Here is a 144,179-nt window from a genome sequence, read left to right as displayed (position 1 = left end):
GCATAAAGGCGGAAAGCGAGAGAACTCTACAGCTCCAATAGTTTGACCAAAGATCAGAGAAGTCGATGGGAGTCTTTCCATATTTCTTTCAATGAGATTTAGATCAGAACCCTTTGGGGAGTCATAATGAAGTTTATTTCCATTATAAATATACAGTTGATATGTCAAATTATACTACCACCATGAGAAAAAGATTACACACAGAGTCGCAGCCCAGCTGAATTCCACATGAAAGAAAATTACATTAAGTTACTATTGCCAAATTCTAAAGGGAATGACATTTGACAAGGAAAACATTCATACTTCTTAGATACAATCACTAGATTTTATTCTTTCTGTGATGATGTCTGTTGCATGCACTAATGAGCAATCTGTCCCTCTTAAAGACTGATCCTTACTGACCTTTCTCACTATCTTCCTCCTGATCTTAGTGGATGTCTTAGCAGGAGGAAAAGAATTGTATGTTTTTACACCAAAATAGTCAACTGCTAGCAGAGATTGGATAGGTTACTAGTTGCTACTAACTCATTTTGAAGTAAGGATTTTTTATTGTCTCCATGGATTTCTTATTTCAATGACTAGCTCGGTTTATAAGTTAGGTTCATTTTTTTTTTCTCTAGTGAAGACAAAGCCTTAGTGCAAAGGTAACCTCTTCTTTAGTCATAAACTAGACTGATTTATGGCTTTCATACTCCGGGTGTTATATGTGTCTAAACCATATTCTACTTCAGGATGAACCACAACTTCTGTGAAGACCTCTTAAAAAATGTACTTAAAAAATGAACAAAACCAGCCAGCACGTTGTTAATTACACAAAAAATGGATATGGAAAAGAGCCTTTGACAATATTTACATCAGAATCTGTTCTTTCCCTTTTGAAAAATGAGGTGATCAACACACTTTCATCAAGCACTCAAAATTCAGAATTTTCACCCATTTCTACTCATTATTAACATAATATAGTTTCGGTGGGTGGAATTCTCATTAGGCTCTGAGCTGGCTGATATATTTTGATAACTGAAAAACAAAGTCAAAATCTCAGCAATGTGAAAACAAACACGTTGTTTATTTTCCTACATGACCCTACTGAAATTCTTTCCAAATTAAAAACATTCTAATATACACTGGTAAGTTTCACATGCCCCTAATTTTGAGGGGTATAATTCATTTTGAATCTAAGTTACTGAACTCTCCCTGTATTTCATATTCTCCCATTCCTGTGTGCACTGACAGGTTGTACAGAGGATATAACAGAATGAAGGCTAAGAAAAAATGACAGCAGAGGGATGAAGGAGTGTTTTCTGTCTGTCTGTCTCCTGCAGTCTTCAGATGGTGACTAGATGCCTACAGATAAGACATTTTTTAATCAAGAAGTTAGAGAACTCTTGTAGCTGAGATGACATTGAGTGAGTCATACAGTAGATCAGACCAGATCATCTAATGAAATCTTCAGTTGGTAGAATCTGCATCCCTCTGAATACAGATAATAATTTTCCGACAACTAAAGACCAGATCTTCCTAAATCAGTTATTTCAGTGGAAAGACGGGCTTCAGGGGACCTACATGCCATTTCTAAATGACCTAAATGTTAGAGCTGACCTAGGACAATGTGACAGAAGTCATTGGCTGAAATTCTGGCTCCACTGAAGCCCAAGTGGGAGTTTGAATGCAGTGGGGCCATGTTACCACCCAGTGTGTCAATGGGAAAATTGCCAGTTTCAAACGAGAGAAAACAATATGAGATATTTAACCTCAGGAAGCAGAATAGAAAAATTATTCCAGTTCTTAGCCCCCCATCTCCAAGCAAAGCCTCCCCCTCAAACCAATGATATGGGCCAAATGGAGGGTGACATCAGATTTACTGGTCTGTCTCAGCATGAGATCTGTGTGAGGCGAGTCCCAGCAGGACACGCGCAAGGCAGAAAGGTCTTTTTTCTTCTAATACATAAAGCGGGTAACTAAGTGAGTGAGAAATTTCACGGGCTGGACAAAACAAAGTTCATCGGGGGTTCACAACATCACAGAATGGTTGAGGTTGGAAGGGACCTCTGGAGGTCATCGTGCCCAGCCCACCTGCACAAGCAGGGTCACCTGAAGCAGGTTGTCCAGGGCTATGTCCAGATGGTTCCATTCCACAAAAACATCCAAGGACATACTTCCCTCTTCACCCTGAAAATTCAATACTGATGCCATCAGACCTTTTCTTGTTGGTGCAAACTCTCCTCCAGCTCTCTCAATACTACTGTTTCTCATTCACCCAAGGATCTTCCAGCAGGAATTGCTCAACATGCGGGTAGCTAATAAACCCACAGTTGTTATTGGAGTCAGGGCAGAGCATAATTCTAATTACAGGAAACAGGAGGAATAAGGGTGGACTTTCAGAGTGTTTTATTGTAATATAAGTAGGCTTCTAAGATAGGAGAAGCCGGCAGTCATGTCAGAGGTTACAAGGAGTTTCTGTGCAATTACAGATCCATATTTCTCCGTCCTAACACACAATCTGGGAGAAGGGCAGCCAGAGGTAAGTGGCAGAACCAGGAGGAGGAAGATTGCTGTTAGCTGGCTCTGGTTTCTCTCTCCCTTTTATCGGATCGTAACTTCACAGTAGCAGCTTCCACAGCAAACTCCTCGCAGCCCTTCCAGATGAACTGTCAAGCCTGACTCCCTGGAGATGGGATATTTCAGATGCGCGGGAGCAGCTAATGAGGCAGAGGAGAAGCTCCTTCTGGCTGCAGTGAACTGACGGGATCCCTCTATGACACAACTTGGTTTCCTCTGCATACAAGTCCTACAGGTTCCCTGATGAGCTGTACTAGGTTAATTTGTCATTTGTTATTAAGAAAATCCTGACAAAGATCAATACCATGCTGCGAATGTTTGATGGGCACCTGTCTGTGTTTTTTCTAATTGGCTAAGATTTCCTCTGCTGGATACGTATTTCAAACTGCTATAAAATCAATCCCCACTCAACTATTTCATGCTGGTAGACATCCCAAAGAATGTCATTGAAGGAACTGAAGTAATTTGGGATATAACTTGGCATAACAGAACACAATTGCTCTGCTGAGAATATTCCAGTTTTAATATCCACTTATGAAACCACAACAGGAATCTGTCCACTGGTAATATTTGAATTATTATTTTAATTTATTTTTTTGCTTGTCAACCAGCTTTTCCAACATTTTAGATGATATTTCCTGTTTTAATCCATCCGGGGTACCATTGTTGTTTTTTTCTCCTTGCAGTTCCCAGGGCAGAAGGAAAAAAATGGGCATCAGTTTAGATTGCCTCTGCCAGAAAACATATAATAATGCTGTCATTCTTAAGAAAACTCTGCAGCAGCAGGCTCAGACAGCTACAAAGTAGAGCACATGCATGGATTTGTCATCCTGCCTTACTCTTAAACAACATTGGCTTCTTTGTCAATTGTGAGGAAACAAGGGGGAAAAACCCCTGGAGGTGAGCCACACATTTATTTGTTCCTGAGCTCGGATGGCAATGCTGGCTGCAACACAATCCTTTTTTTAGAAAGGAGAGGTGAGCATCTGTGCTACTTGTTCAGAAAAGTCAACAGATATCTTTGACAAATGCATTTTCTTGACACATGTTTTCTTGCGACATCCAAGGACAGGATGTATGTGACCACATAAATCCAATGCTCATGACAGATCGTGAGTGCTGCTAACTGTCCCCTACAGCTCCACTTCTGGCATGAAGAAGCCATCAAGTCATCTATGGGCCAGAGGTGCCCTACCATGCTACTGATGCAGAGTGAAGCAAACCTTGGTGACCAGGTGGGCAGAAACATCTTTTTGCTCTTCTGCATCAATGTCCACTATCACGTTTCTATTCATTTTAGTGATTTAGTAAGACTGGATCTTTCATCAAGTTTAGCTGTGTGGCAGGTCCTTCTGAGAGGGAAAACATCTGACTTTAGTTCATTTCCTTCTTTTTCACTAAAATCAGAGTATGAAAAGGTTCAGCTCTACCTTTATTTTGTGGCCAAGTGATTACTAGATCCATGGAACTAAAGACACACTAGTTCACACAGTGCTTGTTTCCAGTGTGCCAGGGCAAAGAAAATGCCTTCAAAAGGCCCATTATTCAGTGTTGTAGATTATTCGGTATTTTTGTCTTCACAAAATACTTGGGAGAGATCATAAAAGTATTTCTTTCTAACTGCAAAGAGAAATGCCTTTTCCTCGTAGTTTTTGTGTTTTTCTCAGGCCATGTGTGAGAAACAAAGCCCAGTGTTTAAAGATGCTGTTTAGGTGGCTGCATTCCCCGCCTTTACCAGTGCCAGGGACCAGGACCATCCCAGAGGCTAAGCAGTGCTCTGACAAACTTGTGACACAAACTGGTGGTGACTTCAGAAACATGCTCCACAGGTCTTTTTAAAAGGGTACAGGCAGCCTAAATCCTGACGCAGGAGCACACAAACATCACTTGAGGAACTATACTTATCCTAAGACACACACAGCCTATCCAAGTGCTCCACGAGGGGGGTGGTAGTACTTTTAATGCCTCCCGGCAAGCGCACACCAAGAGGTTTGGTAACCCAATATGAATTCTAAAATGTACAAACACAACTGTGTCAATCCCTAATGAGAATGTGCCTCTGAAGCACTCCAAGAAGACACCTGCAACCTGTATGACTGTTTTTATCACTTTTCGATAATCACATACTGCCTTGTAATAGCTGCCTTGCTGTTTAAGTTGATGTATTTGCAGCTTATAGAGTACAAAAATGAATACTGGTGATATTACTGCTATAAATCCCGATGGCAAAACACATTTCCCTTAAAAAATGAATGTCGCAAGTGGTGGATGAAATCTAGTCGAGTGACGCACTTCCATACACGTTAGCACATACTTAGCCCAAAATAGAACTACATTTCTAAGAAAAACTCTGCAAGGCAAGGGAAGGAAAGACCCTCCTTCCTTTTTGGTGCATTAAGAAGGCTTGAGATTTCCCCACTCTCCCACTTGTTTCTAGAAATTCAGCTCCTTTAATGTCACAGGCAGCACTGAATGTCCATTTCCAGACCTCCTGTATAAAGGGAGATTTCTGTTCAGTGCCCCATTAGATCCCAACAACAAAAGATGACTAAAAAAATAAATGCATTTAATAGCACACAGAGCCCAGAGAACATTTGATGAAGCAGGTCAGCTCTTTTGCTGTTGCTTATTCACCACAGATGTCCCCAGCAAGAGTGTCCAGAGCTACCAGAGAACCCTGTAAAGCAGCTGAGGCCAATTGCCAATGTTTAGGCATAACTCAGGTCAAGTCATGCTAAAAAAGAGCCCAGGGTAAACTGCACCAAGTGCTACCTCTCTTCCCTTTGCCCAGCCTCTGCTGGAGCCCCACAACATCGTGCCACTGGAACATGCTCTGTATCACCTCTCCAGGAGATGCTGTGATGCTCCAGAGCTCCTTCTCATCAGCTTCACAGATAGTCCTAGACTCCATTTAATAGATCAAAATAAATAGTCATGATAGAAAATTAATAACTGACTAATTGAGGTTTAGAAAGACCAGTAAAATCATCACAGAACTAAGAAGATTTCCATAGCTTAGGTTTGAAAAAAAGTTCACACGTGAACAATATTTAGCTTCTAATCCTCCTCTACCACCTGTTCAGCCTCAGTGAGAGCAGCAGACCTTTATATCTCTCTTCTCTTTTGTATGTTGCAGTTCTCCTCATTAATCTTGTATTTTTCCTCAGGTGAGTCCAGCTCTGCTCCCATCCAGCCTCAGGGCTGGGACCCTGGAAAATACCTTCTGAATCTTCAGCTGGTATTTGTCTCCCTTGTCACAGTTGTTATTCCTCTATTCCCTTAGGAAACATAATTCATTAAAGATCAAGAAGAGTTTAATTCAAATATAGGTTTTATTTATAGCATTTCCCTTCCCTTCTATACTGCATTTTTCTCAGTATATTTTATGTTCACTAGTTGGACTGTCCTCTCAAAAACAACTTTCTGCCTGTGGTTCCATCAATGTTAACCGAGTTATCCTACATTCGTAGGGAGAATAAAGTTCCCAGTTTTATACCTTTTTATCACTGAACCAGGAAAAGCTGCAGTTTACAGGTTCTGCTATCCTTCAAGCTTTCCTTAATAAGGAGTACTTATGCTTGTCACAAAAATGTAACTTTAGGACTATACAAGAATAAAACTTCCTTTTGTCTTTTCTTCCAGGTGTCCATATGTCTGCAACAGGGAATCTGGCCAGCTTACAGAAACTGTCTCCTCTCCAAGAACTGCATACTGAGGCAAATTCCCAGCTTATTAAAAAATAGTTCTGTTATTTTGCCATCTTGTTTGTTCTGCAATTCCACCGTGTTTTTTCCCCTCTCCTCTTTTAATTTTGCCTCTGGCTTTTTTGGGGAAAATAAAGGAAATGGAAAATAAAAAAAAAACAAACACAAAACCAAACCACCCAAGAAATTCTTAAATATATATTTATTTGGGGCTTTATGTCACTTCCAAACTTCTGTAGGAATTGATAGGAACATCCTAGTTGATAGGAATACTCAAATGTTATTTGTCTGAAACTTCAGAAGAGCAGTTTACATGAGGAAGCTCACAGGAGCTTCCAAAAAACCTAGAGACCTTAAGGTACATTATAAATCTTCTCTTCAGCTTATGACAGAAGTGCCTTAACTTCACTGTTGCTTAACTCTTTTCCAAAGTAAATTAAATCAGAGCTGGAATGGCTAACACTTCAGTAACGCTGTCCCAGAGTTTAATGTGGTCCAAACACTCAATTTCAAAATATAAGTTAGTTGTTTTAGTTTTTCTGAGAGGTTCCTGAGACAACTTCTCAATTCAGTGGTGAATTTTTTGTTTTGTTTGCCTCAACTTGTAACTTCCAGGATGTTCTTCTAGATTTTGAAGGTAAAACCCAGTTATGTTGAGATCTGGGAAACTGGTCCTTCAAAATAAATGCAGGTGTTATGGTCTGTGGCTTAGTTCATGAAGAGACTGAGCTGGCCGTGGCAACTTATTACATATTTTTAATTATACTCCATCCTTCCTTATTTGTTTCAAGGCAATGATTAACACAGAGAGAGCAGAATGCTTTATATCCTTTCTTCTTCAAATGTTATAAAATAATGGTAGAATTTATTTTTTTTTCCTAATATAAACTTGTGAAAAAATTGACAAGGCGGTGTAATATTTGATAATGAATCATCAAAATGGCACCCAGACTCCCAGCTCCAACACAACAGACAGTTGCACAGCTGTTTGCAACTTCAGCTAAATGAATCCGGCAATGTAGGTTCACAACGCCACTTTCTATTGCTTCGTCTCTAAGAAGCCAGTTGATTACTCTTTAAAAACCCCAGTTCAGCTTCTGAGAGGCGGCTTTCAGCTCTGCCTGCTCCTGGCTTTTCATAATCTTTCACTGTGCTACCTCTCCTCCCTGCCCCAGGCAAAGATATCTGCACAGCTCATCCAGGGATGTTGTTTGAGTAAGGGAGTTGCACCTCCCAGCCATAACACATTCTTCTCCCTTTACATCATGCAGCAAACCAACAGCCCGATTCAGTCATCGACAGCCTTTGGTGTCTCTTCATTGCGCAATCATTAGGGTTTTGATACAGACTCCGCTTTTTTCCTGCTGTGCCGCAGCAGAGCCACAAAAGCTCCTGTCCTCCAGCGGTAAAACATGCTGTTTTGTTAACTTTTCAACCCTCCCGACATGCCGTAGAGCTGAAGGGTGGGAAGAGCTCGCTACACCTGAACAGCCCGAGTGGATCCGGCGTAGGGCTGGGACTAGGACTGGTTATGGAAGGAAGCAAAGCAAAAGAAGGGTTTTACGGGGAGGTATGATGTCACCCAGATCACAGCCTATTTCTGGAGCTAAGCTGTGAAACCCATGATACATTTTGACACATAACTGTTGCCAAGTAAAACTGATAATATAATTGTTAATAGGGTCACAGCCAACTGTTTTTCAGATAAGGAGTTAAACTCTTCTATGCAATATAGTATTTGTGGAACGTAGCACCTAGTCGGTTCCATGCTTTCATTGGCTCTGGGATTACTTACTATCATATTTAAATAAAAAGACTAGATTATTATGTACCATAAGAACAATGGATTGCTTATGCTCTTGCAGCATTTATCTTAAGCCAATACAAAAGTTTTGAGCTCCTAAGCCTATGTCAAGGGCAGTGAAACAAGTGCCGCATTCAGTGAACTAGTCATTTGTTTATTTTTTAATGCACGTTTAAGTATCTTATTTTGGGACTCAGATATACTTAGAAGATTCAGTTAAATACAGATTAATTTTCAAAAAAATGTGTCTGTCTGAGGAACAAAATCTGATTGAAAATATTAAAGGTTATTATGTGCAATTTCGTCTAGATAAGAGTAATGATCAAAAAACTTCCTCGTCTCTGCCATAGCGCAAATTCCCCTCTGTTAGAAGTCCATTTTGTATAGCATCCTTCATACAAGCTTTGTTCCTAAAAGCTTGACAGGGCTCCACAATATAATTAGAGTTATTAGGAGTAAGTAATACCAGAAAAGAAGAGATACTCTAGAAGTGTAGATATGGAAGGGAAAGGATAGGTTCAGATATGAGAGAGAGAGAGACTATAGCCCAGAGACACATGAAAACTGCTCAAAGGGGCTCAGGAGACAGAGGCAAGGAATGACATCCAGGACTCAGGGGTGCAGGGAAGAAGTGGAGGGCTGAAGGGTGAAGCCTGGGCTGGAAGAGCAAGCCGAGCATCTCTTCCACCTGTGAAAATGCAGGCAGGCCAGAGTTTAAAAGATATTTAGGTGACCACTTAAGAGTTTCAGAGAACCAGAATTCTCCCTGGGTCTTAGTCTCCTATATGCTTGTCAAAAGCTCATAATGTCCTTTTTTTCTATCTTTACAGACAGACACTTCAAAGTATACAGTTATAAAATCTTAGTGTTGACTTTCTTAAATCAATGGCTTCTACCCCGTAAATTCTGAAATTTCTGATTACAATGAAACAAAATGAGAACTTTGTCCTGGTCTTAAGTGAATTGCTGCAGGACATTTGCAGCTATGGCAAATTTATTCCATTACAGAAAGAAAATTATGTCACTGGTTGAGTGTTTCCTTCAAACTCTATATCTCTTTACAGCTGACCCTTCCCTCTCCAATGGTAAGAATGGAAATAATGATTCTGGCTGTGATCACACTGTGCTTCTGACTTTGGTGGTGTCTGAAGGTCCATGAACAATTCAGCTGGGAGTGATTTGTGTTGGTGTTATTGCCATTTCCTCAGAAACGTTTTCCTGTGGTGTTACGAAGGCAGTGGCACAGTGGTGATGCTGACCACCACTGGGGCGGGGAGCAGGCGCTGTTGGAGGTGGGGCTTTGTGGCTGGACCCACGCAGGAGAAGGATGGAGCTACGGGTGCGTTTTGCCAGCTGCTTGCTTGGCTTCCCGCACCAGCCTGCCGTGTTCGGGTGTCTTTAACACACAGTCTCCCTGCAGTGGAGAGCCATCTGATGGCATGACTGGTGAGATCCATTGGACCACGTTGCATGTAGTTAAGGAAAGGACATGTAAGAGAACCACTTCTACCTCCTTGACGTTCTTTCCCCCAGCCTGTCTCTTCACCTTGCCCAGCAACGCCTGCAGAAAAGCTTGTCTTTCTCCTTTCCCCTGCTTAATATACAATATCACAACAATTTACTAATTTAGCAGATAAGCTTTGACTCTGCTGTCCTTGATTCCCTCCCTGCCTTCAGCCAGAGCTTTGGGTTATGTTTTTACTGTACGCTGATTTATCTTTTGCTTTCTCAAGTAGCAGTTTCCCAAATAACGGGTCAGGGGCTGAATGGGAGCATGGAAGGGGGCTGCCAGAAGACATTTGTATATATTGTTCTTCCTTAAGGCAGAACATGAATTCCAGAGGGTTCAGTATTGCTGCCAACTCAGCATCAGCTCAGGCTGAACCTTCAGTGCGCGTTGAGCAGCCGTTTACCGGCAGGCAGCAGCCCCGGGGCGCAGCCTTGCCTGCCGGCACTTGGGTTTCTGTGTGACCGGTTCCCATGTTACTGAACTTACAAGGTCAAATTACATCCCCTCGCCTTGGCAAGGCACCTTTCGGTCGGCAGGGTGTCGAGCTGACAGCCATGCCTCTCCCGTTCCGTAAGACCTGGAGGACCAAGCTCATCCACCTGTGATCCTGGGCCTCCCGTCTCCTGCTGGCTGGAGACCTTCAAGCCTAGAAGACTGGCTGCAGGTCTTCAAGTGCTGATCCCATAGGAAATGCTCATTGCAAAGGCCCGGGCAGACGTTAGGCCAGATGAAGGCAGACCTTATTACAGGGAGCAGGTGGTGGTCATTTGGAAAGCTTTATTTGTTGGTTAAGGAGGTTTGTTTGGGGACAACCCAGCTAATGTTGCAAGGCAGAGATGGAAATTTTGCGTTTATACCCTGAATATCAACTGTTTGTGCCAGTTGTGGGAATCGTAACACGTGTGGAAACAGGTGCTTGTTCTCTCCAGCGTTCACTGAATGTCTCTTTTCCCTACAAGAACCTCAGTTTGCAATGAAAAGGCTATTTGTACATAAATAACTGCTACGCATGTTTCAGATTCCTAATGTCTATGAAGTTTCAATTACTCAGTAAAGGAGGGAAAAAAAAGAAAAAAAAAAGAGTATCATGTGACCGATTCATTTAAGAAATTATATGGCCCCTCAGCACTTGGGGATCTGTGTGTAGCTGGCCCTGCTACGCTTGTTTTCCTCTCATTATTAACCTCTTTGTACAGATGGGGACCTGAGAAGTGAGAAGACGAAATGCCATCTGACAGCCAAGTAGGGAAACCGTGGCCGAGTCGCAGAGACAACTCACATTTCCCGAGGAATAAGCACTCAAACCCATTCCTAGGTGACAGAGGAACTGGGCAGGGAAAACCCTAGCAGACCGCAGAAAGTCAGAGATAAGAGAAACATCTGAAGGACTGGTGTAAAGGTAACATGAACCGTTCTGGTTGTGCGATTGAACGATTCCCATCAGCGGCAGTGTCACAAACAAAAAGCATGTGGGCATTTCTGCCATTCCTCAGCCCTTGGCAGCCGGCTCTCTTCGGTACTTCTCAAGAGTCCCACCTCTTTCTGAGGCACTTGCAAAGTTCACAAAAATCAGCAGGAATTAAGGTTGGTCACGTTTGCCTGGTGAGCACAACAGGTAATAGATGTTGGGGGGAGGGGGGAATAATCAGGAAGGAAATGGTAAGGAAAAAGCAATCCCAAATGTCAGTCCTGCCTCTACCCTTGCTGCCCCATCTCCTGAGAAGCCCCATGACCAGCATGGCAGTCAGCACCATGGTCTCAGCATTCACCACCGCCAGAAGAGTGGGAACTGCTGTTGGCAGCAGAAGCTTTCAGGGTGGGATTTCTCTTTGATGGAGAAAGCATGTGTCTTAGCAGTGGCTGAGCTATATGGCATGGCTCTTCCCCAGCCCCACATTTCTATCCTGCTGCTGTACCGCACACCAATTCCACCACTTGTGTGTCCATAGCCTAAAAAAGCAGGTGAAGGCCACAAGCACAGAGAAGATAAGAAGATAGATAAGACTGGTGGGAGATAGGATAGCATCAGGGTGGTTTTAGTGGGATAGAGTTAATTTTCTTCATAGTAGCTAGTGTGGGGCTGTGTTCTGGATTTGTGCTGGAAACAGTGTTGGTCACAGAAGGATGTTTTATTGTTGTCGAACAGTGCTTACACAGAACCAGGGCCTGCTCACCTTCTCACACCACCCCACCAGTGAGTAGGCTGGGGGGACACAAGGAGCTGGGAGGGGACACAGCTGGGACAGCTGACCCCAGCTGACCCAAGGGATATCCCAGACCATATGGTGTCGTGCTCAGCATATAAAGCTGGGGGAAGAAGAAGGAAGGGGAAGACAGTTGAAGTGATGGCGTTTGCCTTCCCAAGTCACCCTTATGTGTGATAGAGCCCGGCTTTCCTGGGGATGTCTGAACACCCGTCTGCCCGTGGGAAGTGGTGAACGAATTCCTCGGTTTGCTTGTGTGTGTGCTTAGTTTTTGCTTTACCTGTTAAACTGTTTATCTCAACCCACGAGTTCTCTCACTTTTAACCTTCCAGTTCTCTCCCCCATCCCACTGGGGGGCAGTGAGCGAGCGGCTGTGCAGGTCTGAGTTGCCAGCTGGGGTTAAACCACGACAACTGGTGACCTAAGTAGTGGGGCTAAACTCTTTAGCAATAATAAACTAATTATCTTTGCCCAAACCATTAGCAAACCAGTTACTGCTGCAGAGCCCCAAAAGGAGGGGGCGACTTCTTTGGGACAGCGTGGCCAGGCCACGTGCTGGCAGGGGACATTGCTGAACTGGGGCCACTTCCCAGGTGTCACCCACAACCTGGGTGCAAATCTCTTCCTCCGGGTGTCAGGGCACGCTCCAGTGCTCCTGTTCAAAGGCAATGTCAGCCGAGCGCAGGTTTCTATTCCGCAGGACTGTGGTGATCGTACTGCTTTCTTGTGGCTACGGATGGTGAAGGAGAGAATAATTCGATAAGTCTGCAGAATGTTTTTATTGTCATGTCAACAAAATATTTTCTGCCTCCACAGACTGTGGAATTACTTAGCATGCAGCATCCATCCAGTTTTGGAAAACACTTGAAAACCACCGACAGAATCTCACTATTCCTTTTTTTAGCTACATAATGAAAAAGCAAACAAGAAATATGCTGATTCCCAAAACGAACTAATTTTTTTTTTCTGAAGCAATTTAATTTCTTAGCTTTGATCTGATACCAGAACCCAAAGGACTTACTTGCTATTTCTAAATAATGAGTCTAATGTTTATGCTCTGAGCCTGAACTTTTCTGGTTTTGGAAAAAATGTGACTTTACATAAAAGTCCTTTGATTAAGAGATCTGCAGTCAGAGGAGTTTTCGATACAATAATGAAAAGGCCTTTCAGATCGCTAACTCGAACACTGCTCAGCACGATATTACTCAAGAAGGGGAGAAGCCGGCAGAACAATCACACTATTAGTCTTTGCTTTGCCAAGTGTTGTGTTAGTCATATTCCTGTTAAAATCTCCCAGAAGTGGCTAAGAGAAGCCTTACACTGCATGGAGTGATGCATGCCTGATAAAGACACCCTGACCTGGGTGGTCTGTCATGCTGGCTCTCTCCCTTTATTGTTTTTTAACCCTGTTTCACTGAGGCTTTAGGAGGTGTTTGCTGTACAGAGGGAAAATGCTTGGAGGAGAAGCAGAGGCTATTTCCTCTTGCTGTGGTCTAAATTCCCCTGCAGCAGAGATGGTACCTACAGCAGGCTTCAGCAGGCTTTTCCTCCCAACAAGATCACGGCGCTTTCTTACTTGCACGGTGAGGATGCCATTCCCTGCCCCACCAGAGCACGCAGGTGTTGGGCAAAAGGGCTGCTGTGCAGGCACCTCCCCGGGCACCGGGAGCACCCAGCCCCCGAGCTCATCCCAGCTCTCACCAGGCTCATCCCAGCTCTCACCAGGCTCATCCCCGCTCTCACCACCGGGCTGCGAAGGTCACCCAGTCCGTCCCTGCTTTCCTAGACCATGAGATGGAAAGAGTGACTTTCACCCCAGCTAAGTAGGTTGAAGTTTTGAAGCTGAATGCCTGTGTTATTTATGCAGAACTGACACGTCTCTTTGTCCTGAGCCATGTGGCCCAGATTCCAGCCCTTGTATCTACAAAACATTACTCATGTGCGTGCTCCTCTTTCAAGTCCTTGATTCCAATGGGATTACTCACATGTGCATGCATACCGCGACTGTGCGCCTGATCACAGCTCACATCTCTGCAAAGCAGGGGTAAATCCTGCTGCTTTCAGCTGATTTACACCAGTATGCCGGAGATAAAAATCTGAAACAGGAGCAGCTGGGCTTGCTGGGAAAAGAAAGATCAACCTGATACCTATTCCTCCTCCTCTTCCATATTCTCCTTCCACACACCCATCTCCACTGCCACTGGGGCAGCCTGCAGGAAGGTCTGTGCCATCAGGGCACTGATGCATACTAGGGGTTAAAACCAGAAGGTACTTTGGTTCTGGAGATTTATTGCTTTCCTCCTGCTATATTTGTAAAGCTCATCATTACAGTCAGCCATCCCTACCCCTGCAGCTGTCTGTACATTTTTTTTTTCCTCTGGTTCTAGAGTTGTACTTTACCGAAGAAATTATAATTATTAAAACACACAAGGTCACGCTCTAGATGAACTTGGAAACAGTTCAAATATGTTTCAGGTTTGAAACTATTTAGCAACTATGGCCAAGTGGTGAGTTCATAACAAAAGAATGGTTAATTTCACACTTCAGATAACATTTCCCCTGGAAAGCGGTAAAGCGTGTTGGTACAGAAATTATTAAAGGTTGAAAAGACTGGAGACAAATAATCAGTCATTAGTCCTGATAATTAGATATTAAAGGCAGGCTCAGGGAGGGGGCCCTGGTTCTCTCTGAATGAGCCAGTGTCTGCCCCTTACCTTTAAATCACTCTTTTAAACTTTTTCATGTTCAGAAAGGCACGGTGACTTTGTGGACTTCTAACGTGGGACATCTCGAGAGGTACCTCACACGTGGCTCTTGCCTCCCTGCCGCAGATGACACAGGTCTGGTCGCACATCACTGGACAACACCATCAGGCCATTGCTAGAATTAAAATTTGCAAACCATACACTGAAATACAGCAAAGAAAACACCATGATATCCCTCTCTCTGAGTTACCCTCCCCTGTGCCTTGGGATGGTGGGAGGAAAGCAGTGGCAGATGTTTGTGGCCTCCCCAGCAATCTGCATCAAAAATAATCACTGCTTTTCCTTTGCAAACGGCAAAAGGGATTTTGACAAAGCAAGTTCTGAAAGATCAAACCTGCTTTGTGCAGGCAGCAGCCTGAAACAGTCCTCTGTGAGCCTGTGTGAGATTTGTGGCTAAAACAGGTTGATCTTTATTGGTTTTCTTCCAAAACTCAGACTCCCCCCTGCAGACCTCCCCTCCTCCATTAACCTGGATTTCAGCGTTGAGGTTTATCAGCAGCCTTTCAAAAAATCACTTAAAGGAATTTTTCTCTTAAATAAAACAAAACAAATCAAAACAAATCAAATTCCCCAAACTACCTCTGCCTCCTTGGGCACTGACATCCAAAAAATGAATGCTAGATGTTACAAAATCTTCCTCAGCAGCTTTCCCCTGGAAACAGCAACAGCCCAGGCAGCCTCAGCCATGCCCCCAGCCCCGAGTCTCATCCTGCACCAGAGGAAAACACACAGTCCATTTGGCTTTTGCAGCCAGGGTTGTGAAAAATCTCAACAGAAAATCAGGAGGTGGCTGACTTCATGAGCACATCTCAGAGGCATGTGCTACCGCCACCTGCATATCCCACTGCCGTGACTGAGGGGTGACATTGGACTCCGGTCTGCGGCTTTGGGGAAATCAGTGACACCACTGGCTGCTGGGGGGGAGGGGAAAGGTGATGCTTTAGCTGGGTTGTTGCCCTAGATGAGGGTCTTTTTATTTTCTCAGCTGTGCACACCTATGGACATGCCCACAGACTGTCTCTGAATCATGTCCTGGTGCTGGCAACTCAGCTGCACAGCAAAGAGGTCACGAGGCTGAGCCTCACCTCTGAATTTTCCTTCTTTCCTAGGTATCATATTTTATTTATAATTTAGAGAGATCTTGCTCACGTCTTTGTGAAAAAAAAAAAGAAAATAAAAAAAGGGAATGGCAGTGAGCACTCAACGCCAGCTTCATTTTTCATCACCATTATCAAGGTTTGGATTTTAACTTTGGAATGTCCTTATCTAAAATGAAATCAAATAAGAACTTTGTGGCAGGGGGTCCTACACTCCCTCCTTACCTAAGGGAGCTTGTGCAATGTTTAGCGTTTGCCCCGCCGCTGCACGCTTGGATCAGTTCGCTGAAGTTGACACACGTACACATCTACCTACATGTAGTGCCACATGGGTGTACGGCTGCTAACACACGGTATTCGTGCTCGTCAGTTTACACCAGAGCGGTCTTCCTGACCTCCGGGTACAGGTAAGGATGGCTGGGGGGGCAGTTAGGCTCATGTACACATACACAAGCAAAGTGAAATGCGTGTAAAACTCAAAGCATGTGTTTAATGACCCTGGTGTGGCACATGGCAGGACACAAGCAGGACCCTCTCCTCCTGATTGACACAAAGGCAAGCTCTGCGGAACAGCAAACTTGGCTCTCACAACTCTGAGGACCTGTGAGGACCTGGGAAGGGGTTTTGATTCATCCAGCCTCATGACCCATGTGCTTCTACAGCACGTTACCAAATTTAGCTTCTCTCAAAAGCCCGCCACAGGAAGAAAAGGGTGCAATGGCCTGAAGATGGACTGAACCCACCACGTGAGCAGACCTTCCAGATGAGCTGTGTGTTTGGGTGCCCATGGTGTGGATGGCTGTCAAGTTGGAACTGGAAAGCAGCCCTGGGCCTGGCTTAGTCACAAATAGGGATGCAGACACCTAGTTTTCTCCTGACCTCTTCCATATTGTGAAAGCTTGCAAACAAAAGCAAGCTGATTCCTGCCTCTGCTTCTAGCACTTGGGGGATGGACAGAATGAGCCCAAGTGTTATGTCATCTGCTTTCCATGGGGTGGGGAGAGCTCAGCTGAGTCCCACGCTCAGATTTGGGAGGGCTGGCAGCCCTCTGGTTTCTCAGCAGCTTCCAGGCTTTCTTTTCATCCTGAACCTAATGGGTGAATGGCAGCAAGAGTTCATGAGGATTTTCAAATGAGCTCAGAGGAGCTTGTTCATGAGAATTTGAATCCTTGGCAAACAGCCCACAATAGCTGATATTTTTCCACTTTATGGGGGAGAGTGTTTTCCAGCTATGCCTATTTTTTTAACTCCCATAACCAACACATTATTTTAATGCTAATTCCTCTGCATACCCCTTGGAACCATGTGCATTCTTTGGAAGGACACATGGCCCTGTCTGATAGATTTCGCATGGGTGTCCTCTCACTCACTCCCACGTATGAAGTGTGGCTCCTGGGTAACCTAACTGGGTTGCAGGGGAAGCAGAGCTGCCACTAGTTGGCAAAATGGAAGGGTGAAACCTCTAAGACATGGGTTAATGACACATTGCAATTAATAGTTGAAGGACCTGACATACCAAACGCACAAAAATAAGAAAAGAAGTGAGAGGAGGCAGAGGAAGAAAAAGACAGGTCTTTATCAGGCATGTGATGACGTTGCTCTCCTGACCAGCTGGCTGTGGAGTGCAGTGAACCTACCACCCATCTGCCTCCACACCTCAGTGTTGCCCGGGCTGCGTGGTGTTGTCTGAATAAATCCTGCTTATTTTGTCTTTTATAAACATCAGGGCTATTATCTACCATGTTCTACCCTCATGTCATTGAAGAAGAATGTTCTGAAAATGAACCACTGAAGACTATAGGCTTTATAAATACCAAGAGCCAAGAGTCAGCTCTTGTGTAAATCTATTGCCTTGGATAGGGTTACTGCAAGGGTGATGCTGCACCCCCCCACCCCCACCCCCCTTAATCAGTACCATTTCACTCTAATTTCTGTAATAGTTTGGAAGTAGCTCTGGGAAAAGCTTTAGCTGCTTTTTTTTCCCCTCTTTTTTTTTTTTTCTTTTTTTTGGCAAAACGGTGAATTCAGCAACATGAAAAACATTTTGTGTATTCGCCTCATTTCTGCTGAATTGTTCCTGCTGAGGCAAACAAACAAACATTCAGAAAAAGCACCCTTCAAAACAGAATGTTTTGATTTTCCACTCAGAACAAATATCTTAACACTTGCCACCATCCTTAATGCTAATTAAAAAAATAAAATTTTAATAAAATTTCTCAAACTTGAAGGGATACGTGATATTTTATCCCAGACAAGCTATTCTGTTGGCCTCAGAGTTAACTGTAAAAATTATTTGCTTTTTCAGCTTGCTAAAATATGTAAATCTTTGTTTTCTGGGTTGATCCATTAATTTCAATATTGTTTTATAACATTGTCAGAGGCACAAACCAAGAAATAATAATAAGCAAACAAACAGTGATCTCATCTGGCTTAACAAGGAAGGCTATAAGGAAAGAGCACGAACAAGTAAGCTGTGTCGAGGTGTTGACTTACACCGCTACAGACTGCACAAATGAGATGGGAAGATGAGACCATGTGGTCCAAAGACCTTCAGCAACAGGCTGCCTTCAGGATGCTGCTTCAGCTTTCAGAATTTTCCGCATGTGACAGGGATCAGAATTCACCTGTGCTATTTCAATATATTGATTTTATATCTTCTCAATTCGTGAAAGTTGCATCCAATCTGCTGTGTCGTTTTTTTCAGCATAAGCCACAAACAGAGATTGGTCGGTACAGTGTTTCAGCAAGCCTTGGTCTCATCTCACTTTTACCAGCCTGAATGGTAAGCTAATTGCTGTAGTCGGGGTAGCTACATAAAATAACCCTGGGGCAGTCATCTCTCTTCCAAAATCAAGGCTGGAAATTCAGCAGCAATACCCTGATTTGGGAAAGGCTGCTTTTTTCTTGGATTTCCTTGCATGCCAGGAACCGAGTTGAAAGCCAAGACCTCACCCTGCCTCACACACAGGTTACTTTGTTAAACAACGTAAAAGTTTCACTCTATTGCTTCTTCTTCCGGAAGCAATGAACCGACTACTTGAGGATGAAAAGTTGTACAAACTTGTACCAACAACACAATTTACGGCACAATGTACAATGCTTTTGTTCAAAACCAAGGATTTCCCCTCTGCCTTGCACCGGGGCTCCTTTAGCATGTCTCCTTTGCGCCATATCCTTGGCCATTCCCACCAGTATACCTTGACGGTGAGGAATTTTCAAGATTTTCAGCTGGTGGATCACAAGATTTTTCTTTTTTTTCTTTTTTTTTTTTTTCATATCTGCATATCTTTTGACATCTCATGTTCACAAACTGCTCTGTTGCAAATGTCAACTTGTGTTACATGGTCACCTTCGGTGGATTATTTCAGGAGACTCCGAACACCAAGAAAAGGGGAAAAGTGGAAAGATCTGGAGAGAAGCACGGTACAGATCTGAAGGGGAACACTGGCTCACTGCCAGACATCAAACCTGCCATCACTGCATGTCCTTTATGCAGCTCTGCCCTCTTCAAAAAATATCCCAGCCCCTTTCCAGCATAAATTAACAAGTGTACCTTGACCTGCAAAAATTATGTGGACACAAATCTGATCATGTTTACATGTTTACATTGCTGAGAGGCAAGACCCTCCATCCATTGAAATTAAACCATTATAAAAATAGTGTAGATGAAAAGGCACCCTAGCCCTATGTATTTTGGGTTGAAAATGAAAGTACAAGGGCTGAAAATACCATTAGTCTGTAAAATGATGGGCTGCCATCTGCTTTTAGAAGAACACCTGGGTTTCCAGTTGGGCAGGTAAAATATCAGTCAAGTTGGAAGGACAACACACTCCCATGGCAGCTTCTTCTGGGGTTTCCTAGTTTCACATTCACTAGAAGACCATGGCAAAGAGAAAGCATCTTTGGAGTCCATAGTCCAATGTAAGTTGATGTAGCTCTACCATTTCTCTATGGTCAGTTTTGCATCAGAACAAAATGAGTCAGTTTAATTCATTGAAAAGCTGCTTATTTATGTGTGGGACTAATGCAGAAGCCAAGGGAGGGAGCTACTTGCTTGCTGTGAGAAAATAAAACTCCATCCAAGTTAATGGAGTTACGCTAATTCACTTCCATGGGGATTTGCTCCTGTTCTCAGAAGCAGCAGCTCACAGTAGTTAATGGGCACTTTGGCATGGGCTTAGGCAAGTCAGAGTATTGTCCCTGTTAGTAGGTGGTGATATTAAAAATAAAACCAGATAACATTGAACAGGTAAGCCATGATTTTAGTATTATTCAAGACATGTAATATGCTAGATAATTAGTTTATTAAAAACATATTAGAACTGGGTATTCCAGGTACAGTCTGTGTTATGTCAGCCTGATGACATCTGAGTAGGTTACGCACTTCATGACTTGACAATCCATAGTTATTCTGCTGTTATAAAGCTCTAAAATTGATCCAGTTAACTTTATCATTATTTAAAGCGAGCACTTGAGTGGCTGAACAAAGTGCTCTGAACTCCATGGCTCCATCCATCATCTTGTCCTAAGGACCTTGCTGTCTTGCTTTCTTGGAACTGGCTCCTGTTCAGAAAGAGATTAAGAAGCAGGTCTTCAGAGGCAAGATAAAAAGCAGAACTATGGGCTGTGCTTGGCTTGGTTCAGCAGCTTCTACCTCCCTTTGGAGCAAGGAGGGTCAGCTGGAGAAGCCGGGCTCTGCAGCTGAGCAAGGCATGGGGTAGAAGGAATCGCAGCGCTGGAGGGAACAGTACGCGCTGGCACACACTCAGCTACAGCGGTGTGAACAAGCGGATGTTGTTCAGGGGAAACACTGCAGTCAGGTTTATCTGCACGCTATCCCTGTTTAGGTTTCACAGCCATGTTCCTTGTCCCTGCAGGAACTGGCTGAGACACCAGCTACTAACAATGGGAGTAACTGGGCACCGTGCGCTCCTGGTGCAGCCTGACACACCGTCACTCTTTTATCACTGCGTTAACCAAACATATTTACTGTAAGGAAGTTCTAATACATCTAAACATTTCCTGCTGCCTGAAAAACATTCTGGCAAACACAGCTGGTCCGAGAGCAAAACCTAGAGAAATGCCCAAAGGAATGAGGGATTCCTAATGCCCTATGTGATGGCCAGGCAGAGGAGGTGTTTGTTAAGGTCTTGCATGCTGGAAGGGATGTAACACTGAAGACTGGACAACACTGATGTATGACAAGGGAAATCTTTTGGAAAGGACCACTTCTGCCTACCGAAAGACCATCAGTAACATTTTTAAAGTAGGCTAACAGCACAGCTAATGATATACATACACGAACAAATCATATGATGGGCCTGATTTAAATAACACTCAACAGTGCTGCTTAGGACAGCCCAGATGTGGGCAGCATGAAGTTGTGTGACCCTCATTGTCTTTCTGTCAGGACGCAGAAACTGGGTGCACATTGCTGACTCACAGCACTGGTGGGTGCTGGAAGGACTGTAAGGCAAATATTCCAGACATATAAAGGCACTGCCGCTCCTACAAGCATCCATTTGAGACATAATATACTTCAATGCATTAAAAAGAAAAAAAAAAAAAAAAAAAAAAGGTAAGCACAGCAGCTGAACCCTTGCTTCCTCCTTGCTATCCAGTTTTTGGGAGCTGAATTTTATCTAACCCTCCCTGGGAAAGGGTGAGGCAGCTCCTACCTTGTCCATGTCTGCCTAGTAAGCTACTCCTTATGTGGTTTGGGTTGCGACTATTGACTAGTTTTCTCCTTGATGGATGTATATAGGCTCCTACAGTAATGATTAAGGTGTTTAAGGAGGAAATGATGATGAGGTCTATGACATCTTTGGATGTGTTGTTCAGTTAGCTAAATGGCAAAGGCACCTGTTAAAATGTGATCTAAAGCAGTAGCCCACTAAATTGCCTTACCAATTTCTTCTGCTATTTGAACATCATCCATAGCCTATCCAGGATATTCACAGCCCATGAAGAAAGAAAGGGTTCATTTAAAAGCACAAATACTAGACCAAGGGCACACAGAAAAGATGTGCCTGAGGGATTTGTTGTGCCCTGAGCAAGGAGGAAAGATTCCAAAACGCTGAAACAAAGGATGTCTCCAGGGATGCCCAAGCCCAGTAGGATCCTGCCTCTCCTTATTCAAAAAGCAACTATAAAATCCTGAAGTCATACCCCAGAGTTACAGTTCTTACATATTATTTTCATGTGTGATAACTGTTAACCTGGTTAGATGAAAGAGTTTCAGTAAGAGATTCCAGCACTGTTTCTTTCTGGTCCTTCCTGAGTGATTTATATTAATTGCTCAGGAAAACCAATATAAAAATACTGGTCCCTTGAGGCTGCAGGCTTTGTGGCAGTCTCAAGCAGAGTACAAATGACTAGTTGTATAGGGCTTAGCAGTGGGCATGCACTCTTATGCAATTCAAGTGGCCAGGAGTGGAGTATTTTACTTCTTCAGTTTAGGGCATCTGTCCAGGAATTACATGTTAAAGGGTTGAGAAATGAAATCCACTGGAGTAACTGATGTGCTGTTGTTGTTGGACTCACAGGGAAAGATTTCAGCCAAGATTCCTCCTCAGACAGAGAGATCAATTTTACTGATGGCTTCTTTCTTGGAATCATGTTGCATCAAACATCTGAATTGCAAACAATTTTGTTTCTATAACAGATCCACGGCATGGCCTGAGCAGCAGACACAGGCACAGCTACTGCAAGGAAGGCTCTGCCTTGTGCATGACACAGCTGCGGATGCTCGGACTAAGTGCTCAGTCGAGGTAGACTGGCACAGTCCTACTCGCTTCAGTCATATTATCACAGTTTTCAGTGGCTGTTTGATACCTTCAGGGCTGCCAGGATAAGGAAGAGCAATCACACGGTTGGGGACAGAAGTGGTGGATGGTCAGGGTGATGTGCTCTGTTGCCCCAGATGGTGCAGTCCGGACTGGTGGTTCCTGTGTTTGCCTCTAACATAGGCAGCACTGTGTTAGCACTGATAGACCGTCTTGCACTGGTGCCAGTTTTTATTCAAGGGCCACTTTTAAAAGCCTGGCTCAGGTGACATCTCATTACACCCAAGCATCTCGGTTACCCCCTGAAGGTGATGGCCATAAGAGGTGTGACAACAATATTATGCCAGCCAGGATGCAAGTGGCCACCACCAAATCAGTGGCAAAAGAGACTGGGCAGCTGCCAGGTGGTCCTGAGTGACACGGTGGAGTGTGTGACCCTCCCTGTTAACATGAATGTGTGCCAGCAGGGTTAAAGTACTTTACTGGGGGTTTTCCTGCTAAAACTGCACCTGCCTACTTGCACATATCTACACAGTAGATTGAGTGCCTGGGACATATAAAAAACCTGCTTCCTGGCAGGTCATTCGAGATGGTGTAGGATGGTATGTTTTTATATCATTTCTTCCAGTCCTGGAGATATGAGCTGATCTAATCACTGAAGATAAGCAACATCAGGTCTGGTCAGTAGGGAGATGAGAGACCTCCAAGAAAAACACAGGTGCTCCAGGAAACGCCACCGCAGACAACACTGCATGGGGCTTCTGGAGCATGGCTGCAACAGCAGCAAATCCCCTGGGAAAGCCATAAATGCCTGGCACTTCTCATGGGAATGGGGTGTTAACTCCTGTGTGTGCTCTGTCTTGTTGTAATTCCTGCATGAGAGAGCTCCTGCTCTGTGCTTCTTCTCATGCAACAAATGACATGCCAGTGCAGCTGCGACCAGCACTCCAGAAGCCCTTCATCATGGTTGTAGGGTGGTTTTAAGGGGCACAAGTTTCCCAGGTGAACCAAAATATGCATAATTGTTTGACTACCTAAAATACGACAGGCACCCTGTTGTTCTTCATGGCTTGTTTCTCCTCCTGCAAAAGGTGCACATGGTGCCTGGGGCAAACCAGCTCCCCTGCTCCACCCTGGAGGCAGGTGAACGTCAGCACTGAATTTGTATTTCTGCAGAATGAAAGATGATAGGAGTTTATTATTACCTCTAGAAATGATGTTGCAACATTGGTCAGTCACCACTAGCAACTGACTCGGATTTATTCTTCTTTCTTCTTTTGGGAGGAATGGATGGCAAAGCAGCACTAGAGATGAAGTCATACTTCATCTTGGCAGTGCTGGTTTCTTCATACTGTTTGGTCATTGGGTTTGGGGTTTGGTTTTGTTTTGTTGGGGTTTTTTTGTTTGGTTTGTGTTGTGTTTTTCTGGGTCGTTTGGTTTTGGTTTTGGTTTTTTTTTTTCTTCTTTTTTCTTTTTCTTCTGCTGGCAATTAAACTGTTAGACAAATATCTGATCTTACTGGAAGATTTAGGCAACTTCTGTGTTTTGAAGTCTCCCTCATTTGCTAAAGAAAACTTTAATGTTGCAATTTTCCCAATTCTGAGAATACAACCTTCTGTGAATTAACATTTCACAGAAGCTGCAATTATGTGTTTTGGAGGAGGAACAGGTGGGAGGGAAAAAAAGAAGTGAAGAAGATATTCAAAGAAATCTCGGAATTGTCTGTAGTCCTCACCAGACGTGTGAGAATGAGAAGTGTACACAATTTCTAATAAGGGAGCTGTGACAGTTGATTGCTCCACATGGAAAAATAGAGCTATATTATGCAAAAGGTAGACTGATCAGCAGCTCAGTTTATAGTTTAAATGACTTGGGAGCTTCCAGAAAAATCTTTTGCAGCAAACCTTTACTACTATTGCCACCATGTGGTGAAATCCGACAGAAAGCTCCTTTAGCTGCCACAAAATTTATTTGCTCATTATGATTTGTCCCATATCAACTGTATTCAAGAGAGATTTAGAGACCACTATTTTTTTCACTAATGACAGGAATTGCAATCTTTATTTTGCCCTCTCAGGGAAAGCCTTGCACTGGATGCAGCAAGCTGTGCTGTGTTTTAATTCACAGCATCTGTAGTAAAATGCCCCAAAAGGAGTTGGCATTTTCAGCTGGACCTGAGCTCTGGGGATATATATCTGGGGACAAGGGACCCTCCAGCTTTCCTGCAACATTCCCAGCCTCTTCCTCAGTTCTCAGGCTGTCAGCAATCCCCCTCTAACCAGCAATGTCATGGGTACTGCAAGAAAAGGATGCATTTCCATGCGGGAGAACTCCCCTAACCTCTTGCCCTGAAGACACAGATGGACGCAGTTCCCCTGCAAGCCCCTCGCACCCTGTGGGGATTGTAACCAGCCTGGAGAGTTTCAGTTGATGCAATAACCCCATCACAAGCAACGCCGTGTTGTGCTGCTTGGATGAAAAGATACTGGATGAAAGGTAACCTGATGGGACTGAAACCACAGGGCAATTGTGGGAGCTGTCTGCGGAGCTCTACTGCACTTCCCCTTAAAATATGTCTAACAGATTTTTCAGACAGCCAGATGCCTTCCTACTAATGCAAAACTACAGGCCCTTTTTTTTTTTTTTTCCTAAGGTCACAAAGCCTGTATTTTGGTTATTTCAGCAGTTTGCCTAATTTTTTTGCCAGTGGGTTAGGGAATCCTCCTACAATATGTCCCAGTTGGACTATCATGCCCATTTCCCCTCAGATCTTGCTCCTCCTCTGCTATTAAGTACATTTTAGCAGATAAAGCAGCTACCAAGCATTTGTTCCATACCTATCCCCATGCCATTTTCCTTCCAGTTAATCCTGGCCTCTCTCCTGGCTTTTTTTCCCCCATAGTCATTTAAACCAGACTGGTTTCCAACATTAAAACTGGGGTCCAGGTTTTGCCTTTCTCCCTTTGTGGGGCTGAGGGCTTGTCCTGAGAGCAAGGGGGAGAGCTGGACTTGTGGCCAGTGTCAGTATTTTCCTGTGCTCTGGGTTAGGTCTGAGAATAAAACAGTCACCTAACATGTCTGATGCCCCTGCCCCTCCAAGTGGTCTCTACTTTTGTCCCAGTCGCAAGGGACTAGTGACAAGGGAAAAGGGACAAAAAAACCCAGGCAGATTTATTGAAGCCTGCTTCTGATTCAGGCTCTGTTCAATGGTTCCTTAGGGTTGTGTTTTGTTGTTGGGTTTTTTTTTTGGTTTTGGTTTTTTTTGTGGAGCTGAGTTCATCCGTTTAATGCCTACTGTTAGTCACCCTATGTCTCCTGTCACGGTCTACTTACGGCACCGTTGAGAAAGCTGCATCAACAGACACAAGTCATGGTTAGACAGCAATGAGTATCTGGATTACGTCTTGGTGGTAGCAAAGAAAACCCAAAGGGCAATCTTGTATGTAGGCACCATACAGATGCAGGTATCATTCCCTATTTGTCTACCTGCATGCAGCACACTGCAATGAGCCCCATCTTCAGCCAGCCTTCTGCTCCCCTCCTTTGCAAGGGATGTCAGTGGAAATCTTGGCTGCTTCAATTTTGGCTTAACTCAGACCAGACCATGCTGAAGCTGCCTGTCCCTCTCCTGAACAAAGAGCTCCTCCAGGCATCAGCCAAGGATGGCTCCTGGGCTGCCACGTTCCTGCCCACCGTGGGAACAGCCTGTCCCCCTCGTTGCCAGACAGCTTCAGTGGCTGCCCTCCTCCCTCTTCAAAAGTCCCACATGTGGGAGAAGAGTCCCACATTGACAGACGTGGGGCATGAAGGACCTGTGGTGGTTCTGAGGCCAAACTGGGAAAAAAACCCAGCAAAGCTAGGGGAGAAGTTGGTTGAAGTGAAAGAGGCTTGTGGAAATTTTTGAATGAAACGAAGCAGAATACCCTCCACCCCACCCCAATTTTTCATTTTAGTTAGCCAGGCATGGTTTTGTTTGACTGAAAACACAGTGTTGTCTTTAATTTTCAGGCTGTTTATCCTTCTCAAAGCTTGTGAAGTGATTTTTATGAAAAGAAAACCACCGCTTGCAAAACAAGAAGTCAAAGAGTTTAGCTTGGGGAAGCATCAAAATACAAACTGCAAAAGTTTTCAGAATAAAACTTTTCATATAAGAAACATTAAAACAATCTGTTTTGAAATTCATCAGAATTATTCCCTTGCCTCTATTACTACTTTTTTTTTTTTATTGAAAAAACTTCAGAACAGTTTTTGTCCCATAATTTATGTTTTACTTGTTGAAAAAATAGTAAATGACTTGTTTGAAAAATGACCAGATGGGGTTTGTCTAAACCCTCCCATCTCTCAAGCAGGCAGATGTCTGTGTTATAGCCAGTTATAGGTGCAGATGAGCAAAAGGATAGGTTGGGAAAATAAAACCTCTCTACCAACCTGTGTTTACCCGTCTACAAATGTGTGCTGTCGTCCATGCATCATTGCCGCCCTAACAACCTTGTGCTGTGCTGGCTTGTTCCTCCGTGTCAGAGCTGCTGGTCAGTGCTTAGCCAAAGCAGGTGACCACCCACACCTGAAGGCACAGCCATTCGGCCAAAACCATGTGTTACTGCCCTCACCTTCCTCTTGCCTGATGACTCCAGTGGTGTCTTTTTTTTATGACACATGTTACTGCTTCTGCCAACCAGCAGTTGCGCTTCTGCCTGAATCAGCTCCCCACCCCCAAAGCTTGGGGTGGAAGCTGAATGTTTTTCCTTTTATTTTATCGTATGTATCCATGGAACCCTCTGAGTACTTATAACAACCACAAAACCCCATCAATTTACTAAGAAAGGCTGCCACAAGTCTTGTCAAACGATAATAGGGCTTTAATCACAGCAAGACTCACCCTTTTGAACTGTGCTCTTCAGCAAAAAAGTATGAGGCAAACACAGTCCTTGGCACATCTACATGGAAAAACTTCAGAGTGCTCCACGGCTTGGCCTCCTGAGCGCGAGCCTGAGCTCTTCCTCTGTCAGTCTGATGAGATTTTTACTACAAGTTGGTTTTATTATTTATTTTTGGTTGCCAGATACCAAACTGTGCATGAGCTTAGCGAGCAGTCAATTAATAAACGTATTTCCCTTTCTATACATGGTAACAAGAGGAGCTGTTGCTTTCTCTGGGCATCACTCTTCTTCAGGCTAGATGTCAGGTAGGTTGCAATGACAGTCCTTGATGTTCATGATAGAAACTCTGGTCCGGATTTTCAGTTGGAAAAAAGTTTCTTGCAATTAATGACAGCGTTATCCCAGGATCTCAGAAGTGTCAACCAGGCTAACATTACTGTTCTCAGCAAAGAAAGCTGCTAGTAGTGAATTTAGCAGCTAATCCAGCTGAAATAACATTAGGATCTGCTTTTTCCTCTTTATGAGCTGAACTTCAGCAGTGTGATTCCAGCATCTTCCCTTCCAGCGTAATTTGCCCTGTTTTTTCTGTAAATATCTGTACATATTAATATTAGAGACAAAAAGTATGTTAAACCAACATTAGGAGTTCAATGCCAGTAACAAAACAAAAAAAAAAAAAAAAAAAAAAAACAAAACAAACAAAAAAAAAAAGGCATTGAAACAATTACTTGACTTTAAACTCCGCTTGTTTCTGGCAGGGTGCCAAAGCATATGATTACCAAGGTCACGCACTTTGAAGTTCCCTGGCACAGTGGGAGAGTTAAAATAATGTATCGTAGTTCCTTTTGCTGTGGGGTAATATGACAAACTCTGCTTATTTGGTATCTCTCCTGCCTCCAGCCATCCCCACTTCATATAGGAAGGAATCAGCTCACATGAGGTAAACAGGGTCAAAGCTGGTGAGGTGTTGGGATGTGAACTGGGTGCATGTTTGTGGCCAAATATTTTATTAGCAAGAAAGAAAAAAATATGGATGTGAGCCCCTCTGACAGGCTTGTAAATTAAACGAAATGTCTCAGGTGCTTCAGCCAAGAGAAGATCATAGCTCACAGTAATTCAAAATAATAATTCATAATGCTCTAGTCTTTGCTTTGCAACATTCTCAAGATGAAATTTTGCTTTGCTTTGATTCCAACATTTTGGTTGGAACTTTCATGTAGAGATGGAACTAAGCATGCTTGTGCTTCAAGGAGCAAGGAATAATGGAAATTAAATATTTCATGGTCGATTTTTACTTGGATATTTTGTTTGAGTGAAATGTAAGGGGTTTTTTTCAGCTCCTGATTACATATGTTAAAAAATCGGGTGGAATAACAGGTTGCAAGACTGGTCAAACCCTGATGTCCCTTCCTATAGCTTTGTATGGCAGCCATACTGCCCAGATGGAATAGTCCTGGAGGTCTGGTGGGTGGACGCTTTCTCTTAATGATGTTGAGTCACTGCTTTGGGAAGTCACTGCTTGATACCTGCTGTTCAAAGCTAAAAATGAGGTGTTCTTCACTTGTAGATGTTCATCCCCTGGTACTCTTTGAGATAGCACGGTTGCTAACCAAGGAGCAGTACATGGGGCTTCATGATATATGTCCAGTATCCCACTTGGTTGTGGCATCCTCAGACCTTCCAGCTCTTGGATCTCAATGCCAATCTCATTGTATTTGATGTATAAAAACACCCCAGCTCCAGCAGGTGAGTCATCATGTGACAGTTTCAGCTTTTCATTATAAGAACATCATCTTCAACCCTCTGGATTTATGGGGGACAAAACGTGTTAACACACATCCCGAGCCACACCTCATTCTCAAAAGCCAGATGTCAAATGAAGAAAACCCGAAATGCAGAGAAGCTGTCGACCTGGGCAAGCTCAAGGGTTTGAACAAAATTGCAGGTGTTGTAACTAGTTTTTGGGTTTGATTCCTGAAGTGTTGGATACTGTAAGGCAGGCAACGCTCCATCCTTCCCCTGGCTGTTCCCTGAATGTTGCTCACTACACTTAACGAGGGGCTGGTTGCTTGCCTGGAAGCAAGTGCCTTTCAGCAGCCTTTCCTGGTTTTCTAGTTCGTTGAAAGGTGCTAGGATGTACCTGAGTGCAGTTAATTTATAATTGTTGCTGTCTGTCATGGTAACTTTATTTATAGCTGGTTAAAGCTCTTGGTTAGGGAGGCTGAATTCATGCAAGCAGCCCTTGGCTGCTTTACATTAAAGCGAGGCCAATATTTATGGAAAACAGAATATGGCAGAAAACTTGGGGTTTTGCCGTTACTACGGAATGTCCCCATTGTTTTCTTTTCTGGTGTGCTTCCCCCACCCCTTGCCTTCAATGGCCAGGTTTGCTTTTGTTTCTTGACAGAATGGCTTGCCAAAACCATTGTTTTCTGATTAATACCACAGTCTGACAGTGCTTTGGATGGATAGATGGAGATCTTGTCTCTGCTTCTTAAAAAGAAAACTGCCCTGAAACCCCCACGCTGATTCCTTTCAGGTGAACGGGGCTGCACAGCAGCCGCTTTGCACCCAGTCAAAATCAAACCCAAAAGCCTGGGAGGAGTAAAGAGTTTTCAGCCTCTCCAAGGGAAAAAGATAACACCCTCAAACCTAAATTTTTCCTGTCTGGAGTGTTGCCTTTGCTTTTTGCTTTGCAGAGCTGTGGAGGAGCTGGAAATGGTGTCCCAGATCCAGGAGGATTGTGGAGGAGATGGGTGCCCGTGATGCATCCCTGGCTCTGTGGGGGCTTCAGGTGGGGCATGTGGCTTTTGCCACTTCTCCACGTGTGAGTAAAGGACCTAGTGGATGTCCCAAGTGGCCCTCTCTGGAGACAGGCTCCTTTGAGGACTGTGATGGGGTTTGTCCGGTTTCTGTTCATTCAAGTTTGGGATTTACCACAGGCTCATGAGAGCAGTTGGCTGTGCTCATCCATCACACAGAGCACGCTAACAGCGGTGTCCCCTTCCTCCAGCCTGCTCCCACCAGTTGCCCCCTGCTCTGGCACCCCATTCTGCCCCACAACCCCCACCAGTCTGGCTCAAACCCCAAACCCAGCAGATGCAAACCATGTGGAGTGACCCTGAGAGCCCAAACTGGGAGCCCTGCTTTTAATCCGAGAACTAGTCTGAAGGAGGAGGACAGATCCTTGCAGCTCTCCTAATTTTAACCATAGTTAGAGCCTAATTAATTAAACATTTAATTTGTCTGGGACATGGGCTTGTGGGGGGGAGAGATACCCCAAGCCAATCAGCACTGATGCATTCTGTTTCTCTTGCACTGAGGCAGAGCATTTCTAAGTGATGTGTGTGTGATTGCTTCCAGATTTACGATTACTTCCATCTTTTTAATGCTGGATTAAAAAAACACCAAAAAAACAACAACCCAATACTCCAGAGAAGTTGGTTTGGCATAATCTAATTTTCTCATGTGAAACAGTTTGTAGACCAGATGACCCCAAACAATGGGAGAGTTTGTCTCAGCCTGGCTGTTCTTGCTGCAGGCAACTCCTCTCTGCTGCCCTCCTGTAACCACATGTGACAACTGTCCCTTATTTATATGTGTCAGTTCTGCTCAGGGATTGCAGCACTGCTGCCTTAACCAGGTTGCGGTGCTGGCGAGTGATGAGCACATTACAACAGATGAGACTGGATATGTCTCCTGCCAAGGAGACGACCAAGATCAAACTGAGTCAGAATTTTTTCCCCACTAAGCAGATGATTTTGGAAGTTCTCTGTGAGGCTAGCCAGGGGTTAAGGGACATGACCTTGGATGGGTTAAGATACAGATGAACTTTAAAACTCATTTAATTGAATTGTATCTTAAATATCTCAGTTCAGATAGCTTCCCTTAGCTGGAAAACAGCATTTCACCCAAGGAGTGAAGACAGGCTTCTATGAGGACTTCTTGGCTGGCAAGAAAAGAAAGGTCTTCAGTGCTTTAGGCTTGCATATGGGAAAAGAGTGAACCTGAGGTGTGGGAAGGCTCCAGTAAGCTCTGCTCACATCAAAGACAAGCACCTCTGCCAGGATGTGACCCTATCTATTAGTATATGGGAATTAGTTTAAAATGAAAACTAAAACATCTATAAGGCTAAAGGACTGAGTACCTGCTCAGCCCCTCCCTTGAAGTCGTTCCACATATTTATTGAGTATTCCTTGGGCTTCATGTGGTAGCTGTGACATATGAAAGCGGGAAGGGACCCTGCTCCCTGCATGGAATTTGGACATGGAGAAAGGGGCTGGACCTCAGCATTTTGGTGCCCTCTCACACCTGATCTGGCTTTGGCCTTTGGTGCTGCAGATGGCATCAGTAGTGGACGGGAAACAATAGCTCAGAGAAAAGAATTAGCAAACAGAAAAAAAAAAAAAAAAGATCCAAGATGTTTTTAACTCCTAATAATTATTTAGATCCAGTTCAACCCTTCTGTAATCAGGGTATAAAAAAGAAATGAGAAATCAGTGGTCCTCCCGCTCCTAGCTTCTGTATCTGTGTGTTCTGTTCTCTTTCCTGTGTGGGGTTTTTGTGGCTTTTTTTCTTTGCTCATTTATTTATTTAATACAGAAAATAATTCAGCTAGACAGAGGAATGCATGGTTTGCTCTAAAGGGAAGATGTTCTGGATATTTGTATTCAAGCATCCCAAGATGACAGCAGTAGGGCAAAAGCCAGTGCTTTATCTTCACACACCGCTGATGCTGATTTTGCCACACCACATAAAACTTTGGATGGGGAGCTCTGCACAAAATTAAACGAGGTCACAGCAGACCAGGTTCAGCAAACTAGGCGGTATCACTCTTGGTGTCTGGCGTGAGATTGATAGCAGGACTAGTTCATGGATGACTGTGTAGTCTGTGGTACAGTTCCTTTTTGAGTGGCCAAATGTAAGCAATGTATAGGGTGTGTATATATATATAAATATATATATATACACACACATAGATATATCTCCTTACAGAAGGAATCTACTTTCTACTAGTCCTGAGCTAGAAAATCCAACTTTGAATCAGTGACAGAGAAATCAAGGAAACAGTTTCCCCAAAACAAAAAAAAGAAAACAAAGAAAAGAAAACAAAGAAAAGAAAACACCCAGTGACATTTAACTTGGAAAGCCTCAGCAAAACATTGTAGTGATCAAAATGCTTCACCTGCGGTAATCCAGGCCTGAAGATCAAGAGGGACAGAATTTTTCATTATCTTGAACTGACTGCTATGAAAGTCTGATAACACCTGCCTGTGGCCTGTCAAACCCATGGTGATGGGGTAGGGATGCAGCGCAGTTCCCATGGGGTGCTCTGCTTCCCACCTATAAAGGGACTTCAGCTTCTGCAGACCTCCTTGCCCTGTTCATGTTATTCTTGCCACTTGCACTGGCCCACAAAACAAGAACATGGCTGTAATAACTAGTGAGAATGCTGACCACTGCATTTCATCTGTGTGGCAGTTGGATTGTAGGAAGATTTCTCAGAAGTTGGTGTTTTCAGAGGTCCTTCTCCACCCAACACTTTAATATTCATGTCTTTGAGATTTCCCCTGGCCACATGTCTTTCTGTGTTTGTCTTTGTAGTTTATTTTGCAATTTCCCCAATTAGCACAGGAGTGAATGACATTGTGAATATTAATATGATTTTCATTTATTTCCAGAGACAATAGCCATGTGAATCAGCAGGGCTCCACTAATCTACACAGAAGATTTCAGAGTTGTCGACGCTAGTTTAAAAGGCATGGGAACATAGTGGCTGTGGAGTAGCTCATTATACACTCATTACGATTCCATCCTTGAAGGTGAGGAGCATTGAACATTTGATTAGAGTGCTGCATATAAATAGGACAAATGTAGCTGAAAATTCTGCAAATTGTAACTTTACATTAAGTGAAAAAGCCAGTAATAAAAGAAAGCTCCAGACAGAGCGTGGACAGAGAGATGGATTTATGTTAGCGTAGAGATTTGCTCTTCCCAGCAAAACGCAGGGCAATGTTTATCAGAATTCCTGCACCGGGATCTGTGGTGCCTGTTTGGCTGCATCGCTTCACATTACAAAGACATTTGCTGCTTCCTTCTGAGGACCAAACGCAGAGCCATGGGAGTTGGTTGGAGGTCAGGGTGGTCTTAATCTCCTTCCGCATCTTTCCTTCTCTGCCCTCTCCTGAGGACCCGATGTAGACAGGCGCAGCAGGCTGTCCCCAGGGCTGAGCAGCCTGCAGATCTCCCACCCGCCTGCAGAGCCCCAGCACGATGTCGGAGCACACCACCCTCCATCCCCATGCTTTCTGCTGTTCCCCCAGCTCTTTCAGCCTCCACAGGAAGCTGCCATGGAAGGGCAGAAGCAGAAGATGCAGCCAGCGGAGCCTGGGGATTTCGCCTTTATTTGCTGCCCTTTAACCCAGGCGTCTGATCCGTGCCCATCACAGCCTATGCACCGCTGCAAAGGGCAGCGGGAGTTGCAAAGGGGGATTCACATGTGTCCTGGAATTTCCCACCTAAAATTTTATATATAGGTCAAGATCTGCTGGAAGTAAGGGAAATTTTAGTGAACATCTCATTACGTTCATGAAGCATTTGAAAGCAAATACGAAAACTAGGTAAGGAAGGAACGTGTTTTCTCTCATTGTCACTTGTGTGCACAGAGGGAGACAGACCAGATCTCCTTTTTAATGTTGACCAGGCAGTGGCTCGGAGCTCAAAGCTGTATGAAGGTACCTGGTGCATTCACGTGGGAAGGTGCTGCCCAGCCCACCCCCACTGCTGAAGCACTCGGCTGCCACTGCCGGGCTCCACAGCACCCTGTTACTGCAGAATGAGGAACTTTTGGGGCATTTTTAAATTGACCGACTCTTATGTCCTTACACATCTTAATCTCACTGGCAGTGATCTGGATACCTGTTTGGATCGATGCCCTTCAGGAATTTGGGAGAAAACATTCCCACTGTTGGCTCTGCTGAATTAATCAGAAGAAAATGACTGTGATCTTCTACCTGACTGCCTTTAAAGTGCTGCTCCCACGGACTTCTTGCAGTGATTACCCTGTTAAACTGTACCATTTCTGATTCTCTCTAAGAAGAAGCAGGATGGGAGACTTGGCGGTTTTGGGAAGCGCAGAGAGCTCCCAGCTCTGGCTCCCTTCAGCACACCGCCCGCCCCAGCAGCAGCTAGGGAAAAAGCTCAGCAGCTTCTATTTGTGGCTAACAGCCACCCGGGAGTGATGCTTCTGTCCTTGAGGACTTTCTTTTGCAATTTCCTTGGATAGATAAAGCTAGAAAGGTATTTTACATTCTGAAGTCTGGTGACCTGATTCTCATTTGTGCCGAGTGAAGAATCCCCTGGCCTCACGTTTTTTTCATGTAGAATAGTGGAAAAAAGCATTTCTATGAATGACAGTACTGTTCTTTTCCTTGCTGCTTTAGCATCAGTTACTGTATTCCGTTCTGATCTAATTTGTGGCATTTCTTCCTCATATTTGTTGTTTTGTATTTTATATTCAAATATGATGTACCCATAATATAGAAAATATGTTCTATACTTCAGAGTACATTTATACAAAGGCTAATTCTTATGCTGTAATTTGAAAAACATGAATCAAAACCAAAAATTAAAAGGAACAACTGCCTTAAATACACTTAAGGTAATGGTACAGTTTCAGCAAAAGGATCAGTGTATTCAATTTCATAGCAAGTCAAATGTACCCTGGAAGAAGATCTGGATATTAATATTCACTTGTTTTAAAATTGGTGATATATCATAACCTAAACAGAATGAGGTAATCAATCTTTATATGGTTATATAAATAAAACAACCTACTTAATTTGTTTAAGTTTCAAAGACCTGGACTCCTAACAGGAATTGAGTGCATTTGTGAATTTATGTAACAAACATATCACTACCAACACCAAATTACATCTCAATCAATGTTAAAAGGCATCTGACATTTCCCTTTGATTTATGGATTAACCTTTACAGTTAATACAGTCTAGCATTTATTGTTTTCATCAGGTCGTGGTTTGGTAGCAACCCCAGAGCTCATTGCAGGGAACTGACTAAATTAATAGCTTTTCCCACCATGATCAAACAACTAATGAAAAAGGTCTGTTTTGCACAGCTGTGGATGCTAATATTTAAACAAACAAAACAAACCTTTATGAAGGACAAATGAGTCTTGGGTCCTGATTCTGCTCAGTAAAGTTATTTATCTCAGGAAACCAAGGTGCAGCTATTGACTGAGGTTAAACCTAGCTAAAATGTAATGTATTAAAACCAAAGTGACATAAAAGCAGTATCAAAGTGGCAGCCAGAGGAATGCATTTTATTTCAGGATCAATTTGCAGGCAAAAAAAGAAGAAAGTTTGCATACCTCATTGTCTGAGATGTTCTCTCTTTGGCATGGAAAAGACTGGGGGAGGGGGTTGTGGGAAATTACAGGTAGTTTTGCCAAGTTCTATTCCCATTAATACTGTTCAGATGCCGAGGGATTATCTATTAGAATGACAAAGCATTAAGCAATTATCTGCATCACTTTTTGGAAGTATTACAAACACAAAAGAGCCTTCTTGAATAAAGCATAACACTGATTTAAAATAACCCAGCTAGTCCTCCAAATTAACCTGACTGAGGACTAATTATTTTAACAAGAAAAACATTATGCAACTTAAAACTGATTTTAGTGATGAAAAGTCAGTTAACTGGGGAGTTTTCATTTCAAGCATCATTTTACACATATTTAATCAACATGAAATTCCCATTAACTTTTGTATTGCAAGCAAAAGGGGATTAGCACCTGGCTGACTATAACACAGTCTGGCTCCACGTAAGCCACGGAGAAGGTATGACAGCCCTGCTGGATTGCCTGATACACTTGCCTTCCACTTTGTCATGATCAAAGACAGACTGAGATGGAAATCTTTGAGAAAACTGACAGATTTGGTTACATTTGTTCAACTTTTCTGAATGTCTCTTATTTTTGCCCTAGAAACCTCATGGTAGCAGTGGAATTTCCACTCTGTCCCACTTGGAGGAAGGAAAAGTTAACTAAGAAATATCACTGTCATCCTATTTTGTCATGCTTGCTTCCTCACTCTCTTAAATATTCATTTTTTTTAAGGTTCACAGAAGGTTTCCAAGCCTTAAAAGTCAGCGTTCATTATAGCAAAGCTTTTGTTTGAATTGCAAACATCTGGCATTGCAGAGACCCAGTCCTGTGCTGCAGCCTTATCACGGCTTATGGTAGCCCCAACAGATGCTACCTTACACCTTCATCAGCGCTTGCAGGTGGAAGATCTCTGTAATTACAGTTCAGTTTTATCTGTTTTATTCACACTCACAGCCAGTTTTTGGTGCGGCTTAGTCATACATGCAAAGCCCTGGGGACTTCTGAAGGACAGAGGAGGGCAGAGCTCATTAATAAAAGCTCTTTTCTCACAAGTCACACAGGCAAGTTAAAAAAAAAAAAACAACAAACACACCCAAACAACTTTTCCACTTCTGCTGAACTTCTCTTCTGAAAAGGTTGGCCTGTCGAGAAACCACGATCCATGACAATCCACTTTTTCTCAGCCTCTGCATAACGGACGGCCATGGATCATTACTTCAGGATGGCACCAAGACTAGGTTTGTAGCAAATGCTAAATAATGAGCTGGTTTCAGCCTGGGAAATTTCTCTGAAGGCAAAATCAAAGCGTTCTTCTTGTTGAGCCTGTATAATTAGGATATGGTATACTACCCTCACTGCCCTGAAAAGGTTCGGAATATCACAAAAAGAGACAAGCTGGGTTCTCCAGGAGATTTTGCATCCAGGGTGGATCCACCGTGTCAAAATCATTTTAAGCTCCTGCATGGACTCCTTGGATTTGAATGAATATCCTGCCATTATAGAGATCCTTTGAAGAGAGTGGTTCAACAACCCTTTGCAATATCATCATCACTGATGCTAGAGATTCCTCTTGAAGTTACAGGGGTTCTCTTCTTGTTTTTATTGCCAGCAGAAGTGGGGTTTTGGGGAAGGTTTTTGAAAAGAACTGCCTGTAAAATGCTTCTGCTTGCTATAGTGGCACACGTTTGCTAATGCAAGTGGCAGCATGAGTTAGTATGTGGTGCAAGACGGAAAGTTTCTGGTATGTAGCTGGAGACAAGGGTATGCTTCGCCTCATCTTGAAAATGAGGAACAAGAAGATTATTTTAAAAAGGTAACAAAATTTCCAACTCTTGTAACCTGATCCCAGTTCTCTTTGTATTTTTTTGTTTTTCTTAAAATTCCCACTTCTGGAGTCATGTGAAAGTGGGAGAGATGGTAGTTTTTATACATTTATGCACGACTCGGTCCTCTGCAAAAGTGATCTGTGGCAACTGGTCAGTGTCAGGATGGATGAAATGTTCAAGCACTAGAGAACATTAAACCAGAGACAGGAAAGGTGACAGCAAATGAAGAGAATGTAGAAGGTCAATAACATAAACTTGCTGATATAGCGTGTTTCTGACACAATGCTTTGCAAAGGTGAACTCTCTGCACTGCCTTGCAAATGGGGCTGTGGAGACACAGAGACATAAATTTACTTGCCCCAAGGCATTGCCAATGCTGGAGACAAAATAAACCTGAATCTCTAGAACCAGAAGGTTTTTCTTCTTAGGCTGTTCCAGAGAAAATGCTGAAATACAGAAGCAAACAAAAATGTTTTCTTGGCTGTAGTTTAAAAAAGAAATATAGAATTTCCTGCTATCTCGAACGAGTGCATTATAAGCGCAGTATGGTTAAATCTAATATAGAAGTCCATGTGCCACCACCAGCAATACTCCTTTTGTAATTGCCTCCAGCTATTGCTACTAGTATTTCAGATTGCAATTTCCTTGTACTGAGTGTCAATATTACTGGATCACAAGCAAGGAAACAGGAAGCCTGATAATCAATTTTGATAGCTATACAGTCATTTAGCTTGTGAGTTTGGCAGTTGGAAAAATTTTAAACTTCAGCTCCAGTAATTGCAACCCAGAATTAAGACAGAGATATCAATTTCATATGTGCTGTACACATGCCCACGTGCCTGTAGAGCCCAGTACACAGAAAACTCACTTGCTAATAGGAGTATTCCTTACAGGAATAAATTGCAGTTGGGTTTGCAGCTTAAGTATAGTCTTTGCTCTCCAAATTCAGCTTATGCTGTTGTCATGGTATAAATGGTACAGATTCAGTCAGGCTTAGGGGTAAAGAAAAAAGTTCCTATACATCAAGGTATATTCATTTCTTCTTTCTGAAATGGATGTCTGGTGTTAAGTAGCAAGCTACAGCTTTATGATGCTGTAGTACAGACCTGCCATGGTTATTCATTTTGCCTTACAAAACATCCTCTAAAAGAACTAAGCCTCCTCTCAAACACGCATCCATCAAACAAGGAGTGTTTCAGGTGAGAGTGCTTTGCTACAGAACCTCCTCTGCCAGTGTCGGTGGACATCCTGGTGGTACCCACATCCAGCACTACTGCCTGTCCCCATCACGGGTGGCGATGGTGTGTGGACTGCACAGCACGTGGGCAGCAAATGTCTCCCAAGGAGAAGATCCTGTGCTGTTTTCAACCATGCAAAATGTGTTGCTATTTTTCCCCGAGGCACTCAGAACCAGGCATGAATTAGGCAGTGTTCTCCAGAGATGGAGTGGTCTGCTCCTCACATGGCTTCCCCAGCAGCCCTGCATCCCTTCTGCTGTCACCTGATGGGAGGGGACATTGGAGAAAGCAGGCTGCTGGTGGTGGGGATTGCCTAGGGCTTGTTTCATGTTTTCATCATGTTTTCATTCAGGGGGCTTGTCCCCTCCATCCACTACTGGGAGAGAAGTCAGGTGAGACTGGGCTAAGGGATGGTCTTCAGGGTATACGTGCCTTGGGTGGCGAAGTTTGTCCTAAGTGTCCTTCTGAAACAAGACAGGAGACCACGCCTGTCGAAAATGTATGTTTCCCACCCCAGATATAAGGTTGCCTTAAAGGCAAGGGGGACCTTTTCTAGAAAATAGCTCCACCTCTGCCATGTCAAGATAAGTGTGCATCGGCAGAGGATAGAGGTACTTTGACATCTGTCCTTCAAGTAGCTGAAGCTGGAAATCAGGCAGGTTCCCCAAGCAATCTGCTGCCCTGGGGGGCATCTCAGCTCTACCCCAGCTGATCACCCAAGCTTGGGTGAGGACCAGCAGTGAGGAAGCTCTGGAAGGACTGAACTGGGCCCCCTCCTCTCTTCGCCTGACCCACCCATCCTGGTCCGGCACGGGAGCAGGCTGCTACTGCCTTTGGGTCGGTTCTTCTCTGGCTGACAAGAAACCTGTCTTCTCTTCTCCCACCTCAGCAAACCTGCTTGGAAGTCCATGCCTGGCTGTGTGCTTTCCACCCGGTCTAGGTTTGTTTGGTTTCATGCATTGGGAAGCAGAAAGAGCCAAGCTGCCTCTTGACTTCAGGATCAGAACCTAAACTGGATTAAAACTTTGCTGCTTGAATTTTAAAATGTTGTTTTCCATGACATGATTATGTGACCCACCTTTGTTTATTATAAATCTAATACCACAAGTTACAGTTCAATGAATTCACATTTTATTTGAAATTTTTTGTCTGAGGTAGCCTAAAGCTCTTCAAGAAACAATTGCACAAAACCATATGAGAGCTGCTAATTTATAATCTGCAGCATCACAGCACCACCAGCTTTTCATTTGGTTAAAAGGAAATGGTTACTTAGAACAACAAAGCAAACCATGTGTCCATAGTTTATATTAAATGCCCTTGGTATTTATTAGGGATACACAATGTATCATCTTGAAAATATTTATTTTCCTGTAATTTCAACAACAGCAAAACAAAATAGGAAGTAATGCAGTGTCATCCCTTTGCCAAACTGCAGCAGATCTCGGGACTGATTCCTGTTGAAAGAAAATTTGAGATCCCAAGTCTGGGTATTCACTTAGTGTAACTTGTTTATTCGAGTGTGTACACCAGCCCCAGAACAGAGGTGCTCTCAAAGAACATACAGACATCTTTGCACCAGGAATCTCACCCCAGATGCCAACATCTGGTTCTGCTGTGTACAGCCCTTGGGCTTCGGGGAACTTCTTCCCTATTTGGACATGTTTCCCACTGAATTCAGGAAGTATTTTGTCTGGCTGAAAGACAGAGCCAAAGAAACCTGTGGAAACAAGCTGCTATTTTGTCTTGAGGATACAGCAAGTAACTGCTAGAAGGTATTTAATTTTCTCTGCAGTCCACATGTCCTTTAATCTGATTAAGCTCTGGTCCTGGCAACAGAAGATGAAGTTTTGGTCCCTTGAACCCAATGGCAAAATTTCCATTCATTTCATGAGAGTCAGGATTCAACCCATGGAGCCAGTTATGGGCTGATTAGTACTGAAATGCCTCCCAGTGCCTGGTAATTGCTCGTATAGCCCTCAGCCTCAGAAAAACTCGAGACAGATTAATCAGAAAACACATCTCATTGCACCTGTTATTTTCCACATTCACTTTTAGGGGAAGTGCTGCTTCTTTTTCCCAGTCTTGGAGAGGCTGTGCTGGAAGGAGAGGATGGCAGCAGAGGATGCTGCTTGCAGTCAATACTAGTACAGTGTAGCGCCTCAAGGCAGAGTGGGGAAGACAGGGAGCAATTTTGTTGTAGGAATAAATATCTGTGGCATGAAACTGCAAAAAGGATTTTCAGCTAGAGCAGATCTTGCTTGGGACAGATGGCTAATGGTCAGCAGAGCCTTTGGGCTCAAAGGGAAAGTTGATTCCATCCTAATTTTTTTCCTGGACATAGGAAAACATGGCAGTGTTTCACTGTTAGCAGCTATGGAAACTGCAGCTTCAGGGGGGCAATTAGACCTGCATATACGGGGCTGTAAGGCCAAGCGCTACTACTAATGAAAGGTTTTAATCACTGAGGGTAAGAGTAGCATTCTTGTAGCTGTGGAAATTTCAGGAAGCCTAATTTTTTTTAATTAGAACCACTGATATCACTATGAAAATTGAGCAAGCTTCCAAGCCTATTGAGTCTTTACCATGTCTTCAACAAAGACCGAAGAGGCAGCAGCTTCGGTGCAGAACAGTTTTTAGTTTGTGGAGCTGCAGCAACAAGGAATCTGCACCGAGCTGCACCGTCCAGGCTGACAAGTCAAAGAGCATTTCAGTGTCTCATTTCCAACCTGCTCAGAGCAAGACAAGACAGTATGTGCCTAATGTAAATGCTGATGGTGGAGATCAGGAGGTCAGTTCTGAAGCACAAAAACTTCTTTCTGAAATACCCCAGCAGAACAACAGCCCCTGAAAGATGAAAGGTTGCTCCTGCTGCTGACCACTGCCGAGCCCTGCTATGATGAACACACAGAGAAACACTCATGACAAAAGGAAAGTTGGCTGGGCTTACTGCAACTTTTAGTTTTCTTCTCTGACAGTACTCTGCAAGTGCTATTTTCAGTTTCATAGTTATGGTGAGAAACGTGGTCTATTTTGATTCCTAATTTAGCCTGTTTATCCTGAGAGATTCCAGGATCTTCATGTGAAAGATAAATGCAAACCTTGTTTTTCCTTTGCAGCCCACATTCCGTAACAAAAACATTGCATGCCATACTTCGGTACAGGGCTTGGAAGACCTTCACGACCATAAATTTAGGAACTTGTGGAACACAATGGACTTCAGGATGGAAACAAGCCAGTTGGCCTATCTGGTCAGGTCCATCCCTTCTGTTTGAATTAACAGCTGGATTTCACAGTGGGAGAAATCCGGCAGTTCTTTCTCAGGCAAAATTCTCACAGTTGGATTTGCCTCCAACCATTGCAGCTAGGGTGGGAGGGAGCACAATTTACTTTGTTATTTTATGTTAGCTCTCTGGGTAAAAAAATTCCAGTGCAAGTTCCATAGGACTTGGACCTACCCTGTTCTTTAATTTAATGACCCTAAGTGCAATAAGCAAGACATTCCCAGAGACAGACAGAGGGTATGTACTAGGTTCTTTGTGCATTGCAGTGCATATGGTGCCCATGTTCTGGAGAAAGGAATTACAAGCTGGATGCCAAGGCACAAAAAAGAGGCAGGACAATCTGTTGCTCTGAGAATGCTATCTAGGAGATGAGCTGCTGGCACAGTTTGGTAGAATATGTGAGTAGAGGCATTGGGTATAATATGCAAAGTTCAGTTTCACACGTGGTATTTCATTTCCAAAAGTAATTGTACCAAAGTTAATGGATTTGCAAGGATTTACACCCGCACAGTAGGAAGGAGAACATGCCCCAGAGGAGACGGAGAGGGGAGAGGCCAGCTGGAATGAACAGCACAGCATTGCCATGTCTGGGGTTTGGGGTCTGAAATGCTGATCATGGACAGGGATTTCTGTTACGCTGCCAGAGGTGAAGATCAAAGCCCTGTTTGCTTAGGGGCATGTGGGCTAGGTTCCCTCTTTTGCCTGAGCGTGGTGGGATGATGGGAAGATGCCGCCTTCAATTTAGAGTACACAGACCTGACACACAACCCCAGGGGCCCTTGCACTGTACCATTCACACAGTCCCAGCCAGCTCTCTACTACTGGAAGCCGCAGAGATTGTCCCCCAAGGCTTGTCCCTCCTGCCCCCTTGGAAGAGACACACAAGATTTGGACTTGAACAGGCAATTGCTACCCAAAAGGACCCCCCCCTGTGACCAGAAAATGGTGCAAAAATCTTGATTTAGCTTCAAGGGAGCATGCAGATCACTCTGCAAGGTAGCTGAGGAGCAACCTGCTGTGTGGCTGAGGAAGGCTGTTGCAGTCCAAACAAGATGGAGCACAAAAGGCAAAGGCACGGGGAGAGTCAGCTCCCCAGCATGGTGTGACCTTCAAATGCTCCTTGAACACAGCTTCTGTTTATAAGGGGAGTTAATGGGTCTCACCTAATAAGATCTATCTGATTGGCAGAAAAATAGGGGAACTTGGCTTTCCTGACAAAGAAAAGGTTGTTTTCAGCTCTCCTGATTTGCATGAACACTCCCATGATGAGGAGGAGGTTCAGCTGAGGGAGAGCTTCCCATAGGTGAGGTCAGCCACTGGCCTGTGTTGGATGTTATCTGACCTCTCTTTGCTGGTGGTGGGGAAAAAATTTGCTGCATTGTAGCCCAAGTACTTTGAATTTCATTCTAAGGCAGAGTATCACCTTGCTGTGCGAAAAAACACTTCCACGACACCAACGACAAAAGCCTAAGAAAATAAATCATTAGAAGTCAAATCACTGCAGAATAACCTGGCGTAGCTCCATCAAAATCTTTGTTTCATCATAGGAAGCCTTCCTTTAAAGGGTAAATAAACAAAACACCCCAGGATCCCTTAGTGAGGCCGAGCCTAGCTTCTCCCCAGAAAGGAACCTTTCATCTTTCCTTTGCAAAGGTATTTATGATCCTGAACGGGAGAGGACAAAAGGCTTGTTCTCCCCCCGCCTTGTCCACCAGCCTGGCAGGGAGGAGCTGCTCCCGGCGCCTGCCTCACCCCAGGCTCGGGACAGGCAGTGTCAGCCCCCCGGGGGAAGCACCTCTTTTGGGGTTAGGAACTCCATGGCTCATTCTGGGTCTCTCTTTGAAGTCAGAAAGACCCCTCGAGAGGAGGGACTGAGCCAAACACCAAGACTTTTTCTCACTTTGGCTGCTGCGCACTGCCTAACCAGCCCGGTGATGGCCGTGGTGGCACGCAGACCCCTGCCCTGCCCGGCTCAGCCCTGGCTTCAGCTCAGCTTTTAACCCATGTACCAAACCAGCTACGTCTGGAGAATATTCACCTGCTTCAACACAGGGCAAGGAGGGACGTTCCTGTGAGATTTTCTTTTTTCTTTCATTATGGCTTTATGTAAGTGGCTGACAGGCTGTGATGGAGCTGAAGAAATAGCTCTAGACTCAGAGTGCAGGGATAAAAAGAGAAAAAACCCCCTAGATTTTTCTCCCCCTTCCCTGAGAAAAGGTAATTTACGTAAATTTATCCACGACCAGCATACGGCAATAGCTCACAACTTCTTTAATGGAAACCTGGTGATCCATAACGCTTGTGTGGGAGACATTTGCTCGGGGGTAATACAATATTAATGTTAATATCAATGATCGATCAGAGGATTTGCAAGAAAGGCATAAAGTATTTAATTATAATTACATTGGGAATGGCTTTGTAATGGCTACGACATTTGAATAAGGTCACGTCTAGCCCTCACCCCTGTTATGTTGTTCTATATTAAATGCCATTCACTTTAACTGCTGGAAACCTTTCTGGAGTCGTCAGAATATAATATACTGGGTAAATTGAAATATGTCCCTTCATTTTTTGAAATATGATTGATATCCTTTGCAAAACAAATGTTAACACCTATTTGTACACAAATTTCTTTGATTATATGTTAGGGAAACTCAAGTATGACAGTCTCTCCTAGCAGGCACTTTACTGTGAGCAAAGGACATGGCTATTTGTGAATATTAATTCATCTTACTGCAAATGGTTTTGAATCTCTGCTGTAAATCCACCTGGGTGTATTTCTGCCTTTACTAATGCATTAATCCTATATTGCTTAGTAGCCACAACTGTATCTCCAGTGGTCTCAGCAGCCCACTGTGTTCACCTGGGTGAGGTGTTGCTTAGTAGGAACTTTGGCTGTCACTGAGTTACCGTTTGCTAACACCATTAACAAAGAACACATAGTAATAATGATGTTCATGCATTTCACAGCAAAAAATATATATTTCAAATATACTGCAGATGTGTACTATAACTATCGGGCTAACAGCAGCATTGCCATGTTTAAAACAATCAAGAAAAAAATCTGCATATAAGGCATGAATATATAAATGCAGGTAGGATCCTAGAGGTGCACACATACCAACCCACACGTGAGTGCATGCATACATTGAAGCACTAAATGAGGACATGCTCTTCCCATACCTATTTACTACCGAGCATAAATACTAAAGGAGCAAATTCTCGTCTCTCTTCAAATGAGAATCCATCTGTCCAGTGACCCCAGAGCTTTTCTTCTTTTTCTAACGTCAATGTAAACAGCAGATCAATCAGGTTTAATAAGTCAAATTTTGCTTTCAGATAATCACCGAGAATAACCATCGATTCACAGAGAATTGAACGCTCCCATTTGAAGGCAGAATTTGGTCACAAGAAATCATCTCTTCAAAGTCTGGAAGACATGCGGTGATATAACTGACATAATTTTCCATTTTGTCTCTTCTGAAGAAGAAGCAAAGACTTTTGCATGCTGTGGAAATGCCTGAAGATAGAAAGTTTTATAGTTTTCCAAAAAATGGGCATTTATTACCAATCAGTGTGAAATACCACTGATGGTAAATTTTAAGTATATGGCAGGAGTTTCAGCATCATGACAACATACATCACGCATTTTTACAACATATAAGTGCAGTGATATTGCTCCCTTTCTCAATAACAATATATAAGAATATATAGTATAAATGTACAGTATATATTAGACACAATGTAAAATAACTTAGTGAAATGTCAAAGCTTCTGCATAAAAATTCAAGTCATGCCTGAGCATACCTCTAGCACAATTTTGCTTAATCTTATCTCATATACCTTCATTTACCTTTAGTTCATGTTGCAAAGATAATTTTATCTCTCTGTACATAATTGCTTAAAACCACCAGAATCCCTGTCTTTTTTATCTGCAGTAGGTGAAGACTGTAGTAGCCAAGCCAAAACCAAGATTTTGTGGAGTCTTTACTAATGCTGCCGTTAGGTACTGGGAAGCAATTCATTGGGAACAGGCTGCATAAAAGCAAGTTCTTAAATCCTCGTTACAGTTCATCATTGTCCATCAGGTTTTGTTCTGAAATATCCCACCGCATGTAAATGGTAGTGAAATGGCTTGCTTTAGAAATGGAGCTGATGTTCTAACATTGCTATCTGGAAATTATAAATCTCACCAGCTTTGCTGAAATTGTATCAAGTACCACTTTGGTAATTGCTTGCAAGAGGGATCAATAAAAATCTATTTAATTGGATTATGCAACTTGTCTCAAAGCAGGTAGGTGGAATTCCAGCTTTGGTCAACACTGGATACAGCTTCTTGCAAAGCTGGGTCTCCCTCCATGCTTGTTAAATGGAATATGTTCAAGGACTTTCCTGCAGCATCTCAGGAAGCTTTCTGATAGTACAAGGGGAGAAGTTGTTAATTTTTTAAAAAAAACCAAGGCATTAAGTGGCCCTGTGCCTCTGTCACACTACCCGTCAAAGTCTACCAGACTTTAACAGCCCTGCAATTAGCTTGCTTAAAATTATTCTGGACACAACTTTACTTCAACAGTTTAAACAACTCTGCCCTGAATATCAATAAAAAATATACTTTTAACACTTACTGATAACTGCATTTTCTAATTAATGATGAATTAAAGCTGCAAAACAGTTTGAAACATGATGTTAAAAAAAAAAAGGGAAGACAGAGTGATTTTCTTTGATTACTTTTAAGCAAACAAAGCCCACCCCCCCCACCCCACCCCCCTGCCCCTTACATTCTCAGCCAGTGTAAATTGACAGAATTACACTGTTTTAGATCAGCTTAACTCCTGACCTATATACTTCAGTGGAATTAATCCCAATTTCCACCAATGAAAGTGGAATCAAATTCACTTTGTCTTTAATAAAGCCAAGGGTGATAAGCAAGTCTCTTCTGTCGGATTCTGCTTGAGAAAGGAAATTCTTTGTGATGTTCAATGATGTCCACGACAGTTTAGAAAACAAAGCTAGAATTTCATGAATTTCAGCACAGTGAAAACTGGTATTGGTAACCGTCATTCGTGCTTTAACCTCAGCAAAGTTCTTTGGGCACAGAGAGAGTATCAGCTGTTGAACCGGTAACCCTTTCTGAGTGCTGCTCGGGAAGAAAACGAGGAGGCAGGTGGCTGATTTTCAGTGACACAAGGCTACTGGATACGCTGCAACTCAGACTTTGTCACCACGAATAAGTAACATCACATTGTCCAGAACTGTAGATTAATTTGCTGGGCCTCCAGTAGATGATACTTGTTTTCATGCATGTTATACTGAGATCTCAGGACAGGCAAAGGGTCGGGGGCTGAAAGGATGTAATCAATGCTGAACTTAATTTCAGAATCCGATTTTGCTAAGGTGGAATTGCTTAGGCTCTGCCTGTTGGTCACGCTGTTTGGAGCAAACCCACGAGGCTCCAGTAGCCTTGGGCCTGATTCAATTCTTTCGTGTTTACTTTCAGAAGAGGAAATGTTTAAAGCAGAGTCCGTAGAAGGCATATTGGGGGATGAAGGACTTTTCCCTCTGCTTGACCTCTGCTCCTTATGTTCCCTCTTCACGTTCCTCCTCCTTCGCCTTCGCCTGTAATTCCCATTTTCAAAGAGATCCAGCATGGATTCGCATCCCGTTGCAAAACTCCAATAGTTTCCTTTCCCCTTCTCATTCCCTTCTGTTCTGGGAACCTGTATTTATTTAAAGGCAGTTCAGTATTTGTATGTGTTACAGATGCTGCTGCTTAACATCTGCATTCGTTTACATTCAAGATGGTGTAAACACATATGACAAGACTTTTAAGCCTATTCTTTTTCATTACATGAATTGGATGTAAACTCCATCCTCTTCAATTTGTTATCTATTAGCATGCATCAGACACAGATATACTCTTCATCTCTATAATTGACAACTCAGAGAGATTTTAAGTGATTCGCAGCTCAGCTGTTTGTTTCTCTTCTTTTCTAGTGATGAGATTATTTCTGCACATATTTTTTTTAGCCATGCACAGTGCGTATGTAAATACACAGTAACTGATCTTACCTTTACAAAACAACTGTTAAGTGATAAGTTATGTCGGATGGAGTTCTGCCAGGCTCTTTGATTTGATCTGTAGTAAGGAAATTTCTTCATTATAAAGTCATAAATGCCAGAGAGGGTGACTTTATTTGAAGGACTTTGCTGGATGGCCATTGCAATTAAGGCAATGTAGCTGAAAAAAGGAAAATTTGCTGTTACACCGTCGCCTTACATACTCAGTTTTTAGGATCACATGGATACATGTGTGCTTATATCTTGCTTCCATAAGTTCTCCCAGTGGATCTGCACCCTGGCCAGAGATGTCCCAGAGATAAGCCCCGTGTGGGGCCACTGCCCCTACGCCCCCAGCCCCCGGGACAAATGCAGGCGTTACTTCCAGGCAATTGAGTCCCGACGGGGATGTCTGCCCTGGCACTCCGTGCAAAGTGCTTGGATACAGGAGGGTTACAGCAAGATTACCCACCTCTCCAATCCCATCAGAAAAGTTTCCCTGAGCTGGCAGGCTGCAGTGAGACAGCCCAGGCTCAGCGCCAGTGCCAGTGGAGACCTTGCCTGCTTGTGGGAAGGAGCTCAAGTGCCCTGTGAGCACCTACACTGCGCGTCCTCCCACCGCACCGGGGACCATCTGCACCCCATTCGCCCATGGGCACACCGCACATCTAATTCCCCTTCTCCCAGAGCTCCTGGGGGTCAGAGGAGACCACCTGAGATCTGGTGGCTCAACGGCATGCCAGAGTTGCTGTGACCCCGCATGGGAAGAAATAAATCATGAGCACCTCAAACACGGAGAGGGGGGAAAATCTGCAGGCTGGGGTGCCTGCACCAGGGCCAGACCCACCGTGTACACCTGGGGAGAGGTCCCAGGCTCTCCCAGGAGCTGTGATCCCACTGTCCCAGAGCTCAGAAACCTCCCCAGAGATGGGGGGACTTGGAAAAACTTCATCTTACCTGTATGCTGGTCTGGTGAATTTTTTCTCTTCGTCAGAACTACAGGTAGGATAATCATCCCCGTCATAATTAAAGCAGTTATAGGGGTACTGCGTGTTGTCAAACATCGTCCTGCTCCTTGCTCAGCTCCTGTGTAGTGAGAGAGATGGAGTGATGTTTCTCAGAGCTTGGACTCCCTCCTCCCTTCTTCCCTCCCCTCTGTCTGTCTCGTTCCCTCTCTCCCCCCTCCTCACGCTCCCTCTCCTCTGTGCTCACATACTCTCCGTGATGGGGTGGGGATTGTTTTTGCAATTCTTGCATCCCAGACAGCCCGTCCGTTAGGATTTTTTTTTTTTTTGGAGGGGGGGGTGGTGTTATTGTTGTTATTGCTGTTGCCTCCAATGGGGTGGTGGAGCCAGGCGGCTGGTGACTGATGGAGCTGGTGAATTGGGGGTGAACCTTTGAACCGGGGTGTGCAGTGCCGGTAGCTGCGCTCAACTCGCTGGGTGGTCCAGGCTGGAGAGGGGCCAGCGCTCCCCCCACCGCATCCACAACGTGACAAAAGCAAACAGCATGATGTTAATAAATCATGCTTCAAGGTCTCTACTTGGAAATTAAACTTTGAGAATGGAGTGTAGTTCCCCCCAGCCCCCGAGTCCTCCCCCTTCGTATTTTTCTCTCCCCATCGAAGCAGGGTGGCTTTCTTATTTATTTATTTTTAGAAACCCGACGTACAATAAACAGACGTTCCAGGCAGTAATGCATGCTTGTCCTGATCTGCAATCTATAATACAGTATAATAGACATAAATTATATTTCCATGACTAAAGGAAAATGTGTATGTTCAAAGAAAGTAGAACAGAGGGATATGAGGGACTACTGTCAAGCAGGAAAGTAAAAGGAAAATAGCTGTAGGCAGGAGAGCTGCCTGTGTGGGCTTTGATCTGAAGGATGAATTAGACTAATAGCCCTGTGTGTTGGCATCCAATACTGTAACAATTTAATAGTTTTTCAATGCTTTGGAGTGTTTTCCAACAAGTGATGTAAACCAAAGGCATCACACACCATTTCATGGGGGGGACTAAAAAGGTGTGTGCCACATGATAATTAAATTATTTGAAGACAGCTCTGTCCCAGGAACTAGCCCCAGGAGAAAATGAGTATTGGAAAAGAGAAAGCAAATTGGTGTGCAGAGAGTTAGCATCTTTCATACAAAGTATGTCCCCAAACCCCTCTTGGAGTTAAAGGATACAATTAAGGGAAAATGCATCCGAGTGATAAAGAGCCCTTTAAAGTGATGCTTAAGTGGCTCTGGAGTTTTAACAAAGATGGACAGAAGAGAGATTTTTCTGTGGAATATAACAGTACATTATAGTAAGGAGTAGGGGGAAATATACGTCATGAAGAGATAGATATAAGAGGTGTTTTCTTGAAAATATGAAGCCAAAGCCAGTACCCAAAATAAAAATTATCTCCACTCTAAAATACATCAATAGACATATGTATGAGGAATCCACTGCAGAGGAGGTCTTAATACAAAGGGTCAGCTACTGCTGCCTAAGGCATTAGCAGGGCTTTAATACTGGGTAAGATAGAGCAGATTCAGTGGTGGAGAATGAAATATGTAATGTCTGATCTTCATACTCTGTCCAGCTGGACTAGAAGGTTGAAAGCAAAGGAGAAGCTGGGCTGCAGACTTGGGAAGATTTTCCCTCGCTAAACCCACGATCCTTGAGGCACAACTAAATGTCCACTTCGGCTTTTAGCAGTGGTCCTTCCCTTTGGAGGTGTTTGACCTCACTGAAATTCCAATAGTTCAAACAGTCTCGCTTCTGCTTTATAACAAATTTTAAAAAGCAGAACTGCTTTAGTTGACTCTGATTTTACACCACCTGTTGGTGCCCTTTTTTCAGTTTTTCATATTCTATTTATGAAAATTGCCCTGCTGAGGAAGTCAGACGATACACTTTCACCAAAATCCTCACATATTTACTGACAGTACATGATAGGTAAAGTTTTCTGTAACGGGAATTAGAAAAAATGATTGTAAATGTAAAATACCATTTAGCAATGTTATTTACCTCAATTCCTGTATTTTCTTGCTGTGGTGAGTGCAATCAGCTCACCCATGTCCAGCATATCTGTGACATGCATTACCACTGGTGGCTGGGTCTACTATCGGTGCAAGAGCTCATGGTCACTGTTCTCCTCACCCATGTCATTGGAAAATAACGCTGAGATTAAATTTCTGCCTCAGTGGCTAGTTTGTGAGACTAAATTCAGCAAAGGGAGGTAGGTCGTAATACCCAGTGCTGGTGTCCTTGAGCAGCATCTCAGGAGTGAGTGGGACCATAGGTGGGTGCTGGGGCAGCTTGGCATGACACGTAGCAAACCCCTGCCGCCCCTGTTTGTGTAACACATAATCTGTGGATAAATATTATTTCCTCATAGCCAGCAGTGGGCTGGAGGATTTGGTTTCTGGCTTTGTAAATATCAATAAATTCACCTCCGGCAAATTCATATAAACTATAATAAGAACACAGACCATTTCTGAGTCCTGCAAGATCAGAAACACATTACGTATTACCTCTCATAAACTTGCTTCTGAAATCCAGGTATGCAAAACTGGATAAGTATTGCTCAAGGTAATTTTTAAAGCCTGAATACCCATATTTTATCCCCAGGTGAATGTTTATGGTCCGATTATATTCTTTGAGGATAATATTCATAGAGAAATGTTATCGTGCTGTATATGTACCATGGTGGAGCTAGCAGGTGCCATGCTTATGGTAGCAAAACATGTTGTACAATAGCTTTTTCCTAGCATCTGTGCAGCCATTATAGTTTAACTAGAGTAACTATAACTCATCCCTGTCATTATCATAAAAGCATAATTTTGCCAGGCTAGTGTTTTCTTATGCTGTATATTTTCAGAACACAAAGTTGTAAACCATTTGATTTGAGATTGTAAATAGGCAATAAAAATGCTGTGAAGGATCTGCCTATCTTTTTTAACATTGATATTAAAAACTTATTTGCGATTTTTGTAATTATGACACAGATTATGAAAATTGTACATGAAATTCAGACTGGTCATAAATCCAAACAGGGCTGAATTACTGATCATTATAGCTCCTTGGAATAACAGTGAATATTGCTGTCTGGGACTGCATGCTGACACCCCAGTCCATCTTACTGGTGCAGACAGGTGTCTCAGCAGCATGGCTTCTCCTGCTCTCCACTGACTGGGAGCCAGAGCTGGTTGTGGTTTAGGACTTTATCCCAAACCTTGAAAATTTATCATAGAATCATAGAATTATTTGAGTTGGAGGGGACCTCTTAAAGATCATGTAGTCCAAGCCCCTGCCACAGACAGGGACATGTTTCACTAGATCAGGCTGCTCACAGCCGCATCCAACCTGGCCTTGAACATTTCCAGTGACCGGGCATCCAGAGCTTCTGGGCAACCTGTCCCAGTACCTCACCACCTTCACGGTAAAAAATTCCTTCCTTATATTCAATCTAAATCTACCCTCTTCTGGCTTAAATCAGTGGAAACAAGTGGTGGCCTTCAGCAGGCATTGGATCACTCAGCAGTAGTCTATACCACCAGTAAACTGCTTGCTTTGTAGTACAAGGTCTGTAGCTCTGGCAGACAAAGGAGTGGGGAAATGGAGGTGGTGGTACTTACTTTCCTAGTTGCTTTGCTATGGGATAAGAAGGAGAGTTCCCCAGACTTGGATGGGTACGTGGCAGTGGTGGCACCTGAGACCTTGTGTCACGGATCTTCTGACATTCAACTCAGTGACCCTCAGATGAGTCTCTGCATCACCCATGTCCATCGGTTGAATTGCTTTCCCTTTTGCTTCTTTTTTTTTGTGTTTATATGTAGAACTTCATAGAAACACAATTTGTACCACAATTTGTGGTTTTCTGCTGGAGCTTAGTGAACATTGTTTATATTTCCTAGGTAGGGGGTAATTTGGAGAGGCTTTCCTCATCTGCATGCCTTCTAGCTGTAGCAGTGTAAAACTCATGCATAAAACACAGCATGGGTTTCTACAAAGCAGGAACATGGATAAGAAAACTTCAATAACAGTTCATCACATTAGAGGTGGTAAATAATAAAGCAACTATATAAACTAGCTCCAACATATTCTCCCTGCCCTAGCTAGATACGTAGAGTCACAAGGCATATGTGACAATCCATTTCTGGAGGTGTTCAGTGTGCTTTGTTAGTGAAAAACAGGAAAAAGGGTTTTCAGGGTTAAAAGCCATTTCTCCTACCTACTCTTGGGTTGTGACTATTGGTCAAAGGAAACTTTTTTCAGAAATTCCAGCAGGCCAAGCTGAGGGTTTTCCACAGTCTTGTAAAGCCCTGTGACCACACTGTCACCAGGATGGACTGTATTGCCCTTTGGGCCAGGGAGTTTAGATGGCACTTTCTTACCTGCTTGGTGTGCACACCTGGTACCCCACTCCATCACTCCTCAATGTAATGGACTGTTCTTTTTCTAACATTATCTACCTTTCCAAGAGAAAAGCAAATCCTTTTCTAGTGAGAAGCTCTCAAACAAGTGAAGTGACAACCACTGAGTGGGTAAGAAGCTAAAAGCCGTGGAGAGATCTTGCAGGTCTGTAGGACCAGCTCTGGGCAGTGCTGGGTTTGCTGGTGGAAATGTTCAAGCTGGTTTCAGGTTTGACTGTGAGTAATATCACCCAAATTATCACTCTGATACATTATATCTCCTTTGTTCCCGTGAGGTCATGGCTTCAAAGGCAGTGGAAGGAGAACATGGATAGATCTCTAGCTTTTAGCCATTTATTAAGTGAAATTTTTGAATTTGTTTTTACTCTTTTGCTATAAAATCAAAAGTGATGGAAAGAGATTTTGGAAGCTTTACAAAGAATTAAGAAAAAAAAAATCAGTTCAGGTTGGACAAAATGGCTTGGGTTCACCTAAAAGCATTTTCAAATTTTCACATTGTGTCTCTGGTTTGCACAGAACCTTTCTACCAGAAGGATACTGGTGGTTGGAAGGACACGTCCCTGTTTCGTTATTTAATATGGATGCATGAGGCAGAGGTTCAGAGTTTGCCTTATTGTGGTTTGGTATTCTTTGTCTTCTCAGTGGCACAAAATTAAATCCTCCTCTTGGACATCGCAGATAGATGGGATAAAACACAGCAGGGATGTGCAAGGTTGCACAGGAGACCTGTCCTTTATGTTGGTGGGATTGTTCCTCCCCCAGCTGTGAAAGTCACCAGAACCACTGATCTGTGAGGCTTTTGGAGACAAGTGGGAAGGGTTGGAGGATTTGAAGAGAGGGTAAATCAAGAGGTGATGCCTATTCCTTGCCACGTAGTGCACCTCTTGGACCAACACAACAATCATGCCTTGACTCAGTCTACACTTGTTTACCAAAAACGGACATTATCTTGGCGCAGCTGCCATGCCTCATCCATCTTTGGTCATTTCTCATTTCAGCTATGTAAAAAATCATTTGGCTATAGGCCTCACTTCATACATTGTCTGAATTCTGCACCAGACAGCTAATAACTCCAGCCAGAAAACTTGTTCCAGATGTTAATTAACTCCCTCTGCATTAACTGGAATCACACAATTAAGGCCTGATTATTTATAAAACCATTTTGTCAAGAGAATTAGGAGAATGAACACAAACATCCTGGCTCACACTTTCACACAAATGTCCGTGTGCTGTTAAATTGTGGAAACTGGCACAAGTCATCCCACACATTTATTTTCAGCTGTCATTATTATTCCAGAGGAGGAAGGACAACAGTCAGCCCGGCATGGAGGAGCAAGGCTGAAGCAAAGAAGCTAATTCCCAGCCAGGCTAAGTCCTACTGTTGTGGCACCAGCAGGCCTCAGAGATGCCTATCAAATATCCCATAGGCAATGTGGCTCCTCCACTGCCATAGAGCTAATGACAGAGCAGCCTCATGTCACCCAGTCACAAATTGTGATGTTTAAGGAGTTTGGTAGGTACTCAGGGGCTGGAGGGCCTGGCCAGTGCCTGTGGTGCTTTGTCTGCTCTCTACCACGCGTTCCTTGGTTTAAGAGATATTTTTGGGGGGAGGGTGGTGGTGCGGGGGGAGGGGGTCACACAAGCACTTGACAGATCCACAACGCAGCAGATGTGAACTAATCCAAACCTGTCTCTCCCATCTGCCTTGCACACAGCTCAACGCTAGTGAATCAAGGGACATTTTATTATCTAATATTGCAAAATGGACCAACACAAGGCAAGCAGATACAAGGTGCAAGCGAGCTTTCCCCAAGGTGACTGAAGGCACGTGGTCGAGTAAGTGCAAAGGTAAGTGCCCCATGGTGATGCAGGTCACCAGCTGCTTGATGGATGGGGAGGATTCTGAGCTGTGGGAGCACGTGCATGGCTTGTCTGTGTTTCCAGCTGCTAGAGGTGGTCACTGTGAAAAGCTGTGACCATCCAGGGACTGTTGGAATCAAGTCTGAATCCAGGGGCCATTTGAATCAAGAATCCCAACTGCTGATGCTTCCCTTGGACAAGGCTGGGACGATTGGTGGGGTGTTTTGAGCTGGGACCCTCAGCTGTAGGGCACAGGCAGGCTGAGCAGCTCATGGTCATTTACTGCCTCTTTCTGCACCATTGGCACCTTTAGCATTACAAATCCTGCACGCTGGGGAACAGAAGGGATAGGGAGAGGCAACGCTGTTATGTTTTGCTGATTTTATTTTCATTTGAAAGTAGTAATTCATTCCAGTTCACTTACTCATAACTCTCACCCACACAGAAGATTTCTGAAAGCCGCCTGAACAATTCCAGACCAACGCAGATGAATCCGGCAGGACAGAGGGGACTGGAAGCTGGCCCCTACGCCAGGGCTGTTACTGAAGAAGGCGATGGTAGCAGGGACTCCAACCTCATTTGTAACTGAGCTGCAAGATTACCTCTCTCTGGGTTTTCTATCTACCAGTTTCCCTTCAGACATAATACCTTCTAATTTATCAGTAAGGTGCAACTTGTGGCTGCATAAACCTCCTAAGATATTCCAGTTTTCCACAATACCCATTTTTTAAATAGGATCACACTCTGTAAAATTTTTCTCGCCTCTTAGTTACCAAGTGGTAATAATATTTCCCCATTACCACTATGGTTTCTTTTTTATATAACCCACCTCTCCTGACTCATAGGTCTGATCTGATGAATTTCTCCCCATAACTAAGTTCAATTGTCAAGGCTTTTCTTGATTCTGAAAAAAAATATTCATGTTTTGATAATACCAGTTAAACTACCTGACTTCATCCCAGGATAAACACTTGATGGTTAAAGCGCCAGGGACATCTGATTACATTTTCCTCAATGCCAGACATAAGCCTTCTTCTCTTCTTCTGAATTAGAATAATCATTCACAATTCATTATTTATCATCCTTCAAGTATTTGGCTATCTATCACATGAAAGCAACTCTCAGCAGACAACTTGTCAGCTAACATTGTGTTTTGAGGTTTCTGCTGATAGCTCCTTAAAGAGGTGTAAGCTCCCTTCTTGCTTTTCCTTCCTTTTCATCTTATGAGAGGCTTTTCAGCGCACACAGCTGAGTCTAAAGTGAAATCAGCTTTGATCTCTGCCACCTGAAGTGCATTCTCACCATTAGTAGTTTCAGGTGAAAGTATTTGTAGCATAATGTTAGTCCTCGGTTCTGCTGTCTTCACGAAGGCTGGGAGCTTTGCTGCATGTCTCTGTGAAGTCACACTTTATGTTTGAACTGGGTAAGTGTGATAAAAAGAATATATATGTAAATACGAACCAGCTTTGTTTCTGCTTCTTCTCATTAAGTTTTGACCTTAGATTACTTTTCTTTGTTAGCATTTCAGTTTGATCAGTTTGAAATATCTTTGGGATTTAGAAGTATCTGAAACCAACTTGTAGTGCTAAAAGTTTTTCACTTTCCTTATGCTCAGCATGTAGCTGCCTGCCTTTAGACAGCTGAATTTAATAAAATGAAACGTTTCAGAAGCTGAGTATTCTAACGGAAGCTCCGCTTCTTTCCATTCATCTGGTATGCGGTGCTTTCAGGTATATAGAGGTAAGTTCTCAGTAAACAATGTATCTTGATTAAGAATTGAAGATTCCCTTGTTTGAGAATCAAATTCTGTGTATTTTTCAGCTAAATGATTTTTGCAGTGGCTTGTTAGACTGGGTGTGTAAGCCAAGGGGTGGATATTTACAAGCATACATCTCAGTTAATGAGCATTTCTGAGAGTAGTTTATTTTCTATGTATCTTCCTCGGTTTCCAAGCTGGTCATCAAGTCCTGCAAATAATTTTCAGGACTTCAGAATTTAGTAATATTGGTTCTAATTCTTGAGCTCTGGATAGAACACTTTTAGGGAAATACTAGAAGATACCTTACGTGTATTTAACTACTGGTGTGACTTCCTAGGCAAACAGCAATTTATGAAACTTCAAGGATTCAGGGACTCTGTATTTGCTCAAAAGCTAACAAATAGGATCTTGAAAATCACAGGGGAGCAAAGGCAGTGCTTTAACTGTGCATAGGCTATTTCTAAATCCAACTGTCTATGTACTCATCTGCTCTAAAACTGGTGAAGAGTCCCTAAAGCGAACAAAGCACATCTCTCCTTAGAGCTGCAACCGAGCCGTACAGTGAAAATGGTATTGTACAAGGTATTGTGCAGCTTGAAGCTTCCCAAGCAACAGAGCTAGGCTTGAGCTCTGTTTGCTGCCCACACAACAGTCTGCAACTCCAAGGGCGCCCAAATAACCCAGCATTGTACTTGTGAAACAGAGCCACAAGCAAAGGACTTGGATCAATTGACACCACAGCAGCTGCTTGGGGTGAATGGGAGCAGAGAAGGAGTTATGTGGGTGGTGACAAAGGTAGTGACATGACCCAGGAAACAACAAGGAATGTGTCTATATTTAATTGCAGATCCCGTCGTTAATGATAGCCTTAAGTAGGAACTTCAGTGTTATTGTTTGTAGACTGATCCATCAAGGGGTGATTGGTGGGTGGAGGTGACATGCAGGGATGACTTTGGCCATTCTGTCTTTATAGCTGCCTGGGAGTCTTGACAAATGGCTTTTCTTTTTTTCTTTTATTTTTTCTTCAACACCAGTCAATTTGGAAAAAAAGATAGGCATAATCACAAAAAGGAAGTTTAAATGTTCTGAGACTAATGAGGAATGAGCTGACCCTTCAAAACACGTCCTGCCACTGCCCAGCACACAGCATTGGTCTGTAAGGAAGCAATGATACAAGACAATCTTGGATGTTTTGCTTCATGTCTCTAGTTTTATCCCAACCAAACAGCACTGTGATGGTGCTAAAATAAGCAGCAATGATCTGTGGTAGAAGTCACCCCTCTATGTGAGCTGCCTTTCGGTGTCTGACAGCAGGAGAGTAAGTGTGGCTCTTTGCTGACTTAGCTGGGCTTGGTGGAGCTCGGTGTTAGTTATTCAGCACATTTGGGAAGGACTTGAAGCAACCTCTTACCTGATGTGGGGCTGTGGGCTGCTAAAGGTCATTTATACTTGCAGAAGCAGCTTATGCACAAACAATGGTGCAAATTGCTCAGATGTGGAGAGATGCATTGGTATTGACAAAGGACATTGGGGCAGAATTAGGATTTCTAGGAAACCAGATGCAAAGCAGCCAAATTATTGCTTAAAATAATCAGAGAATCCTATTCTGGCACATACTGCAGAGCTATCTGCTGGCAATGCATCACTGTGCACTGGCGGTTGAGAAAACTGGAGCAGGCAAGTTTTACAGGTCATGCAACGCACTTTTGAGCTACCCTGCAAGAACTAAACTTGGGAGAGAACGCTTTTGTTCATTATTTTTGCTAAGTAAAAATCAGACACCAGGATGAGAAGGTCGTAGAAAGACTGTCTGAATCATGAGCTGTTATTTGCATTTTGAAATAGAACTAAATAGAAATCACGGATGCCAGTAACTCCAAATTTGGAGCTCGCACAATTCATCTCAGTCTTTTAGTGGTTAATGGCCTATATATCTCTTGCTAGCTTTTGTGGGGAAAACTTCTAAAAAAAGGCATCAGAAGTATTTATGTTTGTTTGTTTGGTATGGGGTTGAACAGCATCAAGCAGAGAGCCAGAGATGTATTTAGATTCATACCCCTGGCATATGGGTGGGGATGGACATGTTCTTCATTAAAACTTGGAGTTTAGAAGATTGTTTCCCAAGGTTATTTTTGGTTGCTGGAGCCTGGATCTGAAGCTTGTTGCCTGGCCCCAACCCCAATGCATTCATATCTGATCTGGGCAATTTCGAACTTAATCTTTATTTGGAAGCAATGAAGAGCAACTGTTCACAGATTTCAAGGGATGTCCCTAGTTTTCCTTAGGACGGCATAAAGCTGTTGGAGCAACGTGAGTCTTAGGAAAGCATCCATCTCGCAGCTTGTCAGTGTATGTTGTTACCAGGCGAGGGGCAGATTGAGAAACCTCTGAATGCCCTTGGGGTGTCTAAGGAAAGGACGCCTTTGTATAAGGGTACTTGGCTTAAAAGTTTTCTCATCCCATTGCCCCACCCTGGTATTGGCTCCCTCGGGCAATGGTGGGCAACAGCATCAGCTGTGCTATGGTGGGAGAAGTGATGGAGGGGGAAATGGTGACCTGTTGGAATAGGAACCAGGGATCGTGGGGACAGTTCCAGCAGCTCCACATCAAGAAGCTCCTGCTCCCCTCCATCTGCAATGGGAAGGGCAATCCACAGATCCCACAGAAGGCAAAATGTGACATGTCTGAGTGATTATCCTTTCAGGGGTTATTAGACATGATTCAAAGGGGCTGAACTGCTGAAAATGCTCAATATTCAGGATAAATAACTAACATCCATTCTGAGAAACTAATTAAGTGAAATAGATCATAGTGAAATCATTGTAGGACCTGCATTACATAGGTTGTCAACAGCAGTTTGGCTTCAAGTTGTCAAAGTGCATTCAGAAACTGGCAGTATGGTGATGCTGGAGCAGATTGTCACCACAAAAACGTCCCCAGAAAATGTTCAGCAGTGCCCTGGCCCATGGCATCAGGATGCTCTCAGTGGAGCAGCAGGATCTGGCAGGATGTGGGGACCCAACAAGGGAGCACAGAGCCTGCTGCCCCCCATGCAGGGCAGGGCTGCCCACCAGCTTGGACACTCGGTGCCTATCTGGGTGACCCAACCAGGCTTCTGTGGGTTTGACTAAGGGTAGAGCACAGGGTAGTCCAGGCTGAGCAAGAGCGGAGGCTCCCTCGCTGTATATTTCTTCAGGGTCAGCTGCTGTTCACTGCTCAGGATCAAATCCCCCTTAATCCGTTGGAGAGAAAGACCCCAGATGCTGCCTGCTTGGTTTCATTACACAGGGTCAGAGCTGAAACCATTAGAGAGACCATGTCCAAACACAGCTGCCTAAAAAACTTCATGGTGCGTTTTCACGCCTTTTCCCCCCCAGACAGGCGAGCAGCAAGGACTTTTTGTGCAAAACCCGTGTAAAGATTTAACTCGGCTTTTGTGCTGTGCTCCCTGAGGAGAGGAGGAAGGTCAAGGTCCTGCAGAAATGAGGGTGAGGCTAAAAATTGTTAAAGTGCAAAACGAGGGTGACCACCACTGTCCTGGCCATTTAGTTTGTACATTTTTTTCCTATTCCACCAAACTCTCGCTGTTAGGCTGGTTGCATTGGAAATAAGAATTATGTGAAGGTATTGTCTATGTACAGGTATTTGTGGATCAGGTGGTTTCTTGCGTCAGTCTCTAGGTCTATTTCAAACAGCTCTTCTAGTAGTTCAGAAATTTTTTTAGTTAATTTTATTAATGATTTATTTATCATCTGGTGGGGAAGCTGGGCCTGGAGACATCTCTTGCTGGATGCCTGAGACGTCATGTGGACTTGCACTCTGGAGGCAGAAACTGGTGGCTCCACCAAGCTTTGCTGCTCCCTGAATCATCCCTGCCATTTGTAGCAGCGTTCCAATCCTCCCCCGGCTGTGTAGCACCTCAAGGCCATTGACTGATAATGCAACAAGCAACAAGAAAAATATTTTCCTTCTGCACCACTAGATGCCCACCTTTCTAGCTAAGTGGTCCAGGTACTGGAAACAGGTTTTTCCTCTTTCAAAGACAGATATTCTCTAGCTGTCAAGAGTGGGTTTTTTGCTTCACAGATGACCTCGGTTCTAGCTAAGATTCCATGTATGGCTATGTAACCTGGCAAAAACATTCACCCTCCTCTGAACAGTGTCACATCTACAGTTCTTTTAAATACCTCCAGGGACTGTGACTCCACCACCTCCCTGGGCAGCCCGCTCCAGTGCTTGACAGCTCCTTTGGGGAAGAAGTTTTTCCCAATTTCCAACCTAAACCTCCCCTGGCGCAGCCCGAGGCCGTTTGCTCTTGCCCTGTCGCTTGTTCCCTGGGCGCAGAGACCGGCCCCCCCTGCCCACAGCCCCTGTCAGGCAGCTGGAGGGAGCGATCAGGTCCCCCCCGAGCCCCCTGCTCTCCAGGCTGACCCCCCCAGCTCCCCCAGCCGCTCCCCACAGGGCTTGTGCCCCAGCCCCTTCCCCAGCCCCTGCCCGGCTCTGGACACGCTCCAGCCCCTCCACGTCCCCCTGGCAGTGAGGGGCCACAGCTGAGCCCAGGGTTCGAGGGGCGGCCGCACCAGTGCCCCCAGTACAGGGGGACGGGCACTGCCCTGGCCCTGCTGGCCATGCTGGTTCGGGTACCAGCCAGGATGCTGCTGGCCACCTTGGCCACCCGGGCACACGGCCGGCTCCTGCCCAGCGGCTGTTGGCCAGCCCCCCCAGGCCCTTTCCCTCTGGGCAGTTCCCAGCCCCCTGCCCCAGCCCGCAGCGCAGCGGGGGCTGCTGTGACCCACGGGCAGGAGCTGGTACTTGGCTGTAGTAGTATGTGCTAATAACCTAATAATCAGCTGATTAATGGTAATACTTTTCTTGCCAAAGAAGAGGTGACTATCAAGCTTAGTGTGATTTTAATAAGAGCACACATACAGCTGGTGGCTCTGGGTGGTGGCCTTTGTCTGCAGGGCATGCTCGAGCACACCGGACTTTCGAGCTGAGATGGTGATGATGGGTATTTAAAAGATGTAAGGAGAAGAAGTGAAAGCGGTCTGTGTACACACATTGTATAAAGGCTTCTTACTGGTTAGAGGCTGACCATAAGCAGAAAGGGTCAAAGGAAGAGCCTGATGGTGGAGAGGTGGGCCAGGGTCAGGTACACGCAGCCCCCTGACTTCGCACACCTTGACAGCAATTCCCACAGAGTCAGGAAAATCTTTTCAATAGCATCCGTTCCTGCAGAGCTGCACCGACCGTGGCAAGGAGGCCGTGGGGATACAGAAGTATTTTCTGTACAGGGGGGTAGAGCAATACCTTTGCAGCCCTGGTGCCCCCCCAGGTCCGAGCTGGAGCCGAGTGATGCTGCTGCCGCCGCCCTCTAGATGGTGCAGTCTGATAAAAAATTTGAGAAAAGACTAATTTGCTTTGGTTGGGGTCTCTTTTTCTGGGCAGAGATTTTTTTAATTGCATTTACAGGAGGGCATACTGCCAATGACTGGGAACTGGAACGCTGCACTGCTGGTAACTCCCTTAAGTGTTGAGATGAGAGCTAGATCCATATGGTATATGCGTATCGCCTAAAACCTGCTGGTGCTGGATTGTATCGATATATTTTGCACATTATGTTTCTACCTGAACATTCTTTTTTATTTGTTATTATTTTTCTTTTAATCGGGGAGTCTGTGTCATGAAATACAGGGTTTCAGACGTCAGACTGGGAAATACAGAGCTAGAGTAAGGGACCTGGTTTAATGGTTTTAGGTATTTATAGCTCAGAACCACAGGTTGCTGACTGCAAATTTTTAGTGAACAAATCCAGTAGTGTATATGCCGTGCTGCAAAGGGGGTATTTCACAAAGCTGATCACTGTCAAGTGGAACTGATTGAAAAAGAAAGAAGGAAAGAAAATGGGAATAAAACAGAGTAAATTCTTCAAATGAAAAAACTCATGCAAAAAATCCACTTGAGACAGGAGACAGCAATTTGAGGTGAAGGCCCGCTTTCAATTCGCTGATGAAATAAATGCACCAGCTAGAGTGAAAAAAGCAGCATACACCATACGAGAAAGAGTGTGTGTATGAATGGGCAGCAGCCCAGACAAACCGGAGATCATCTGGTCCAGACAATGAATGCGAAGGGGAGACAGACATCCAAAAATTCAGACCAGGAAAGGTTAAGGAAAATAAAAGAGAGGTTTGTTTTTCAGCAAAAGCATATCTTAGCAACATCACAGTCCTAATATTAGGTGGAGGTACTGAAGCTGACACAGCCATGGGAAAGGGTGAGGTATCCAACGGATACCTTCTGTATTTGGAAAGCAGCTCTCTTCCCACATGATCTTGGCTGGTACTTCCTGGTCCATCCAGCTAGGAAAATGTTAGGCATCATCTACTAGTGAAAAAATAAGACTTTATTATTCTTGCTACTAAGCTTAGAGGAATTGGCCGAGGAAGTCTCTGCCACATGAGAATTCATTTTTGGGTAGCTTGAATGCAGTAACGTCCGGGACAAGAAAGATGTTACTGCTACATCAGTACTTGAATGGGGCCAGTCATTCCCACTGGTAGGGCATCTTGTCATCCAAGAGGTTGATAGTGAATCCCATGACGATAAAATCCATGGACAGGACTATAATCAATGCTAAACAAAGAGAAAACAGATTTTTCTAGATAAAGCATAAGTTCACAAAGTTGGTAATTGCCTAGATGTGGTCTGATTGCTGGACTGCAGAGTAGGTAGATAGGTAGGGGTCATTTTGCTTCTGACCAAGCACCTGTGAAAACAGTGATGGGACTGTTCAAGTGTTGAAGGGTTTGGGGAGTGCTAATAGGAGCTCAGAAGAGACTGGCACTGTCAAATTAAAAGCTTAGCTGAAAGGAAGGTTGCAAGGGAACGTGACTGCTGGATATATATAATGGAAAAAGCACATAGCAAAAAGGTGACACACTCAGACTGGAGAGAAGGCACCTATGTTGAACGGAGGGTGTCAGAAGCTGCCAAGGGAAGCAAGTCCCTTTGCTGTTCCCTTGTGGCTTCAAAACAGCTGTAGTTGCCTTTCAGGTAACTGCTTTGGTCGGATAATTCTGGGCTTGGTCTGGGGATACCTGGTGAAATGCTGACGTAAGGAAGATCAGGTTTAGATCAGGTCTGAGGTCTCCTCCTGGCCTCTAACTCCACAGTAATGAAAACTGTCTCTGAAGAAAGATGGATAGAGACAATGTGTGAGAAGAGGGGATAAGCTTGGGATTTTGTTCTCCCTGCCTTGCTCGTGTAACTTGAATTTAGTTGCTGCTTCTCTCAAGCCTGGTAGGTGTCTCACTCTGCAGAAGAAAATAACGTTGGCAAAGGAGAGCCTTGAGAGGGTTTTAAGGACACTCAGCACCTATGAGTGTTTGAGGACACCCAGCGTGGCTCTGCCCCAGCTGCCATGAGGGTGGATACAGCTGTGCTGGCACAGCCTTACACCTGAGCTCAGTGGCCATGCTGGAGGGCTGGTTCACACATGTTTTAGCAACTCATTGTGTCCTCCAAGGTAACACGTCCCCTGCAACACCTAGCAGGTCAGTGTGCTGCTGCTGGGGATGGAGCCGTCAGATCTGCGTCTGTGCCCAGATCTGGAGAGCTGGAGAAACCGACTGCCTGTGGATGTCCCATAGTGGGGCTGGGACACCTCCACACCAGCGACCATCCTGCCCAGCAGAACATCAAAACAAGAGCTCTTCTGCTGGGAATTTGTCTGAGTGAATTGTTCTGGGGTTTTATTATTTTATTCTTTAATTTTTACTTTTTTTTTTTTTTTTTTGCATTCTTCCTCTCCTGCCCTTTGAAGTGACCTTTGCTCAGACCTGCTGGCCTCTTCTCCAGGTTGCAAGGCAGACAGTAGGACTGGAGCAGCTGGGACTTCTTCAGATCAGGGAACGTGGTGGCAAAGAATATGGCTGGTTTTTGCAACAGACTGTAAGCTCTAGTCCAGTGGGTTTTTAAAAGTATTGTCAGAAGTGAAAGGCTACATTTAAAAATGTATAAGCAGGGACTTTCAGCACTGTATGCCTTCATTCATAATTCACCAGCGCTCATTTCTAAAGAAGATTTGATATTTTTACAAGGTAAATGTACTTTAAAACCTTTCTTTTCTTTGCAGTGAATGTGTGATTAAGTGAACTTACTGAAAAGGAGGAGAGGGAAGCAAGGTTTAGAATAGGGTTGCCCACATTGCCTTGAATTGATTGTAATATTCGTGTAATTCAGCTGTGATTGGGAAATGTTGTTGCATTCCTGTTCATAGCACAGCCATGGGTTTGGTGCTGGTAGAGCAACTTTTCTGAAAGGTTCTCCAGATTCTTGGCTGGTGACTATTATTTTCTGCACCTTTATGCCTGAAGCAAAGAAGCTGCTTGGTAGAGAGGACCTCATTCTCATCTCTCCCTGACGTGCCAGAGTCATTGCTGAAACCAGTTCAGCAGACTGGTTCTGGCCTGGAAGTTGCATCAGCATGTCCTAATACCTAAACCAACCCTAAAGACCTCTTGATATGTAGGTACAACAGACAGCTCTGTAGATGTTAAACTAGACTTGGCATGGAGCAAATTGTCCACTGAACAGAAGACAATTTTCTCAGCAGACCAAACAAAAAGGTGACTCCAGGTCCCTGCCTCCTGCCCACAACCACCAGGTCTCACTTTGCTCAGCCCTGGTGGTGTGGCTGAGCCTAAGCTTGCTGATTCTTGCAGGCTACGAGAGGTTCACTTGAGTCACTCGTGTTCCTCCCATGGAGCAAGGATGCAGGCTGAAGTTGTTCAAGATTTCAATGATCTTCCAATACATTCCCTTGGAAGGAGAGACAAGGTCCTCCTATTACTCCCTGGGGAAGAGTTATAGCACATTGCAGGTAAGCCAGAAGCTCAGGGGACAACCTTTTGAGAAGTCGGGGCAGACATCAAGGTGCAGCAGTTTAGGTCCAGTTGTGCAACAGTTGTGCTGTTCACACTCAGCTAAGCTACCCCAAGACACAGGTATGTACATACTTGATTTAGCTGTTGCAAAGGCACTATAAATTAATTTGTCCAAAGTCACTGTCTGTGGCAGAAAAGAGAATGGGGCTACAGTTCAGCCACAAGCTGGGTCTGATGTGTTACTATGTTGTAAGTGCTGATGCCTAAGCACCCACACATAGCAGCTCTGTCTCTGGGAAGGTTTGTGGTGGCATGACAGGTCAGAGCTGTTGTACCTTGAGGATCAGCTCCAGAAGAGCTGGACTCTGGTCCATGAAGGCAGAAAGACTGGTGCAGGGCGTGAAGTCCCTTGAAGTAGGGATGCTTAGTGCTGATAGAAGCACATAACTTTACTCAAGTCCAGCATGCTCAGGCTCCTGCTGGCAGCAGCCAACTGGTACGTGCTCTGCTCCCACCTGGATGCAGTCTGCTCGCCCAGGCCCAGTGCTGGCACTTGCATAGATGTGAGCTGGAGGAAGGATGGAGAAGATGTTTACTCTAACAAGAGATACCCAGCGTTTCAGTCTCCACAATAATTAGGAGCAAAGCACTTTTAAAGCACCTTCTCTGCACCTATTATATAGGCACAGTGTGAGGTGTAGCCATTAATCAGACAAGCTGCTGGAGATAACTGCTAATTGAGAGTAGTCTGACTCCCTGAAGCTTCCCTCCCTCTTTCTACTCATGCTGAAATATATAATTTGTTCTGTACGCTGGTGTTCAAGAGCAGGTTGTGGCAGGTTGTGGTTTTACTCTTCTGCTGTGCTGGGGACTGGAGGAAGGGATAAGCTGTGTTTATACAGCAATAAAGTATGTGTGTGCTGCATGCCTCTGTCCGCATCTCGGCAATCGTGGGGATGCTGTGAGTTCATATTCCAGTTCTGCGGGAATAGGTAAGAGTGGGTGGCTGGTAGGAAGCAACTGGAGAATTTCCATGGACATCTGATTTTGAATGTCCAAATCAGTGGCCACCAGCTCACCAAAGCAGCACCAGTATGTAGAGTGTTTCCAGCTGGTGTTGGAAAATTCAGCATGCTCATTCTCTTAATGCAAGATTGTGTTGCAATATCCAGTACTTCAACATAAGGAAGACTTTCCTTGCAGTAGTAATCCTCTTAAAGCCAGAAAGCCACTTGTGGGTGAAAGTGCCACCCACCAGCAGAGCTCCAGAGCAGGACTAGCTGTGAAATGAAGGACTAGAGAAATTAAGAAAAAATTGTTATCTCATGTATGGCTGGATAAATCAGGTGGTAAATTAATGGAAAATACTGGAGTTGCAGGACAGTGAAACCAGCATAAAAAGAATCAGTGAGGCTCCATATCCCAGATGTGCTACACCACACTCAGCAACCTCCGGACAAGGTTGCTGCTACCTTGAACACTGCAAATCAGCACCTGCTGCTTTATTTTCTAGCCAAAATCAGCATTTTCATCCTCACTTTAATTTTCTGCCAATAGATGCTTTTTTTCCCATCATGATGATGCGCAACGGGTGCTATTAAAAAGTGCACTAAATTGCAATTAACTGTGAGAGACTTCTGACATGGCATAGCCACCTTAGGTGCTCCTGTCCTTCCTTCCTCTCTGCTGTGGGCTCAGGTGGGTGAAGAGAGGCAGCAGCAGTTGGGGCTCCCTTGGTCAAAGGTGGAGGGACAGTGGCAGTCCCCCACGATGTGTCTCGGTGGGGGTGGGGAATTGTTGCTGGTTGGACCCAAGACAAGTCTTTGTGTGGGCTGTTCCTGCTTGGCTCTGTTCCCAGCACAGTTTATCCAAAGGGAAGTCTTGCTGGTGAAAAAGTAAGCAAAAAAGCCTCCCTCTGTCTCTGCCTAAGCTTATTCCCATGTAATCCTCAACTGGATCTGGCTTTTTTTCCCTTTGCTGCTCAGTTCTTCGTCCTTTAGGAGCTGCCTAGGACTTAGCGAAGAAAGCCTGCCTCATTCCCTCAAAGGATCAAATCCATTTGGCCTGTTTTCCAGCCTGATTGATGTTTATATGTATTAATTGTTCCCCCTCTTGTTTTCTGATTTCCTACTGATATCATGGAAAGCCCTGAGGAAAACAATGTTTGATGGAGAATAACATGTTTCAGAAGACAACTTCCCATCTCCAGTGTTTGTGGATAATTAGAACATAGAATATAAATGGCTTGCAAAGCTGTTTATTAATTTTTTTCCTTCCATTACCTAAAATAGTTAATTTCTCTGTGTATTTTAAACATCCCAGGCTGTTTTCCATGCAAAAGACAGAGGTGACCACCTCTATGCCTGTTGTCCTTGTCCTGCCAACTCTGATTTAAGCAATATCAAATTTTTAGCATCTACTGCAATGATGACTCCTGGTGTTTACGTACTGCTTGATCATCCACATGCATTGGCAAGTGAGAGCAGATTAACCCACACGCTTCCCAAGGCAGGTCCTGCAAATTTCCATAGATGGACAAACTGAGGCAAAAAAAAAAAATAAATGCAGGGATGTCATGAGATCACAGGAGGAATAGAGATTAATTCTGGAACTGGAGATTCTCCTACCCGGTAACTTTTGGCTTCAGATGACGGTACACATTAATCACAGGATGTGACCTTATCTGGGTCAGGTTAAGGGTTTTGACTTTTAACAAAGCCCGAGCTAGGAATTCAGTGGAAAAAGACTTTTAAGTCACAATGTATGTCAAACTCATATTCAGGACAGATGGTATTTTCTAAAAGTAGGTGTTTACTCCTAGAATTACCCTTCTTCCTTCCTGTAGCCTTTCTTCCTCATTCTGTGGTGCTTCTGCCCACAAACATCTCTTTTCCAGCATATTTCTGGCGGCAATTTTAACAATTAAAAAAAAAAACCAAAAAACAACAACCAGCTATAAAAACCCTCTCTCCCTGTCTTTGTCTCCTTACCTTCATGTTCCTCTTTGGCAATATTCTGGCCTAATTATGGATAAATGTACAACATTTAGTTTTGGAAAATGTCTTTTGTCTTCATATAGGAGGTGTAATTAGGGGTTTAGTTCATCTTGCTTTTTGTTCAGCTAAATGTCACACGCTCTGTTTGTGGTGTTGCCTTTTTTTTCCATCCAAGTAGGGAAACCAAGAATAGATTGCAAAAATAAATGTATCTTATTTCATTTTCTTTTAGAAAACTGCTTTCAGAGCCACTCTCCTCTCCTCCTTTCACCTTGTGCAAAGGACGGCAGACTGCTTCAGATGTCTGCCACCATAGCCTCTCCCTTCTGACAAATCCCACCTGGGTTTATGCCAGTGTGCAAATCGAGGGGGATCAGGATTTGGCCCAGCAGACCCAACAGGAACCGTACAGAGGGCTTGACTCAAATCATTAGGCACCTTATGGGGCAGAACCAGACCCAATTAAAAACCTTGAAGGTGCCATTCTGGGTCAGCCTCGTAGTCCTGTGACAAGACTCGGCTCTTGCATTCCTCAGTCACAATCGTGAAGATTAGATTTTCTGTTATTTAAGCCATATTTTCTTTCAGTTTGGATGACAGCAACTTTCCACTGGCACCATATTCATTAAACTGCCTCTAAGTCCACAGCCATATTCAAAAGTGCTGCTCATTAAATCTTGGAAAGCAGACAACCTTTCCTCTTGTATGTTGGAGAGGATAAAGGCACTTGCAAAAGTCGTCTTTATAGGAATAAAAATAGTCCCAGAAGACAGTGAGTTTTTCTTTCCAATTTCACACAAGTTACTCTGCTAACAATTGCCACTAATATTGTCTTATGTTATTTCTGGATATATTTACGATAAACCCAGAATAATTTCACAGAGATTCTTCTCTTCGTATAATTAACTGCCATGCCTGCTGCAGTGACTTATTGGTACCCATCACCCTGGTTTTAACACTCATTTCAGAAATAAAATTAGAGAGACAGATGCTGATTTTTGCATTATTCACAATGCTAAATTTTGTTTTGTCTGCTTTTATCATTTACCTTTACACTTCTTATAAAAGTAAAGACATTTTAACTCTCAAATTATGGAGTTGCACTTATCTTAGGGATAATGGAACAGAAAATGTAGTTATGAAATTGTTTGCTTGAAAGAGAGGAAAAAAGTAAAAAAATTATTGTTAGTACTGCAGAAGAAATATGGAAAAAGTGCTGGCTTCAGGTTTACGTGTAACGTGTGATTGAAAAAAACAGAGCCAAGTGGGAACCTGCAGTGCCAAACTGCAATTAGTCCCAGCTCACCAAAGCTTGAAAAGCAGATTTGCAGCTGATATATATTACATAGCACTCTGGAACAGGCAGGCAGCGGCTCCAATCCTCTGGCACAATGGCTGTAAGAGAAGAATTGGCCAGAGCTGGAGCGTTCGAGGTGATGCACCATGCTCCTGCAGGAGGCAGGTGCTGGAGAAACACGGCCGCTGGCTGCTTGGATCCTGAAGTGGAACTGCTTTGCCTTCACCTGTGGAATCAGAGTAACAGGATCAGTTAGAAGAGGGGAAAAATAATCCCCAGACAAAATACGCAGTTTGCCATGTGTGTGCTGCGTCGGCTGAGCCAAGCCGCCCGTGCAAGTGTCAGCCATGCAGGGCAGTGCTGCGGAGCGCCCAGGTCCCCTACCAGTGGTAGTAGTATCACTACTACAGCCTCACTGCTGAGCAGGAATACACAAGAACTGATGAATAACGGTCTTCGGTTAAAATGTTGCAAGGCCGCTTTTTAGGAAATAATTGTGTTTATGAATATTTTTGTCATTTTCTTCTTGTTAATTTTTCCCCTGTGAAAGAAAACTCTTTTCCTTACTATTCATTTGACTTTTGGTCTTTGGAGTGCTGTTTCTCATAACTACTTTGTTTAATTTTTCAAAAAATGGTTGCGCTTTCCCAGATGGTGCAGGGAATGGGATTTTGGGAGAACACAAATCCTACTCTTCCTGTTAATTTAAAAAAAAAAAAAATAGTTTTGAATATATTGTAGGATACTGTTGCTGCTGAATTTCCAGTGCAAGACTTTGTCCACCTTCTTTGCCCGGGTGGGACCATTCTCCAGGTCTCTTCCCAATGTCCCTGTCCTTGTTTGGGTTTAGTCTTCTATCTCCACCTCTATCTTATGTGCTGAAGTGAAAGCGTATAAATCCTCTATTGAAGTAGTTTCCTGAGACCTAGTCAGGTTTTCACCATCACAGCCTTTTAATAAACCTGGCATGCAGAGCTCCAACACTCTTTAGTGTTACTCTAAGGGTAGGAAAGAGCAGCTTCTTTCATTCACAAGCACCAAGCATATTACTGCAGTCAGGCACCGACTGATGGTCTCATGCGCAACAATTATTTCCACTATTGCTCATGCCAAAGATTAATTTCTTTGCCCACTGCAGACTTCTTGTCTGCTTTATTTCTGCATGTGGAGGGTACTCTACCCAGGGCTCTGGCTCTGTGAAGTTGTTGCAAGGACATCCAATTACCAGTTCAGCATTTTAGTTTGATTAAATGATAGTTATAATGGACAGCCCCACTTGCATTGTGGCCTCTGCACTTTTGTGTTGCTATTAACACAGGCTATGCAAGAAACCAGCCCTTGCCTGAATGCGAAGCCAGCTGGACTCAAAAAAGACCTTTTTAATGACTTCAGGGGACCTTGGATCCAGTCTCTGACAGAAAGTATCATAGGCTGGTAGTCATAATAATTTGCTTTTTCAATCACAGGAAACTCCATGATTCTAGATACAACCAGCTCGAACAAATACATATTAAAATGAGAGTGCACCATAGGTGGGAAGATAAATATAATTGCACCCAATTTTGCACTTGCACTTGTCCTCTAGGAGCTAAAATGAGATTTTTAATATACTTATTATGAATATGTGCATCTGCTCTGCCATTTTTGCATAATGAGCACATTCCTGATACTTAAAGAATTAGTTTCCTCTCTCTCTAAGAGATAGGCAAAATGAGGCATGCTGTTATTCATGTATTTATTTATTCATTCATTATTTTTTTGCCTGAAGCATACTGGGCAATCCATCTTGTTCCCAGGAAAACCCCGGGGGATATGGAGAAGGCTCAGCATTCAGCTCTGAACTCAATTATAACAAATTTCATTCTATAAATTAGAACATGTTGCAGAGAAAGAAGAAAATGCAGCTCCCCATTGTACATTCCCTGAAAGAGAGAGAGAAAAAAATGCTTTTGGACAGTTGCCTTGAGAAATGCAGCGAAGGGAGATTTTCCAGCCTCCCCCAGATCCATGCTGCAGGAGGAAAGGGGCTGCTAGCTGTACTTCCAAATACGTTTTGCCACATCATGGTTTCATACACTGAGCAAAGTCCAAAGCAGCAGCAATAAACGTGGACAACACGCATCAGCCTTGACTCAAGTATCTGGAACTCAGACATGATCCTTCTGTGAAAGGAAAGCAACTTCTCTTGCTTGAGCGAACCAAATCATGGGCTTTTATTTTCCCCCTCAATGACTCAGAGGATAGTTTTAAAAATAAATATTATCTAAAATAATACATTATTTTCCAAAGTAATTCACATGCCAGAAAGCCATCAGGAGAGCATCTATAGGGTGTATCCCTGCAGAATGACTTAGATCTGTTGTAAGTGACATGCATCACTTCCACAGGCTGCCAAAACTGGCTCCAAAACTGCACGATGTGCACCAGCATCCCTGAACACTGCAATGAAGACTCCCCAGTTGCTAACAGATTGATATAGCCAGTATTTTCATAGAATGATTTAGGCTGGAAAAGACCCTTAAGATCACCAAGTCCAACCGTTAAACTGACACTGCCAAACCCACCACTAAACCATGTCCCTAAGCACCACATCTACATGTTTTTCAAACACCTCCAGGTATGACAACTCTACCACTGCCCTGGGAAGCCTCTTCCAATGCTTGACAACCCTTTCAGTGAAGAAATGTTTCCTAATACCCAGTCTAAACCTCCCTGGCACAACTTGAGGCTATTCCTTCTTGTCCTGTCATTCGTCTGGGAGAAGAGACCGACCCCCCTGCCTACAGCCCCCTGTCAGGTAGGTGCAGGGAGCAGCAAGATCCCCGCTGGGCGTCCTCTTCTTCCCATCCTTCAAGTGATGTTTGTAAGCAAATGTGATTCATAACCAGAGTGATTGTTGTAGTCCTCTTAATGACTTCATTTGCAGCAAAAACCAGATACCCACGTGCACCTGGTAGCAATGGACCAGGGTGTGCAGGTTGTGCCCATGCAGCACAAGAGCTGTGGAAGTAGCTGTTCTTGAAAACTAACTGGAATTGGTGCATTGCTGACCTCTTAACGCCTTTACTGTGTTTAAATAGTGGTCCCATTTAGCCATGTTTCCTTGTTTTAGATATCTTTTTAAATCTACTTGGGTTCTGACTCAATCTGGACAACTGCAGTGGTTTCTGTTGCAGTGAGAAAATGCTGCTACTGGTATCTCTGCAGCTTTGCACCGAAGGCTGAAAACTGAGCAATGAGTTGTCAGAGCAAAGAAACCAAAGAGCACGGACAACCCACAACCCTGTGTTGCGCTGGTTCAGGTGAATCGCTACAAAGGGGTTTGAAGGCTGACGAATGAAGCAGCAGCTTGATGCCTGGCCAAAGCAGTGCCTAAGCAGCCAGTTCACCACAATTCCCAGCGACACAAGGGAATGCAGGAGGTATGGGCTCTCAGGCTGCTGTGGGATGCTCTTAGACAGGCAACATACCTGCAAGCCGCTGGCACTCAACACCTGAATCTGAGTCTCAGGTGCAAAGTGTGGGGACTGGGTAAGTAAGTGTCTGAAACTGTCAACATGCTAATCAAGCACGGCAGGCTTGAGGTAGGATGCTCTAATAAAGGTGAGGATGTGTGAGATGTTCTCATAAATATGCAGCAGTCTGCCAGCTGGTTTGTCCCCTCTTTGCAGACTGCACAGGACCGTATAGTTTATATCTATTTCTTCTGATTTCTTAGCCTGCCCCCTTGGTAGGTAACATTTACTTTCATCTGTTGCAAAACTGAGTCCCATGTAAGCAGCTAAGGGGTTACTCTTTAACCAGGAACCACGTACACCACCGCCAGGTCAAATAAAACACTGGCAAAACCATTAAGCTCTTTTAATTTTTAACATCCTTATTTCCAGGGTGCCTCTCAGAAGCTCAGGCAGGCAGCTCTGTACCGCTGGCCCTCTGCAGCAGCTTGGGCTGCATCCAAAGGAATGCGAAACCACTGGGAAGGTTTCCATTAACTTCGCTAGGTTAGATCCTCTGGCAGGAAAATACTTGTCATTTCAGGCTCCGTGGGATGGCTCTACCGCTGCCTATTTCAAAGGTTAAAAAAAAATCAGCTGTGAGGAGCACACATCCTGAACATGACAAACCCCATTTTTCTGCTGGAGTTATCATTCCAATGTGAGTCATGACACAGGTTTTCTTACCTTATCTGGGCTTCTTTAGGGAAGAGCTTCGTTCTACTTCCCCCACCAAACCTGAAGATAGCCACTGTGGTCCTTTTGCTTACCTGGCTCTTAACAGCTGTTAAGAGCCTTTAGGGCAGCAAGGAACTGGGGGGAGTCAGACAGCTGAACTTCTAATTATTTTGTTGTTTTGTTTGTTTTTTTTTTTTTTACTTTGTTTGCCGCCAACACACAGAGGAAAAAGGGCATAAGAGCTAACGTGGCAGAACCACCCCCTCCAAACACTTCAGTGTTAGAGCAATGCTGAAGGACCAAAACACCAGTTCCAGTGCAGCTTTAGGGTAACAGCTGGAGCCAGGAGGATCTGTAGGTACTGAATCAATAATTGTTTTTTTCTTACATCAGACAAGTGGGTTGCTTGAGCCAACACCACTTGCAGTCCCTCCTGATGAAGAAAAGAAGGGGTTTGCTGTACTGAACTTCAGGAGCAAAGTTCAGCCAGGCTTTTCTACACCTACAGAGGCAGGGTCTTCATCTGCACAGGTACAGATAGTGCAGAAGATGTCCTCAAAGATAGCCCTCAGATGGACAATGAGGGTAAAGCACTTGGTCAGGCTCTTATGAATGGGGTCTGGAGGAATAAAGAATTTCACAGGAATGATCACACAAGCTCCTATCGAAGCCTACTGGGTGTATCACAAAGAGAGGGCTCTGTAGGCAAGACCAACGTAAGGAACCCTACTGCAAACTGTTGAGTCTGAAGACCACTGCCAGCATTAAAATGAAGTTCCAATTACAATGCAAAGACTTGGCTATAGATGCTTCTATTTATAAATAATGAATTTTGGAGTTTATTCAGGCTAAAAAAGCATCCATTAAAAATGGAAATCCAGTGCAAATCAGTGAAGCAGACAGCTAGAAATATAAAAAAAAGATAAGTAATAATAATAAATTATTTAAGCTTATCGCTAAGAAAGCCATGAGAAAGTCAGAGAGACTATTCATCTGTAAATGGAGCAGCGGAAGAAGATAACGGGCCTAAATTCTGCTGCTGCAAAGCTCTCACTGACTTCACTGATTAAGAAGGAGTTGCTTAAAAATCAGGAGAAAGGGTTCTGATTTCATCTGGAAAACAATGTGAACTTCGCTCAATGGACTAACCAGAAAAGCCTTTTATCGTCACTATTTATAAAGTGCTGCCTGTGGCAAAGATTCCTGGTGCTGCTCTAAGAGGTTGGACAAATTCTTATGGTGAAGGACTAAGGAGGATATGCTAGAAGGAAAGCTGCTTGCAATTTTGGACAGCCTGATTTGCTTAGTTTACAAGTCGGAAGAGGATTTGTCCTCCGTTTCCAAAGCTCAGCCTGAGAGCAGAGCAGTAAGTGTTGCTCCTGGCTTATGTATCAGTGTCTGCAAGAAAGTATTTGACTGTCAACTTGCCTTTGTCATTTGGGGTTTGTCACCCCGTCGTCCGTTCGTGTCCTGTCCCCCCCTCCCTGGGCTTCCTCCGCTGCATTGCTTACATTTTGCTGACAGCTTTAACTTTCATTTGTCATTTAGCTGTGCATGAGGATTCAGAAGATGCATGCAGATTGTACTCCTCACTTGATTTATGGCACCTTCTGCAGGCATCCAGGTGCTCCAGTGAGCAACGCGGACGTACAGGGATCACTATATTTCAGCAGACTCCAACAACCACCTCTGGAGTGACACATGGCTGGCACAAGAACAGCACCAGCAGCAGGAGGGATGAGATTTTAAATTGTCTGTCTTCTGGGTAGGATCTATCTTAAGTCGCCCTGGGATGTATTTTTGAAGTTATGACATGGTCAACTAAAGCACGTAGGTAGCTTTGTACATATGTCTATCAATCGGTCAGCACCTTTCTAGAAGAAGTGGCAAGGCATTTAGGGAGGCACATTGGGTCTGGCTGAGCCCCGTGGCAACCCTCACGGTGCTGTGCTCTGTACCCGTAGCCAGAGAGGTGCTGAATACACACTGGTGCTCCGGCTCCTGCTGAGCAGGGCTGGCACAGCACCAGGGCTGGCTCTGCCACATTCCCCCTCACCAGCACGCTGGGGGTGGGCAGGATCTTGGGAGGGGGCACAGCCAGGACAGCTGACCCACACTGACCAAAGGGATATTCCATGGCATATGTCTCAGATATAAAAACTAAGAGAAAGGAGGAGGGAGGGGTGTTCGTTATTTATGACATTTGCCTTCTGAAGCAACTGCTACGCACACTGAAGCCCGGCTGCCCTGGAAATGGCTGAACATCGCCTGCTGATGGGAAGTAGGGAATAACATCCTTCCACACATCCAACTTTTACTTTTGCTTCATTAAACTGCCTTTATCTTGACCTCCAAGTTTTTTCATCTTATTCCCCCCACCCCCCACCTTGCTGAGAAGGGGAGTGACAGAGCAGCTTGGTGGGCACCTGGCGTCCAGCCAACCTCAACCCACCACAGCAGGGATCCCAACGCCATTCATTACTGTGGCCAAGGCACGATGTGACCCAGATTCCCATATTCATAGAAGTGGAGAGTACTCTGGTCTGACACCTCCAACTCTGAGATAGTCTGCTTTAGTTCAAGCTGCCAATTCCATCTGCAAGCTGCTGGGTTTGGCCTGTATCTGAGCAAGATTCAAGGCATAACACATGCTACCTGTGACAGGGGAAAGGGGCTGATGGTGTATGAAGGTCATTTGAAAGAGAGGAGCTGATCTCCCAGCAAATAAGTAAGTCTTTATATAGTGGCAGTCCTCCTATCCTGCTCAAAATCCCCTTGTTTCATGTTAACTACATCAAAGTTGCATAAATGGAAAACCTCAGAAAGTGTTTAATATCTCTAAAAATATAGAGCAGCAGACAGCACGTATTCCAGCAGCCCTGGAAGACGATCTCTAGACACACACTTTTGCTCTGACCTTGCATTAGAGGCAGAGGTACTGGTACTGCCAAATCAATAGCCTCCTTCTTGCTTATGCTTCATTTTTACCCATGACCAAAGCTGGTATGACCTCAGTTCTCAGGTCTTTTGCCCCACCAAATTGAATTGCTTTCGATCTTTTTCCTAGACAGCCCCCAAAAGCATTGGATTAGTACTTTACTGATGCAAATGTAGAAGCTAGCAGATAATTCAGTTTGATCTGGTCACAGACTGAGTTATGGCTCGAGGCTACCTATGAATCACTTTTAACATAAAAAAATGTATTCTTAAGAAATCCAGCAGCTTCTAACTGGTAATAACTTGAAATTCCATGTGAAAACTTGTCCCAGGCAACTCAGTATTTCCCTTAAACACTCCATTTACAAAGAAACTTCCTTGTGCATGCTGATTTTTGTATGTTGAGCCCAAATACTTTAATAAACAACTACTGGCAAGAAAGACCATAGAAACAACCAATATCTGGAATAATTTCTGGAAAATTAATTTTGCGGTCATACATTCAGTACTAGAAGAAAGTTTGTTCCATCAGGGTACCAATTATCAAGGCTTTCCTATATGCCCAGCTCCAAGCACTTGTAGGCTGGGGCCACTAAAGCCTTGGGGCAGGGGCAGCCGTCAGGTGGGCTTTGGATGTGTTAACGGGACAGTGCTGTCGCTGCAATGGAATCGAGCAGGAATTCCCCCTTGGACAGGTACCACACACAGACCCACTCTCAGGAACTAGAATGCTCTTTGGACACTCCTCCCTTTCTCGCCCACATAGGACAAGTTCATTTTCAGTTCAGCACCCACAGGCAACAGTCAGGCTGAAATTCCAGGTTCCCTCCTCCTACATAACGCTCCTTGCTGTGGCTTACATTGTCTTCTCCTTCAGGCTTCCAGCCTGCCTATACCTCACGGGCTCTGCCTGGTACTGCTGATCACAACAGTGGTATCTTATTCAAATAATGAGAGCTTTTTTCTTTAGTTTGTGTGAATTTCCTTTGATGCTGAAATAACAGAAAAACAGCAAAACAAAACGAGGCTTTCATCGAATTACTCAGGAGAATATAGTAAGCTATTCTAGGCTGTCAGATACAGTTGTAATTAGGTGCATTTAGAAGTACATTATCTATTTTTAGCTGTTATTTATTGTGCATACTATATTTACTGAGCCCTTCTTGGTACATTATTGTTTAAGTGCTGTTGCTACGCCAGTTTTTGAGATCTGGAGACAAATAAATGTCAGAATCCAATTGGTTTGTTTTCTCAGAGTGAATCTTTTTTTCTGGTAAATATGTAGGACTCCTAAAGAGACATTACACCACGTCAGGCTAATCCTGCTTAGTTCATGGATTACTGACCTAATGCACAATGACAGCCCTTTCAGAGCCACCATCTTGCACCGCAGTAATCTGCTGTCACACGTGCGTGCTGAAGTGCACAACCCCTGCGCACCAAAACCACTGACCCCTCCCCATGGGAACCCCCAAGAACGAGCTGTCCCTGTGCAAAGGTACCTCAGATTGTACCCACTGCTGAGAGAGCTGGGAGAGCTCTCACCGCCCGTAGAGGGATGTGTTTCACCTCAGGACAGGAGAGCAAATCCCTTTGCTTAAAGGCTCTCAAAACCCCAGGAGGCTTTCAGGAGAAGAAATTCAGGCCAGCTGCTAGCTCTGCCTTGGGGCAGTGGAGATGCACCCCAAAAGAGTGGTTTGCCCCTCCCTGGGCTGTACGGAGCTATTCTCCAGCCTGCATTAGCCCCAAGAGCTGAGAGCTCAAAGGCAGAGCCACAAGGTCACTCCTCGGTTCCAGTTTCCCGTCTCTCATGCCCACTCACCCCTGCCCACGCAGGAAAGAAATAACAGAACAAGGCAATAATTCTTTTCCCTTCCCAAATACCTGAAGAATTAATATGAGTCAAAACTCTCGTTACCTGGCAGCATGAATGCAAACACTCCAGAGCTTCCTGGTAGATACTGAGAAGCAACTCCACAGCTTGTTTTAATTAATCAGCCCTTCTACTTCTGGCAATATCCTCCAGATCAGTCCCATGTGCTCAGCTCCCTGGCCACACAAAGGGCCTGAACTCAGCTCTTGCTACTCACTGCCTGAGCACCCTGCAGTGTATTTAGGCTTGCACGGCTCAGGTGTGGTTAATTCACCCCAATTTCCCATTGGAGGCACAGAGGAAAGGAAAACTCTGTCTGCACCTTAGTTATTTATCTCCCTTCTTCCAAGATGCTTACACGTGTCATGCCAAAGAAAAGCCTCCCCTTCAGCTTTTCTGTATGTCTAATTTAGGACTGGAAACAAGAAGAACCTTTAGAGGACTAGAAAGCTTTAGCACAGAGCTTGCAAGGGGAAGCGTCAAAGTGCAGGAAAGGAAAGAAACTGGAGGCTCTACAGAGCCGGTTACAATACAGCAAGGATGAGTGACCTTTAGTTAACTATTCTACAGAAACATTACTAATTCTGCTTATAGAAATTCAGAACCAGGTTCATAACAGTACATTTATATCCCTGACAGCACCAGGCAGTCTTCTGCAAAGACCTTCAGCTTGAACCACCCAGCCAGGAGCACCTGACCTACAACCCAGCTTCTAAAGAACAAAGACCTTTGATACATCTGCTCTTCTCTGAGCTAAGAGGCTGCCAAGTACTGCTTCCCAAAAGAAGACGAGGTCTGCAGACCCAGAGCCCTTGGCTGACCTGACCCTAGAAGCAGAAAGCAGGGCTGGAATGGGAAGGCGATTTTACATCCCCGTCTGCTGTCCTGGCACAATCTCACAGTGATAAAAAGCTGCACCTGCATGAAAACCACAGCCAGGCATTGAGGATAAAGGAAGGATAATATCCCTTGTTTTGTCTTTTTGATAAACCTATGTTTGGGGTCTTTTTGGCTAACGGGGACAGTGAGATTGTAGTGCAAGTGCTATGCTACAGAGAACATCTTTGCTACTGTAGGTGGGTTTTGGAAAGTGGAAAAAAAAAAAGCTATGGAGTAAGAGAAATTTTCTAAGTTTGTAGACAGTTGTATAATCTGAGATGTTCTGTTCTCTTTGTATGCTATGTATGTGAGGGTCATGAGAATTTGAAATGGGCAGTAATATAGTAAAATACTTTTTTTTTTTTTTCTTACTGATAATATACCAACCTAAGAAGTGAATGAGACTATATGGTAGCTCTTTCTTGCATTCATAATTTTAATATGCTGAAGTGCCTACATTTTTGTGTATCTGGCTACAACCTTTTAAAGTACATGCTTACAAATCCCTGAGAAGAAAGACATAAAATAAATGACAGCTTTGAATTATAGTTGCGATGAACATTGTCATAATAAATTCTTTCCTCATCCAAAAGAGCAATGAGGGATTCCTTCTGTACCACACCATGTTTTCACAAGTCAAATACAGCCACTTGTTCAATTAATAGCTTCCTTTTGGGCTGAAAGTCTGCACACCTATTACGTAAACTCGGCTGAATGTGATTCAAAACCATTTGGTTAAGAAAACCATGCTTCTAGGTAATTTAGGGTGAGATTTTGGGGGTTGTGCAAGGGCTTTTGCTACCTACATCAGAGGCACGGCTGTACCTAAATCCTCTGAGCAGCGTGTCAAGCCATAATCTTTTAGAGGTGTTGCTCTACAGCTTGTTTCTACAGCTGTAACTGCAAGAGGAAGGGATGCTGAAATACTAGTCAATGCTTCCATATTTTTCAACACCATGGTCCTTATCGAGTTGTAATGTATATTAGTCATCAGTTCCCTACTTAAACTTAATTTGCAGTTGCTACATAGGGATGACAACTAAAACACCTACTTCTGGAATACTCAGCTGCTGTGTACAGCTCTGCACTGAACGAGACTTCCAGTGAAAAACGAATCCATTTAGACACGATGGCTACACATTTTGCCATATCTTTATTGCACTTTTACCACGTTGCAAACAATTCCACAAAAATGCTGCAAAAGTAAGCCTAGAGCTGCTGAAAGCAGCTTTTTACCCATATATGTATATATTTACACAAAACTATCAAAAGCGAAGTTGAAAAGTAGCAGCTCAGCTATGATAGTCTAGAAAGATAAGAGCTGCCACCTCCTTATGGACAAATAGTACAACTTGTCATTTTACATCACTTTGTAAAACCAACATTCAAGTATTCCTGTCAATGCACAATTAGTGAAATTCCCTTCTGGTAACCACTGTATTTATTATTATTATTATAATTATTATTTTTGCCTTTAAAAGTTCATAATGCCTTAACCCTTTAAATGCTGAGTAGCCAGGGGAAAAAAAGCATTCAATTTAAATAAGATACAGTGGATTAGAGCACTTAAAGGGTTAACACAATACTAAGTGGACTGTCACCACAAATAAAGTGTGAGTCACAAAACTATGTCGCCCCTCTTAGTTAAATTTGGTAGGTAGGTCTGGGGTTTCATAGATATACCATATATAAATACAAAATATTAAGTAAAGGCCTCCTTTCTATACAAAAAGGACAGGAGGTGTTTTGCTATCAGACTGTTGTCTGTCAATGATCTGAGTATTTTCTGAATCTTTTCATAATCTCTCTTTAGGAACTAATGAAAAGCATCACATTAGGCTTATTTTTCTTAATTCTTAATGAACTAATCCTTTGCAGAGTCTACACTTTACCTACTTTGGGAACAATTATATCTCATTTCTGAATTCACTGAATTCACAAAGTGGCATACACAGTCTTTTGCAAGACTTTTTTTTTTTTTTTTTTTTTTCTTTTTCCTCTTTGAATCTTCTTTACTTGGCTGGTAAAAACGTAGTCTTGCGATTTCACTACCTCTCAGTCGTAACAGTGTTAACATCAGTGTTAAAGTCATTTTCAACCACATTGTCATAACCATCCTTTTCTATACAGTCACTAACAGCCTTGAGGACAATCCGCAGCCGCCTGTCCATCGCCTCCAAGTGAGGCTGGTAAAGAATGGGAGCTATTTTATCTTTTAGTAAAGATTCCTTCATCAAGAGACTTAGTTTGTATTCCTCCTTGGCTAACAGCTGTAATCGCAGATAGGTAGACTTCCTTATTCTAAAAGAAAAAGGAGAAAAAAAAATGCAAATCAGTGTTTTCATCACTATTGATCCTGAGAGGGCTAAAAGGCTTATTATAGTCAGCATAGCAATAATAGTGTCAAAACCTGATGTGATGTGAAACGATGAGAACCAGGCAGTGCCACAGTCCTAACGAGCCGCTGGCATGGTCCCCTGGCCAGCGATCTATGGGAGCCCTTAGACATGGAGAGGTTTTGGAGCACAGCTCTGCAGTCAAGTGCAGACAGCCTTCGTGCTCCTCAGCTGGGTAAGGCACCAGCTGGATCTGGTGCAGCATTCCTAGGGCCACGTCCATCTTGGCAATGACAAGCGTGACGCACGTGGCACCGAGCTGGGCATGGGCAATGGCAGTGGGGGCTCCTGGCAGCTCACCCTGCAGGGACACCCAGCACCGCCACAGACACACAGCTCACCCTGCGTCCCAGCCATGCGAAGCTGAAACTCTAAATGTCACCTGCCCTCTCTGACAATCCTGGCCACGGGCGCCAAGGAAAGCCGTTGAGAAGCTCTTTAACAAGCTGGGCTATGTTTTGCCACTTGAGTTCCATGGGACATGTATTTTGTCTTAATAAAGCCTCCCACAACAGCTCGCAGCCACGCGCCTGCAAGGTCCTGATCTCAACAAAGCACTTAACGCGTTCGTGCCAACGCGCAGGGCTAGCTCGGGACAGGCTCCCTCGGCGGGATCGTAACATCTCCTCCCCTCTGCGGTATGCAATAAAAGATTCACTTGAACATTTCAGTCCTGTTAGTGGAAACAACTGTATAAAATGGGAAACAACTCCAGAAGTGAAACGTACCTGCAGCACTGGTTTAAAGGCACCAATATGGAAAGTTCATCATGGGAATATTTTCCAAACCTATTTAAAGATAGAGCAACAACATCACAAAGGCTGTTTTAAGGACTAACTTTTTTCTTTTTTTTCCCTAGAAAGATTATTAAAGGTATTTACCCTCTTCCATTATCTAAGTGGATAATAAATGTTTCATTTCCGAACTTCTCAAAGGTCTCGTAGTGATGTCGATCCATGTTACCTACAGGATAAGGAAGAAAAAAAGACTGTTCTCGCTCTGGCTGCTGCTGAGCCTGCAGGTCAGGGCAGTACAAAATCCATGGTTCAGTGAGAAGCCCAGTGCTCCCCAAACACGACAGCTGTGTAGGGCAGAGAAACCAGTGGGCCTACTGAACTCATTTGCTTCTACTGCTGGAAACCCCAGCGTGCCATACTGGAAAATGGACTGTTATGCCTCAGGGCAGTTTTCAAGCTCTGTGTAACTTTTATACTTAAGCTCTAGCAGACTCAGCAGGAGACAAAGCCAACCTTCCCACCCTCCAGCAACCCCTCCTGGGGTACACCAAGGAAATACCTCTCAAGTATGATGACATCTCAGCTGTTTGGGGAGCCTTGTCACCTGTGAGGTAGCTATGTCTTAAGCCAGCAGAGCTCCATCAATGAAAATGAGCCTGGCTGCTCTACCCTGGGTCGCTACCGTACGTAAAGCAGCCATGGGCACATGTGCCAGGTGTGAGGCTTAGTTAAGGGAGGGGAAAATGCATTCGTCAAGCAGGGAAGTTAATCCATCTGACTTTGCTAATATTGTATTAAACTTTGTGAACCATGACGAAACATCTTGGTTTTCCTCTAATAAGAACTTTGTCTAAATTTCTAGATGCCTGGAAACAAAAACAATATTATGGCTCTAACATATAGAGCAGGATGCTCCCGCAGTGGTACAGCTGAGCAGATCTCTTTGGGCACCCATGGCAGGCAGAGGCATGTTCTGCTTTTTAAGGTCAAGGTGCAGAGTACCGGTGCCAAGCTATGAATTTTGTCTTCATGGCAGGGGTCTTGAGCCACTTATAGATGCCACATATGGCTCCAGAGCTGTGATTTGGCCTCTCCTGCTGCAGCCCATTGCAGAAATCTCAGCAGTGGCAATGGCAGAGGATATTTCCATGCTGGCTTGTGTCCAAGGACCAAGCATGTATGTCGGCACCTTACAGGTACATTAGCTGCAGCAGAACAGGTTTGACATGAGAATGTCTCAGTGTTAACCACTGAGTACGCTTGGAATAGGTTGCTGTTACCTGCTTGTTAATAACTGTTTTATTCCAATAAGGTTACATGAACAGAAAAAAACCCCTTCCGGATACATATCACAGTTGCCTTTGTGACAAAGCAACATTTCTTTTTTTTTTTTCCCCCTCTCTGGCAGTTTATAGAGCAAGCAGCAGTGAATACTACTGCAGGCTGAAAACAATGTGCCAATAATGAACCGTCTTTGCATGTGCATCCAGGAGCCGTATGTTACAATGCTAAAGCACTCACTAAAGCAAACTGTGAAGCCCTTAACTGTTGTGAAGGAGACTAGCCTGACCTGTGTTCATCTTCACTCTGCATTTTTGAACATCTTTGTTCCTTTAATCTGCACTGATGGGAATATACAACCATGTAAATCTGCATTTTCTCATCATCATCTAGCACTGCACATACAGTAAATGCAGCTTCAACTATGCTTTAGCAAACTGCTGAGCTATGCATAGCAGTGTAGAAAGAAATGGTTCTTATTCTAATTAAGTGTTGCATTTAATTTTTGAAAAAGATGAAACATACCCATTAGGAAATCAAAAACTGTCATATCCATTACATCCAGAATTCTGGTCCCACTGTCATATGGGGGTGTTTGTTTAACCTCTTCACAATAATCTGGATCAACTTCCCATCTGGAAAAGCCAACATTTTGATATTTTATGTGACATACAAAACTTACTAAGTATTGCAAAAAAAAAAAAAAAAAAAAGTGATTTTGCAAATATCTCTAGTTGCATCACGTTCAACTGAGGGCAGGGTCAGGCAGAGGCAGCAAATTCTTCAGGCTGCTTCCAGTAATGCAGGCAACTGATAAAGATTGTGAATGAGGAAAAAGGAAGAAGACCACAAGACTGAAAACTATCTGGTTAATAACTTCACGATTTAGGAGACCAGCTGCACCATCAGTCATATGATGAAAACATCTGAGACTTGTTCAGGGCTGCTGATAGCAGTGAATCTTTCTCCCTCTGACAGGACTTAAGACAGGTCCTGTTGCAGCCTGTCAAAGCCACTGGAGGTATCTGTCCCACGAGGGAATTACGCCATTGAAGGTCCTTTCAGGTTCAGGACCATAAGCTGGAGCTCCTTGCAAGTGTAAGAACTCTGTCCCTTCCCAGGAGCTGGACCCACTGAAGAAATGCAGGTGTTCTCCTAAGCCTTAATGCTTTAGATCAGTCGAGGGCAGTAATTGCAGTACCGTTTTATTTTCCTATTGCCCTTGGCAGCTGGCAAACCCTTTGCTCACCACTACTCACTCTGCTTTCTTTCGCTTGTGGTAGGAACGTCTCCAAGGGTTTCTCCAGGTTTTCCTTTTCGCTAAAGACAAATCTGGTAGGAAAGCAGCCAGAGAACCTTCAATCTGATCTGGTTTTCCACACAGGGCGTGCTCTGTTGAGCAGTAGTAGGAGCATTCCCCATAGAAGCAGATGTTGTTGGCTGGCAAATAAAGGAAAAGAGTTTTAAAACCTACCCTTCAATTAGCGTTCAAGAATTCATAAAAGCACTGATGCATGTATGAGTGGAAATAAATCTCAGACCCAAAACCCCGTTACCACACAGTTTTCTTCTACTGAAACCACCAGAAAGACATTCATTTCAGTGACTGGGATCACGCCCTATGCTGAGCTCTCTGTGAATACTTCCAGTCTATTTATATTAAAAAAATAAAATAAAATAAATATATTTTAATCCTTTCCCTTCTCCTTTCATTTTCGCAGACTGATACATCCTTTGGGATATATTTGTTACCCCAGGCTGGAACCTGAAATCCCAGAGCTGAACAAGTGGCACATGTTCAAAATTAAGTCACCTTTCAAAATCTTGGCTCGTTTAAGAACAGACGTCACTGTCTCATTCATTTACTTGCTGGTAGGAGAAGAACTGGCAGTTTTACTAAGGAGAATTATTTACCATGAAGACTCATGTGGGGGTGTGTATGGAAGGTGGAGATAGCACAGATGTAACTGTGCCAGCACACATCCCAAACGCAAATGTCTTCCTCCGCACATCATGTTACTCCAACAACCACAGAAAAAGAACCTGCAGCAGCTTTTGGAGCATGTGTTATCTTAAAACGTCCCCGAAGCTGCCACCACATATTTCTGTACAACAGGAACACCCACCTGTTTACAAAAACTCCCTTCCCACGTGAACTCACTGGAGGTGGGAGAGAGCTGCTCACCCCCAAACTGCACCAACGTTGGACTATGAACAGAACACTGCTGATCTTGTCGGTGTGCTACAACTCTTCTGACGATGCCTTATGCACATAAAATGACATTAGAGGAAGACTGTGCCCTTTCCTTATGGTAATGCATGAAGCTGAGAAGTCACATTGCTTCCTAATTCCCCACAAGGTCTCTAAATTCAAATATGACTTCTGAGCTACTCTCCCTTTGGCCAAGCTTGGTATAAAGGCAGCAGGAAGAGCTGGTCAATAGAGGGAGGTGGTTTTCTGCTTGCCACAGAAGACCCCGTGGCTCGGAAAGGTAAGCTGGTGGGGTTTCATCGCAGCGATGCCCTGCAGCACACCGTCTCACACATCACCGTGATGTCCCCCTGGTCCAGACATAACCCATGGCCGGCAAAGAGCCTGGCAGAGATGGTACACCACCGGTGGGCAGTGCCAGGGAGACAATGAGCCAAGCAGACAGGCAGCAATACTGACCCCACTGCTATGGAGAGAGGAGGAGGGACAAACAGAGCAAGGAGCTGCAGTTGGGGAAGAATCAGTAGGAGAACATGGAAGAACAATAAGGTCTCGTGATGTTTTCCATTGTATTAATTAGCTGCATTACCTGGGACTGACTGCTAACCACGGAATGACACCAAATAATTGGATGATAAGGCTGATGTGTTACTATTTGACAGTGTCTCAGCTCTTCATTTCCAGGTCTCTGTGCATGGCCATCAGATTTGTCTGTTAAGTTGTAAGTGTTTTACTCTGGAGACAGCCTTTTCGCATCCCTCTGTTGTGACTGATGCCTAAGGACCACTCATCTACCTGTGCTCAGGAACAACTCCAACCCAAACCTGTGTATTTACTTTCACAGGGTTGGCTCATACCAGTTAAATATATCCTGACTGAGTCCAGAAATATTTACCCTGTGGTCAAAAACCTTGTTGACAATTACTAAAAGAGAAGTACTTCAGGGAAAGGAAAATGAAGAACAGAAATTAAAAAAGGAAGCAAGGGAGCACTCAACATGTCTATACTTTGAATTTAGTAATTTAAAGTGTTTTACCATGTAGAATATCCTTTCTTAAAAATTATTCTAAGAATTTTTCCTTACGTGTAAGTCATACTTAGTCCCTTAACATTTTAGTTAAAGGAACAGTAGTTTGGGACTTCCAATGGGCTATGAAGTGCCCGTGTCCCTGGCCAACAGGCCACTCTGCTACTTGCTATAAACCACAGCACAAGTCTCGGTGCTGCCCATCACACAATATGCCTATTTTTCCTTGTAAGCAAGTCACTATCATAACTCCTATCTCTGAGGGTGAAGTTTTGAAAACCTTTTTACAAAATGTATGGGAAAAGAGCGGTCGCAGTTAGGGAAACTTGGGTTGGAACGGACACCAGAGGCCTCTGGGCCAAGCTACAGCTTTGGGCCAGCTTCTCCAGGTTAAAACCCTCCGAAACCCTCAGCTTCTCCTTGTACACCAGATGCACCAGCTCCAGGACCATCTCAGTGGTCTCCAGGACCATCTCCTTCAGACTCACTCTCTTCATTAGTCTAAATTAAGTGTAAAGTCAACATCTAGCCAAGCCCAACCGAACGCAGCCCGGGGCGTGCTGCCCTGCAGTCTCTAACCTCTCATGGGTTTCCTTCTCAAAAATCCTGTGGCATCATGGACTTGGCGTAGCTTTCGCACAGTTGACGCAGGTGCCTCAACTTTGCCTTTGATCATCCTGGCAAAACCAGGAGGGCTTCATGCCTCCCTGCGAACCTCGTCCATAATTCAGGATGGAAGTCAACAGTTGTCCAAGCACCTGTGGGCAGCACTGCCAGCTGCAGATGGCCTGCAAACGGCAGGATCATGCTGGGCCCTTAGGAAGGGTGGGATATGCTCAGCCAAGAAAAACCAGGGAAAAACATCTGTGATTTATACCCTTAAAAGAAATTATTACAGACAAAACATTTCAAGGGGTTCCAGGCCGCCACAAGGGATGATTTGCAAGAAATCACAGACAGATGCTGCTCTCTGCAGGCCAGCACAGAAGAGCTAGGAGATAGAAAGAGATCCCTCATTCCTGGGCACCTGCTGCCTCGGTGGGATGGTGGCTCTCGGCTGCGCTGCAGCAAAGGTTTACGTTTGTACCGATCTGAAGCTGCAGCAGGGCTTGTGCTTCAGTTCAGCTGTGTCAGCATCACCTGCTTGTCTATGGAGGGAGGGATCCCATGCAGATTTATCTTGATTGCCTGAGACAATTTACCTTCCAGGGTTTCTATGACCTGACTTCCACCTGGAAGCGGGAAGCCGATGCTCGGTTATCTGCTGCCGTAACTGTTTTGTAAAGAGCAAAAGGCCCAGCAATGCCCCTCCCGTGCTATCGCAGCCTCTGCTGCTCACTATGTAAATCTGACCTTTCAAAGAAGGAATTATATTAAACACAGCATTTTGCACAGTGGGAAGATAAATGCTGTGTTTAATAGTTTGCTTCTGACTTTAACTTTGGGAACAATGAAACCCTGCTCCGTATTGTCAACGAAAGCAACCGGGACTAATCATTTGACAGTAATCACACATTCGTATCCAGATAAATCTTCAGGAAAGCTTGGGGGCTACGGCAGCAATGGCATTCACTGCTGCAGAGTGACACAGCTAGCACGTGTGCTGCCTGTGCTGTGCTGGTCTGCCCATCCCCACACTGGCTGGGCTCCTTCAGCTATTGATCTTCCCACAGACCCCCACCACCTGCAACGGGAGTCCAGTCCTCCCAGCAAAGGATGTGTCTGGTCATTAAGACAGCAAACTCGCAGTAAAACTACATAAGTACTTCTTGGTGAGATGTTACTTTCGATGGCAAAGCTTTTTTTTTGCCAGCTGTTACTCTCCCTGTTGGCTCAGACCAGTGGTACTTACTCTCCACAGCTCCTGTCTGATTTCTGGGGGTAGTGGAGGTGAAAAGATACTGTATCTCAAGTTACTATTAATGAAATTAAGTGCTTTGATTGATACAGAATGGACATCTTGGAATGTCTACCCAAGTTCTTATATACAAGCGGTGAGATGAAGCAGCCTGAATTATCTAGGGAAACATTAATTTTTAAGGTTTCTTAAAAATGTAGGGAAGAAAAGAGGTACCAAATATAGAAAAGCACAGTTCTCATTTAAGACTTCAAGGTGCAGTAGCAAGCCTCTTTGAAACCTAAGTAGGTGACCCACATTCTGCACAGCAGGCTGAGGGTGAAATTCCAGCTAGAGACACAAGCCCAGTGTTCACCAGCAATCCCATGCTAAGAGCAGGGTTTGGCCTTTCGAAGGCAAAACTAAGAGGGAAGGGGAGATGAGGTCTATTGGATTGCAGTCCTCCTCCCATTAAACTCGCCCAGCCCATACGTTCCTCAGTCATTCCATACAGGTGTTTCTGTACAGACCCCTGTCATAGGTAAAAAACCACCAGGAATTTATGCTCCTGCAGAGTGGGTAGAAATGGCAACAGCAGCAGCACTGGCAAACCAGAAAGGAAGGGATGCTTATACATGCTGAAATGTTAAAATGCTAAGAATTTGCTACATGCAAACTCCTTTGTTAAAAAACCAAAATTGTTTCCCCAAAGCACTAGAGAGGCAAAAGAATCTCAAGCAGTGCCACAAATGTCTGACTTTCATTATCTGAGGAGGAACGGATACAATACATAATGAAATCCACGCACAAATAATTGTCTGGTGACCGAAACTCCAGCTAATTATAACAATTAAGAACCGGAGTGTCTGTGTACTCATCTGCACACTTCCTGTGTGTCATCCTGATAGCCGGACAATGATTTTTCTCAGGAAGAAAAGGAACAAGTGGAGATACCTTGAAGCAAATTGTTTGGCAGAGCAATTCTTTTATTGAGATTTGCACGAGCATTAATAGAGGACATTTAGCAAGCCTGTACAATTGGAGTACTGGAAAGAATTCTGAATATTTACTAAAGCAATGCATGAAAAGATCTTTCTTTCACCTGCTCAAAATAGTAAGTAATTCAGAATTTCTATTGTTTGCTGAGAGGGAGAAAAAAAATCCATAATCCCTTGGAATTGGTTAATATGAACAAAACCATAGTGCTTACTAGCTGTGTAACATTGATTTCTTTAAGCTGCTGCCTCAATTACTTCCAAAATGAAGGCTGACATCATTAATATGCCTCTTTTTTCCTAGCAAATTACCATTCATTTGTAAGACTAGCAGGCTACTGCAGTCTGCCCTACTGCAAAGGATGTAAAATTAATTTAAATAATTACTGACCTAATTCCATTTCTCATGTTTAGTCCAAACTGCCTGGAAGTGCACTTTTCCGCAATCTGCTTTCTCTCTGAATGCAGCCTAATGCATCGACTGACCTGTCTGCTCGCAGCCATTTCCACTTTCTGATGGAAGAAGGGATGCTGCTCCGCAGCGCGCTCCAAAACTACAACTGCCTGCAGCTTCCTGGCCCTGATTTCCATGCCTGATGGGACAAGTGAGATGGCCCAGGCGTGGAAATGCAGTGAGGTTTCTTCCAACACATCTCTGCACTGGTCCAGGGAATAACACAGTATACAGATGAGCATCATCAATATTTACCCTCTGAGTGTTTCCACTGCAAACAGTGGTCTCCTAGCCAGAGGGGAAGACCTTTCCATAAAATCAATTACATTTAGCACTCATTTCAAGAGATGTATGTGGGTGCATGGAGAGGGATACATTGCCAGCAGACAGCACATGTCCCCATGACCATTAATTATCTCTGAGCACCCGTGGGGATGGAGATGCAGAGACACAGCCACCTGAAATGCTGTCCCAGAGGGGCCTCAATAGCTCAGGGTGGCTGCACAGGCTGCTTCTTGCAAGTATCTATGTGTAATGCCCCAATTTCTTGGGTTTGTGACCAGTTCTCCCTCAAAACCAACCAACTTTGCCACACCTCATCTGCCAGAGTGGCCAAGTCAGCCTCTTCCAGCCTTCCCCAGGCTTCCCATTCCCTCTCCATCCTCACCTCCCCAGGCCACGGGGTTCATCTCAGCACCCTTCTCTTTTCCCTTCTCTGCCCTCAATCTGCTGCTTCAGCTGCCTGCTAGGTTTCTGAATTTGTTTCTAAATGCTTAATTTAGGACATTTATTACTTTTTCATTAAGCATTAATTAATGCCTGCCTTTTAAGGTCAGTATGAAATACAAGACGGAGGTTGGGAATATGTTAATGAGAATCTGACTAATTAAACTGGGGACTTGTAGGGAAGAACTCTGACGAGTAACCAACATGATTTAAGCAAAGTATATTGATTTATGAAATGTAAAATTGAAAGAAAAATTAATTGCTTAAGCGTTTTATTCTCCAGAAAAGCCTGATTCATAGTTAATCAAATATTTTAATTGAATTTATCAGTGGCCTCTAAATAAATTTGAGTAAAGGATTATGTTTGGATCATCCCTTGGATGTCTAGAATTTCATAATGACAAGATAAAGATCTTCATCCAAACCGGCAGCTTTAACTCTGCATTGCTGTGCTGTGGCTGCTGTAAGCTGCTCGGTACTTGAGTACAGTTTGGTAATTCTCAGAAATCACTCAAGTTCACCCCTAAGCCTTGATACATAAACTGGGAAGCTAAAAAGCAAGCAAACCTACTAATCCGTGTCTTACTTGCTAAAACGGGAATAGAATGGTTTATATTTCAAATGAGCCAAAGAACCTTGTGCACATAAACAGTCACAAGATTTTTTTGCTGTCTTTTGTGATTGTTTGCCCACATAAACTCAAGCAAAAAAAAAAAAAAGAAAAGTAGACCAAGAAAGACAGACAAGGAAGGGGGAGAGAAAGTGACTGAGGCACAAGTGCCTAGCTGGAGCATACAGAAGTGTCTGCACATCAGGTTTGGTGAACACTGTGGCCATGTACTGTCACCATGCACTGTCACCACTGTCACCGTGATTGTACATGTAGAATTGGAGCACTCATAACACAGGGTAGGATGAAACCTTTTGTAATTATGTAATGTATTTTACAAGTGAAGTTACTGGAATAAATAAGTGTCTGCTCAACTGTGTCCTGCAGAGCTGAACATAAATATGAAGCTCAAAGTAACAGCTGTAACAATGACTTCATTGGTGATCATGAAAGTGTGATAAACATTTTAAGACAGAAAGCTTGGCAATGACAGGGTTCTGTTTTTTAGCTAACAGCAACAAATTACAGTTCCAGCAGGAGAAACTGTAATTAAGTCTTTGGATCTTGGCTTTGGGGATCTGGGATACACAGCTTCTGGCCAATCACACACTGAGCAAGAGAGAGATCTCTGCAGATTTCTGCTCCAGATTGCCTGTTACACAAGTCACAGCCTGAGTTGAGCAAAGCGCATTTGCATGCAGCTGAAATAATACAAGTTAAGCTCACTGGAACGTAGCTACATGTTTTGGATTGAACGTTTCCCTATATATTATTTCTCTAAGAACGTGGTTATGCAGGTATTTTTGTGCCTTAAATCAGAGCCTTAATTTCTCCATCTCAGCATCCCAGATACTAAACATAGATGATACCACTTTCTTCCACCCTTTGCCCATCTTTACCTATCCCAGCTATACATTCTGGTGAGCAGGGCATGGCTTTACCCTGTGTTTGCAAAATTCCCACCCTGTGGAACTCAATCTTTGGCTGAGGCCACCAGATGTGAAAGAGTGAAGAGTAATAGAGAGTGAGTGGTATCTGTTCCTAGGGTCAGCCCTCAAAGCAAGAACAAGGACTGGGAACAATTCAGGTCACTTCTACTCTGGCCTCTGCCCAGCGGAGAATTTGAGCTGGAAGCAGGATACGTTACATCTATTTGCTTGATTTTTTTCAAACTCCTGTTGTAATAAAAACTGAAGTACATGACTCTGAGAAAATTAGGTTTTGGTCCTCCAGTCAAAACCGAGAAATAAATGGAGAGACCAACAGAAGTGACGGATCCCATTGCAGTAGAAAAAAAAAGTCTAAATAACTAATGGGCTAAGTAATAAGGTTTTGGGTAAACTGAGAGCAACAGAAGAAATTGCTTTCGAAATTGCTCTACATAAAGCATTTGTTGAATACATTGCTTTTGTTAACATAAAAGCCTGTCTCTGCAGATAATTTGTCAAGGGGAAAAGGCACTCAATTCAAAACAATAAAGTCTTCTTTGTAGGTTGTGTCTCCACATTTATTTTTATTCAAAGGTCTAGAAGACAGTTCTATTAGAAATATCTGAGCAATTAAGCAATCTACACATTGTTCCCTTAAGTAAGTGTTTGGCGGGACAGAAAGAGTATAGTGTTATTTCCAAGACTACCTGGTGAGATGAAAAACGTTCTCCACAGCTTTTTGTCACGAGTAACATCTCGTATTTCTCTTGTCATGTTAACCAGTCTACCTGCAACCGGTGGCACTCGACGGAAATCCAGGATCCTGGAAGAGAATGACAACAGATAGTTTATGTAAAGGATTAAAATATAATGATAGTGATAGGTTTTAGGAAGGTTCATCCTGCTCTGAAGGCACATCTATCTGTGGTCTTTAAGGAGTAAAAAGACCAGAAACTTTTAACTGGATAGTCCTTCATGTCCATCACAAAGTATGTCCCGAATATGATCAGCTCTGTCTTGCCTACATCGTATGAAGCAGATATAAAATACAGAAGAGTATGGGGATAAATTGTTCCAAGAAAAAATTAAGATATGTAGAATTCAAGAAATAAGAAACAGTAGAAACCACTTTTTTACTTTGTGCTACTTCAGGATTGTTAAAACATGCATGTAGCTCACAAGTTTTTTAAGAAGTGACTTGAGGAATGGGATTTCAGCCTCTTTCTTCCATAAACACCATCTAATAGTAATTTTTTTTCTGACAGCCTAAGTACTTGTTTGATTTATTTGCTTCTGCTCCTCTCTGCTTTGATACCCTTATACCAACCTAAGCAATCTCCCTGAGACTAAAAATTTTCCCATGGGCAACAGCTGGGTGAAGAGCCTGTCTCTACCTAGAACTCCCCCACTTTACTAGATCATTAAAAATTCCATACAAAGTATGGCTATTAGATGCAGTAAAAGAGCAAAGTCCCCATACAAAGCCTCCCCATAGGTGGGATTTTTATGTCCACTGTCTGCTGGTAAGATTGACTACACTGGGTAGTAATTGCTTTTTCTGCTTAGTGTGTGATATGTAACATACCTCCCTGTAGGAACTCCATTCATTTTTTTTCCTACAGCATCATCTGCTTAAAACGGCAATATAAAATATAAAGCAGAAGGGACCAACACCTAGGTCAACAACAATAAAATATAGGAGATCCTTGAAGGATCTGAGCAAGATGGCTCTTCACGGCAAATCCACCCTGTACCATTCCCTGATCGGTTCCCTTCTCCTAACCATCGGACCAGGAGGCAGCAATACTACATGTATCCCCAGAAAATGTGCGGTCCCAAAGCTTCAGGCTTTTGGAAGGATGTTTCCTGGCACTTTGGGGTGCAAAAGATGCTTCAGTTCTAACAGCCTGTGAAATGTCATGGTTTCTAACCATACTGTTAATAATTTGTCACTGATTATTAATTCCCACTCCTCATCTGGGCAGGCTGAGAGGGCTGCAGTCCCTTGCCAGTCTCAGGTATCCACAGTACCCTGCACTTACTCTGCCCGGGGGGACGTTTTCAGCTAACCAGCGCACAGCAGGACCACCACTGCCTTCTCCCTCCCACCAACTTGGGGCCTAAATACGCTCCTGATGTGGGAGCGCCCCAGATTTTTGCTGAGAAACCAGAACTCCCTGCCCATCTCCACTGTTCCCCTCTGCATCCTCGCACTGCTGCCCACGTGCCCTGGAGCTTGCTGGGGTGAGCCAGGCTCCTGTCACACTTACACAACATATTCCCCAGGAGATGGGTCCTCTCCACCTGCACTTCAAGATCACAGGGGAAATTCATTTCTCAGCATCTCTTCAATATAATGCCTCTTTCTTTTTGAGAATTACTTATTGCCAAGTTTCTTGTTCCCAGAGCAGGTTGTATTTCCTAATTATTAATCTACCCTTTCATCACCTGCCATTTCATTTATTCATGGGGTTTGCCCACCTTTGTTCCGTTTCCCTCTTTTAAAAAAGTAATTCAGTTACGGAGCTGGCCAAGTGAAGAAACCTATCACAATATTTCCACTTTTTTAATGTAAATCCATTTTACTTGCCTGTCCAAATGAAATGCTGCTATTTCTGCATTATGTCTTTCATAGTCTGAGAAATAAAAAAAATCAGGTGGGGTTTCTTGTTCTCTGGTTTGCCTGCAAAGAAAAACAAGGAGAATGTTTTAATGAAGGGTTAACATTTCTAAGGAGCAGTACTCAGCCATCAGCACCTTATTCAGGAGTTCAGTATTGTTTGCTTAATGGAAGGCCTTTAGACACTTTACATGTGCATTATTTGCCATGTAGCCTTCATTTTCTCTTCTTTTTTAAACTACTGTAACAAAAAATAGGAATTCAAGACTTGTGCATGCAGGCTGCTGTCAGAAAGCTATTCCACTCAAGACTCTTGTTCTATTTAACAAGATCTGTTTTATCACTCTCAAACATTTCATTAGTGATAGCAGTGAAGACAATGTCATTTCATTAAATTATCATTAACTATAATTATGAAATTTCCAAAAGTAATAACATTTTTCTTTCATCTTTGGCAGCCATGCAGCTCCTATCTAAAATATGACTCTCCCTTTGTATTACTTAGAGCCAAAAGTGACATGTTTTTCTCACTTCAGAAGAAATGGGATCATTGCAGTTTGACGGCCACGACACATGTCACGTTTCAAAGAACATTAACAAGACCGTGCTCCTGAGAGGATGCAGAATTTGTTTTCTCTTTGGTTTAAGAACCAATAAAAAATGTCATTCTGATGGAAATAGAAAGGCTAAAGCTTCAACACTGAACTCCACGGAAAATACAAAGCTCAATATAACACAGGAGCAAATCTCTGTCTGGCTTTAGGCCATTTCCAGTCCCGATGGCTTTTGAGTGGAGCACAACTCAAGCAGTTGAACAGTGCGATGTCTGGGCCCCACCTCAACCTGCATCATGTCCTATTTTGAAGTCTTAAATGAGAGATAAGCACTACAAAGCTGTTGTTCTTCAGAGCATCTGCAAGGGAGGACACTTCCCCAGAAGAGGAAAACAAAGCTTTTCCTCATTCCCTGCTGTCACAGGTGGCCAGCTGACAGCTCGTGCGTCACCCATGCTACACACTGGCAATTAAAGTACAGCTTCTGCACCAGCACCTTGTCACATGAAAGGCTTTGGGTGGTGCTGGTGCAGAGCTCAAACCTCCAGAGAATTTGCGGTAAGTCCTAATTAGCGGGCTTGCTGGGAGCCTGAAGCTGTGTCCACCCACCACCATGACTACTGGGACCGGTATCTGCCCACAAGCCCTTCTGTATCTCCATTGCTGGAGAAACCAGCTGAGTCTCATGGGTTTGGGCTATACGAAGACTTTGCTATGCAACCAGCAGGGTTTGAAAAGCTGATATCCTTTCTCCAACATTCTTGTTTATACGAATATGTTCGTAAGGTACTCGATCTTGCCCTACATGACGAACAATTGCCATCATAGAGACAGCATCACGATATTTGACTTGTGTCCAATATAACTCAAGGTCAGAGGGGCCTCCAACACCCCAGTGATGCTCTGGCCAAAACAGCACTGACCACTGTCACAGTGGTGGTCACAAAGGCGGCCAACACTTTGCAGGAGTCCTGCTAGGGTGCTGCTGTGGTTGCAAAGGGTTCACATGGAGACAAGCTAAAAGTGAGCCTGGCATAAAATAAAATTAATAGTTTGTTTTGTCTCCATAATCAATGCGCAAAAGGGGAGGGAGCATGCCCACAAAGAGGAACACAGGACAGCCAGAACCTATGGCATGTCACCCAATACACCATGCTATCCAGGCAAGGATCAGGAGAGCTGCAACCCTGCTGTGCACGTTCCCCTCAAAAATGAGGAAATGAGCCCTGAATATAAATTAAAAGATTAACATATTTCTGTTGGGCAGAAAATTACACATTTGTATATAACTTTCCCTCCCCTCCAGACTTTAAAATAGTCAATTTCTTCAACAAATCAAAGAGAGGAAGATTCATCCCAAGCTTTTGCAAACTTTACACATATCAGCACAGCTGATAAGTTGCAAAAAATGTTACTAATTAGCTAATCAATGCCATCTGCTTTTTATCTCCCAAAGACTTTAAACAAATCACGGCTGTTCCTTTACAAGAAAATCTTGCTCCAGAAAATCAGAGTTAAACAAGAGCTAGATCACAATCTTGCAAGCACAGCACTACCCCTGGCCCTGCTCCCTTGCACTGCCTGCCTGACATGCCGGGCAGTCAGTCCGTCACCGCCGGGACAGTCTGGTCTCTCTAATTTCACTTGTCTAGTTGCTCCCTGCCACCCCCGGCAACGGCTGGGGATATTATTCATTTGGGAGTAAGTACAGCTGTCCTGCAGGCTTAAGCTTGTTTCGTACATATTTCTCTCCTGTCATAATGTATTATTAAGTGGTAGCACACCCTCCTAGAAAATCATGAACTTGATTGTCCTAAAACCTTCAGACACCATATCTACAGTGCAATCCAGACAATGGAAATACCGATATTTCTTGAACCTGACTATACGTCATGAAACAAACTCCCAAGTTCCTTTGGTGCTTCAGGTGCTTCGTACTTATCCACAGACAACCACTCTCCAGCCACAGTCCCCATGTCAAACAAGCGTTTGGTGCCCACTTTTCTGTCTCTTGGAGATATTGGGTTCTTTTGAATGTAGACTGGAAGGAGTATTCATCAAACTCCCAAGCTGCTTTACAGTTCTTATGTTCCTTTGCAAAGTTCTGCAGAACCAAGGTGTAGCAGATTCAAATGTGAAACCCTCTCCCAACATGACCTTGAAAAATCCTTCCTGCTGACTTATTCCGATATCCCATAGATAGAACAGGAATCTGGTTCCTCAGACCTGACTTCAGTTGGCAAGATTTTATTCAAACATACATTTACTGTTAATTTGATGTCTGCAGCGGCACCTGAAGAGATTTGCTGGCAATTTCTCTGACACAGTAAGCTGCTGTACCACCAGCAAATGCTAATATGTGTGATGATCATAGCCTAAGGTACGCAACAATTTAAAAAGCCACATGAGCCGAACACAGGTTTGAATCAACGGAATCAATGGGCTGTTATGAGAATGGCTTTAACATTGTTAAAAGGACTCCTGCATCATAATCTATATTTTCTACTTTACTCAAACGTGTTTATACACATTTTATTTTATCCATGTTAAAAAAGTTGCTATTTTTTCAGTGCGCACAATCTAATCAATGCATTTCTGGGTTTGGTGCTAATTCCTCTGATGATCTATTCTGATGTACATGTATAAAGAGGCGGAAGGCGAAACTCTGCTCTCAGCAACGTGGATGCACAGTCAGCAGTTACTCCAGCTTCAGATCGTGGTAACTGGCCCTCCACCTCCAAGTGATGGGCTGGGAAAGGGGCATGCACTCTGAGTCACCTCCAGGTCAAGTCAAGTATCTTATAAATCAACACTGGAACCTATCCATCCCACAGCATGTTTTAAATCAGAATTGCATTTTAAAGGGGAAAAAAAACCCCAACCCACAAGTTATTTTGGTTTTATTACCTGCTGGCTATTGAAGGTTATTTTCTAATAACACGACACACGCAATGAGATATTTGAGCAAACAGAGCAATATGCTGAAACCCCTGCAGAAGTGTACACTTCCGAGGGGCAATAAATTAAAGCAGTGGTTGGAGCTCCTCAGTGCCAGCAGCACCATCTCACAACGTGCAGGACACAGGTTCTGCACAGGTTGCAGATGATGGAAGAGGACTTCTGGTGGCAGCTCTTATTTTGCAAACAGTTGGAATCTAGTGATCCTCTCTTTGAAGAAGGATTTGGCAGATATTTATAACAGCAGGCTGGGAAGCTCTGGAGGAGAGACAGATGGAGGTCTGTTGATACTGCACACAGTTAAAAATTACACGGTGGCACCAGACCAATTACAGCATGAGAAAAAGCCAAATCAGCATGGTAACACTAGTAGAGGAGAAATAAGAACTAAAGGAAGTCAAAGCCCATGAAAATTTCCCCACCATGGCGTAACTCAGAGAAAACATGGGCTGTAAGGAATGATTTTAAACAGGACAGGGACTTGTTTGTGTTGACACAAGACGAGATGCAACTGTCATCTGATCTTGTGGCTAGAAAGTGAGCCATGCCAACAAATAGAAGCAATAAAGCTACTCTAATAAATGAACAGTCATGAATAAATCTGGTGAGTCAGCTCCATTCTAGCTACGGTTGGGACCTGTTTTGGTGTTCAGTGGTATTTGGATAAACCAACATACTGATTTGTGCGCAGAAATAATTGCAAAGCCTCAAGCTTTTCTTAAATGTTTCTGTAAATATTTTTGGCCAATTACTTGATGCCCCAAACCCAACATTTGTAATCTCTTGGGGTTTTTTTCCTGTCGTTCATGAACATCACCACCACAGTGAGACTGCAGGCTCTGCAGACTCTCTGGCATTTCAGAAAACACCGTTAGAGAAACTAAAACTTTAACATAGAAATGTGTATTTAGTTTCCAGGATCACTCACATTCACCTGCCTCAATTACCAGGATTAATACCCACCAGGGCTGTGTATTACTCGAAAGAATCCTGCCTCGGTGCCAGACTTCCTCTGCTCTGGAGGGGTCCTATTATCTGTACCGCAGCCAAAAAGCTAGAAAATGGGGCAAACAGCCCAATCTGAGTCAAGTGTTATCCTGACAGACACATGCTGTCTTCCTATGCTGCAGTCCAGAGACATTTCAGAGACACCTTTTGTGTCAAACCCACGTACCTTAACTAATGAAAGGACGTGGCACTGATTTGAAAAGAGCTCCTTTTAAATAGGTTGCACTGCTGTTCTGACACATAATCAGGAGAATCAGCCACAGGGATCAGGGATGATTACAGATCACAACGAGCTTTGCCGCAGCAGGGAGCGGGTTTGCTTAGGTTAGACCATTCTGCAGACAAAGACCCTGACCCTCTCCGGCCAGGGAAATTTGGCAGCAGCAAAATCACAAAGACATGTAACAGGCCAACGAGGCATGGTAATTGCATTGGCAGGGACATGACAAACATTGCTAAGAGCATAATTTGGCTATTGGAACAGATAACTGGAGATTATCTGGGTCTACCCAATGCTATAGGTCACCATTCTCCTTTGGAAAGCAGCTTTCCTCTCTTCCTGTGGAGTATTTAAGGTGTTTAATACCTGTCCTGGAGCCCACTTGCAGGCTCAATAGTTAATACACAGTGTTACCAAAATGACAAAATATAGTTGATACAAGACTAAAAGGCTGCCACTTAGTAGTTTGGTGCTGTTTCAATTACTCTGTAGCCTGGGAGGGACTTGGGGACTTCTTGCATTTGGAAGCACCATGGCAGGGCTTTGCAGGCAGCCCCTTGCTCCAGCATGCAACCGAAACACAGATGCTCCATCAGGTCTGGAGAGCCTTTCTTCCAACAGAGCCAGGCATGAAATCTCCCCAACCCTTGCCTGTGATCTTCTTCTTTGTACTAGTGGAAAACTCAGACTGAAAGTCCGGTGCCTGCTTGCAAGATTTCCCCCACCACCACCCCTGCAACACTTATGTCAAATTGGATTGTGCAGCAGGGGGATCTAGAGTGCCCTGAGATAATCTAAAGCTTATTATTCTAAGTGAAGGAGGCAGCCCGTGGAAAAAAAATGATGTCTCTGAGGCAGCTGCAGTCCTTCAGAGGGTACTTAGATTTTGCATACCAAGTCATATCATCCGAGAGGGCTTTCTGTGTATTTGGCACCAGTTCGAACAGGTGGAAAAAATGTCACTTAATTTTATAATACATTTTAGTGGTTTAGGAAGTCCTTAGGAAGACAAATGATATTGCTAATGCAGCTACACCTACAGTAGCGAAGATATCTGGTGCTTATTTCTGACTCCTTATGGAGTCTTGGCAGCTGATGGCTTTGGCTTTATTGAAGCATTCTGCTACAAAAAGCACTCCCAGGAATGATACGAGCTGTTTACAAGAGCAGAATACTGTCCAGAAAATGAGCAGCCAATCCAGGAATGCAAAGACATGCAATTTAAGTGGTACAGAAAGGATGTTTGGCCCATTTCATCACTATCATCCAAATAACAATATGGGCCTCTGCAGGATATTCAGGCTTCTCCCGTTTAAGTAGCAGTTCTGCAGCTAGAAAAAATGAGAGAATATTTACTGTGGCAGAAAGACAGAAATTCGCACAGGGGTGTGATAGAAATAGGAATAATTAGCAAACTGCCAAAAGGATAAATACCGAGATCATGCTATTGCATGCCAGCCCCGGAGTGCTTTTCTCCCGAGCAGATGAAGAGAGCTTGACAACAGCACATGCTCAAGGACCAGCTAGCTTAATATAAATCATAAACTTCTGATGCAGAGAATCACAATAAGCTTCCCAAAGAGCATTTGTATATATAAATATCTTGTTACCTGGCACAGAAGGATGGTGGTTGGAAGAGGGGGAGAAAATCCACAGGGCAACAGTATATTAAAAGTGGGTTTTCTTTCCATTTCCAGTTGCAGAGTCAAAGAAAAAAAGGCTCAGGAGGTCACCTAAGCCATCCCCTGGCCCCAGGGCGAGATCAGCTAGACCTAAACCATTCTTGACAGACGTCGCTATAACGTGATCTTCAAAATGTCCTTTCACAATCCCATGGCTACAGCCTGCTCCTCCTTGTCCTTTCTCTTCTGCTAATTTCCAGTCTTGCTTTTCCCCCTTGCTCCATGATCAAGGCAAAACCATCACAGTACAACTTGCTGCAGCTAACCTGAGTGCCTTGCTAAGGAAGGAATACGTGTGTTAGATGTGCCAGAACTGGCTCCCATTCCTGAAAAGAGCATTCCCAAGGCAAGACCTGGGAATTAAGCCTTAACGCCTTTAGATTGCAGATCCCTCAGCGCAGAGGCCCCTTCTTTACCAAGCACAATTAATTGATTTTTATTTCATTAAAAACCCAACACACCCAAAGCCTTGAAAGCCTGCTTTAGGCCTTCCCATTAAAACTAGCACTGTTTCTAGAAGACAATGAAGCAACCTCTGATTCCTCTACGTAGATCAGCGTGTTTGTGAAAAACTTGTGCAAAACGGAGTGCCCTGCTCCCCAGCACCAGTGCTGTTCCATGTACGAGATATAGATTGATAGATAGATAGATAGATCGACAGACATATAGACAGATACATACATACATAGATAAAGCAGATTTTCACCTGAGCAAAACAGGAGTTACCCCTCCTGACTACACAAGCAGATGTGATATGAAGGGATGAATAATCAGGGTAAGTAATATGACCCGAGAATATGAAAGACTCACTTCATTTTCCACTAAAATATAAAAATAATAATTAACCAGACATTTTCCTCTTCAAAAGTTCCTTCTAGTAATCTGGATTTGGTATCTATCTCAAAATGTACCCTCCCTGTACTGTTGCCTTCACTGACATTGTGCTGACAGTAAAGTCAAGGCATAATCTCACCAATCATCATTTCATTGTCTACCAGCAAATAAGAATATCTTTTTTTTTTTCATTCATTCTTTTGTGCTTTCAGATACATAAGAGAAGAAGAGAATCTTTGATCAGCACAGAACACAAACAAGTTTGATCAACTGGGAAAATTTCCTTCAGCAATTCAGAATATTACTTCCAGCTCTGCCCAGTAAGTAGCTGCCTGTCACCATGGGAAAAGCAAGTGGAAAAAAAATATCAGCGTAAGCACATTTGTCAGGATGCTTTGCCCACTTGCACTTTTTGGGTGACAGGCAGCGGTCCTCTTCCTGCTCGCAGGGAACGTGGCTAAAGAGAGAGGGTCCCTGTGCTGGGGGCTGCACTCCCAGCCTGGTCAGATCTCAGATTCACAGGTTGTTTTTTATTATTGTTATTATTGTTACTGTTGTTTTTATTATTATCATTGCTGTTATTATTATTATTGTTACGTTGTTGTTGTTATTGTTTAGAAGATGGCTGAAAAGAAAGCAAAACGCAATGCTGTTCCAAAGCAGGTAAGCTATACAAAACCAGAGGGGTGAGCTCCAGAGCTACCCAACTCTGGATGGCTGTACACAGCTGCACCTGATGTATAATCCAACACACACAACATCTAACGCTGCCTGCTGTGGTACTGAACATGTTATGACCAGACAAGTACGATCATTCTTTAAATATATGCCTGTATTTCCCCTGCACCCCGCAAACATCTCAAATTTAAGAGGCAGGCACAGCGTTAGAAAGCATGCAAGTTTAAAATACTTGAGGTAAGATGAGGTTTTCCAACATTATGGAATAGTGGCAGATCTCAGTTGTTACTGAAGAGCAGCACCACTGAATGCTGGGGCAAGTGAAATAAATATGCTTTTCACGACCGCTTTTGTGAGCTGTGTACAGGGCTGCTTCTGTTGTAATGACACGCATGGCTGCTTTCTGGCCAGTAGCGGGGATTGAAGTGTGTATTCCCAAAATTAGAAGCTCAGGTCTTCATACCTTGATTGAAAGAAGCCTACCCTCTGCGCAGGCTGCTCAGTGGGAGCTATATAACCCATACTGCTGTGGTGATTGCACAAAAGGTGGCACACGCATGCAGAAATTGCAAGTGTGCAGAGGTGTGGGTCTTCCTGCAAATTAATCTTCATCTCCCTCTTTTGGGATGCTGGTGGGATGTTGGACAGAGAATAGATGAGCACTGATGCTGTGGTGGCTAAATGGCAGTGCCTGTTGGCTAGCTATGTTTTTCTATCATCCAGAAAAAAGCAGGGCTTGTACAGAAAAACAAATGAGTCACAGTATGAAGAGAAAGGCAAACTCTGGGAAGCTCCTGTCACTAATTTACTTGGCAGATAAAAAAATTCTTAACTCAGAAATAAGGTTTGGTTCATCTCTGAGATAGAAACCTGACCTGACATACAGGAATTGAAAGATTAAGTACTTGACAGCACAACAAAAAAGTTCCCAGTGCCAATGTTAACATGGTCAATGCTGTGCCACAGCAGGGAGAAAAAAGCCTCACAGCAATTAAATAAGCAGGAGACAACATTAATGAGGTGCTACAATGATATTTTGTGCCTTTCTTTACGGTATCTTCATTAAGAAATTGTATCACTATCAATATTTTCTGCCCCTGTGTATTGCTTGGATTCCTTTGTGCTCTTAAATGGTGTAAGCATTTTTGCCATGCCAAGCCCGTGATATCTGTCATCTTTCCCCTTGATTTATCCCTTTGAGGCTCTGTTGTACATTGTCTGCTAGCCATAAATTGCAAACATGAAAAATGATACAGCTGCAAACACTATTTTTTGAAAAACAGGCAGTGCAAACAGAGCTCCATGTGAGCCCAGGTACCTTCAGCCCTTCTTCGGGAAAAAGGCTGCAGAGTATTTTCTACAGCGGTTTTTCAATATATAGAGCTCTGAGAGCATGAGAGGAAAAGTATGTGTAAAATTAGAAGTCTGAAGCATTTCTTCAGCCCTGAGAATGTTATTTAATATGTCTGGGGTCATTAAGGGTAGGGATTTAACGGAACAATAACATTAAACATATTAGAAGCCTAGCAGGGCTCAAATTTCTTCCAGCTTGTTGGATTTTTTCTTTTCACTGTACGTGATGTATGTGCTATTGAAATTCTAGGGTTCACAATAGGCTCCGGTTCAAAATAGGTTGGAAACAGTAATTACTGTGAATCTGATATATTGATACATCACTTCTTCCTTTTTATTCATGAGTTTCCTTGCCATCATTACAAGAACCATGCACACTAGTAAGCCTGTCCTCAAAAATCTCCCAGGAAGCAGGAAAATATTAGCCCCGTTTTTCAGCAAAAGCTGCAAAACATGGAGCTATTAAGGGTTCAGCTCTGCCCTAAGCGAAGCACTCTAGCCTCATTAAGCACATGCTTAACTTTGGGCACACATATAGCCAGTGAACTATGTGTGTCCTTGACAGTCAAGCAGAGACTTAATACTTCCTTGGAGCTCTTTTGTGCTCAGCACTTGGCAAGAACAAGCCAGTGATAAGCACCAGATCCCCACAGCAGCTCTGGCCACTCACCCCGTCCACTTCCAGACTTGCAGTTGTTTTTTTTTTCTTCTTCCACCCTCGACAGCAACCACTTTGGGAAAAAATGTGTAATTCTGCCAAAAGTACAAGTCAGTTTGCCCATGGGCTTTGGTGTCACCAAACCCAGATGTCACCTTTCAGGTTGACTCTGAGGTTTGCACCTCCTAGATGTGCTCAGGACTCCTTGTACCCCAATAACTGCACCACGCAAAGCACTGCAGCTCTAAACAAAAAAAAAATATTTACTTTTCTTACTTATATTGCCAGGCTAACCAGAAATAAGACTCAAATATTGGCTTTCAATGTGTCTCCTGCCCTGCACAGGGAAATACGAATGGATTTAGAAAAGCTCAGACAACTTCTATGAGCTCTCGTGTTCAGCAAAGTTTGAGCTGTGCAAGCACAGGAATGGGCTGGAAGGCCACAGACACTATGTATGAGCAATGCAGGCCCAATGTTTTCCTCTCCAGCCCAAGTGGCACAAGTCGCTTCAACTGAATATTGACACAACTAGAAGAACCACGGTGTTTGCACTCTGCCTTCAGCCCATTTGGTAACAGGCTCCTTCTCTCAGTTTGTAGTTCAGGGTTTGAATTTCTCCTCTCTCTTGCTCTCAAATAACACGTTTGCAGATCTTAAGATTGTATAATAGGGATAAAACCTAATGTAATCACACCTCTCTATTGCCCATACAATGAGATTGTCATTTTATTGTGGCTTATGCTCAGGATCCAGCTAAAAAAGTGAAAAATCCTTTGAAATTTCACTGGTTTGTGTCACATGGGTGACCCATACATCTTCATTTGTATAGGGGAGCTCCACTTTCCCAAGGACCCCAAAGGAGTAACAACGCAAACTTATGGCTTGCTTCCTTCTCCCTTCCCACCTAACCATGCAGAAGTCAAACACTTTTGGCTTTCTATTTACAGTTCACTATTCAAGAGCTACTGGATACTGAATTGCACTGAGTTAAGTGCCCAAGATTTTGCAGATAGATAATTACTGTCAAAAGCATTAATGGCACAGAGCCTACATGGTGTGCATGTGCAGACCAATACATAAAAAAAGAGCATGAAATTCTCATTTGTGCAGTAAGCTGTTTTTACCAGTTATGGATCTCTAAGTCTGGATACTGTACCCACATCCAGTATAAAATAAGAAACAGGGGACCAGAACAGCAAAGCATCTTCTGCCATTTCCTCCAGCAAACCCCAGATCCACCGAGTGCCAGCGGAGCTCAGCTCAAGCCAGTACACATCAGTCCTCCCAGGGAGTGCCCTGCATAAGGGTACAGAGGATGTGCTGGTGCCCAGTCCTGCTGGTCACGGGAGGGCATTCACCAGGAGAACTGCAAGTTTGGCTTTTCAAGCTTGTTTCGATCCCAGATCCTGAGACTCTTCCATAATTATGCCACTGAGGACAGCAGGCATGTGGTTACTGCGAGATAATCGCTCCCCAGGGCCGAGTGTTTCTAATTCCTCGGAGGTGTGATTTCCCAGCAAAGCGCACGCACCCCTGAACTCGCCTTACCGCTGCTATTAACATTCCTTAATGTGTGGCAAAGGGTTACGCGCCTCTCTGAGCTGGAAAGAAGGTGTAATTGCCTGTTTCAGACTACTTTGTGGTTACAAAAGAAATGGGGATTGCTTTGATATGCTGTGGTATTTCATGGCTCTAATAAAGTGAACTATGCAGCTTCACTCTTTTTTAATTTATTTTATTTTTACTCCTATCTTGTTACTACTCCTCCTGTCAGCAAACACGATCTCCCTGAATGTGTCTAACTTACTCTTTGCCCTAAGCTGGTTCTGGAGTTTGTCGGTAAACTTCCTTTTTTTAATGTGTTTACTTCCCAATCAGAATTTTGCCTAAGCAAGGAACACCAAACAGCATTTGTTCTTGCCATTCCCCAGCTGTGCACAGGCACTGGCCCCATCCCACTGCAAAAACCAGCAGCTGATCAACACACCACAGAGGCTGATCTCCCCTGACAGACACGTGTCCCACCTGGGTTATTTGCTACCTGTTTGGGAACATGCTGACATCACCACTTTGCCACTGTGAGCATTTCTGAGGTAGTCACTTTCTGACCTGTGGCTGCCAAGATGATCTACAAGCACAAATACTCCAGGGTGCTCCTAAACCTCGTGAGTGCTCAGGAACAGCACTTCTCAGCCTTGGTCAGAGGATGCCCCAACTTTTCAGGAAAAAAGAATCCACGGACCATCTTAGTATTAACCCACATGTTTCACTCCTTGGCTCAGTTTGAATTAACTCGCTGTATCTTTCTCAACAGTTTTTATCTATTTATCCATTTTCTTTCTTTTTCATTTATTGCATGAGTAACAGTGCACTGGGTTGGGAGCCCTTTTCTGTAGCCATTTCACGGATTAATTGTGCGGCTTTACAATGCTATAAAAAACTTTACTTTCTCTCTAAACTTCTCCTCTTCCAGACTGGAAACCCCCACTGATAATCTGCGCTTTATATTAAGGGCACCACATGAGTCACAAATTACATTGGGAATTACACATCAGCGTCCTTTTAGCTTGCAGTCGGCTGGATAAAGGGTGGGTTAACACTCCGCAGCCCACAGGGAGTCACTGCGGTTACTCCCAGGAGAAAATCAAGCCGTATTAGCATCTCCTTCTTCTGCATCTCCACCGAGAGGAGGATTCTAACCTTGCAGCCTCCATGTGAGCCCTGCTGCTGGGGCTGCAAGCGCAGTCCCCACTCTCCACACAGCATTATCCCTCTCTGCCTTTAATCCTCGTCAGAGACACAGCATTTTAGGAAGAAAACTGAGCTGGAGGCTTTGAGGAGCGTCACTTAAAAGAACAGTAGAGAAGGGCTCAGCATTAGCCTAACCCACTCCATCTTAAGTAAAAAAAGACCTACTGAAATCTCTGAAATATGCCCCAAATGAAAAACCAAAGAGCAGAAGGGTGTTAGGGGAGCTGCTCCACAGCACTACAAGGGAAGAAACTCTCGCTGGCATGGCTGCTCAGGGCAATTACTGTTTTACAGAGACATCTCCCATCAAGAGCAATGTGTTCAGTGAACTCCCATGCTCAAGGTGCAGAGAAATATTCACGCTTGGTGGATCATAAAAGCGCATCCACTCAAATGTGTGGGGGAGAGAAAGAAGGGTGTGTGTATGTGTGTGTTTTTGCCTGTGTGTGTGCATTTAGTCAAACAGAGGGGAATGCTTTCCACCAGCAAGATTCAGCTGAGTTAGTGTTCAATGTGAAACAGTGGGCTCCTCTTCACAAAACAGGAATTAGTTTTGGCTAATTTAAACTTAAAAGCCTGCCTATGTTGAGGTTGCTTGGTAAGATAAGGGGAGATTACAACAAAGCGTGAGAGGGCTGATAATAAAAGCAGAGCTTCAAAAAAACAGCACAAGAAAAAAAAGAGACGAGAGTAGAGGACAAAAGAAGAGAGGAAAAATGTGCAAAAGATGTGCAGTAAAACCTTTAGTGAAATGACATTGTTGCCAAATTATTTTTTTTATGGAGCTGATTTATGACATGCAGCTGCTTTTCTCTAACAGTGCATGTCTGGTTACCTCTCCTTGAATTTTTAACTGCATTTAAATGTCTACAAAATATGAAGCTTATCTACCGTACAGCACAATAGATACATGTGTGCTTAGCCCACGGGAGTTTTGTGAGAGTCTGGTTTCAAAGAAAGGCCTATGTTTTTCCTAAAGCCAAGGATGCTTGTGTTTCAGTTTTCCTACCTTTTAATATGAACTGTGAGGATAAGTATAAGCAAAGCGATTGCATGGTTTAATCATTTGACTTCACCATCTCATTCCTTTAGCATTTACTGTTTGTTTCTGGGTCTCATCCAACTTTCCTTTGACTCAGTGAAAGGTCTCCCACTGCGTTCAAGGTGAACTGGATCAGGAAGGGCAGAACCAGTTCACAGACTGGGACCCAATGTGCCCACACTTGAATGTGAAGGCCAGCAAAGTCATGGGAAAAGCCTCCCAGTGACTTCAGCGGAGCGCGGAGCAGATGCTGATTAACATGAATAACTAGACAAGCCGTCTGTGCCAGCAAACACCCCGTTCTTGTCCACACCTGTATGTGGGGGACAGGAGACATGACCTCTGTTTTTAGTGTTTAGTTTGAATATGCCCATGACATCTTCCACAGATCTTGCTAGTATCAAGAGTAGAAGAGTCGTAAATTAACACTGGAATTCCAGCTCTGTCCAAGCACATTGTCTGCCTCACACTTTCAGAACTAAGATGTTGGATGAAAAAGAACACACAAGACATCTTGTGTTTTATTACTGGTCCTTCGAGTTCCCTCCTTAGCAATCACCAGTAGGCTGCTATGATCAAATGTCTGAGTAAAGTCCAACAAAGCTGAGCGAAGATCTTCATTTTATCACAAATATTGATAAGATGAAACCTGTTTTGTTTGTTGGTTGCTTTCTGCACCCCCTCCCTCCCCGCCCCCCCCCCAGCCCCTTCCCCCATCCACTGTTTTCCATGCAGCTCACAGGCAATGATTGTATTGACACAAGTGCTCAACAGCAATATGAACGTCAAGAAAGTATTACAGGCTTAGTTACAGACAGGCAGACTACTTTCTGACTCAGTCAGCTTATTGGTTGGAACAGGTAGAAGAGGAAAACAAATGAAACAAAATAGTGGGTTCATTGCTTGCCTGCAGGAATACCTGCAAAATGACCCAAAGATGCTAAGCAGGATTAAATTTGCCATTCTATTTTCTACACATATATAGATCTTTTTAGTCACACCTTTTAAAATACCAGCTTCACCTTTTGATTTCCAGCATTGCATACACTGCTGCAACGCCATCACATCAATCGCATTCCTTAAATTAGGGATCTCACCTACATAACTACTGCACAGTCCGAGAGCGTGAGGTGGTGATGCCTCAGGGACCTGGGGGTATCGCCACCTCCCGCTTCCGCCTCCCAGCTCTGTTCCAGCTCTGCTAACAGGGAGCAGAGGACAGAGCAGTGTAAACATCAAAAACCAAACAAAACCCCCTTCCGTAAAGTCCTCATTCTTAATCTTTTGTACCCAGAGGAGAAAAAAAGAGGAAAAGAGAACAAGCCACACCTGGCAGGTAAGCCTCCTGGCTCAGTGTTATTGGAAGGCACTGGAAAAACCTGTACAGAGTAGACCTGGCTAAAGCTGTCTCAGGCAGGGCTGGAAAAAGCTCTGCACTAGTACAAGTTGCTTCATAGCTTGCTGGAAAGGATGGGGGAGCGATGGAGCGAGTCAGTCTCTAAGAAAGTGCATTCAGTACAACATTCATCCTCGCTAAAAACCCAGTTCATCCCCACTAAAGACTCTTTATTTGATACCGCCTGTGAAGTCAAGTCTTTTAGGAAGTATTTCCAGATACACCTTTCCCTCCGCCAACATACAATAAGTCTTTAAACGACATCCTAAATCAGATTGCCCTTGTAGCTGGCCAGTAAGCACTGTTGCCAAATAGCAGATCTATTTTTGATATGACCTTAATAGTTAAATCCTGCCATTAGGTACATGCACACAGCTCCTGGGGACATAGCAAGACTTCCCTTGCATCTTGCAGTCTGGTTTTGCTAATGATTAATATTCAGTTTTCTAAGTTTAATGAAGACATTGTTTCCACTTATCTACAGGTCAGATGGCAATTGCAAAACAACTTACTTGTTAGATGGCTGCAGATTCCCTGCTGATACATCTGATTATTTATGCACGATGTGCATTTCCAGATAGACGACCATATTAAATCATATGCTTTTGCCTTATTATTTCATGAGTTTTAATAGTTTTCCATTACTTTTTTATTAGAAAGAAGGAATAGTCACTCATGCTAATGATGTGCTGTAGCTATGTTTTACATCTGCACCTTTAAAGTTATTGGAACTTCTTTCCAAAGGCATACCAAAGAGCAAATGCCAGAAATTGTTGACTTCTATCATGAAAATAAAGACAAGAAATTGGATTGAGGCTTTTTCTTCAAAGACTGTGAGATTTTTTGGCTTTTTGAACTATTCTGAGAGATCCAGCAAAAACTTTTCACACACGAGCCTCATGCTCAGCTGAATTCGGTCCTGCACAAAGTCCCTTTGTACCCATTACACCTAACTCTAACTCCGAAAACTAATCTCTTCCAAGCTTACCAGGCAAACACATGCACTCCACGTGGGTACCGCCTTTGAGGGATGGGAAACCCTAACCTGGGTTGCCAAAGAGCAGACATGGTCCACTTCCAAACCAGAGCAGGTGGCTCCAAGTTGGCAAAACCCACTCGAGTGCTCTGCATGCAGCTGGGAGGCTGGAAGGAAAGGCACAAAGACACACAAAGCTGCTTTGGGGGAGTTGCAAGTCTCTCTGAACTGCAACTCTGCAAGAAAGGCAAAGACCCAGCAAGAAAGGTCTGTGAACTGCAGGAGAGTTTTCTTGCTTTTTTATAAACATAACTACTACTGTAATGGTAATCAACTAAAAATAACCAAGTGAGTTCTAGCTCAAAATGTGATCAGCCCATAAATAGTTAGAAAAACTCCTTCCACGCACATCATGTACTTAATTTTCATTTGCAACACGTACTAAAGCTCTGCTTGTGCATAAGTAATGCCTACGAATAGTAAATGGTAAATTTTCCATCTTAAACATACAGAACAGTCTTACCTTACTGAGCAAAGGGACACGACTGTGAGTTCAGACACCGGATAATTTTTTGCTGTCTGAACACCGCAAAAGTGATTGCTGTTTTTGCAGAGGAGATATTTTAACATCTGAATCGCAGATTTCAAATAGCAAAATGTGCTCACATACAAAAGCAAGTCTGTGGGAAGTTACAGGGACCTTTTACTTCCAAAACTGCTCACACGAAGTTTCATTTTTGTTACACTTATCGACTGCGAATTTGGGGTGGCAGGGGATTCTCCGGAGCTCTTCATTTCACTTCACTTTATTTGGCACCACCAAATCCTAACTGTGGGTTACAAATTCAGAGCCCACTTTGATGGATCATAGTTTGACTGCCATGATGTTAAACAACAGTCTTATTCCACACTGTAATTACTGCAAACAATTTCATCATCTGAGGTGTGCTTTGCAGGGTTACGTATTATCTGATGCTGCTTCTTGTCACCATTCATCACATGAATATTCTCTTTACCTGCTGTGTTTCTGTGTGCCTGATAGAACCGTGGCATTTTTAATGGCATAATTTCCTGGGATGAACTGAAAAGCAGCACAGCATGGCCTGCATTATTTATACGCTGAATCCTACAAATGGCAAGGAAAATACTGTAGATTTCCTGGAAATAAATATATTCATTATACTGAAGCCTTCTGCAGAGTAGACTGTATGTCACCAAAAGAATTTAATTACTACCTCAAAAGTATCTTTATTTTGCTAGATTTGTAACAAAAAAAGACTGTCTAGACACATTTTAATTCAAAGACAAAAGACTCCTTTCCAACCCAAAAATACCCTGTTGATAGATCTAGAAATGTGCCCTACTGTTGCTGCTAATCAGTAAAAAATTCTTAGCATTTTTACAGCATGAAATAAATTGTAGATTGAGCCAATTGGGAATACTAATGACAGAAGCCATAAAATATTTTGTAACATCAATTACAACTAAAGGAAGAGGACTTGCACCATAGATGAGCACAATATTTTGCAGCCCTGCTTCATTTAAGACTATGATTCCTGAACATGATTTGGAAGTTGATTTGCCAAGAAGGATGTTCAGGAATATGTAATTGGCACCTATGCAACTGTGGTGCTCCTGCAATTCAGCTGCAGCTGCAGAATTAGCTTAGATGGGAGGATGTGATTCTATTGAACCTACCTGACAAATCTCCAGACTCAGGCTGAGTTTTCCAAATCGTATTGTTATCAATAATAAACCCCCCTTGATTTTGGTTAAAGCCTTAAAATGGTGTGTTAGGTTCAATCCAGAACGAAAAAGCGATCTGAAAACTAACAGAATCCTCTTAGTACAGCTCAGATTTGTTTTCACGTGTTCCTTACTGTTATGCACAGACTACCTCCCTGACCACACTCAACAGCTGGACTCCAGGGAAACAACTATTTCTGCCTTCTGACATGCAGGATTTATCAGAGGCAGCCGCTATTTTCTGCTTTACACACGATCACATGCAGTAAAATTTATTTTAAGTCATATTGTAATGTCACCAGCTTGTTTTTAAAAAACTGTTTATAAGGGTCTTTCCATCCTGATGGAATTGCCATTTAAAAAACAGAGATGGTAACCAGAGGAAGAAATTGAAACTGGGACTGCGACAAGGAGAAAAGTTACACAGAAAAAAAGCAAAAACCAGGCTTGTTTTTCCCTCCTTTCCCTCTTCCCCATCATAGGAAAATTATCTCCTTGCCCCAAAATAAATGAATCAGTAGATTCTGAAGCAACATATTTGAAAGAGCCTGTTTTCAACCTGATGCAGAATACATTTCCACTAGCTATGCACCACAGGAAAATAACGTCCTACCCAGATACAGCTCCTATTCCTCACACTAGACCCGCTGCGGCTCCACACTCGAGACAGGCAATATTTGGTCACAAGGTGGTTAAATTAAATCTCTCCTAACACAGAGGAGTTACCCATGTTCAGCCTACAATGTTCCAGCCAAATAATGCTTTGATAATGATGTCTGCAGTTAGATGACAAATCAGGCTATTTAAATTGCTTCAGCACATACATCCTTTACAGGCAGGGTATCCAGGTAACCATTCTAGCATGGATTCGAGGTGGGAGGGAGAAAGCAATAGCTAATTTCTTCAGCTAGGTGGAAAATTAATCCTGAAGAGATTTGTCCAGTATGTTATGGTCAATTTGAAGAAAAACCATCTAAAGTTAATTATTTTAAAGTATATTTTTAAATGTGTAGCTATGCAAGAAAGGATAAAATAATTGTCCTTCAAAAATACAATGGCTAGGCTTATTTCTGGAAATAATTAAAAATATTTTAAAGCCTTCAATAGGAAGGGTTTCTCTACTTTAATACATGTTAGTATCAACATGCTTGAAATGAGAGGAAAAATACTACCAGTGGAGAATTTCAGATGCTGCAACCAGCCATCTTTTTGCAAGTTTAATGCTAACTGAAATATAAAATTTTATATTGCCTTTTTTTTTCCTCCCTAAAACAAGCTCAACAATAATTTTAATACCTGGTTAAATAAACGTTGTTACTGACCAGTATTAAATGCTATTATGGCTCCACTTGAGAGATGCCTGGTAATGTCCTTGAGAGCCTTGGAAAGGTTTAGCCACATCAGTAATGTTGGTTTGGGTAGAGATGGGGGATACGGGGACTTTTTCATGCCCTGGCCTGAGGTTTTTTCAGGTTTCAGAAAGGTTTTGTCCATCGAGGAGCCACGTGGAGAGGCAGAAGATGGGACAGGCTCCCCATCTCCACTGTGGTCTCCAGTTTAGGAGCCCTGAATCTCTTTTCTGTGATTCCTGCCTTGGGCATCCTCAATATTTTAGGTCCAGCTGATTCACAAACAGAAATGCTGAGGTAAGATGAGAGGTGAGATCTGGTTCCCCCTGAAACCAAGGAGAGTCCTTCCACTGCACCCGCAGAGATCTGACAGCCCCAGACCCCCAAAGGTCAATGTGATCCCTCTTACAGTCCACCCAGGGGGTGAACAACGGGGAAAGCTTTCTGCTCTGCCTGCAAACCTGCAAGGGCAGGGGACATGCTGCTCTCTACCACCCTTCACACCAGGAGGATGCTGACTCCATCCCCACATCAGCCCAAGAGCCAAGTGACCCCCCCACAACAGAGGGCTGGGACAGGGAAGGGACCTGGGCAGGCTCAGCCACGTACTCTTCCTTGGCTCGTGCCAGCCGTAAAGGCATTTGCCAAGATGATAGAAATATTCACATTCTGGTAGCGCTTCTCTTGTGATGCTGATCATTTGTAAGTGTTCACCAGATCTATTAAACAGGAAAATACAAACAACTTCTGATATTCCTTTCCTTGAAAACTATTTTGGAAAATATGACTCGTTTACTTCTCTTCTAAACAGGAGAAGTAATATTTTCCAGCACTCCCTGAGGATGCATTTAACCAGAAGCTAAGCCAGATGTAGAAACGTCTGCAGAGGTTTTTGTTCCTTTCATAAAAAGGGAGAGGAAAGAAGAAAAAAAAAAAAAGACAAGAAAACTGTAAAGCAAGAGTCAAGGTACTACTGGGTTTTCAAGCAATGTTGGTCATTTGATTACCCTTAAAATCAGATCTGATCACAGAGAAAACACAGCATATGACCAGCTAGAGAAGGTCACATTGCAGAAGAAAGCAGGTGGTCTCATTTTTTAACAGCTAACGCAACAGAAGCACAAATCTTCCAGTCACCAAAGAGCCTCTCCTGGTTTGGCAATTGCCACGTATAATATCTGATGAACTCTGATGTCTCACTGCTCAAGGATAAAATCCCAGCAGGCAGGGGCTGAAGGAACAGCTACACAGTCAGTGGGAAAAAATCTTGTATTATTACAGCAGCCACTTATTTTATTCGCCAGAATTAAAACCTCTTCACAGATAAAAGTGAGGATTTTTTTTTTCATCCCACAAAGCAATTTTAGATTTCTATAGAATCATTCAAAAGCAATTAAAATCCTGCTACTGTTGATGGATTTGTATTCCTTGCTCGCAGTGATGTCAGGCTTTGAAATTCAGGGCTGCTGAGTGTAATTCTTTGGGGCTTCGGTGTCATTGCGGAGTGCCAGAAAATACCTTCCCTATGTTCACAGATATTAAATGCCTTTGGTAACACCAAAATAGTTTCAAGGCCTGTTGCTATTAAAATCCAGAAGATACTGCAATAAAGAATAAGTGCAATATCAGGCAATTCAATACACTGCAATTTCACCCTTTTAGTGTGAATTTTTAGGGGAAGGGAGAAAAGAGAGAATCCAATAATCTAATAATGGTACAGTTAGGTAAGAGGGACCAGAAAGCTTTTCCAAATTGTCCTACTGCATCAGAAGTCATAGACTTACGTTGCGGGGGGGGGGGGGGGGGGGGGCGGGAAGGAACAAAATCCTTCACAAGCAAGCAAGTAAAAAATCCAAAACCAGTATCTACACAAAAATGATTCATAGTCCTCATCCATTTAAAGGTCTGTGTTAATTAAGCCAGAAAGTGAGCCTCCAATACCAGTGTTTGTTTTGGCTTCATTTTATATAACAAAGGAAATTGTTGTTAAAAATGTAATTCAGATGTCAGCAATGTGAGGCCGTTCCCAGTTGCAGAGATGCAAAATGGCAGGATTAACACTGTTGCGCCTGAAATTGCATGGGAGGGATGAACCCTGATACGCAGCCCTGAATAAAAGGGACAAGCTGTGCCAAACAAAGAGCTTTAGGCACCTCCTGCAATATAGGTACCATTCTAATCCCCAAGAAGGTCCTTCTCCTGCCAAAGGATGCAGCACATAATAGAAAAAGCACAGGGTCAACAACACTGGATGCAAAACCTTGCCAAAACATCAGCAAAACACTGATCAGTGATTATGACTATTGGCTTCTCGGCACCGCGGATGTCTTATTGAGATTGGCATCACCCCAAGAAACTGTTGTTTGTGGATAAACAGGACAATTTCTTTTCTTAGGCCACATTTAGTCTACAGAATTGCTGCATTGTTGCTCCTTGAAAGGCAAATGTAGACAAAGTAAGTTAAATAAAGCTATAATCATGCTGCTGTCTGACATACAAGATCATTAGAGGCCACCAGGCAGAACTGGCAGAAGATATGGGCTGGCTCAAAACAATTGGAGCAAAATTAAGTCTTCAAGGACACCAGCGAAGCCCAGCTGAAGTCAGCATGGGAAGAATTTGTCCCTTCTGCTGCTGCTCTGGGTGCAGCCGGGCACTTCAGCACAGCTCGGGCTATGGAGTGCAACAGAGAGGTCATCACGCCAGGGCCAAAATGGAGAAGCAAGAAGGGTTTTCTGTCTTAACTTGGGGCTTTCATAGCACAGCCAGGCTAAAAGAAGCTATGTGACCATCCACACGCAGAGCTAGTGTTATATTACAGACGAATCCTGCATCCTTTACAGCATCATATCCTACACAGCAGGGAACAAGGGGAGCTTGAAAGGCAAACAACCGATATTTTTTTTTTTCCACATTTCTCTTCCTTTAAACTCAGAGTAACAGATACAAATAGCCTTGCTCCTGCAAATCATGTTTGAACTGCGGCTGGCAGGAAATGAAGGTGGTTGAAGGGGGGGGCTATAAAAGGTTGTTCATTAGTCCTGCCTTCTTTATGAGCTTCTTCAGTCCCAAAGACAGATGGGTTTGGGAGTACAGCAGAACAGGGGACTTGCACATTCAAAGAAATGACAGGATCCAGGCCTGCAAGGAATTCCTCCTCCCATCCCTTCAGATTATGGGGTTAATTAATAACAGTTAATTAATGATGTGTCAATCATCATGAAATGCATGCCTGTGTGAGAAAAGCTGCCCCTCAGGGCAGTAAGCATTAAGGCCCCGCAGTTATGTTTTAAAGAAAGCCCCCACGACAATTTCTGTGAAGCCTTGAAAAGGACTTTTTAATCCTTTTATCTCAGGATTCACTCCTGGCAAGAGCCAGCCTCCCACAGGAAACCACCTAGCAGAGGTAGTTAAAAATTGCTGTGCTGTTGCCTTCAAGGTGAGGCTCTGGAGGTGGCAGGACAGTGCCAGGTGCTGGCTGTCCCCAGCTGAACTCAGGCTGAAAGCACCTCAGAAACCACCTTGTCCTGGGCGATGGAGCAGCAGGAACCAGGGAGAAGAATGTGGGGGTATCACCTCTGTTGTGAAACACCCCATGCCCAAACCAGACACCCCATCACTGTGCCCACCCTTCCCATGGTAACTTCAGGAGGGACGGGCATTTGGGCATGAGCACGGAGGAGCTCTGCTCTCGCTCCCCTCTGCCAGATGAGCATCCCAGGCTCTTGGCTGCCAGGACATTCATGCCCATCTGCTCACATGGCACAATGCCCGCTCACAAGTTGTCAGACAATTTCACAGGTGCCAAAAGAGCCTGGATTTGAATAGGTGGCCTGGATATGCTGCAAACCCCATCTCTTCCGCACGGCCTCGCCGGCTGCTAACAGAGCAGGACCCGGCTGTGCCTCACACTGCCCAGAGCCACCGACTCACTGAGGACTGGCACTGCCCCACGGTACCCCAGCACGAAAGCGGAGGCTTCACTGCTGCTTCAGGCAAAGCATTAGTGCCCCGAGTGCTACAAAAGCACATGAAAAGCAGCTTCTGTACCAAAATATCCAGCGCACGCCGAGATAACTTCAAGGCACCGTGATACAATCGGCAGCACAAAAGCCCAACTCTCCAAAGCAAAGGCACAAGAGGAGCAGAAACCCCCGCAGCTCCCCACGGGCAGCAACAAACTAGGTCAGGCAGAGAAAAAAAAGGGCATGTTTTGGGCTAAATTCCCAGCTACCCGGCTCTTGTACCTAGGGTCAAAAGGCTGGAAAAAAAAATAATGGTTTAACTCTGAGCTGGCTCTGGGAATAGGAAAATGAGGCAGGCAATGAGGAAAGCAGCCTGTGCCCTCCTTGGGCACCCTGTTTTGCTGGTGTCAGAGCCCTGAGATGTCAGGTTGGCTGCTGCTGTGACTGGGGGGAGACACGGAGGCTCGCAGTGGCACTAGGTCCATGCCAAAGGGGACAGCTGCCATCCCCACATTGCCCAGGGCTGGCATGAACCCTCCTCACTGCACCCCACCCTTCTGCTGTCAACAACCCCCAGCCCCACATCTCAATCTTATGGAGAAAAACAGGATTTTGCTTTAAGTTGTCGCTGCCATCATCAGCCCCAGGAGGCAGAGCTGGCATTCGCAGCACAGCATCCCTCTCCCCTCCTCCTCGCTGAGGCTCACTCAGAGCCCTGACACAAAACCTGGGCTTGCAACATGAAAGGCTGAAAAACCTCTGGGTTTTATGCCCCAGGAATCAGATTTTCTGCTTAATAAACCCCTAAAGAATCAGATGCAAAAGGTTTGTTTGAAAGTTTTGGCCAGATTATCTTGTTTCAGTGATTCAAACAAGCACAAAATACAGGGAAGCACAAATACGCTGGGTCAAGATTCTCTTCTTGTATACCATGAGATAGAATCAAACAACATCAATCAGTCCTACTAAAAATTAAAGAAAATAATAGCAATCTTTGCTAGATTTCCCCTTAAGTCTACAGAATCTTCTTTTTTTTTTTTCTGCTTTATGCCAGCTAACCAAAGCTGTTTAAAAATCCATATGCAGACTGCGTGTATCTGAAGTCTGCGTGCAATATTTCTGCCAGCTACTGCAGGTCTCCACGCACAGCTATGGCGTTATTCATCCTCTGGCTGGGTGACCACCCCTGCCTAAAGAATTTGGACCACCGATTAGCAAGGTTTACAAAAGGGGCTTGAAGTGCTAACAGGATCAGTTGGATGCTGCTGCTGAGAACAGTATCTGGTTTACATGCTGGCTTGGGGTATTTTATTATCCGTAGCACATAATCCAGCACTTTAAACTGCTTCTATTTACAACAGTTTTCCTGTCCCCCCCCCCTACTCTCCAGCTCCCACACATTTGCAGATGCTACTTACTCTGGGTTTCTGCTACTTCTTCACATGCAAATGAGTCTTCCAGGATTTCTCACTTATTTACACACATGCAGAATGTTACAGCAGGGTGGAAATTGTAAGTTAACAAGAAAAGTACTAACACTGATGAACCAGACACTGAAAATGAAAAAACAAAAAAGTTAGAAGTGTCCAGCGTGTTTGTTTACAGCTGTGAGTCACCAACTGCACCACACCAAGGGTGTAATTTGGACATGCGTTGTGCACTCTAAGCCTCTCAGCTTTGCCCAAACTTTCCTGTCTCGACCTGCAAGACACTTACTTCGGTTGTGGGTCTCTCCCAAATGCCACCCAGTTTTTTCATCACCACTGAGCGCAGGACTGTCTTGCCTAAACCGGTGACCTCCGGCAAAGTTGGATGCGGGTCCTCAGCTACCAGCCACGCTGTTTCACCATATGCATTTCACTGCTGCATATCTCCTGCCCCTTCTGACAGCCAGCAGCCCAAACTCAAGAGCCCTACAGAAATGTTGGTGACTTTAATGAGATGGTTGTTAGAAAAGCAAACAAGTTTGAAACAAATCTCGGTGCAAGTGGCCAAATGCCCATCTGCATCCTTCAAAGTGGTGGGGATCCCCAAAGCTATCTATCCCTGTGTGAGATAAGGGCCAGCGGCAGAAGAGGAGGAATTTAGCTCCATAAAAATCCAAAAATAACTCCTCTCAAAGGGGGAGATGAGCACAGTGCAACTCATCTCCAGGATAAAGCATACACACTGCTCCAGACAGAAAACAGCTTCAGCCTCTGGTTTACACCACAAGTCTTGCACAAATCATTTTCCTTCCCTGAATTTCAGTCTCTTGAGCCTAGTTTAAGGGTTATAAATTGTAAAGAAATGGAGACAAATTCCCATGAAATATTTCAGGGTAGTGATATCTGCATATCCCACTGAAAACATTTTGGACACATTTTTTTGCTTAGATTTACTAAGGACATCTTACCTCACTGCTACACTGACGAGTCCCCTGCGTACCAAGCCCTGTTACTTAGCAGTAAATTACAGGTTATGCATTCCACACCAGCTCCTCCCTCAGTAACATTTGCTGCTTTTCTACACAGCTGATACAGGGTAAAAAGGTGTGCAATAAGAAACTGAGGAACTGAAAGCAGGTCTCCTATTAAAAGGCAAAGCCACAGGACTGCATTTCTTGGGATGTAGAAAATTAAAATGAAGTAGCAGCTTGATTAAGATCAGTCACTGAAGATGCTTCTTTCCTAATACACTATGGTAAAAAAAAAAGCTGCTGCAGTGGCTGGCTTTTAAAGAAAAAATAAACACCAGTGTATCTTTGTTCCTAAAGACTAATTAGCAAGATTCTAGAAGCACTTAGATAGATGGCAGCTAATCAGGCAGAGACACTTCACTACTGTAAAACAGGACTGCCCACTCAGCACTCCCTTAAAACCACAATAAGGTGCAGGTACAGTCAGTACCTGCGGCCATTTGTGTCTGCGTAAGACAAGAACACAAATAGATGTTAAGCACTGTGGAGAAACCCCAACAAATGAGTCAACTAAATGAACTAAAATGCAAGGCTTGAACTATTTGTGCAAAAAGCCCCAGTCACAGAGACCATGGGGCTGACGTTTCTGTGAGCTGCAGAGTGAAGTCTTCTCCTGTCAGGAGCTGAAGATGCCATGGGGCAGTCAGGGGAGAGGGATTTTGGGGAGAAGCCACCAGCAGTGGTGGATGGCAGTGCCCAGTGCCAGGAAGTGGGATAGAGCTGAACCCCATGGACACAATGATGTCCAGCAAAACAGCCCTGGTCTGTGGGAGGAGGGTCTGCTCCCCCCCACCATTGGGACTCACATTGTCCCATCCTGGCTCAGAGCAGCTCCTGCCTGGCTCCAGGAGGGGATTACCCAGGGCAGCTTTGGCTTGGGACAGCACAACAGAGCTGGTGCCGAAAGTGAAACGCTGCTGTCTCAGATCCCTACAGATCCTAACCTGAACAGACAACCTTTGAGCTACCTGGACGTTGACTCTGGGGTCATTTCATAAACATGTTTGCAGAATTTGAGAACAAATTGCTCCTGGTCTGGATGGGATTGATCAATCTTTCAGCCAGCCGTTGCTGAGCTCTAGCAAGAGGAAATGCAGTGCACAGTGACAGACAGAAGGCTGGATTTCATTGCTGTCCAGGGCCATCAGTCAGCCTCAATCCTGGTCCAGCTCCCCTTGAGGTTACCGCAGATTTTCCAATCTGCATAAATGAGATTTGGACCAGAGGCACTGCTGAGTGCTGGAACACAATTTGCATTGAAATACAGAAGAAGTCTGATCTGATGAACAGGATTAGTTATAAAAGAGAAAACAGGTCACACATAATATACCAAAAGATAAAGAACTAAAATACTGCACAGCAACCATTACTGTCCTTATTGAGGACCACATTCAGATCTTGTGTACTTTAAATATCAAGTGATCTAATTCATCCATTTACCCCAGGTTTATTCCTGATGTAAATCTGCCTGTCAGTCTCACTCAAGTAAACATTTCAGCAGGGATTTGGTAGGTAAAGATTTGAATGCCCTTAAAAAGCCCAAAGTCTCATGGATGAGGTCCACAGAATATCTGATTACTGTTTATTACTGCCAGCAGCAAAGAAAACATTTCTTCTTCATGATGTAATGAGACACAATTTTGAAATACACCTAAATAAACTGAATCCTGGGATAACCAGCTTCAAGCTTTCCGACCAGTTTATTCAACCTTAGGCCTCCACTAACAAACCTTGCGCAACACCAGCATTCTCCAGTGACTGGAACAGTAATATGGCTTCAGTTGAGGGACGAAACACAGCGGCTGGGTTTGTACTTTGACCAGCGACTGCTCAGTCAGGTTTCACACAGCACATTCCAGTGTGCTGAAGTGTTAATCCTGGAAGGCTTCTAGCATAGCAGCTACTGGATGCGTATCTCACTTCTCTAGCTGCTCAGAGAAAACATTGCAATTTGATTTAATTGCTATGTTGACTTATAACAGTATGTTTATACTGGATGCCTGCCAGCTGAAATGCAACAGGTTTGCAAAATGTATTTCCTCAAACCAGCATGATATGCAATGTAATAAGGAAAGCAACCTTTCAGTGGCCCCGATTCTGAAGTTCATTTCAACTCCTCTGACTTGGAAGCAATGCTACCAATTTGGAAGAATTACACCAGCCTAATTGATATGATAATCAGGCCTGGAGGCTGCATTTCACAGGTACAACAGTCATGCTGCAGCTTCGGAAAGGGAATATAACTGTAGGAAATGAAAGCGATTACTAGTTGTTTGTATTACGGGGATTGTTTGGCCTATTTAATATCCCTATCAAAAGATGCATTATTTGCTGAGCAATCCTAAAAGGAAATCAAAGAGAATCTTAAAGAACGTTGCTAATCCTTTGTCCCTATGACATCTAAAAGCCAGTATAAAGCTGTGCTTTGCCAATTGAAACAAAAATATTATCTTCCCCATGACCTTTGCTGCTAGATTTCAGCCCAGCTAACAGTGCCTACATCTTTGAGCCAAAAGATATGCTAGAGGAACATTACAGAAGCTGAAAGGTGAGTGCACTTGGTTTATTTCTGTAGAGCACTAGCTTTGCACTAGACAGTGGCTACCAGCTTATTCTGTGGCTGGCACTAGGATGGAGCACGACTGAAGGTTGCAGGAACCAGTGGGTGGCATTATTTCTACAGTGGCGAGTTTCAGGAGGGATAGTGAGGGCAAGAGTTACAAACAACATGGTTAACAGTGTTTGGTCGGTTAGTGAATGGGACTTCATGAGATGAACACCTATGATTCAAGGAGACCGGTTTCACAACCCCAAAAGTCTCTTCTGGCCTGATACCACTCTGATGCTAATTGATTCTACTGTACTAAAGACTTTAACTGCAAGCTTCAGCTACTGAGAGAAACAGGCACATGGCTCTTACCAATCCTGCACTGATGTGTAAAAACAGAAGAAAAAGGATGTTAAAAATATCAAGCAAAATCTGAAGTTGGAACAGAACTGTTTTTTACCTGTTTCAGTCAAAAGAGAGTTCACTAGATACAGTAGTATTTCTTTGAATGGAACAAACAAACCACAAAGATTTTATAATGAATACCCTTTCTACACATTTCTACAAAGCAGTCTATAAAACTGGGAGTGAGAGATGTCATTCTTAAACACATACCACAGGACACTTTTCTCACAACTCCAATAATAAGGTATCATTTTCTATTCATTCCTACTTGGCTTTTCCATAAGGAACTGTGAAAATCTCTCTCAAGATCCCGGCACCAGTGTATGCAACAGGAATCCTAACACTGACTCCACTGGAGGAGAATCTCCCACTTCCAGAATAAAGCCTTGGGAGAAAAAAAATAAAACAGTGTGTTGGTTTTGCTGCTGAGCCAGTTATTTAACTCCACCAGCTAGCAAAAACAAAGGGAAACCAAATAAAACTATGAAGTACATGTTCCTTTTGGACAAATAAGCCAAAATCCTTTGAAATTTATGGCTCTACACCACCCCTACCTGATAAGTCATACAGAAGGCTGCAGCTGCAGAGATCAGTGATCATGTAAATAAATATGATGCTGTACAATACTAGTAAAGTTAGACACACTAATCATGGGAGAAGGGGAGGCTGCTATTTCTTTCCTGTCCCATATGGTAATAATTTTGTATGATTGAACTGTTAGGAGCTAAATAAAACTACACATTAACTGTAAGATACATTGCAAATACATTAAATCTTCCCTGGAGTTTTAGCAAATACTTGCTTTTTCTATGATGCATTTGGAATTAGCAAAGGAATCTACACTGGGCCATAGGATTTATAAATAGATTTGGCTTCCTCTGCAATACTTTATGAGCAATTATTTCAGAAATAAAGACGCAGAGCCACAAATAAATAAAATAATTGCAGATGATCAGGCTTTATTTACCACTATCACATTTCCCTGACTGTTAAGCTTCCCTCCTCTCATTTGCTCCACTAGCTTGAATCAACGACCAAACGAAAAGTTGTCAGTTAATGTCAAACACTGCACACAAAAGGTGGCAAAGGCAGATTCTGTTTTCCCCATTTCTAAATCCTGCCTGGGCCTTTCTGGAGCTGGCTTGCTCCCTGGATAAATTCATCATGGAACTGGGAGGCTGGGAAAGGGCACAGCAAGTCAGATGTGTTCTGCAGGGTTTCAAGCAATCTGCCAGGAGTGCATTTTACTATGACTCCCCTGCAGAAGTCACTGCCAAAGGTTTGGAGACCTCTCCTTTGGCTAACAGATGCCCAGCCGTGTCTGGGAAGGGTTTGTATGCTCTCCCGTCTGCTGCAATCCTGCTCAGACAGGTATCAATTCAATGTGGAAGGTACTGATACAGCTATGTATAGCAAAACCAGCTTTCCAGGTACTTCAAATGAATCAAATCCAGGTAGAGACTGGCCTCATGTGTACATATTACCCTATATGTGCCTCACACCATTCAGCTTTCAGTACTTCAGATCCCAGACAGGGCAGGACACTCAGTATTATCAATTTTCCTTGGGATCAGGCCTGAAATCCTACTGATGTAAACTCTTCTATAAAAAACAGTGGCTCAGTTCAGTTTAACATAGACATGCAACTCATATTGCCCCCTCCAGCGTTAAGCGATAAACTGAGGCCCCAGTTTTCATTTGCAGCTGGACACTCGGTACTATTTAATGGTTGGGTTACCTGGAGTTCATGAAGAAGGTTGCTTGTATGAAGACACTTACCAGCTTGGGAGAAAAGAAAGCCTAATTTCTGCTGCTCTGAAAAGCTGTGGAGCCAGTAACACAGTAACTACTGAAACTCATGGGATGCACCATGTGGAGATGGCCTGACTAGCCACCAAGGGCTTCCTTCCAAGGAGCTGATCTAAGAAGCAGCCACCAGGACAATATCTTGCAGCTCTCTGATGAAACCATTTAGAAAAAAACATCCTTTACATTGCCAGTTCTGATCACCACAGATGTCTGGCCCTGATCTATAGCCCTCTGTCCTGGGAAGGCAAAGCCAGCTTTGTGAAGCCTGGATCAGAAGGGCACCCTGCAGAAAAGAAAGAGCACCAGAAACAGCCTGGAAAGCATCTAGGGCCTGAAGAGGGTCCTACAAGAAGGAGTCTCATAGCTTCAAAGCCTGATTTTCATTTTTATTTTTTGTTGTTCTAGGCTGCTTATTTCTGGATAAAAAATGATGCTGCAAACCTCTCCAAGAACTTCATCAACAACAGTCCATAAGCTGGTGAAAGAGGCCAATGGGACCAGATGCCAAAGGAGCTAGCAAGATTTACGCTAGCTGAGCATCTAGCTCCCTGTTCACTGTTATCAGAATGAAGACAAATGCTTGCAAACAACCTTATTCAAAATCACTAACGCGTTCAGTGATGCTCAGCACAAACACAGCAGCATTGCTGCTGTAAGGTGTGGTGCCTGGGAACACAGCTGCTGAATGCTCTAATGCTGCTTTTTCCAGTGGTGTATGTAATGCAAAGAGCAGTGAGAAAACAGGGTGTTGCTGCCCTTCTTCAAATCAAGCAAACTGAATGATTAAGATATAATTTTCTGTTATTGTTCTAGTGTATGGTAGTAATTGCTTCTACACAGGAACGTGGCTGTACCTCTATTGTCATCCATCATCTTGCTGAGGCTGCATACAGTACAGTAGAAACTGTAAACTTTCAATTTGATCTCATTAGCATTCCCAGAATTACAATGTCATACAATGATAAAGACTGAGATTATCTACATCTGAGCAAATGGAGAAGAAACAGATCACACACACATAAAAAGCCAACAGCACAACCACAGTTCCGCCAAATACTTACAGGCTGCTCAAAGCTTGATTTGGACAAGACACAATTAAGAATTGTGCCTATATGCGTCAAACTTGCACATATAGGGGACAGACCCATGCATTGCTGATCTGATGATCCCAGCATTCAGGGAGAGGAAGGGAAGATGTTGCAGTAGATGCTCTCTGACACTCTGCCTTTCCTCTAACTTGGCAGTATTACCTGTGCTTCCTCTGACCTCTCCCAGGCAACCACTGATCCACCAGAAACATGGAGAAATTTGTGTGCAATTTGGGTAGTGACACAGAGGCATTTGGCCTTCTCAAATGCCTTGTGCTGCCTGGAAGTTCACAGGATTTCCTTGTAATTCCCAGGATGAACACACATAAGGAGGGTTCCTATTCAAACTTGGGTTGAAGGAAAGTGGGGCCAATTATTTGGCCCTTCTGGCAGACAAATAAGATCAAGCCAAATCTGTACCTGTCTGAGGTCGATCTACAGCAAAATCTATACCAAAACAGGGAATTTGTCAGTCTCCAGCTCAGTCTTTGTGCCCTGAGCTGTGCTCCCCGCTACAGCTGTAACACAACGCCAACACACACTCCAAGACACTCGTTCTCGGTACTTTAGTCTTTTATGGACCGTCTTAGAGGAAATTAACTGAACTTCCCTACAGTGGGAACAAAAGAAGAAAATGGATTTATTATTGCAGTGGTACCTTTGACACAGATACTGAGTGGCTTCATTACACATGTTGCAGCACCAAGTGTCTTGGCTAAACCCTCTACAATAAGCCCAGAGTCATTTTCCTTATTACAATACAAACACACAGGTCAGGATTCAGAACTCATCTACATCTGCTTTGCATCTGAACAACTTCCCTCATCTCAATGGGATCTGGGCAGGCACAAATCAAGGCTGCATCATCCTACTCCTTCCTTTTCTGTCTAGATTCATTACCTTGCAGCACCACTCTCAAATTTTCACAGAGTCAGCATAGCCATAGCTAAATGACTAATAGAACTCTTTAATACAAACAACAGTAAATCAGTGGATTAAATTATAATCTATCAGACAAACACTATTTAGCTCTTCCCAAAGCTGTTCTGAACCAGCTCCCTTGTCTGGCCATATTCCAGAGGAGCACTGACACTAGATAGAGCTCAGACCTATGGAGTAAGTTTACACAGGAAGGAGATGCTGCAAACATGCTGTATTTATGATGGGATATTTCACAGAGATCAGAGTGAATAGCATTCCCAAGAAGACTGTAATGTATCTGAAGCCTCCTCACTATCTCTTCCAAAGACCAGTATAGCAGGGCAAGGTTTCAACAGACCTGAAGCTCTACAGTCAGCAGCAAGCTTAGGAAACCAGACACATTAACCTCGAGAGACACTACAGCAAATTTTTAAAGGCTTAGAAAATAGCAATGGGCTATTCAACCACAATTTCACAGACTTTTTTTACTTACTTCATTGGTTTGAACAATGCTTGTCCATAGTTCTGGAACGTCATGATAAGCTTCAGCTGGGTGCCTCCTGATTTCATCGCTGCGGGGAAAAAACCAAAACCACTTTAAAACACTACATATGGATCTACTTACATTCAGCTTCCTTGAAACAAAATCATATCTCTTTTGCTCTGTACTAGGTTCAGCACTGCAGTATCTGAGCACCAAGCAGGGTAATCCTAACTGGACAACAGATTATTCAGCAGTTGCAGAGTACAGGGAAGGGCTTTGAGCTGCTGACTGGGACTAAAAATGGGTTGTACTCCCTGACATGCCTTTGTCTTCTCCAAATGGTCAATATGGGCTCCATAAGCACCCTAACTGAATGGCATGTATAGGAACAGACCATTGGAGTCTTGTTTTCTCCATCTTCAATTGCTTTTGGAGCTCCTTTTAGCAAGGAACACACTCTGGGAAAGGAGATGGGGTGCTTTCAAAGACAGCTGCCGCTAGGATGTACAGTCCAATGCACAGCAGACATCTCCTTAATTAAAAGTATGAGCAGATATTATAGCAATCTCTGATCTCTGCTGCGATTTTAATAATTGTTGCTGAGCAGTACAGATATGTAAATTAATCTTCTCTATGCACAATGGATATGTATCCAAGCCCATCCATTAACTTCAAGGGATCCCAAGACAGCTCATACACGAGAGCAAAGCTGCACAGAGTGGGTCGCTGGCTCTGCGGGGAGGGTAGGAGAGGGCACACAGAGCAGCCAAGGCTGCGGTCCACACTGCACACCGAGGGCCATCTTTGCTCAAACATGAAATGGACTCACTTTCCAACTGAGAGCTAATGGGAATTGAAGATTGACATTTAGTCACACCAGTCTGAACAATTTGGACGATATCACATTAACAGCCAGATTATAGTGTTTCTAGAGTCAGAACAGTATTTTTTTAATTTATGAATTCATAAAAATGCATTTTACTTGATGATAATGCTACTTAAAAAAGATAAATACATACTTTGGCAAACCAGCTGTTTTTTCACCATCTCAATCAAAACTGCTCTGAATAAATGAAATGACCTATACTCTGATTCTTTAATTCACTCCTCTGTTTGGAGAGGCAGGCCATGGCAGTCATATTTGTGTGGATGAGTCAGTTATTTAAAAATGATTGCTACGAATGATCAGATAATCAATCCCTTTCTTTACAGTTTTGACAAAACCCATGTCAACTGTAGAACTACATAAATGTCAAGTTACCTTGCTCTGTAAATTTTGGCTTAGAGCTGCCCTTGTTCCACCTGTACAGCTTGTACATTTCTTTTTTTCTCTAATCAATGCCATTAGCTACACATCTTTTTAATTACTCATCTGTGCCTTATTACCGATAGGTCATCGGCTCTCTTTCAGCACTTGTAATCTGTATTTTTGCAACAAAATGCTATGCAAACCTGGTCAGTGTAATTATACTTCTCCTCAAATAAAATCCCTCCTGCCTTGCTGTTTTGCTGATCCCAGCCTTCTCTCACATTTTCAGTTTATCCCAAAGGAATAAATAAATAATTAGAAATTAAAGGGCATTAAAGAATTTGCACTGAACAAGGAAAGCAGCAGGTCAGTTGAGCCACACCTGAGGGGAGAAGGAGCAGCAGGCCTTTTCATACCCAGCCTGGAGCCTGAAGGCAGTGAGAAGGCAGCAGCCCTCCAGCCAAACACCTACATGTGCTGCCCTAGGACCACCACAGCCCAGCCATACACTCTGGAAACACTCCCAGTTAGTCTGGACAGCTAGAGCTGCCCTTGGCTCCTGCCACAGGGACACCCCGGATCAGCCCCCACCACCGTCCCTGCCCAGCTGTTGCTGAGAGCATGGGGGTTGCCCCACTTTTTAAGGGGCAACCTGTACTTGCACCCCTCTGTGTGGGCTGTCTTCATACCGGTCAGCACCAAAGGGCAGAAGCACATCCTGCCTGCCCAACAACTCTCCCCAGCCCGTCTCAACACGGCTGCCTGCAGACTGCTCCCACCAACCTAAAACCAGGTGGTTTTTTTTCTCTGAAATTGATGTAATTTATGCTTTTTCATTCAGTTCTGAGGAGCTCTGGGCTTACAGATTGGCTCCCTCTCCTCTGTGAGACAGGTATGTCCAAAACATACCAGAGATCCTGTAAGCCCATCACAGCAAAGGGAAGGGTAGAGCCTGTTCTGGGGTACCGCTGGGAAGCCAAGTGTTTGGGAGATCACAGCAACGCCAAGAGGAAATAAAAAGGATGCTCCAGCATGCCCTCTTGTAAGCACAAAGTCTCAGATACACCAAGATGACTGGTTTCTCAGCAAATTGAAGCCACTTGACAGATAATGATTTTGTTAGCAGCCGAGCTCAACAACAGGCATGTCATCACCAAGCAAGGAAATGCATGAAGAAGATTAACAATTCAGAATAATTCTTCCACGAGACACAGAGGCCTGGTTTCCTGTCAGAAAGAATTGAGCTGAAGTAAGACAAAAGAACCTCCCTGGTCTTTTTAGATCCATCTCACTGTATAGCCTTAATTGGCTGCCACAGTAGCCTAGAGTGAACACAAGTTTTTCAGGCATGTGCTGCTCAGAGGAAAATTTGGACCTCCCCAAAACAGAGGGTGACACTGGTGGGAACAGTGTCCTATCATGCCTTGTGGCAGGGCATGTGGACAATCACCCACACCGAGCTCCGTGTTGGCTTCTCCCCACATCACCCTGACTTGCACGCAGATGCTTAAACTTCTGCCGCTCATTCAGGCTGGAGGTGATCCAAAGCCAGCTTCCAAGTCCAGACTAGTTATAGTCTAACATTGTAAACCCTGCAGAAAGGGAAACATCTGAGCTTAGACTGTCCTTTTGACCTCAAAAAGACTCTTCATGCACTCTAAGCAGACTTGGAGGCATTCCAGGGTGCCCAAATCCTGGGGGTGGCAATGCCAGAAAAGAGCAGATCTCATTGGAAATGATTCAGTCAGATCTCTAGGTAAGATTACTGTCGCAGCACTATCTAAACTAGGCTGCTGCAACAAGGCTTTTACAATCACACACCAAGTTAACTTCAAGAAGTAGTTCCTGCACCTTGCGTCAGCATAGCCACCAATCCCCCATGAGGTTTCAAAAGTTCATCTATTGTCTGGGCTGTTTCTTCATCCTCTTCAGGACAGTCCACCCTGCTTCTTGCCTCTGCTGCACCCAGAGTCTTCCTTCTTCAGGCTCCTCTTCCAGCCAGCCTCTCCTCAGCCAGGCCCCTGCTTCTTCCTGGGCCTCTCCTTATCTCCTCTACATCTGGGGTACTTTCTCTCCTCCCCCTACTTCTTCCAGGTCTCTCTTCATCCAGGATTCCTCTTCATATCGTCCTTAAAGCTATTTAACTACTTAGCAGGACCCAGCCACAGCTGTGCATTATCCACATCAACCAACCCACCTCCCCTGAAGACAGCCCACAGCTGTATATTATCAATGTTAATTAACCTGCCTTCATTCCTCTACAATTCCTCTACAGATTACTTTCCTTGTCCTAACCTAGCATTACATCTGCGTACTGGCTTTCCCCTCATTTTCTGAGCAGTATTCCTGCAGGAAGCCCCCCTCCTGCTCATCCCTCCATTAAACGTGTCCCTCTGGCCATTATGGCCCAACAGCGGGAGCCCTGTCACCTTCCAGGAGCTTACCCCAAACAAACACCCCTTGCTTATCTGGAGATGCCCTTGTGCCTTCTCCTACTGCCCACGGGAACGTTTGCAAAGAATTTACAATACCCAGAAGCAGCACATACAATTTTCCAAGAAACCGGAGGATGCAATACCATTGCAAGCTGTCATGTCTACGATCAGCAGGCCTAGTATTGTTAGGGCAGCCTAGCGACATCAGGCTGTACTGACTGCGAGGGAAACACTAGCCACACTCTTGAATTCACCTTTTCTTTTTTAAGGTTTCTGAACATACCGTAACATCACAGGTCATGAACAGCTCTGTAAGACTTTATAAACCTGCTAGCTCCCAGCAGCTACCTTCAATCAAGTCTCATACAGCTCCTGGACGTATTGGCACAGTGTTAAAAACAAATCCCAATACCATCATTACTTTTTGTCTTCAGGCGACTCCAAGCCTCTCTTTTTCCCCCAAAGTAGCAGGAAACGGAAAGCAGCATTAACCTCCCCTGTTAACCCAGTGCAAGGGCTTCAGGTGTGATCAGAAATCTTCCCAACTTTAGAGGGCTTTGCTTGAGTGCCTGTAGGACTAGAGTCTTGTCCAAAAACTAGTGAAACTGGTGGGATTCCTTCTGTTTTCTCTGATAGAACTTGAATCAAGCCTCCAAAAGTCCTCATCCCATTTACATCTATGAGCCTGTTGTCACAGCCACATGCCACGTCTGCTACTTCCCCACCTTGTCCCCTCACCAACACAAAACCTGAATTCCCTTTCTGCTCCACAGACACCATCCAACACAAAAGATGCACTATCTATCATCTCTCAATCATCTTTTTGTAGCCGCACGCTACAGGGTTTCTGGCTAGCATCTGGTACTAACTCTTAGTAGAGGCACAATGCCACCCAAAAGGATCTGACCCAAAAGGATTTGGAATTGGAACTGGTCTGACTTTCCAAATCCTCTGTTTTGCTGCATGACAGCCCTCATCCTACTGGCCTGTCTAGACCATATGGTCATCCGACCGAAAGCGAGAGTCCCAACAGGACCTCTGAACCTGCCTTTTGGTCAGAATCCAACAAACATTTTAAAATGTATTCAATATGCAACGCTAATGTCTGAGAAGTGAGATCCAGTTAAAGCCTGGGAAGCAGTTAACATCTGAAACAGAGGACATTCAGATCCATTTTGGATTCCTATTAATAGATCAAGCTTAAATCTAACATAAACATGTTGATTGGTTTTAACAAGTAATACTCTGCCCCAGGCTAGAGACATGGCCCTGTAAAAGCTGTAAAGAACATATTTCAAAACAAATTCAAGCCCTCATCATCTCTTAATTTGTTCTTGTTCAGCCAATTCTGCTAACTTGTTTTTAAAGGCCTTTCTTGGTTTAATCAAGAGGGTAAAAGACTTCTGGAGGGGAAAAGATCTGTAAAATCATTCAGAGGCTTTGTTGTACATTTTAAGTCCCCTCCTTTCATCTGGAATTGTACATTAAATCAATCTGTTGACTCTTGGCAGATTCATTGTTTTCTTATACACTAAACCAATGGTGCTACATTTCATTATGTTTTTCACATATTCTCAACAGCATTTTTTCCCTTCCTTTGGATGAGAGTTTTATAATTTCCTTTAGCACCAGAATTTATATTCAATATTTAGCGTCTTGTCTTTTTCTTTTTTTTTTCCCCCTGACTTGAAGCAGAGTCCACCTTAGTTAATTGCAGCATCTATTCACTGCGTGAGTAATCTTGCATGCTTGCTTTCTAATTACTGCCTGTACAAACTGAAGGCATCGCACGTTCAGAAATGAACTCGATCAGGTAATGTTTCCAAACCTTTCCAACGAGAGAATTTAAAGAATCAAAAAATAAAACCCAAGTAAACACAGGAAATACAAAAAAGCCTGTTCTGCTCACAGGATCCCACAGCACGGCTCCTCCAGACAGCAGTACGAGCAAGATCAAGGCCACACTGCCTCTACAATGCACCAAGCCATATTTGTTGTTAAACTGCTGACAGTGCTGCCACAATTATGCACAGACATCTTGTAAATATGCAAGAAAATAGCTAACTATGGTTATTTATGCATGCAATAAACAGTTTTGAAAGGCAAAGGAAATGTGCAATTGCCTGTGCATGTGCTGCTTCTGAAAACTGGGTTTCAGTGCTCAGTGGAAAAACAATTCTCTCTAGGCTCCTATTTATGGCAAGAGGAAATTTTCACTGAATTAAATCAAATTAAGAGCTATCCCTTCATGCTGAACAAAACGAATAGGAAAGAGATGTACTGATGCAGGGCACAGAATAGTTGCTCAGCTTGAAAGCTGCGGGTAACCCTGTCCTTTCCGAGGCCAGCTGTAGGTGTCACTGTGGGAGTGAATGTGCTGCTCCTTCCCATCCACGGATTTGTTCCATTTAAACTTTAACATCAAGAAAATGTCACCTTGGTGCTCCCTGCTCTTGGGAATTGCTTCTGTCACCGTTTTCATTTTAAAATAACACCGCACATTACAGAGTCGTGTGAGCGGTTCTGATAGATGGTGGGGGATCAATCTGGTCACCACTCGCCTCCATAAATAATGCAAGCTGAGCAGAGAAATTACAGTGTGGCTAAGAAAGCTGCAATTTGGATCTAATTACTGTAGGTATCAAGAACTCGCACAGCAAATCACCTAATTCTATTAGAGCCAAAGCAAATCTGAACACTGGGAAGAAACTGGATAAAGCAATATCCCATTTCATCTAATGCATGTGTATATTTAATTGTCCTGCTTGCAAAAAGAAGCCTGGAGATTGTGCATTATGAAGGTTTCCATTTATTTTATACTTCTAACCTGGCACCTTTGCAGCTTCCTTAAAAAAAAAAAAAAAAGAAAACAAAAAGCAAACCAACAAAAACTGACCATAAGGAAAAAAACCCAGGCAAATTAGAAGTTATGCTGCAATATGCAAAAGAATATAGCCGCCCTATAAATGTCCTTTGGTCAAATATATTACTCTTTATTAATCAGCTTACATGCTTCTGAATCCCTGCTGCTGCTCTGCAGTAAAGCACAAAGCTGGCAGGTATTATTTTAAAACATACATTTTAAAGCTCCCAAAGAATTTGCAACATAAAGTAAGAGATGCTGCACTGTGTAATAAGAAAAAAAAAGCAAGCATATTAACAATATGCTCTTTCTTTCTTTGCAACCTGACAAAGCTCCTGAATCCCCACAGAGGCAGGCAGTGGATGCTACCAGCAAAATTCAGATCCTGGCATCCCTACATTGGCAAAGGCCCCTTCCATTTCCATATGCTTGGTTTTAGACTGGGATTTATGCGTAGGACTCATTCCCTGTCAGTTCCCACAGCAGCCGATACAAATACCAAATGTAGTTCATGTTTTAGTTTACAGAAATGATACTGAATCATTGACAGAAACTATGGCTCTGTGTTTTCGTTAGGGGCATGAGGCCCTACCGTGCCCTCAAGAACCTTGTTCAAACATTAACAGAGAGACAATCCCATAGGAAATCGCTAATAACTACCATAAATCTTCCTCTGTGGTCCCGTGGCCCTTTCCCCCCCGCTGATCTGAAAGCTCTATCAAGAGCATAATTAATGGAAAACCTCACAACACATCTATATGACACATTAGGTGAAATCATGGCCCCAGGGAAGTAAATGGCAAAACTTCCACTTACGTCACCAAGATCAGGATTTCACTCCTATTTTTTACGATAACCATTTTGCTGCTAGGGTAACTGAAGCATAGAGAGGTTAAGCAACATGCCCAGAAGATCAAGTGAAGAGCGGGTACTAAACTATTACTTCTCCTTCCTACATTCCTTTTTCTCCCAGCAGGTTGTACATCCCTACATCAACCTTAACCACCCCACTGCTCTGCAGAAGTGACAGGCTCCAAGGCTTGAATGCTGCTGAGTTTGCTGCAGACACTGCTCTCCTCCTGCACAGGCAACACGGCTGAGCTCTGAAGTGTTGAAGAGGTAAATAGTGATTGATACACTCAGCAGCCATGCAGCACAAAACACTGCTACAGCCAATGCATTTTGTGTAAACCTCAAGAGACAAGCCAGGAGATGGTTTGGGCAGCTGGGCAGGATGGGGGGCACTGCTGCTCTCGGTCGGGGACAGGGCAGAGCACAGCCTGTGCCTTGTCCTCCTTGGTGGATGTGCTCAAAGAACAACGTTAACACGTGTTATAAAGTAATGGCTCAACCCCCATTCGTACGTGCCACTAATATTCCAGAAATCAGTTGGTACGGAGGAGAGAGGTCAGGGAAGGCAACAGCTGTGTCAAGGAGAAAAAACACCCAGGCCATGTCCATGCCGTGCCCTTGCCCCCCTCCAGCACAGACCAGAGAGGCATGGGCAGGGTCGGCTGCTGCTGCCTGCAGGGTCACATCTGAGCTAGAGAAGGGAAAATACATGGCTTAATTGTCAAACCTGAGCTCCTTGATGAATCATGCCAAGCCAGAGTTTTGGGGACAGAAAATCCATCACAGGTTAATAAATGAGCCTGTGTTTGTCACCTTTCATGAGCTAGGTGTCCACTGGACCCTTGAATTCAACATGTGGGACGGCAGCTGGATACCCCAAACTGCTTTATTCAAAACCCTGCCCCAGCAGAGCTCAAAGCAGAGCTGGGTGCTGGGTACAGCCACCACACACCTCGACTCATGGGGGCGAAGCTCTCCTGTGGCTTCCTGCATTGCACACCTACTCCATCTGGATCAGCTAAATAAGCTCACTCTTGATGACCAAGGACCTCCCTTCTTGCTGCTCAGCAGCCACTGTGATTCACACAATGGAAAATGTAAACCCTAGGGCTGCTGTGCTGTGCTTGCCCCGGCCATTTCCTGCTGAAGCCAGGGGAATTTTTGCCTTGCAGAGTTAAGGACCTGCTGACCTCATCCCGGGTGCCAGCACACCATCAGCACTTTTACAGAGCTCCTGCTATTTCATCCCTCTGAAATGGACTTGGCAACTTTGTCGTCAGCGCAAGTAACTTCATTTTCTGCACGGCCGACGGAAACTGCGGGCTGTGCTGCACCTACCTCTGGAAACCAAGGGGTGTGCATTTGTTTAGTATCCCTGGGCTTTCATTTGGGGTTGTGGCTTTTTTCCCCTGTGCAGCTATGCAGCTAAATTCAAGGAAACACACGTTGTCATTAAACAGCCCTGGAGAAAAGCCCTGAACTGTGTCACCTTGTTTAACCAGAGCAAAAGGTTGACATAGGCACATCCCCATTGTAGATTTACAAGCCAAATAAAAAGAGCTGAACTCTGCTCAGTGTGAGGCTGGCTCGCCTGGAGCTCCCTGTGCAATGCCCAGGGAAGCTGCAGCTCTGCCGAGCCCCACGGCGCTGGATGCTCCCACAGCCGCGGCTGCAGGGAAGCAGGGCAGCCACCTCTCTCCTTCCTTGGGAAGATGCACTGCCAGACACAGCCTTTAAATAATAATCAGCTTATAATACAAATCTAGCTCATGCAAGATGCTATCTGCTTTTTGCCATCATATTTATTTTAAATAACCAAATAGGGCACTTTCAGCCTGATCACGACTAAAAGATCTCTGAAATGAATGAGGTTCGCCTTGCTGGCAGACTTTGCAATTATTTGGGTAATACAGAGCTGGCAATATCTCTTTACGTTTAACAGGGAAAATGAGCACAGAAGTCGGGAAGCAATGTTGTAGGCACACCAGAGGAAGCCATGCAAAATATTAATAGTCAAACAGCAATGAGATCCTGAACAATGAGCAATAATGATAAAAAAATTATATATATCCAAACATACCAACACTGGTTATCTTTTGGGAGACCAGGTCTTGTAGTAAAGCCTCAATTGCAGGATTATGTCTGGAATACAACTCGTACCGATTAATGCCAATGTGGAATTTTAACCAGTTTGGGTAGGAGTCTATGGAGGTTTCTCCAGTTGGCAAAAATTCTTCATTATCTTCATTTTGCCTACCACCAAAAAAAAAGAACAACACAACAAAAACCCAAAAATGAGGAGAAAGAAATAATGTTACAGTTTGTAACAGGCATCAAGAAACAGGGCTTTCAAAATGTGACAACTCGGAAAGGCAAAGCACGACAGAGGTGGGAGAAGCCCCCAGCTCACCCCTGCGCCGGCTGCACGCCAGGAGCCTGCTCCCACCTGGGGCCGAGGAGGAGATGGATTTTCCCCTCCACTCACCATGCCTGATTTAAAGCCCATGAAAGTCAGGAGTGAAACTCAGGGTGACATCACTGAGCGTTAGCAGAGGCCCTTACATAGCAGGAACAGAGAGCTGCAGGTTGTACATTGCGTTCAGGTGGTATGATGCTGCACACATCTTTTCCAAGTTTGACCCCAAGGACAGCACCGTCCTGTACCTTTACATAGCAGGGACCTGGGTCTGGGAATGAGAGTGCAGCAGTGACCTGACCTGTCGTACCAAACGCTCCCAACTCACAATTCTTCTCTTTTTTAAAAAGAGAGAATAAGAAGAAACTGGATCACTCTGAACTGGTTGCTGAAGAATAACTGGAAGATTTTGCCCCTTCCCTAGCAGGAGGAGACTACTACAGAAAAGAATTGTTAAACTTACTTTTAACTCCCCAATTTCTTGTTAGTCCTGCAAACTTTGGCTGCAGCCACTAAGGAAAATATGTACAACAGGCAGTTGCATTGTGGATGTCAGTGGTAATTTCACTCTTCACCTACCGAACATGCTATCACATATATTTGATCCTGAAGTCTTTTGTGGATTTAGTCACGTCCAGACGTTCACACATTTGTGATCTTCCCCCCACCCCCACCCTTCACCCCCTCCCAGAGTAACCAGAACTTTTCCAGGTTATTTCACTTCACAGTCAGTTTTGATTATTAGATGGAAGGGGCCTGGACAATCCACATGCTTGTGGGGCGGAAATCAGAAATATTTATCCTCTCTTTCTAAAGGTTTAGATCATGCTGGCTGCTCTGAGGCTTGACAGAGCTTTTGCACGGTACAATGCAGCTGTTTAAACATGACAATGTCAGTGTGTTTGGAAGAGGGTGCTGTTGTATTAGACAAGCCTTTTGATTTTTCAGTCATTGAAATTTCTCAGCATTTCCTACTAGCCAACAGGGCATACGATGCACGGAGGCAATGAACTGCTTTGAAGGCTGGAGAGCAGCGGAGGTGCTAGGGCACAAAGAATTAATTGAGGATGAAAACTGTCGCACAGATCAGATCCCGAAGGCAGCAATACCTGCTAAGATGAATGCCTTTGTGACACTAGACCTCGCTTTCTGGGAAAAGTTAGTGCATCGCTGCCTGGCCTCACTGCTTGGCCAGCACGCCTGGGGGTGGGAGGCCAGGACCGCGTGGAGAGGGAGGCTGGCGGGCGCTCGCCCTCTCGCACCCTTCTCCCGGCTGGCTGCAGCTGGGGTGGGGGTCGGGGTGCCCCCTCGGCCTCGGCACCCCGGCCTCCTCGCGCTCCTGGCTGCATCCCCTATTCCGCGGCTTTTTCGGGCTTTTTGGAGGGAGCGCGGCCGGTCTTGCCCGCGGACGCCCTCCCCTTCCCCCGGTGACACGGCGCTGCCCGCCGCCTGCCCCAGCCCCGCCGGCCCGGCTGCTCCCCCGCGCCGCCTCCGCTCCGCGCCGGCACCGCGCCCCGCTCCGCGCCGGCCGCCGGCCCCCCGCGCCCCCCCGCCGGTACTCACCACTCGGGCTGCTCGGCCGCCCGCGGGTTGAACCTGATGTCGCTGTTGACATTGAAGAGGAGGTCGCCGTCGGCGAGCGGGGGCAGGGCGGCGCGGTAGAGCGGGTGCTGGAAGAGGGCGGCCAGCGGGGCGGCGGCGGCGGCGGCGGGGGGCGGCGGGCGCGGAGCCCCGGGGGCGATCAGCCGCCGCGTCCGCGCCGCCGCCGCTCCCCCGCCTCCCGCGCCGCCGCCCGCCGCCCGCTCCGCCGCTTCCCGCGACTGCGAGGAGAGGTTGGAGCCGGGCTCGGCGCTGAAGTCCTGCAGGATCCGCAGCGTGTGCTTGCTGGGCCAGCGCGGCGCGGCGCGGGGCGGCGCGGCGGCGGGCGGCGGGCAGGAGCAGCCGGGGCGGCCCTCGGTCCCCCGCCGCTCCAGCCGCGGCAGCAGGTCGATCATGATGTGCATGGTGCAGGCGACGAGGAACACCATGAGGATCAGCACCCGGAACTTGCGGACCAGGAGCATTTTCATGGCCGGGGCGGCTAATAAATTACCGGGGGAGGGGGAGGGAGGGGAGGCGGCGGGGTCGGTCGGGAGCGCTTTCGCGGAAAGAGCCCGGGCGGGCGCGGGTCTTCCAGCCCCCCCCCGGGGCTTTGGCTTTCTCCTTTCGGATCGGGAAGCGAGCGATCAAGTCAATAAAGTTATCTCCATAGGCGCCGAGAAATAAACAGGCTAAAAACAATAGGTCCTCATTTCTCAGTATCATCAAGAACTTAGGAGGGGGAGGGAAAAAAAAAAAAAAAGGAGAAAAAATATATCGAAAGAAAAAAGCACCAGACCGAGCCTTTAAAATCAATAGGAAAACAATGCCAGCGGCATCGCGATATATAAAGCCATCTGTTCACGATTTCTCTCTTTTTTTATTACAGGGATCACAACAAATAGAACTGGTTCTTGGAGAGAAACCAGCATCAGACACTAGCTTTGGTTAAATAAAATTTTAAAACAAAGCCAAACAAAAGGATGGGAAGGAGGAAGGGGGAAAAATAATATTAAGAAAACCTGTACGGAAAGGCGACAGAAGAAAAAAAATCATCCATAATATTTGGCTGTGCTGGAAACGCTGACTCCCTTCCTTTGAATTTGACCAGTGATGCAGCAGAAGCGCTCTCCCACTCGCTCTCGCTCCCTCTCTTCTCTGAGACTGTTTAAGAACATTGGCTGGAAAATAATTTTCTTAGAGCGGTTCCAGTTTCTTCATCCATCGCGTCCAGTGCTTGGGAGAGATTAATACGTTCAACTGAGATCGAGTCTGGGTGGCTGCTGTATCCGAGCTGGGCTTTTGCTTTGGCTTTGCTTGGTTTTTTTTGGCTGCAAAACTGTCTGATGGCACAACTGCAACATAAAGGTTAAATATGGCACAGAGAAAAAAAAAAGGGGGGGGGGGGGAGTATTAGAGGAAAGAAACTAATATAAATCGGCAGAGGTTCTTTTCAGTAAAGAGGTCCTGTCTTTGATCTCTGCTGGGTCTTACAGATCTGCCTTTTAGAGAGAGAGAGAAAGGAAGAGAGAAAGGGGGAGAGAAGGGAAGAGGGGGGAGAGATCTTTGGCAGGTGCAGAGTGAAAACCTCTTTCAGCTACACTGAATTCTGGAGACTGGTTGGACTAGTAGCTCTGCAGCTCCAGCTTTCGGTGGGTGTGTTAAATATTATGAGTGAGCCATGATTCCTGCCTTCCTCACGTCATAGTTAGGAGATTGGCTAAATAAACGCTACAGTGATAGTAACAGGAAAACCTCAACCAAAAGCGGGGGGGGGGGATTTTTCCCTTCCTCTCCTCCCTCCTTCCCACCCCCCTTTTCATTCTACTGCAGCTCCAACTGGGGCAAGGAGAGGGCGTCTGTTACACAAAGGTTTGCAAAAAAAAAAAAAAAAAAAAAAAAAGAAATACAAACCAAAGAAAAAAATAGTGCTAGCAGAGAGAGGAATCTGCACTAACAGCATTGCCAAGTATAAGCGCGGTCTGTGTGCCCAGGCTGGGAGCAGCGATTCTGCTCTGTCATTGCCTGGGCTGGAGAGCAGCGGCCGCTCGGTCCCCCTTGCCCCCAGCCCCTTGCCGGAGCAAGGTCAACTCGGAAAGCTGCGTGCTCTGCTTCCTCTGGAGGAGGAACAGCCTTTATTTTTAATCCCTGATCCTGTGGGCTGAGATAATCCGTGAGCATGCTGCGGGGTAATCTGCCCTCTCCCCTGCTGCCCTTGGCCGCGCAATCAGCTCTGTAGCTGGGTGGCCTCGTGGCTAATGGAGCTGGTGGTCACAGGGCCAGGGCAGCCACCGGTGCCCAGGGAGCGCTGTTGATGGTTGTCTGAGGTTGAGGGCAGTCTGGAGGAGGGGAAAGCCACTGTGATGGTCTTCAGGTGGTCAGGCAGGGACGCTCTGGGCTGCTGATAAAATCAGCTTTTAAGTGGGAGGGTCCCCTGGGTGTTACAGTCCTCAGCAGGGCTCAGTTATCGAGCAGGGCTGCAGCAGGACTGAGCAAGGTAATGTGCTTCTGCCTGCCCACCACCACCTTTCCACAAAATCATCTCAACACTGATCTTGATGGCCCATTTTTCCCTGCATTAAGCGACACTGAAGGTTTTTTTTTTCCAAAAAACCCTATATACTTCCCCCACATACACCCACTCCCAGGCCCCATTCAGCACTGTTCCCTCACTGGGTTAAAGCCTTGTGCTCTGCACTCCCCTGAAGCACACCCGTGCACCGTTCCAGTGTCACCATGTTTTGCCCAAGGGGAGTCACTGCTTTTCTCCAATGGGAAAAGAAGATTGGGGTAAAAAAAGAGCTGACATGGCCATGATCCTGTGGACTGCTCTGTACCTTTATGGAGGAACAAGACTTGCTGTTCTAGGGGGACCTCTTAGTACCAGGGTTCAGACATACAGCTCACTGTCGACACAAGCGCTTCGATTCCCATGGAAGCCATTATGTCACCCTGGCTCCTTCAAGTACCGGTGTACTTAATCATAGCAAAACATTTTGCTATGGAACCAGGAGCAAAGCCTTCCATCTTTTCCCACTGTTTCACCAAGATACCTCTGTCCAAGGGCATCTCATCAGTTGACTATGAGGACAGTAACACTGTCTCCCTGTGTGCCACTGCCTCCCACCACGCCTCAATAGCAAGTCTGTATGGTTCTGCTTGGGAAACCAAGTTTGATTCACAAGTTAACTATGACTCTATGGAGTGAGCTAAAGTTCAGCTTGTTTTAACCTAGTTTATCAAGTTGGTGGTTTTGGTCCCTCAGGAAGAGCCCTGCAGTTTTGGTTCGCTGGGGAAGCCTGCTGTTGCTGGAAAGGGGTACAATATGTGATGGGGGTACAGCATGAATGGCATGTGGAAGACTATCTGGTCGGGTTTGGTTTGCTGGGTTTTTTTTCCTTTTGCCTGCCTGTGGCTGCAACCTTTACCCTGCTGAGCTTCTGGTGCTGTTGCTTAGGGATGTCAGGTGAACTGAATTATCAATCAAGCCCGAGGAGACAAAAGGAGGCAGGTGGGAGGTGGAGCTATGGAGGGCAGCAGTCAAAGCTGGTGCTCCAGGGGTGCAGGGTATGTAGTTCTCTGTGTATCACTTGTATTCCCTTTGCTGTGGCTTTTTAAGGAGTTCTGTGTGAGTTGCTTGTAGCATTTTGTGTAAGGATAAGTAAGAACACATTATCTGCTTTAGCATGGTATGGTAGGGTTTGTAGGTTACAGGTGTTAGCTGCATGGATTTTTTTTTTTCCTTAGTATTTGGCCTACCAAAGCTTAAGGCTATGGTATTACATGGGGAGTGAGCCTTAACAGGTATGACGAAGAGAAAGCTGTAAATTGCTTAGATGAGTTGTGTAAATTAAAGTTGTTTGAATGCATCTATGACTT

General features: G+C 44.1%; 2 protein-coding genes across 2 annotated transcripts; both read right to left on the bottom strand.

The window, feature by feature from the left end:
• Positions 1-46,851: 46,851 nt before the first annotated feature.
• Positions 46,852-49,220, bottom strand: FOXL3 (forkhead box L3). Its single transcript, XM_056338093.1, has 3 exons — positions 49,069-49,220; positions 48,124-48,292; positions 46,852-47,771 (listed from the first exon to the last, which is right to left on the bottom strand). The coding sequence occupies exons 1-3, from the start codon at positions 49,173-49,175 to the stop codon at positions 47,292-47,294; spliced, it is 756 nt and encodes a 251-aa protein (XP_056194068.1). The 5' UTR covers positions 49,176-49,220; the 3' UTR covers positions 46,852-47,291.
• A 32,111-nt stretch (positions 49,221-81,331) lies between these two features.
• On the bottom strand, positions 81,332-142,131 carry FAM20C (FAM20C golgi associated secretory pathway kinase). The gene is made up of 10 exons (XM_056336268.1): positions 140,286-142,131; positions 138,387-138,559; positions 128,917-128,995; positions 95,992-96,084; positions 94,109-94,224; positions 85,871-86,051; positions 85,137-85,246; positions 83,475-83,556; positions 83,322-83,381; positions 81,332-82,498 (listed from the first exon to the last, which is right to left on the bottom strand). Exons 1-10 carry the CDS (start codon positions 140,789-140,791, stop codon positions 82,246-82,248), a joined length of 1,653 nt encoding a protein of 550 aa, XP_056192243.1. The 5' UTR covers positions 140,792-142,131; the 3' UTR covers positions 81,332-82,245.
• Positions 142,132-144,179: the final 2,048 nt, after the last annotated feature.

Source organism: Falco biarmicus, chromosome 4, assembly GCF_023638135.1.
Source record: "Falco biarmicus isolate bFalBia1 chromosome 4, bFalBia1.pri, whole genome shotgun sequence".
Classification (NCBI taxonomy): Eukaryota; Metazoa; Chordata; class Aves; order Falconiformes; family Falconidae; genus Falco; species Falco biarmicus.
Note: the sequence above shows the minus strand (reverse complement) of the source record. Positions and strands in the feature narration are given on the sequence as shown.

Bases quoted from the DNA above. Each gene is read 5' to 3' on its own strand.
- FAM20C (XM_056336268.1), bottom strand. From the start codon at position 140,791: ATGAAAATGCTCCTGGTCCGCAAGTTCCGGGTGCTGATCCTCATGGTG. The intron at 86,052-94,108 runs GTAGTCTTGGAA...TTTATTTGCCAG, and splicing joins AACGTTTTTCATCTCACCAG to CCAACAACATCTGCTTCTAT. The intron at 83,557-85,136 runs GTATGTTTCATC...CTTATCCTGTAG, and splicing joins AGTTTTTGATTTCCTAATGG to GTAACATGGATCGACATCAC.
- FOXL3 (XM_056338093.1), bottom strand. From the start codon at position 49,175: ATGTTTGACAACACGCAGTACCCCTATAACTGCTTTAATTATGACGGG. The intron at 48,293-49,068 runs GTAAGATGAAGT...TCCTTTTTTCAG, and splicing joins TTCACCAGACCAGCATACAG to CTACATTGCCTTAATTGCAA. The intron at 47,772-48,123 runs GTAAGATCAGTT...AAATAAATACAG, and splicing joins TTAACAGTTGTTTTGTAAAG to GTTCCCAGAACAGAAGGGAA.